The sequence below is a fragment of the Pleurodeles waltl genome, chromosome 10 (assembly GCF_031143425.1).
Source record: "Pleurodeles waltl isolate 20211129_DDA chromosome 10, aPleWal1.hap1.20221129, whole genome shotgun sequence".
Lineage (NCBI taxonomy): Eukaryota > Metazoa > Chordata > Amphibia > Caudata > Salamandridae > Pleurodeles > Pleurodeles waltl.
In genome coordinates, this window is record NC_090449.1 from 11232813 (window position 1) to 11376991 (window position 144179).

The following is a 144179-nucleotide window of genomic DNA, read 5'->3' on the forward strand; positions in this document are numbered from 1 at the left end:
GAGAAGGCACACAAAAAACTGGGGGAAAAGCAAGGAGAAAGCAGTGAGATCAAGGGAAAGGCACTCAGAAAACAGGGAAAAACAAGGATGAAGCAATGGAAATGAGTGAAAAGCAAGGAGAAGGCACACAACTGCACGAAAACTAGTAGAAAGCAGTGACAAACGAGGGAAAAGCACACAAATCAGTGGAAAAAGCAAGGGAAAGGCAGTGAAACGAGGGAAAAGCAATCTGAATGCACACAAAAGACTGGGGGAGAGCAGGGAGAACAAGGGAAAAGCAAAGGGAATTCACTAAAATAACAGAGAAAAAGCAAGTAGAAGGCAGTGAGAATGAGGGAAAAGCAAGAAGGCAGCTCACAAAACAGGGAAAAGCAATTAGGAAGCAGTGAAAAGCAAGGAGAAGGCACACAAAACTGCAGAAAAAGCAAGTATAAAGCAGTAAAAAATTAGGGAAAAGCAAGGAGACGGCACACAAAAAAACAGTGGAAAAAGCAAGGAGAAGGCAGTGAGAATGAGGGAAAAGTAAGAAGAATGCACCTAAACTGAGGGAAAGCAAGGAGAAAGCAGTGAGAACAATGGAAAAGCAATAAGAAGGCACACAAAAAAGTGGGGGGAAAGCAAGGAGAAAGCAGTGAAAACGAGGGAAAAGCAAGGTGAAAGTGAAAAATGAGGGAAAAGCAAGGAGAAGGCGCACAAAAAAGCAAGGAGAAAGCAGTGAAAATGGGGGAAAAGCACTCAGAATGCACACAAAAAAATGGGAAAAAGCAAGGAGAAAGCAGTGAGAACAAGGATAAAACAAGGGGAATTCCCTCAAGAAATGGGGGAAAAGCAAGGAGAAAGCAGTGAAAACGAGGGAAAAGCAAGGAGAAGGCACACAAAACTGAAGGAAAAGCAAGGAGAAAGCAGTGAAAAATGAGGGAAAAGCAAGGAGAAGGCACAAAAACAGTGGAAAAAGCAAGGAGAAGGCAGTGAGAATGAGGGAAAAGCAAGGAGAATGCACACAAAGGGGGGAAAAAGCAAGGAGAAAGCCGTGAAGATGAAGGAAAAGCAATGAGAAGGCACACAAAAAACTGGGGAAAATGTAAGGAGAAATCAGTGAGAACGAGGGAAAAGGAATGAGAAAGCACACAAAAAATTGGATGGCAAAGTAAGGAGGAAGCAGTGAAAACGAGGGAAAAGCAATGAGAGGAGTCACATAAAATGGGGAAAAGGAAGAAGAAGTCTGGGCACGAGCGATGCAGCCGCGCGGAGAGAGCTGCGCCCAGGACCCAGCTGCCCTCCTAGGTGCTAAAGGGCTTCATATGCAGATTACTTTGTGGGCATTAGGATGGAATTTTGAGTGACATTGCATGTTACCAGTGTAGGGTCAAAGGTGAAGTCTCTCATTCTAGACTTGGATGATTGGTTAGGAATGAAGAGCCAGCCCAGACTCTTGAAACCAATGAGTGTTTATAAAATGTGGCGAAGCCTTTTCTGCGCGACCTGTCGAATCCCCACGAGGAGACACGCGGCCTTCTTGAATACGGAGCGTTGTGGGACAAGCGGAGTTGTTACAAGAATAAACCAGCGCCGGCTACAGCTCGCAGATGCGCCTCTTGTCCCTCGCACCCATTGTTGCTAAAGAAAGGACTTAGAAGCACTCGGTATTCGCTATAAATCCACACTGTTTTGAAGTACAAGAATAGTTCTTTTAATTCTTCAAATTAGTTTGTATTTTAAAATTTCCTAAAAGCTGGTCATCAAATTTGTATCCAGGATTTTAGCAATTCAACTAATAAGGGTTTCGCCATTCTTTCAGTTGCTTTTTCAAGTCCAAGAATTGAATACAAAAATACTAATAATAAACGTTATATACATATCCACACTCCCTCATACCAGTCTTATCTACACATGATCTAATATATAGTAACGTCACAGAAACTGTCTTCTAGACTCTCAAATGTTGCATGAGATACTCTGGAACAAGAATCCATTAGTGGAACCTAGCACATGTTGGAAGCAAAGCACGTGGGCCCCGTTATGGTTTCTTGATATCAGAAATATATTGTGACTTGGGTTCCGCAAGATGTATCCAGTGTCAGCAGGTGACGTCAGCTCAGAAAAAACAAGGTGATGGAAGGAATGCTTTACTTAATTTCAGCTGCTGGCAACCTCTCAGGCTGCATCCCAGTCCATAGTTTGTTTGCTCACCATGGCACCTCAGTTTGGACCCAGCCATATACAATCAGTCTTGACCCTGCTCCCCATGGGAACAGTCCAGCCGAACTGCCAGGACAGTCTCCCTGGACCAGAAGCAAGCATCCTGATACCGGTTTCGGGGTGCGTAGGTCCCATGCTCGCTATGCCTCCAAATTGAAGCTAGCCTGGCTGATGCGGGGTGATAACCTGAAACTGGTCCCAGGATGCTTGTCTCCGGTCCAGAGAGGACCTGGCCTGGCAGTTCAGGCTGGACTGTTCCCATGAGGAACCGGGTCAAGACTGATTTGCATATTGCTGGGTCCAAACTGGGCTGACGTGGTGGGCAAAACAAAACGATGGATTTCAGCCCAGATCTGTAAATGAGGGTGAATGTTTGACATTGTTCAGCATTTTGCCCATTATCTGTTCTTTTTGCATTAGACATCCCGTACAGGGCTAATGACGTCAGTTACACCTATGTCATCACACGTGAGCTCCAGCATCTGCTGGCAGTTGAAGCATCTGTATCATTGTGCACCCCAACATACAAGTGTATGTCCCAAGTCATCTGTACCACTCTGCCACCTCACGCGTGACCAGTGCCATTTGAGCTATTCCATTCTTGGTACCGAAGCTAGCCTTTGCCCAATGTTATTGTGGCACCCATGCGTGCATATGCCTAGGGTCGTGTTGCACCCTTGTGCATATATGAGTGGGAACCATCATGTGTTGAAATATATATGTGGCACACTTCCCACCACCACACACAGCTGGTGCCAGCATGTGCCCATTACCATCTGTGGCACTCGTGCATGGAAATGTCCAAAGTGATGTGCTGATATCCTGTTTAACTGATTTTGTATAACGTGTATTAAACCACACAGACACCTGTTTAACAGCAGTAGTAAAATTAGAAGCTCATCAGGCCAAGGGAGAGAGCAGGAAGATTTTGTTTTTCTCTCCTGCCAAAAAACAACATGAGGTCACAGGATCAGGAAAGGCTGAGTGAGCCATGACATGACTCCTTGTCTGTGGATCTCATGGCATGATGAGGCCTGGATGCCCCATTAAAAGGTGAAACACCAACAGCTGTCACCTCCATTGTTAATGGAATTTTTGTCTAGCTTACTTGTGGTGTTGTTTCTTACGTCTTACCACGGGGTGGTGCTGTTGTGCTTGTTTTACCATACACAGTTTTACGTTGAGCACCAGCATAGCTGTCTGTTGTAGAGACATACTGTGGACTTCCCAAGGGATTAACTGTGCTTACAGCCCGCCTGTTGCTTCCTATAGGCTTGTTTTACTGTCAGTCTTATTTGCTCACGGTTTGATAGCTCTTATTGTTTCAGCCTTGCCACCTTACGTTTGTCCCTCCCATGGAGCACTGCCTCTTCACCATCTCTTTGATTGGCTCGCTTCTACGCATCCACTACTCCCTTTTAGTGACTATGTTTTATTTAATCACCCTATTAGAGTGCATGTGTTTAACTCTCTCCCTCATGTGCTTCCACCTCCACGTTCAATCAATCATAGCATTGTAAAGCGCAGCACTATCATCCCCAAGGGTATCTGGGCACTGAGGGTGCTGTGTCTCTGTGGAAAAGCCACATCTTGAGTCTCCTTCTGAAGTCCACCAGGGATGAGGCTGTTCCAGGACTTGGCTGCTGAGTGGGAGAAGGAGCAGCCTCTGCAGCAGTTGCAATGGATGCAGGGGGTGTGTGTGAGGTTTAGCGAGGCAGAGCATAGACGTCTTGCTGGGACGTAGAAGCTCACTCGATGGTTGCTGAAGGATGGCCCTAGATTGTGGAGAGATTGTTTGCGAGTGTGAGGACTTTGAATTGGCCTCTCTTCTGCGCGGGGAGCCAGTGATGGTTCCTCAGGTGTGAGTGCTTGGGGAGCATCTGTCTGGCTCTGGTGTTCTTTAGAGTATGGAGTCTTTGAAGTAGCTGGGACGACACTCCAGCATAGAGAGCGGTCCCATAGTCGAGGTGGCTAGTGATCAGGGTGTACGAGGCTTTCTGGTCTCGTAGGGATCTATTTGAAGATTCAGTGGAGCATACGGAGGATGTAGAAGCAGGAGGAGGTGGCTGAGTTTACTTGTTGATTCATGGATAGTTGGCAGTCGAGGATGATACTGAGGTTTCGTGCCTGGTCTGATGGAGAGGGTGTTGTTCCGAGGTCTGCTGGTCACCAGCTGTGGTCCCATACAGAGGTGTTCTTCTGGACTTCTGTTTTGTCGGTGTTTAGTTTGTGGCAGTTGTTTTTCATCCATGTTGCTACTTTTGGTCATGGAGTTGCAGAAGTTGGCTTTGGCGTTGTGGGTGTCTTCGGTGAGTGAGAGGATTAGTTGTGTGTTGTCTGCGTAGGACACTATATTGAGTCCGTAGGATCTGAGGATGTCTGCGAAGGGGTCATGCAGATGTTGAACAGGGTTGGGCTGAGGGAGGATCCTTGGGGTACGTCGCAGGTGATGTTCTTGGGTGTGGAAGTGAAGGGAGGAAGGCGGATGCTGTGCGTGCGGCCTGAGAGGAAAGAGGCTCTTTCTCACCCATGTCCTTCGCTCCCCCCACATGAACTCCTGCTGCTCTCTCATTTGCATGCGTCTCCCCCATGTGGTCCATGCTGCTGTCTCTCACTCTGGTTTCTCCCTTTGCCCTGTGTTCTCTCCCTCGTGTAGCTTCTCCCCCATGCGCCATGTTGCTTCTGCGCCTCCATCCGTTGTGTTATTTCACCCCACCCTGCAACCTGCTCATCAATGTAATTTAAAAAAAAGTTTTGTGCTAAGTTTTAAAAATCCCCTTCACACTACTCCATCTCAGATCAGTAAATAAAAAGAAAAAAAGTCCATATTATTTTGTAGCCGCCGCATGCATGATAAATGCATAAGGACACATACAAATTGACCCAGCAGCTTGGGCATTGAGCCTTTTCTCCATAGCCATGCTGTGCAGCAGCCACGATTCTGTGCAGCTTGGCAAACAAAAGTTAGCAAAACCAGTAGGTCTCATAGGTGAGAGCTGTTGGCTTTGCCAATGCTTATTATTTCGGAGCACTCAAGATGTTTAAAAAAATAATACACAGAACTGCAATCTCTTCAGCTTTTCTTTGTTAAATGATGCAAAAACCTAGATGATTTGAGAGAATAAAGACCATTTAGTTATCTATTTCTGACGCATTCGAACGACCACACCTACAGAGCTCTAGGTTAACTTTTGCTTTGCTCAGTTTTATTGATTCATCTTTGTTACAGCTTTATTTTAGTATTTTTGTCTCCACCACTGCATGAGTCTGATCCATATGTTCTCTTGAGTCTTCCTCTGACCCGGTCTAGTATCCCAGCCTCCTATCCCCAGACACCCATCTCTTCACCAACTTGTTGCTCTTCAGTTCCTATTCCACCAACCTTTGTGGGACTTGTTGTGACTTCTTCCCTATTCTTTCTCCAGGGTAGTCTCCTAGCATCACCCAGTACCATTGAGTGTGCCTCCCTCGGTCACTAGGTGAGATCCATAGTCTCCTTGTGACCTCTCACCCTTAAGGGCACCTTCCTTTAGTCACAGAGCAACTCCTGAGCGCCCCTGATCTAGTCTCATGATATGATCATGGCCCACCATGCATCCCTGGGTTCAGATTGTGATTACTCCAGGGCCCCTGTGGTCTCCTCGTGGCCTCTCACCCATGACTGTGTCTACCTTACTCACACTGTGACCTCTTACTCCGGAGCCCCCACTAGTCTCTTCGCTTCTTGCCCGTAACTGCGTCTTTCTTACTCACAATATGACCTCTTACTCCAGAGACCCCTGTGGTCTTCTCGTGGCCTCTCACCCATGATCGTAACTCTTACTCATTCTGTGATCTTTCTCCAGAGGACCCCAAGTCTTCTCATGGCCTCACTCCTGACTGTGATGGATGAGTGTCCAGCCCCTCCGTCGAGGGGTTCACGTAGTGTGACCTCTCACTTCTGAACCTCTTGTTTCCTCCACATTGAGTTCTAAGTTCTGGGACACCCCCACGTATCCCGGTGTTCCATCTCTCCGTTTCGCATGGTGCCCTCTGGTTATACATAAGCTCCTCCCACCCCACCTCTTCATCCTAATGTGTCCACTCACAATGTGCCCTCGTGTCACTTCCCATTAGTCTTCTGCTCCACACCAGCATTCCAGTCGTTCCTCTGTTACCTCGCTCCGCTCTAGCTCTCCACCAGAACCTTCTCTCCCTCAGCTGAACTGCCACATCCCCGTCACTATTCTATTCCACCTCTTCACCCTAGCTTCCTTCGAGTGACCCCATTAAATCTCCAGTGTGCCTACTGGACCAGCGTATGACCCCAAGATGGCAGGGTACCATTAGACCGCGCTTCAACTCCATCCTGGGCAAACATTGGTGCCCTCAGACTATCATGGGCCAGCCTTACCAGCCTGGACCTTCTTACCTTGGGCATCTGGCTCCCCATAGCCCCAAATAAGATTCAGTGGAGCATGCAGGTGCCCCCCCACAACAACCTTTCTGTCTTATAGGCCAGAAGAACTGATGGCGCCATCGCTTGAATCATCAAAAACTTCTTCCTGGTGCGATCAAGTAATCTAGATGGATGAGGCAACCCTCAAACAAAACGGATGGGCCAGCCAAGCCTCTGACAAATCTGATGGGCCAGCCAACCCTCAAACAAAAGAGATGGGCCAGCCAAGCCTCAAACAAAACTGATGGGCCAGCCAACCCTCAAACAAAACGTGATGGGTTAGCTAACCCTCAAACAAAACTGATGGGCCAGCCACGCTTCAAACAAAACTGATGGGCCAGCCACGCTTCAAACAAAACTGATGGGCCAGCCAACCCTCAAACAAAACTGATGGGCCAGCCAACCCTCAAACAAAACTGATGGGCCAGCCAACCCTCAAACAAAACTGATGGGCCAGCCAACCCTCAAACAAAACTGATGGCCCAGCCAACCCTCAAACAAAACCGATGGCCCAGCCAACCCTCAAACAAAACCGATGGCCCAGCCAACCCTCAAACAAAACCGATGGCCCAGCCAACCCTCAAACAAAACCGATGGCCCAGCCAACCCTCAAACGAAACCGATGGGTCGGCCAACCCTCAAACAAAACTGATGGGTTGGCCAACCCTCAAACAAAACTGATGGGTCGGGCAACCCTGAAATAAAACTGATTGGTCACACACAGGACTCTGCCTGACTCCAGACCTCTTCATCACAGTAACTTGGAGGCAACACTTTAGCCACATCTCACAGAGCCATCCGTACTGGGTACCGAATCTCTTACAGAAACAGTGCAAACAAAAGCGTCAGAGGGCTCGCTATAACGTACATGAACAGTACACACCACTCACTCCGGAGTGCAAATCCTTACTTGTCCCTCATTCATCACTCCTCTTCCTTTTCTTGTTCCACCCACCTCCACACACAGCAGGCGTGTCTCTGATCCCCTATGCTCTGTGTCAGATATCCACTTCAGTGGCTTCTTCCCCAGCCTGGGTACCCACCAAAGACTGCCACACACGGAGATGGGTGCTACACGTCTCCATTTGTCTGTGTGTAACCACAAACTCAACATTCTAAACCTGCATTCACTTCATCACGCTTTAACACTTACGTCACAGTTCTACAGAGCCCATCTGGAGCCAAAGGGTTCCGTCATTATTAACTCACATAACACTACAACATCTATGGGTCTTCAGCGATGTCAATGCTTTGTGCGAGAAACCTGAACTTCGACATCAACACATCCCTTTCTAACTCTGTAATGCCTCATTACCTGTAAGTAATCACTGGATTGGGTGCACAACACAGGTCATCCCCTCAGTGCTAACCGTTCACCAGATTATCTTCTTTCCATCGAAGTAGCCCACCCACTCACCTGCAGAGCCTGCCATCCCTAACCCCCCTCCTGCGACACCAGCACCAGCTGCACGTGATTCATAGCGCCTTAACAAGCCATGGAGGAGCTTCGGTACCTACCCCTTCCCGTCTGGACTCGTGGCGACGGGCCACTGATTCCCAACTAGGGCTCACTGAGACCTTGGAAAAAGTGTCTACCACAAGAACGTCATGACACCAGCAGCCACGCAAGAAGGCAAGGTAACTTAATTCAGACATGAAACTGCAACTGTTTGCATCACACACCTTGAAAGAGTCCAAGCTTCTGCTTCGATGAAACCTGTGTCCTTGACTCTTGTGCCGCCCAGAACTTTGATGCTCTTTGTGAGGCCCCACAACATTTTAGACCACTACTCCCCGTAAGCCACTTGTTTTTTGTTCACGACACAGGGTTTGCTCTTCAGTTCCTCGTGTGTTTGCTGACTAGTGCCAGAGTCGCTCCACTGCCCAACACTTGGATGTGGGTTGCTTCCATGGGCTTTTGTACATATCTGATGATTGCCTTCAATGTCTTCCGGTAGCCAGAAGGGTTGAGAAGGGTTAATCTTCAGAGCTCACAAAGAGGTTTGTAGGAATGTTATCTAGCAACCAGGAAAGGCTGAGCATTCCAGAGGTTAACCAGGAAAACTAGAAGCTTCCCCCAAAGACTAACATTCCTTCAGGGTCCTCCTTATTTACTCAAAAGCATCTCTCTGCCTTTGCACAATATTTATGTTATTGTCATGTACCTGCCTCAGAAGGCACCTCCTTCAATTTTTGTGGTATTAGTTACTGCCACTATTATCTGCCTCTAAAAATAAGACCCATTCTTTATAAAAGATGCAGCTCTAACTAGACATTTTGTTTGCTGAGTGCCATGCAGTGTGTCTGAACTCCTGTGACCACCTCCTGTGCTAATGGGTTTATTTAGCCTTTGGTGGGCTGTACTTGGTTGAGCCCACCCCTGCGTTCTGTGGAACGTTGCAATGGTACTCGCTGCGCGGGGTGTACGCCCCTGTCAACGCTCGCGCGCAGGCTCCACTGAACACACCAAAGCTCTGCTGTACGGGGACCTTGTTCAATGCACAGAGTTTTTAATTTGTCAAAAAAATCTCCCAAAAGTTTGTTGTTAAAACATATAAATCAGTGGCCCAGATGCGCTGTATGTTTTCCCAGGGCATGAAGTTTTAGTAACTCCATCTCCTACTCAGGAGCTAGCGTTTTTTTTCAGGCAGTCTAAAACTTGAAAACATTATGTGCGAACTTCTTTCCCCAAGGGGGTCCATTGACTGACAGCCCAATGCCACTCAGGCTCTTGGTCAAAATGTTCTGCCGGTGGTGCCAGACTTTGGAGACATTAGCAAGAAAAGCTGGTTGATTCACCAAAGCATCTACTCACTGCGCAGGATCTGGTGGAAAGGCCTCACTGAGTTTTGTGCATGTATGTGTATGTGTATATATATATATCAATCACATAACCGACCCACCAGACTTTTTTCTGCAGGCAAGTCTGCTTTGTGTGGAATGAGGGCAGAGACGGCTCAAAGCATATTACTCAGTCGTAAGTAATGAAAATAATTGTGAGTCTTACAAGCAATGTGTACCAAAGGCAGACTTTATTCTAAGCATTCTCTTCTGGGGCGCACTCTACTCAAGAGCGCTTGGTCCTCACACCATGTGCAATACAAAGCGTTCTTGGGATTGTGGAACGCACAAGCAAAATTAGGCCTACCCAGCCCAGGAGCCCCGTGGTTGCATTTATGCAAATGGCTGTTACTCCTCACTGTTCAAGCTCAGGTGTTTTGGAATCATGCCGCCTAAATGTGAAAGCAGAGCAAGGAAGCAATTTCACACCGCTCAGTCGTCGTGGTGTGGCCCCACCGGCGCGGCGCGCGTGTGGGTTTAGGCGTACATGGTGATGTACTGTGGGCCCATGTTCCCAAAGTAGGAGCGTTCCCACTCGCTCATGAGATCGAAGTGCAGCGGTCGGTGGCAGAAGTTGCACTCTGCAGCCGAGGGCTGCTGCAGGGGCATTCCAGCCTCCTTCCACGCCTGGACCAGGCTCTCTGCAGAAAGGAAGACACAGACAGAAGATGATGAAGTACTGTAGATGTGTCAGTCCTAAACACTCCCAAAACTCAAAAGAACTGGCACCCACCCTAAAACCCTAAAGGTAGCATGCACCCCAACTGTACCCCTAATGGCACCTCCACCCAAGCACCAGTGCCCTGCTTCTGGCCACCCTTTGAAGTCCAGGACCACTTACCAACAAAGTATTTCATCATGGGTGGAGTGTGGTGGGGTGAAGGGGCCAGTCTGAGCAGCTCCTCTCCGCGTGGGACTGTGGGGTAGTTGATGGCCTGGACGTAGATGTTGTGATCAGAGAGCAGGAGGTCGCAGATCCTTGTGTTCAGCGCAGCATTGCCCACCTTGGGAGTTTCAAAAAGTGATTGTCAAGGGTTGTATCCCAACAATAGAGGCCAAAACACAAATTCTACATTCTTTCTTCTCTAAGGTGGTGCTGTTTTCTGTTTTTATGTGTCATAGAGATAAAGGGACAGCCGTAAGCAATGCTGTTCTCAATGCTTCACATCACAGGGACATAACAGTGCAGACCTCCATCCTCAGAACCCAGCTCCCCCTCCAGTCGCTCATTGACTGTATCTTTGCCTTTGACCATTTACACGTGCTACACAATTACCAAATGCACACACTGGTTACCAACAAACCTTGAGTGATTGAAAAAGCCATTGTTCTGTCTGTTACAGCTTATGTTGCCATCTTATGAAAGCACACCTGAAAACTGTTTGATCTTAGACTGACTTTCAAGAGAATCAATAGTGAAGGGGTTTTCAAAGAAATGAGGCTATTCAAGGTGAACATGTGAATGTTTTTGTAGAAAGTTGTAAAATAGCTCAAACAATCCTTGCACCTACTGCTTCGTGTAGCCGACAGCTTACACATATGTGTAGTTTTCAGGCCATTTTTAGCTGTTGATGCTTTTAAGGTTGTTAAATTAAGTTGCAATGAGTCCAACAACATGTTGGGTTGATGAAATGTGGCTGGGCCAGCTGATGACTAACAAGGCCCTCATTATGACTTCGGCGGTCATTTCAGAAGACCACTCAAGCCACAGGCGCCAGAACACCACCAGTGCTGGTGGTCTTCCGACCACCATATTATGAGTACTGAAGGATTTCCCCCACAATTTGGGCAGAAATCCTCCGTCAGAGGCACAGGGGCGGTTCCACCACCAGTCCTGCCCCACCAAAAGGACTCTGCCTGCCGTATTGCAACCTGTAATATGGCCTGGGGGTGTCCTGATGGCGGGGCGCTGCCGGCGGTAGAAGCGCCTGTTCCTGTTCCCTGCTGGACGACCTCCTCGCCAGGCAAGGTAAGTCGATTATCTGACAGGGGAGGAGGGTGGGGTGTGTTGGGTGTGTGATTGTGTGTATGGGTGTTTGAATGTGTGTGTATGGGTGTTTGAGTGTTTTTTTATGATTGTTGAAGTGAGTGTGTGTTGGAATGTTTGTGTGAATGTGTGTATGGATGCGTGTGAGTGAATGCGTGTATGGATGCGTGTAACTTCGTGTATGTAAGTTTAGGTGAATGAGTGGGGTGCGGGTGTGTGTGTGCGTGCATGTGGGGAGAGGGTGCTGTTATGGAAGGGGGCTGGGGTGTGCTTTTATGGAAAGGGGTGGGGGTAGGGGAATGCTGTTATGGAAGAGGGTGGGTGTCCGGGGGTGCTGGATTTGAAGGGGGTATTGGGATTTAGCGGGGGTGGTTAGGGGAGTCGTCTGCCGGTGACAGGAAACAAATTCCCTGTCACCTGTATCCTTTCCGCCAGGGTTTTCGTGGCAGTGCTACTGCTGCGAAAACACTGGCAGAAAGCGGACTCGTAATGCCGCCGGCGGTCTTCAGTGGACCGCCGGGTCGGAGATGTTCATCTCTGGCCCGGCTGTCCATCCGCCCTGGCGGTACCAGCGGGGATGTGGCAGGTTGCCAGAGGCCAACCCGCCACAGTCATAATGTGGCGGTCTTCTCGGTTGGCGGTGAGACCGCTACCGTGGCCCTGGCGGTCTTAAGACCATCAGGGTCATAATGAGGGCCATAGTCTCATTCTCACTCACCGTGAAAAACTCCACCTCCTACTGTGACAATCTACAGTTCATTTGATTTGTTGACACCTTGATTCTGGCCCCGGCTGTGGGGTGAGGGCCTGCTAAACAGGCTCCGCTCCATCTGGATCACAGACCTAGATTGGCACTGGAAGATGCTTACAATCTTATACCAGTTCTCCTATAGGTTCATCTGCAGATGTGCACACTGCCTGTGTGGGTGGCTGAATATGGACTGGACATGGAGAGTGTTAATGTTTGGAAAGGGGTGGTGTAATCTTTTATATTCATTGACCAAGAATGTTCAACTCATCTATCTTATCTGTAGTCTGTCCCCCTCTGGTTTATTCCTTCCATCTCACCACTCCTTCGCGTGTCCCCTCTACCTCCTCATCGTAGATTCTTCTGCTGTTTCCTCTGGGAATCTGAACTTAGAGGAATCCTTCACCCTTAGTTACATGGCGTTCATACTTTGACCTATTTATTGTTAAATGTGTCCCCCATGTTAGGTAGAATTCTGCTGGGATCATGTAGTTTGCTGGCACCTCTTGGTGCAGCAGCACTATATGAAACTGCGTAAAATAAGTCAATACATTTATTGCTACTGATGGGGCCTTCTAAGCACATATTCAACACCTTTAGAATATCCCCAGACTTGAGACGGGATCCAGAGGTTTTAGACAGCACTGTTTCCGTACTCCAGTAGGTGGTGTTGTGCGGCTCAAAGCCAAAAGTGTTCCGCCCAAAATTGTGACCAGTGGAGCTGCAGATAAGCAATCACCCCACATACGTCATCAGTTCTTTTCTTTCCGCGCCTGCCTACGCGGATCTGGAGCTCCACCCCTACTTTTTATCTGCTGTTGGCAAGTGTTTTTCTTCTAAAAACGTTTTTCAACCTAGAACTATCAGTGAACAAGGGGATTGTTTTTAGAAGAGAACCACTGGGTGGCATCTGATTCTGTCACATTGGCTGCTTGGAAATGTGTGCTTGGATGGGAGAAGGTGTCTGCAAGTGAGAAGTGCTTAACCTCATGTTAGTGCATGGATAGCATTACATACAGGGATATCCCGAGAGAATCACTTATCATAGGTACCTGATAATAAAGAGAACATTACTTTGGGTATAGCCATAAAGTACCTTTAAGTAATGGATCCTAGATGCTATCCAGAAAATATTTTCTTGCTGGGGAGAGGATGTGGTGTAACAGCCTGAGCCGCCGACTTCAGAACTGGGAGAGCCACATTCAAGTCTCGGCGTCGGCTCCACATCCTGTGATTCTCGGCAAATCTCTTAATTTCTCTGTGCCTACAATTCAGCGCTTTGAGACCCTCATGGGTGATTTTCTGCGCTTTACAAATCCTGAGTTAATTATTATTTCATATTATCTCAAACTCCCACCTTTGGCTTGGTCCTGCAGCGTGTATCAACCTACCTCAGAGGAAGGGACACACATGATGAAGCCTGCCACAATAAGGTGGGAGAGGTGTCCCCTTCCAGTATCTAAGGGGGTCCGGATATACTCATAAGGCACAGAAGGAAGGATCCTGCAGTCTCGGACCTCGGTACCAATGGTGTTTATTGTCTCATCAAAGTCAGCCAGCCATCATCTATAACCGTTGAGATGATGGGGGTGATTAACCCCCACAGTCAAAGAGAATGGAGAGATTTGGGAGGTGGATTTTCTAATCAACCAGCCTAGCCTTAAGGTGTCTGCTTGGAGCTTGCCCTCATTCCATGTAGAATGTTGGCCTCCCTGGCTCAAACCATCCAAGAAGGGCAGGATGCGGCCAGATATGTAAATTGATATGGCCTGGATACCACAGACTGTCGCCATGCATGGCTGAGATCCAATGTATTTTTGGGGGAAGACGTCCATTATGGATAAACTTTTCAACTGAGTTCACCTACTTGGCGAAAAGGCAGATTCAGCCCTGGAATGCTTCAAAGAGGTTCGGGCCGCACCGCAATTACTTGGATCTCTCAACTGCTGCTGGGCAGTTCTGTCAGCTGTCTCATTCCTTTTGGGGGCACTCCAGAAGGTGGGTGTACCGGCAGCACCAAGGCCCCTGATACCTGCAGTAGGCACCCCAGTCACTTCGGGGTCAGGAGCGAAGATCAAGCAGACATTGTACAGGCCATCCGGCGCAGCGACCATCCGAGTCCACTACCCCTGCGGCATCAACCTCAGAACTGCTTTAGTTTGCCCTCAGTAGTGCGCAACTATCGTTTAAGAGTCAGCACCAGACATTTCCCCAAAGGATGGCAAAATATAACACATGGATGGATAGGCCCTTCAGATAGTTCAGCGGTGCTACTCCTGTCTGACCAACTGCATCTTCCGCCTATGTCAGAGTCGCTGCCAGGGGAGCACCTGCCCATCTTGTTGCAAGAAGTACAGGCTCTCCCTCCGAAGGGACCACAGAGAGGATAACGGCCTCAGAAATAGTGGTTGGTTGTTACTCCTACTCTTTTCTGGTGACAAAAAAAGGACACAGGCCTTCATCCTGGTTTAGTTCTCTACCCTCTGAACACCTTTCTGCGGAAGGACAAATTTAGGATTCTCACTCTGGCTCAGGTTCTAGCTCTCCTGGTTCCGGGCGACTGGATGGTGGTCTTGGACATGCAGGACACCTTCTTTTAAGTACCCACCCTGCAGGCCCACAGGGGGTGCCTGTAGTCCAGATTGGGGTAGGAATACTTTCAGTTTGGCGTGCTCCCTTTTGCCTCACCAGTGCCTCTAGGGTGTTCACAAAAGTGATGTCTGCGGTCGTAGCACAACTTCAGAGAGTGAGGATATCATTTTTCACTTACCTGACGACTGACCGCTGAGCTCACCACAGCCAGTCCTAGACCACCTGCAGATGGCCCGAACCTCCTAACGTCGCTAGGGTTCCCGATCAGCATTCCATAGTCACACCTCACTCTCTCACAGAGGATCCCTTAAATTGGAGCCATCTTGGACATGGTGTAATTCATGGCCCTCCCTCCGGCATGACGAGTCCAGGACATTCAAGCTATGATCCTGATGTTTCAGCCTGTGTCCTGCGTCTCAGTGAGGGTAGTGCTGAGACCCCCTGGCCTATTGGCCTCCTGCTCGTCGGTTCTGCCAGGTAGCATATGTTGGCTTTGCACTGTGATCATAAGTCTCAGTGGGCTCAACACCGAGTGAACCTGTTGGACTCCATCCATGTTTTGAAGGAGACTGCAAAAGTCCTGCAGTGGTGGGTCCTGAACCGCATTTGAACCAGCAGCAGACCCCCTTGGTTCCCCAGCCAGAGCAGATGGTGGTGACGAGTGTGTCGCTGCAGCCTGGGACAGACATCTGGGAGAGGTGGAGGTCAGTGGGCTCTGGGCTCTGTTAGAAACCTTACTCCACATCAGTCTGTCCTTTCTGCTGGCATTGAAGGCCTCCCTACCATCTATGAAAGGGAGGCTGACACAGGTTCTCATAGGCAACACCTTGTCAAGCGATGCTGCAACAGGCAAAAATTGTGGCCTGGCGTGGAGTCTGCAGTACAGATCCTTTGCAAGCTGAACTGTCAGACATCTTGTTATATGCATTGTCCCGGCCCAGCAAAGACTTGCAGTGGACACTACTAGAGGTTGTTTACCAGACCAGGAACCCTTATTTAAATCAAGTGTATAAGGAGATTTGTAAAATGTTGGCTCATTTGTTTCCCCCCCAGTCACTTTGTGGGGTCTTAATGTGGTTCTTAGGTTCGTCGTGTTTTCCCTTTGAGCTGATAAACAGCTGTTCTTTGCGTTGTCTGGCTCTGAAGACTGCTTTCCTTATTGTGATTATTTCATCCCCACCTGTGAGTGCGATTCAGGCTGTCCGTGCATCTTTCCTACACCACCTTTTATCCGGACAAACAGCTGTTGAGGACCAGAGCTGTTTTTTGCCAGGACATACAACCTTTTCACAATAGGCTATGCATCTCCCTCCCAACGAATTTGCTTCGTCTCACTCTTCGAAAAAGGAGGATAGGCGTCATTGCCTGGACCCCCCAAAAGTGCCTTAGGCTTTTAAGTCAATCACCCCAAAGACCATTGGGTTGACAACTGGCTTTTTGTGGGGTTCTCTGGAACAAAGAAAGACAAGGCTGTGCTGAAAAGAGAACTCTTTCAAGGAGGATAGTCCTCTGTATTAAAATCTCCTACTCATTGGCCAGAAACAGCCTCCGGAAGGACTGAGGGCTCATTCCACCAGGCCAAGGCTTCATTCACTGTGCTGGCACGTGCAGTGCCTGTTCTGGACATAGGCAGCAATGTCCGCGTTCACAAACCACTGCTGCCTCGAGCCAGGTCTGACCGGAAGGGCATTTCACCAGTTCGATCCTGCAAGGCCTCTTCTTCGAAGCCGTTCTAGAGATTCTCGACTAGGGAAGGGCGTGATTTTTGTATCTTTTCTGAAGTAGAGGAATCTGGGGTTAGAAATGATCCATTAGAAGAACAAGTCACTTGCCTTTGTAGTTACCTTTCTGGTGAAAACACTAACTGCAGATTTCTCACTGTCCTCACCGAACCCTCCACCCTCATCTGTGGTGACACTCTCCATCTTTTCTTATAAAAGGTAAGAAATGAACCTCTGTTTAATATTGGGCTCTGTGTCCGAGGGCGCGGACACAGCCAAGAAAGACACTGAGATCAAGATGCAGGGGCGGCTCCGTTCGTCACTTCGGGGGTGGAACAAAGTCGACGCCAAGCCGCGTGATGCCACTGACCCGCGCGCAGGCGCAATGCTGCGTAATGCTTCTGGATCCAGTCTGACGCCTGGGGATACTCCAAAGGTGAAGAGTCTGCTGTTGCCGTATCCACCAGAAAGAGCGTTGCCGAAGGTAAGTAACTTGTCCACTACTATGCAAGTTGGCTGCTTTCTGCAGTATGTTCTCTCTCAGACAGTTAACAACCCTTACATCTATCCTTTTAAATGGGCCAGCTAGTGATTTAAATTTCAAATCCTTCCTCCAGTGGTGGTAGTTTAAAGTAGGGGTTTCAAGTTTGCTGTGGTTTGTGTTATCAAATAGAAAACGCCTTTCCTGAGTTGGACCTGACGCTTGCTATCTTATTCTAAGGTGCCTGGTAGCAGGGTCATACTCGACCCAACTACCAGGCACCTTAATCTCTCTTGAACAAGAAGCACAACACCTGGGAAGAGACATAAAGGCACCAGCCCTCCAGGCAGACAGCTGTTACAATACCTGCAGTGAGCTCCTTCACTCAGACTCCTGCCTGGGACTTTGTGTGTCCAAGAAACTACTCAAGTCTGACTAGTTTCACTTTCAAGAGACCAAGAATGCCTTTCCAGAGGAAAGCTGGTTTATGTTGACATTTTATTAGGAGTAAAATGTTAATTTGCCTTCATTTGCCATAAAGCTTTATTTAACCCAGCTGTTCTGTGAGAGCAGGCCTTCTTGAAACCAGCTACCCTATGACTCAGCAGCGCGTTAGGAAAGGATGAACTCACTGCGCAAGAGTTAATTTAGCTCTGGGTGTAGTTTCATTAAGCAATGAGATGGCTGCGTATTCGTGTAAGAACTAACCTCACACCTGCCTTTCCTTGTATAAGGCTTGAAGAGACACAGTGAATAATATTTTATTTATACCTGCTGAGGCAATCATCGCAATACCGAATAGGGTTCAATTCTTAATGAAAAGGGGAAGGCCATTTCCTGATCTGTAGCAGACTGTATTCCGGCCTTCAATCCTGCATTTTCTGCTCTGTGGCAGACTGTCTTCCGGTCTTCAGTCCTGCATTTCCTGGTCTTTCTGGCCTTCAGTCCTGCATTTCCTTCTCTGTAGCAGACTGCCTTCTGGTCTTCAGTCCTGCATTTCCTGCTCTGTAGCAGACTTTCTTCTGGTCTTGAGTCCTGAATTTTCTGCTCTGTAGCAGACTGTGTTCTGGTCTTGAGTCCTGCATTTTCTGGTCTGTAGCTGACTGTCTTCTGGTCTTGAGTCCAGGATTACAGGGAACTAAGTCTGCCTGGAAAATGTCTTTGTTTGGACTGGGGCATGTTTCTGCTCCTGGAGCTGTGCGCTGGGGAGGGCCTTGTGTACAGCATCCATTTTAGGACATCCTTATTCCTCACTCCTCAACCCTACTTCTCATCCCTGCTTCTTGTCCATCATCCCTGCTTCTTATCCATCATCCCTGCTTCTTATCCATCATCCCTGCTTCTTATCCATCATCCCTACTTCTCATCCATTATCCCTGCTTCTCATCCATCACCCCTGCCTCTCTTCCATCATCCCTACTTCTCATCCATAATCCTCACTTCTTATCCATAATCCCTACTTCTCATCCCTTATCCCTACTTCTCATCCCTTATACCTACTTCTCATCCCTTATCCCTACTTCTCATCCCGGCTTCTCATCCATCATCCCTGCTTCTCCATCATCCGTGCTTCTTGTCCATCATCCCTACTTCTCATCCATCATCCCTGTTTCTCATCCATCATTCATCATCCCTACTTCTCATCCATAATTCCTACTTCTCATCCCTTATCCCTACTTCTCATCCCTGCTTCGCATCCATCATCCCTGCTTATCATTCCTACTTCTCATCCATTCTTCTCATCCATCATCCCTACTTCTCCATCATCCCTGCTTCTTGTCCATCATCCCTACTTCTCTTCCATCATCCCTACTTCTCGTCCATCATAGATCATCTCTGCTTTTCATCCATCATCCCTGCTTTTCATCCATCATCCCTGCTTCTCATCCATCATATATCATCCCTACTTCTCCTCCATCATCCCTACTTCTCCATCATCCCTATTTCTCATCCGTCATACATCATCACTACTTCTCATCTATCATACATCATCCCTACTTCTCATACATCATCCCCACTTCTCATCCATCATCCCTACTTCTCATCCATTACATCATCCCTACGTCTCATCCATCATCCCTACTTCTCATCCATCATACATTATCCCTACTTCTCATCCATCGTCCCTGCTTCTCATCCATCATCCCTACTTCTCATCCATCGTCCCTGCTTCTCATCCATCATCCCTACTTCTCATCCATCGTCCCTGCTTCTCATCCATCATCCCTACTTCTCATCCATCGTCCGTGCTTCTCATCCATCATACATCATCCCTACTTATCATCCGTCATCCTTACTTCTCATCCATCATCCCTACTTCTCTTCCATCATCCTTACTTGTCATCCATCATCCCTACTTCTCATCCATCATCCCTGCTTCTCTTCCATCATCCTTACTTCTCATCCATCATCCCTACTTCTCATCCATCATCCATCATCCTTACTTATCATACATCATCCCTACTTCCCATCCGTCATCCCTACTTGTCATCCATCATCCCTACTTCTCATCCATCAACATCATCCCTACTTCTCATCCATCATCCCTACGTCTCATCCATCATCCCTACTTCTCATCCATCATCCCTGCTTCTCTTCCATCATCCCTACTTCTCATCCATCATCCCTACGTCTCATCCATCATCCCTACTTCCATCCGTCATCCCTGCTTCTCTTTCATCATCCCTGCTTCTCATCCATCATACATCATCCCTACTTCTTATCCATCATACATTATCCCTACTTCTCATCCATCATCCCTACGTCTCATCCATCATCCCTACTTGTCATCCATCATCCCTGCTTCTCTTCCATCATCCCTACTTCTCATCCATCATCCCTATGTCTCATCCATCATCCCTACTTCCATCCGTCATCCCTGCTTCTCTTCTATTCCCTGCTTCTCATCCATCATCCCTACCTCTCATCCATCATCCCTACTTCTCATCCATCGTCCCTGCTTCTCATCCATGGTATCACATGCTTGCTCATAGAAAGTGGATCCCTTTAGTGCCAGGGACTACTGTGGGCACAGAGGAAAGTAAAGGCTGCCTGCCAGGGTCTTGTGCAGCAGCAAAGGACCTCTGAAGACCATCCTCTTTTTATTGTTTTATTAAAAAAAAGAACTGGACGTGCTTTGGAAATGGCAATGTCTGCTCGTTAATGTGCAGGGTGTAAAAAAACAATAATACCTTGCGCTTCCCAGGGCTTCACATCTTCCCTCGCTCTACTTTTTACTCTTTTACTCCCAGACTTACAGTTCCTTAGATATAGACTTGTGTTCCCCATTATTACTGGTGTCCAAATTAGCCTGTGTGCAACTGTTTGGGGGTGTCATGTGATATTTACGTGAACCTACATTATGGGCAGGTCCACTGGAATTATGCGGTTGTGCCGTTGCGGAGATTTCCGCTTTGTTATAGTTCTGCCGCATTTGCCACATAATCGATCATCTGTCGCCTAATCTGCAGATTTTAACAAAAAAAACATTTTTTCTAGTTCAAACGGTTCAAAAGTTACTAAATGCATAGAAGCGTGTGTTGCCAAGCAGTGGGAGGCCTTGTGGAAAGCTGGATTGGTCACTTTTCTTATGTTTTTTGCTGTATTTGAATGATAAACTGGTCCTAATGGGTAACAACTAATGTCCACCCAGTGTCACCAAGTTTAAAAATGTCAAAATAATTAAGTTCTATAATTACAGAATGTGCTGCATTGTGCCGCATAATTTGTTTTTGTGTGTCTCATAATTCACTCAACCCTGCCGCATGAGTTGTCCCTTTCCTGATGCATAATCCCAGTGGCCCTGATTACGGGCAGGCAAATCCTGAATAATGGTGAATAATTGCGTCATTCCGTTTCAATTCATTGTAAACTGCTGCCCTCCGGTGGCCGTTTTTGATATAACCACTTTTTGTACTGATTAGCTCCTGTCTAGCAGACAGCACAATCTTTTAATTACGAAATTTATTTTGTGGGCTTTCGAAGAATTTACTGGGCCTTGCAGCCTGCCCATCACTTACCATTGGTTGGCCTCACTGTCACTCTTATTTAGCTACTTTTAATTCTTTGGCTTCCCTTCCTTTTCTTGTGTTTATTCCTCCCATGCAGAACTGCCTCTTTTCCATTGTTTTGATTGGATAACTTGCATCCTTCCACTAGTCACTTTTAGGGAACTACTTTTTTCATTTTGCTGAAGCAGTCCATCGAAGTACATGTGTTTTCCAGCATCCTTCCTCCTGGGCTTTCCCCCCCTGCACTTAGCGTTGCTCCTGATTCTCCCCTGCTAAGCTAACCTGGTTCCGTGTTGTGCTCTCTCCTATGCTGCTCTCTCGGTTGTGTGCTTCCGCCCAACCCTGCACTGTGTTGCTCTCTCCCTTGTGTGCTGTTTGCCCTCTCGTTTGCTCCTCCCCCCACTGCTCTATGTTGCTCCATCTCTTGTATGTGTTTACCTCCCATTGCTGTGTGCCTCATGCTTCATCAGCCCCCCCCCACACATACACACTCCTATACAGGTTCTTTCCAACCTACTCCTCCATTCTGTTTTGGAGGGCACAGCAGGTGCCACCTGTTGCCAAGTCACTCCTTATTGGAGAAAGTGATTTTGCACTAAAGAGTCAATCAAAGCAGAGGGTGCCCACATCATTCCCCGGGGGCATGCATGCGTGGGATCACATGCTTTCACATATATCATCAAGCATGCACACACCGGTGTAGTGACGCAGTCGCCACACAAAAGCCACATCATTCAGCCTTTTTGGCTTTTCTTTTTTACTGATGCTGTGTAGCATGAGAAAAAACTGTTGTACTTTTTTTCTGTTGCTACGCAACATCCCTAGAAGTCATTGGCAGACCTAACAGGTCAGCAGGCAAAACCTATGGGCTTTGCCAAGACTTGTTTTTACGTTTGGCATTAGAAAATACATTTTGCTTAAATATATATATATATATATATACACATATATATATACGCTTTAAGTGAGCCCTGTTTATCTGCTGAATTGTTGGTCTGTCATCCACACAGTACAGCATGGGGCACTGAATGAGTTCACTTCCACGAATGAGTAACTGCACTGTAAGTGTTAGTGGCCGTACTGTGCCCTTTCACAAGGTGTACTTCCTCATACAAAGTAGATCCCTTTAGTGCCAGGGACTACTGTAGTAATGTGTGTGTCTTTTTTTTTTAATACTGGGGAGGGGGCGTCAGGTTCCTCAACAATAACATTTTGCAAAAACCTTCATAAAACAAGCATTGACAAAACCAAAAGGCTGGCAGTCAGTGCTAGATATATTGGCCTTGACCGTGCTTGCTTGGCATCCATTCTCATCCATTTGCAGGTGAAGGGTTGCCTAATATACACTGTGAACTGACTCTTTTTGTGCAGTATTTGAACATTTTTGGTTTGCATTAAAACTGTTTGAAGCCACATTAGTCAAGGGGGGTTTATCTCCCTTGTTGACTCCACTTCTGTGTTCACTTCAGCTTCAGTTTTTCTGTTTTCTTATGTTATTCTTTTTCTTGGTATAGCTATTGCAAGTTCTTTATGTCTCCCTCTGTCATTGCAATGTTGGTTTGTTTGCACGTTCCCTACACACGTCTCAGACACACTCGGTCTCACTCACCCGGATGGGGATGATGTGGCTCGGGCAGTTGATGACGGGCAGGCCGGAGTCCATCAGCAGCTGGCGCATGTGCTTGACATTGCGTTGGTGAGCTCGGCGCAGGGCCAGGCCCTCCTCACTCTTCAGCACCCGCACTGACTCCAGGGCGCCCGCCAGGACCATGGGCGGCAGCGAGGTGGTGAAGATGAAGCCGGCGGCGTAGGAGCGCACCGTGTCGATGAGGGCTGCGGTGCTGGCCACGTAGCCCCCGACACAGCCGAAGGCCTTCCCTGTGGAGTGGAAGAGGCAGTGATGTTTAATGATACACAGCACCCATCTAAAGGGAAATGGGCAACCACAACTCAGGACTGCCCTCTGCCCGCCTCTCCCTGCGCTCGTCAGCGCTTCACACTCTCATTTCCCTCCCCCAACTCCTCCTGGCTTTTGACTGACTCTCCCCTCTACCCCTCTTGCGCGAGAGGTGACTACAGGTTATAGTGAGTGAGAGCTGGAGAGTGCCACTCTGTGCCCTCAGTCCTCCTCTCCATATTTACAGATATTTGGGCCTCATTACGACCCTGGCGAACGGCGGTGAGCTTGGGGTAAAACCGCCAACAGGCTGGCGGTGTTCCGGCAGCTATTATTGTGTGGAGTCCCAGACCGCCAGCCTGGCCACGGTGGTAAACACTGCCATGGAAAGGCTGGCGGTAAGGGGGACTTGGGGTGCCCCTGGGGTCCCCTGCACTGCCCATGCACTTGGCATGGGCAGTGCAGGGGCCCCCAGGCACAGCCCCATTGCGCATTTCACTGCCTGAATTTCAGGCAGTGAAATGGGCGAAGGGTGCTACTGCACCCGCTGCACATCAGCATTGCCGCCTGCTCTATTACGAGCCAGCAGCAATGTGGATGTGACTTTTCCGCTGGCCCAGCAGAAAAGTCGAAATAGGGAGCCAGAAAAACCACCAGCACTGGTGGTATTCTGGCGCCCACTGCCTCAGCACCGAGGTTGTAATGAGGGCCATTGTGAGAGTGAGATGATGAGGTGGTTGTAGGGGGTGCGGTAGGTGGCGAGGGCTGCTCCACTTTACTCTTGCATTCCTTTCTGAGGCTCGACAGTGAGCAGGGTGTGGTTGCCTGCAGTGATGCACTCACCCACAGACTCCCAGACAGATAAAGGGCTCCCTGGGTACACTGTCCCTCTGTGACATCAGATAGGGAGTCACAGGGCCAGGAGCCAGTGCTGCAGAGCTGACGCACTGTCACTGAGATGCCTTGCATCTTGTAGAGTGCTTCTGAGAGCCTTTGTCTCTAGCAGAGCACACTATAGACGTCTGAGACCCTTCCTCTCAAGCAGAGCGCAGTATAGACATCTAGACCCTTCATCTCTAGCAAAACACAGTATAGACATCTGAGACCCTTCATCTCTAGCAGAGCAAGGTATAGACGTCTGGACCCTTCATTTCTAGCAGAGCACAGTATAGAAGTTTGATACCCTTCATCTCTAGCAGAGCGCAGTATAGATATCTGAGACCATAATCTCTAGCAGAGTGAGGTATAGACGTCTGGACCTTTCATCTCTAGCAGAGCACAGTATAGAAGTCTGAGACCCTTCATCTCTAGCAGAGCGCAGTATAGACATCTGAGACCCTTCATCCCTAGCAGAGTCAGTATAGATGTCTGGACACTTCATCTCTAGCAGAGCACAGTATAGATGTCTGAAACCCATAATTTCTAGCAGAGCGCAGTATAGATGTCTGAAACCCATATCTCTAGCAGATCCAGCAAAGATGTCTGAAACCCATAATCTCTAGCAAAACACAGTATAGACATCTGAGACCCTTCATCTCTAGCAGAGCACAGTATAGAAGTGTGAGACCCTTCATCTCTAGCAGAGCGCAGTATAGACATCTGAGACCCTTCATCTCTAGCAGAGCGCAGTATAGACATCTGAACCCTTCATCTCTAGCAAAACACAGTATAGACATCTGAGACCCTTCATCTCCAGCAGAGCACAGTATAGATGTCTGAAACCCACAATCTCTAGCACAGCGCAGTATAGATGTCTGAAACCCATATCTCTAGCAGAGCGCAGCATAGATGTCTGAAACCCATAATCTCTAGCAGAGCGCAGTATAGATGTCTGAAACCCATAATCTCTAGCAGAGCGCAGCATAGATGTCTGAAACCCATAATCTCTAGCAGAGCGCAGTATAGATGTTTGGACCCTTCATCTCTACCAGAGCACAGTATAGACGTCTGAGACCCTTCCTCTCAAGCAGAGCGCAGTATAGACATCTGAGACCCATAATCTATAGCAGAGCACAGTATAGACATCTGGACCCTTCATCTCTAGCAAAACACAGTATACACATCTGAGACCCTTCATCTGTAGCAGAGCGCAGTATAGACGTCTGGACCCTTCATCTCTAGCAGAGCACAGTATAGAAGAGTGAGACCCTTCATCTCTAGCAGAGTGTAGTATAGACGTCTGGACTCTTCATCTGTAGCAGAGCACAGTATAGAAGTCTGAGACCCTTCATCCCTAGCAGGTCGCAGTATAGACATCTGAGACCCTTCATCTCTAGCAAAACACAGTATAGACATCTGGGACCCTTCATCTCTAGCAGAGTCAGTATAGATGTCTGGACCCTTCATCTCTAGCAGAGCACAGTATAGATGTCTGAAACCCATAATCTCTAGCAGAGCGCAGTATAGATGTCTGAAACCCATATCTCTAGCAGAGCGCAGCATAGATGTCTGAAACCCATAATCTCTAGCAGAGCGCAGTATAGTTGTTTGGACCCTTCATCTCTACCAGAGCACAGTATAGAAGTCTGAGACCCTTCCTCTCAAGCAGAGCGCAGTATAGACATCTGAGACCCATAATCTATAGCAGAGCACAGTATAGACATCTGGACCCTTCATCTCTAGCAAAACACAGTATAGACATCTGAGACCCTTCATCTGTAGCAGAGCGCAGTATAGACGTCTGGACCCTTCATCTCTAGCAGAGCACAGTATAGAAGAGTGAGACCCTTCATCTCTAGCAGAGTGTAGTATAGACGTCTGGACTCTTCATCTCTAGCAGAGCACAGTATAGAAGTCTGAGACCCTTCATCCCTAGCAGGTCGCAGTATAGACATCTGAGACCCTTCATCTCTAGCAAAACACAGTATAGACATCTGAGACCCTTCATCTCTAGCAGAGTCAGTATAGATGTCTGGACCCTTCATCTCTAGCAGAGCACAGTATAGATGTCTGAAACCCATAATCTCTAGCAGAGCGCAGTATAGATGTCTGAAACCCATATCTCTAGCAGAGCGCAGCATAGATGTCTGAAACCCATAATCTCTAGCAGATCGCAGTATAGATGACTGAAACCCTTAATCTCTAGCAGAGGCAGCATAGATGTCTGAAACCCTTCATCTCTACCAGAGCACACTATAGATGTCTGAGACCCTTCCTCTCAAGCAGAGTGAGGTTTAGACGTCTGGACCCTTCATCTCTAGCAGAGCACAGTATAGAAGTCTGAGACCCTTCATCTTTAGCAGGGCACAGTATAGAAGTCTGAGACCCTTCATCTCTAGCAGAGCACAGTATAGAAGTCTGAGACCCTTCATCTCTAGCAGAGCACAGTATAGACATCTGAGACCCATAATCTATAGCAGGGCGCAGTATAGACATCTGGACCCTTCATCTCTAGCAAAACACAGTATAGACATCTGAGACCCTTCATCTCTAGCAGAGTCAGTTTAGACGTCTGGACCCTTCATCTTTAGCAGAGACCAGTATAGACACCTGAAACCCTTCTCGTCTGAGACCCTTCATCTCTAGCAGAGCACAGCATACATGTCTGAGACCCTTCATCTCTAGCACAGCACAGTATAGATGTCTGAGACCCATAATCTATAGCAGAGCACAGTATAGACACCTGAAACCATTAATTTCTAGCAGAGCACAGTATAGACATCTGGACCCTTCGTCTCTAGCAGAGCGCAGTATAGACATCTGAAACTCTTAATCTCTAGCAGGACACATTATAGACGTCTGAGACCCTTCATCTCTAGCAGAGCGCAGTATAGACGCCTGGACCCTTCATCTCTAGCATAGCACAGTATAGTTGTCTGAAACCCATAATCTCTAGCAGAGTGCAGTATAGATAGCTGAAACCATTCATCTCTAGCAGACCACAGTATAGACATCTGAGACCCTTCCATCTCTAGCAAAGCGAGGTATAGACATCTGAGACCTATAATCTCTAGCAGAGCGCAGTATAGTTGTTTGGACCCTTCATCTCTACCAGAGCACAGTATAGAAGTCTGAGACCCTTCCTCTCAAGCAGAGCGCAGTATAGACATCTGAGACCCATAATCTATAGCAGAGCACAGTATAGACATCTGGACCCTTCATCTCTAGCAAAACACAGTATAGACATCTGAGACCCTTCATCTGTAGCAGAGCGCAGTATAGACGTCTGGACCCTTCATCTCTAGCATAGCACAGTATAGAAGAGTGAGACCCTTCATCTCTAGCAGAGTGTAGTATAGACGTCTGGACTCTTCATCTCTAGCAGAGCACAGTATAGAAGTCTGAGACCCTTCATCCCTAGCAGGTCGCAGTATAGACATCTGAGACCCTTCATCTCTAGCAAAACACAGTATAGACATCTGAGACCCTTCATCTCTAGCAGAGTCAGTATAGATGTCTGGACCCTTCATCTCTAGCAGAGCACAGTATAGATGTCTGAAACCCATAATCTCTAGCAGAGCGCAGTATAGATGTCTGAAACCCATATCTCTAGCAGAGCGCAGCATAGATGTCTGAAACCCATAATCTCTAGCAGATCGCAGTATAGATGACTGAAACCCTTAATCTCTAGCAGAGGCAGCATAGATGTCTGAAACCCTTCATCTCTACCAGAGCACACTATAGATGTCTGAGACCCTTCCTCTCAAGCAGAGTGAGGTTTAGACGTCTGGACCCTTCATCTCTAGCAGAGCACAGTATAGAAGTCTGAGACCCTTCATCTTTAGCAGGGCACAGTATAGAAGTCTGAGACCCTTCATCTCTAGCAGAGCACAGTATAGAAGTCTGAGACCCTTCATCTCTAGCAGAGCACAGTATAGACATCTGAGACCCATAATCTATAGCAGGGCGCAGTATAGACATCTGGACCCTTCATCTCTAGCAAAACACAGTATAGACATCTGAGACCCTTCATCTCTAGCAGAGTCAGTTTAGACGTCTGGACCCTTCATCTTTAGCAGAGACCAGTATAGACACCTGAAACCCTTCTCGTCTGAGACCCTTCATCTCTAGCAGAGCACAGCATACATGTCTGAGACCCTTCATCTCTAGCACAGCACAGTATAGATGTCTGAGACCCATAATCTATAGCAGAGCACAGTATAGACACCTGAAACCATTAATTTCTAGCAGAGCACAGTATAGACATCTGGACCCTTCGTCTCTAGCAGAGCGCAGTATAGACATCTGAAACTCTTAATCTCTAGCAGGACACATTATAGACGTCTGAGACCCTTCATCTCTAGCAGAGCGCAGTATAGACGCCTGGACCCTTCATCTCTAGCATAGCACAGTATAGTTGTCTGAAACCCATAATCTCTAGCAGAGTGCAGTATAGATAGCTGAAACCATTCATCTCTAGCAGACCACAGTATAGACATCTGAGACCCTTCCATCTCTAGCAAAGCGAGGTATAGACATCTGAGACCTATAATCGCTAGCAGAGCGCAGTATAGACATCTGAAACCCTTCATCGCTAGCAGAGCACAGTATAAACGTCTGAGACCCTTTATCTCTAGCAGAGCACAGTCTAGACGTCTGACACCATTCCTCTCTAGCAGAGCACAGTATACACACCTGAGACTCTTCATCTCTAGTAGAGCACAGTATACTCGTCTGAAATCTTTCGTCTCTAGTAGAGCACAGTATCGACGTCTGAAACCCTTCATCTGTTGCACAGTAAGGATGTCTGAAATCTTTCGTGTCTAGTAGAGCACAGTATACAAATCCGAAAAACCTTGTCTTCTGCAGAGCACAGTATTAACACAGTTCTTTGATTTCTAGCACAGTATTGGAACCATAGCTCCATCTTTAGAACAGCACAGCACTGCTGTCATGATCTTTCCCTCTCTAGAAGAGCTGTCTTCCCATCTTAGCCTCTTCGTCTCGAGTAAAGCACATTATAGTTGTCTTATCCCGCATGTTATATGATGAGTGTGTGATAACCACCTGCCTCTGGTTGCTTGATATGTCTTTCAGCTGCTAGCTTCCTAAACCGTCACTGTGCTCCCAGTTCTGCTGGTTTTATGCCACTGCGAATGGGCCTAATGAAGAACTGGCGCATTTGGCCAACAGGCTATTGCCTCTTGGAGCCTGGCAGGGCTGCAGCAGGATCTGTGACTTTTGAGGTGGTGCCCACCGGGCACTGATGCTGGTCCAGCCGCACCGCCCTTCGGAAGGCACCGGCCTGCCCAGCACCAGTTGCTATTGGCCCAGCCACCTCTGGGATCAAACGCGACAGGCGATTGGTTCTTACCCAGCGTTCCAGAAATGATGTCCATCTTATGCATGACTCCATCACGCTCCCCGACCCCTGCTCCGTGCGTGCCATACAGTCCCACGGCGTGCACCTCGTCCACGAACGTGATGGCTCCGTACTTGTGGGCCACATCGCAGAGCTCTTCGAGCGGACAAATGGCACCTGTGCCAATGGAGAGAAAGGGACCGGATCAGCAGGCAGGCATGGCTTTGGGATATCTATCTATCTATATATGTGTGTATATGTGTATATATGTATATATATATATATATATATATATATATATATATATTTTTTTTTCCATCTGCAGTTAAAGTGACGTTTTTGTTAAGTATGGTAATATGATGTTAGGTTTCGTAAAAATAAAAAAAACCTTGAAATTCACAAAAAAAAGTTTGAAGTGACATAGTTAAATGTTGCAATGACATAAAAACTTAAATTGAAAAAACACTGACATTTGTCAGTTCTAGCTCGATGAGCTAACTATAACTTGCACCTCGAAACAAATTGCTCATGACATCACATATTACATCACTCATGACATGATAAATTACATCATTCATGACATCACAAATTACATCATGATGACATCACTGATTGCATCATCCAACCTGTTGCTCCTTAACTTACTCAATAAACCCCTGGATGATTTTAGAAAGCAAATAAGTTAGCAAAAGGCCCCCAAACACACACAGAGCAGGCTGGCTGTCGGCAGATGTTGGCTTGTACAAAACAGAAGTAATGTTGTGCTGGAGACAAGTTTGGTTCTGTGTGGTGAAAGTTATATGGCGCGCGGTTTAACTACCACTAAACTTTTAAGTGCCCACAGCAGTTCTTTTAAACAAGGTAGGGACAGAGCGCAGCTGATGTGATTTGTAGACGTACTTTGCAGATGGGTTCAGGCTTAAATCAAAATCATGTTGCAAAAAATATTAGAAAAAACGAAAGCTAATTCTTGCGATAGATTATTCTCGTCAAAAAGTTGTAATTTAGTGCTACTGACAATTCCTATATAAACTAGAGATTTATAAGCTGCAGATATTTATTTCCAGGTCTGCAGTGCTTAATTGTTGAAGAACGTGTAATACACTGGTGACTCACAAGCGCTTCTAGTCGCCGTATGACTCTAAGTGTTGGTCTAGTGGTGGATGCCATTATGCTGGTTTCAGGAATATCCACGTAAGGTATTTTTACATACTACGGAGGGTTGTGCATAAGCCCTGGTTTTGCAAGCCTCATCAGTGGCACAAGCAGAGATGTGAAGCCGTTGAACTAAACTCCTGTGTCAGGTGAGGTATTTAACAGGTACATCTCGTGACGGTGAATAATCATCAAACACTCTTTCGAGCGATATTCAAGGTTTAATAAATTGCTGATCGCATTAACGTCTACAGAGACATTATCTTTCTTATGCACTTGAATACCAGTTAAAAAGAGCGTGATCTCCCTACATGTAGCTGCTCTCACAGATCTCCTTCAGATCCGGGAGACTGCGGAAGGTTCCGGCCCTTGGCACGACAGCCGTGGCGGGAAACGGGGTGGAGGGGCAGCTCCCGGTATGAGAAGCCTAGAGCAAGGTCACATTCATTGGATGATGTCATCAGTGATGTCATCAGTGATGAAATGTAAGATGTCATCAGTCGTGTTACCCATGATGTCATAGAACACGTCATGAGTGATGTCATAAGCAGTGCATCGTGCAGGCGCAAGTTATACTTTACTCCATGAAATATAACTGGTAAATCAGTGGTTTTTTTTGGTTCTTAAAGGTCAGTTTTAAGAACGTTATCCCTCCTACATATAGGGTCACTTCACGTTTGTTGTCTCCAATGAATTTCTAGAGCTGTTTTAATCTAAGCCAAGATCTTATTACCAAACCTAACTATAATATCACTTTATCCTTTTTTCAGTGAATTTCTCTTTTTTTATGTGAGGAAAGATGATATTACGTCTCTTTGAACGTTGTTTTTTTTCCAGTGAATTTCTTTTTTTTTTTTTTTTACTGCGTGAGCCAAGACAGCACTGCCACGTGCATGGTGGGTTGGCACTAGGCATTGCGCCCATTCCTGCTGCGGGCTAACAACCCCCCCCCCCCCCGCGGGTGGCCTTTAGCATAGCGCTGTGCCCCAAACCCTGCAGGCGGCCACTCTCCACCGCGCGCTCCAGCCAGTGCCGGGGGCCACAGGCTCTTGCCCTGCTCCCGCCGTCTCTTGTCAGCTTCCTGCCCCTGCCAGTGCCCTCCATTGTTCATATCTGCCCCTCCCTCCGACCCTTTGTTGTCAGCTTGTTGCCCCTGCCAGTGCCCTCCATTGTTCATATCTGCCCCTCCCTCCGACCCTTTGTTGTCAGCTTGTTGCCCCTGCCAGTGCCCTCCATTGTTCATATCTGCCCCTCCCTCCGACCCTTTGTTGTCTGTGCTGCCCCTGCCAGTGCCCTCCTTTGTTCACACCTGCCCCTCCCTCCTACCCTTTGTTGTCAGCTTGTTGCCCCTGCCAGTGCCCTCCATTGTTCACACCTGCCCCTCCCTCCTACCCTTTGTTGTCAGCTTGTTGCCCCTGCCAGTGCCCTCCTTTGTTCACACCTGCCCCTCCCTCCTACCCTTTGTTGTCAGCTTGTTGCCCCTGCCAGTGCCCTCCTTTGTTCATACCTGCCCCTCCCTCCTACCCTTTGTTGTCAGCTTGTTGCCCCTGCCAGTGCCCTCCATTGTTCATACCGGCCCCTCCCTCCTACCCTTTGTTGTCAGCTTGTAACCCCTGCCAGTGCCCTCCATTGTTCATATCTGCCCCTCCCTCCGACCCTTTGTTGTCTGTGCTGCCCCTGCCAGTGCCCTCCTTTGTTCACACCTGCCCCTCCCTCCTACCCTTTGTTGTCAGCTTGTTGCCCCTGCCAGTGCCCTCCATTGTTCACACCTGCCCCTCCCTCCTACCCTTTGTTGTCAGCTTGTTGCCCCTGCCAGTGCCCTCCATTGTTCACACCTGCCCCTCCCTCCTACCCTTTGTTGTCAGCTTGTTGCCCCTGCGAGTGCCCTCCTTTGTTCACACCTGCCCCTCCCTCCTACCCTTTGTTGTCAGCTTGTTGCCCCTGCCAGTGCCCTCCTTTGTTCACACCTGCCCCTCCCTCCTACCCTTTGTTGTCAGCTTGTTGCCCCTGCCAGTGCCCTCCATTGTTCATATCTGCCCCTCCCTCCGACCCTTTGTTGTCAGCTTGTTGCCCCTGCCAGTGCCCTCCATTGTTCATACCTGCCCCTCCCTCCTACCCTTTGTTGTCAGCTTGTTGCCCCTGCCAGTGCCCTCCATTGTTCATATCTGCCCCTCCCTCCGACCCTTTGTTGTCTGTGCTGCCCCTGCCAGTGCCCTCCATTGTTCATATCTGCCCCTCCCTCCGACCCTTTGTTGTCCGTGTGCTGCCCCTCCCTCCTGCCCTTTGTTAACCATGTGCAGCCCCTCCCTCCTACCCTTTGGTGACATGCAGCTTGCACAAGATCACACGTGGCTTGGGCTTACCGTCCATAGAGTGCACCGTCTCAAAGGCGACGATCTTGGGTTTCTGGGGGTCCGAGCTCCGCAGCAGCTCCTCCAGGTGCACCGGGTCATTGTGGCGGAACACGTACTTGGGCACCCCGCTGTTCCGGATCCCCTGGATCATGGAGGCATGGTTCCCAGCGTCCGAGTAGATCTCGCAGCCTGAGAAAGAAGTCAGGTGGGTGTCAGTCGATCTAAAAGCCAACATTTACCCACCCACTGAGGGGGGAAAAAAGGAAGCTCAACAGAGATCCCAACATTCAGCCACCACACGGTACGTGCCACAGCAGCCACCCAGGTCTACCACAGGAAGCCGCACCCCTGAAGAACGGTTCACGAGCCAGCCACTGACTCCCACAGGAGGATCTGGGTGGTGCAGTGACTGAGTATGCCAGCGGTGGAGATCCCGGTGTGCTTAGCTTGGCCTCTACGGGGTCCCACTCGTGGTCAGCTGAAGGGCCCTGCCAGTTCCACCCACTGCACCCACCCGTTGGAAGGGCGCACCTGGGAGCATCTTGGCCAGGGTGAAGAGTGTGGAATCGTTTGCCACAAAGCAGGAGGAGAACAGCAGGGCGGCATCCTTCTGGTGCAGGTCGGCCAGCTCGCACTCCAGGTCCACGTGGAACCGGCTGGTGCCAGAGATGTTGCGCGTTCCGCCGGCTCCGGCTCCGTGCTGCTCCAGGGTCTCCCTGAGAAAGAGACAGGACAGTCAGTGGTGGGCAGAGGCTGAAAAGTGCAAGCGTTCATTCCCTACACCTGACATCCCAGCTCTGAAGCAACAACAGGCACTTTACAGCTCCTCCCAGAAGACACATAACAGTGCCAGAGGGCACAGCTACACCCTGAGTCAGAGGGGGCGAAGGGCTGTTCTCCCCTTGGTCACCATGGGCATCCCTGAGCCTATTAACCAGACATACCGCAGAAGGCTCAAACTAGAGTACAGTGGTTGTTGGTTGAAGGAGGGGCGGAGCCCGTCCCCCTTTCTTCAAGGATTAGACAGCTCCCCTCATCTGAGACCAGCAGGCGGAAGCCATCTCTCTCGGCTTAATCTCATCTGAGCCCCAGTATTGAAGGCCCCTTCTTCGGTGCCCTGGATTTGAGGGTCTGTAGAGGTGGACAGGACTGTCCGCAGGCTGGGAGATGCTGTGAGAGACCAGTGTCCTTGTGGGAATGACAGCCCGAAGACTTACTGGGGGGCTTATACCTTTCATCCAAGGCTGCCACCTTGAAGAGTCTAGGGGCCTGTGCCAGGACATGTCCTCAGTGTGGACTCCATCTTCTTTGAGGCCTATTCTGTGACACCTAATAAAGAGTTTGCAAAATGTCCACAGCTTGGTTAACCTGCTTATTGGACCTACAAGGTTTTGAAAAATATTGGAAATCAAGAGTTATATGCCTACCAGTCATCCTACTGCTTTGCTACAGGTGCACATTTTGTAATATCATGCCCAAATATAGTTTGATGAGTGTCTCCAATTTTGATTGGATGAAGTGCTTGGTAACCACCATGACCTTATGGCGAGGAAAGGCCCCAGTGGCTGTGTTAATATAGAAAGATGTCCTAGAAGGTTTAAAAACTAGGGGTGACGGAGTGTTTCATTCCACCTGCAGAACTGGTGGAATTTTGCACCCCTGCGTTACTCTGGTAATGCAGAGTTCAGGCCAGATTCTGCCAATCTCTGCGTGGCAAAATTCTTTCTTGCGAGGCTCCAGAAATGCAAGTGGGAGCAAAATTTGGCATCTCCAGTTGCCATTTTACAACATGGGTGGTTGCGAAGACTGCTTCTTATGTGGAGTTGCTGCGATTCAAGTAGATTTTCCACTTCAGATGCTGCAGACTGATCTAGAATGGCCGCGCGATCTTGTGCCCCACATGGCGCCGTTCACATTGATTTTTCAGTGCTGCTCACACTACTGGTGCTAATGATCTGCTCGAGCAGCACGACATGCATATTTCTGCCCATTGGCGGGACTGTGCAGAGCTCGCATGGTTCTTATGTAATTCTGCAAGTTCTGCCCACCCCTAATAAAAAGCCCTGTAAAATTGCAGTGTGCCGGTTAGTCTCTGAGTGAGTCTGGCCTCACTCTGCAGCAAGCTTGATAAGTATTTTACTTTGAACACCTGCTGCGTACTTGTTGATTTTAGGCTTCTACAATCATCACCCCTACATGCTGAAGGCCCCTCAGCCCTGGGTACTCACGAGATGGCCCGCAGCACGCTTGGGTGCCGGCTCATGCCCAGGTAGTCGTTGCTGCACCAGACGGAGACCTCCTTTTTCTCACTGTGTAGGTCTGAGTAGTCCTCGGCGTAAGGGTAGGCATCTGCCCGGCGGTTCACCGTCTTGAAGAGCCGGTAGGTATGGTCTCGCTTCTTGACGTCGATCCTGCGGGTGAAGAACTCATCATAGCCGAAGGCCCCAACACCTGCGAGGCAAAAATCAGAAATGAGCTGCGACCTCCAACTCAGGCCAGGTGATCATACACTACAGCGCCTTGATGCCAGGCATTAGGCTCTGGGTGTGTCTCTTCAGCACATGGATGGACCCCTGTATGGGTTAGAATTGATGGGGCACCTACCAGTAGAATGATAGTGCCTGGGGAGAGCTAGGATTGTGGGAGGTGTCTCCATCAGGCAGTCAGAATCCCTGAAGTGCCTTCTGGCTGAATGACACCCTCTTGATGACAAAACTGGGGGCGGTCCAAAGAAGTCTAACTAGGAATCATTTCCAAGAGGTGTGTCCTGCATAATAAAGGGCGTGGCTTAATCCAAAACCAGTAACCTAAAATCCTGTGCTTTCAGTAGCGTACCTCCCAACCAGGAGCCTCTGTGAGCTTTCTGTTATTGCATCCAGACATATCACAGCTTAAGGGACGTGCACCTGAAACGAGCCACAGCCATTAGCTTTGCACATGCTTGTTAGCACTAGCAGATAAATGAGTAACAAATATGATTTTGTTAAGAATAATTACAGTTGAAAATATTAAACAAATATGAGACTGAATGATGCATAATAAGGTCTGTGGGGGGGGTGTTCGGAATGTCTCGGTCACCACCTTTCTTCAATTCTAGCTCTTTCCTCTCTCACTCTGTTGGACACTTAAACCCCTTTTCTCCCCGCATCTTTCTGGAACCCTCCACCTCCTGCCTCACATTTGTCTCTTTCCTCTTCAGCAGCCTCTTTTTACTCTTTGGAATGCAGTTCCTCGCCTCTCCTTCACTTCGGGGGTCCCTACACACAAACCCACGCACTTTCAAGAACAGCACTTTCAAGAACTGCACTTACTTTTACTTGCGCTTTGTCAGTATTCCCACAGCAGTGGCCCTGCCTCACCCTCTCTCATGCAGGATCATGATTACAGTCAGTGCACGTGACCATTGATGTGTGTGAGAGGCCAAGGACTGAATGGGCACGTATCCTGGGCACCTTATGACCCACTGACAGGCGCTGTGAGAGGCTGGCACTGCCTTCGGCCTCAGTCCAGAGCAATGATCCCCACCCACAACCTCAGCTCACAGAGGCTCCTAGAGGCAACACCCTTTACTCAATGATTCAAAAGGCCAGGGCACTCGTATGAAATAAGATAAGAGTCTGTACAGTTAGGTTCTTGGTCTTTGAAAAATCAATATATAATCCAAACAGAGTTAAAGTTCAGTGTCTTTATTCTTGTACGAGGTTTTCATACATGTTTATCACATCAGAAAGATTCCATATGTGGTCATCACAACAAAATCCAACAGCCAACACGTGTTTCGTCTCCAAGAAATTAATCTCTTTGACTTCCTCAGGGCAAAATATAAGTAAGGTGTTAACATGAATAGATGGCTTATCCTAATCAAGTAAAACTCTTCAAGATAATGTACGATCAATAGAGAAAGAGTAGTGTGAATCATGTGACGGGAGCAACACACTATTATCCCAGAGTCTTCGTGAGGGAGTGCTCATAAGTCAGCACGTATGGATCCAAAATCTTTTACATGTCAAGGAGTTTCACACACACTCCCGAGACCTTACTCTGTGTCTCTTCTATACCTTATACCTCTAGCTTAATTATCGGGGAGCAAGACACAGCGCCCCCAACACAAGAATTTACCCAAAAGAACTGTTTTGTTTATAGATCGCACCGTAAAAGATCCTGGGCTCATTTACACCTTTACCTGGGCTCCGGTGCAGGCCTCGGGTGAGAGAATGCCTTGTTTACTTATGTTTGGATACTGCACACCATGTACTACAGTGATTGCTTGGGGTTCATCTTGAAACTCATCTGTGCCCAGGATCACACAGTGTGGTGGTTTCAAGTTCTCCTGTCTCAGGTGCGTGGCGGCGGGGACCTGGAGTTGGTGCCCAGGGTCACACAGGGCCACTCGCCACTTCAGGTTCTCCAGCAGGAGGTGGGTGGAGACCAAGGGGACCCCAGTGTCCAGGTTCCTGCAGCAAGAACCAATAAGGGCGACCCAATAACCCCTTGTGAGCTCTGCCAAATGTACACAACCGTAATAAGGTGCGAACAAGGGAATCATTCGATATACCATTTGTGAGATCAGTTCAAATTCTTCTGAGTATAACATCTTTGCATAAGGGCATATACAGGATACAAACAAATAAATACAATAAAAAAGAATGTTTTTTGGACAACCGAACATACAAAAAGGGACTCTTTACTAACACAATTAAAAAAAACAAAAAAAATGACAAAATTAATCACATGAAATATGTAGGGGGTGGTGTTAAAGTACTTGGTACTGATGTATTCACAACCAGCACTTCGGAACAGCATATCAGAAGGATTAATCCATCCCTAAAAAATGCAGTGTTTATTACCCTTTTAGAGAAACAGTGCTGTCAGATCACTGCAGTTTTCCACTCAGCATTCACAAAAACAACAGGGTTTCAATAACTCTGAGCACTGTCCTGAGGAAGGCCTCACATATTAACGATAACAAGGCCGAAACGTCAACACCTCTCCGGTCCTTGCCTCTTCAGTAACAAGACTGTTTGCCCTCATATGAGGGATCTTGTCACCAACTGACCTATCACAGGACACTCGATTGCGAGAGTGGATCCACACTGACATGATCCCTACCACTGACTGTTCCTTGAACTATACCAGGTCACACTAGTGTTGTGTGCTAGAACATTTACAACCCCCTAGTTTTTTCATGTTTGTCATTCGTTCTGTCTTTTCTTCATTTGCTGGGTTAGTAAACAGTCCCCATTTTGTACCTCCAGTTTTCTTTTTTCTTTCTTATTTATTGTATTTGTTTGTGCTCAGTGTATGCCCTTATGAATAGATGTTATGTTTACTAGATTTTGAATTGATCTCACAAATATTATGTTTAATAATTACCTTGTTCGCAGCTTCTTGTTGCAGGTTCACACGGTGACCCCCCTCGCGATATTAACCTGCAGGTGGGTGGTGATCCCTGGAACCCCAGTGCCCAGGGTCACACAGTCACTTACCTCTCCGGTGCTCTATCAGCAGGTCAGTGTAGACTAGGGGAGCCCAGGGTCACACATGGTCCCTTACCTCTCAGGGTGTCCATCGGATGGTGGATGTGGACCAGGGGACCGCATTGCCCAGGGTCCCACGTGGTTGCTTACCTCTGAAGCTGTTCATCAAATGATGGATGTGGACCAGGGGACCCCAGTGCCCAGGGTCACACATGGTCGCTTACCTCTTAGGGGACCTCAGTGCCCAGGGTCACACATGGTCACTTACCTCTCAGGGTGTCCATCAAATGGTGGACATGGACCAGGGGACCTCAGTGCCCAGGGTCACACATGGTCGCTTACCTCTCAGGGTGTCCATCGGATGGTGGATGTGGACCGGGGGACCCCAGTGCCTAGGGTCACACATGGTCCCTTACCTCTCAGGCTGTCCATCAGATGGTGGATGTGGGCCAGGGGACCTCAGTGCCCAGGGTCACACATGGTCCCTTACCTCTCAGGGTACCTCAGTGCCCAGGGTCACACATGGTCGCTTACCTCTCAGGGTGTCCATCGGATGGTGGATGTGGACCGGGGGACCCCAGTGCCCAGGGTCACACATGGTCCCTTACCTCTCAGGCTGTCCATCAGATGGTGGATGTGGACCAGGGAACCTCAGTGCCCAGGGTCACACATGGTCCCTTACCTCTCAGGGTACCTCAGTGCCCAGGGTCACTTACCTCTCAGGGTGTCCATCGGATGGTGGATGTGGACCGGGGGACCCCAGTGCCCAGGGTCACACATGGTCCCTTACCTCTCACGCTGTCCATCAGATGGTGGATGTGGACCAGGGGACCTCAGTGCCCAGGGTCACACATGGTCGCTTACCTCTCAGGGTGTCCATCGGATTGTGGATGTGGACCGGGGGACCCCAGTGCCCAGGGTCACACATGGTCCCTTACCTCTCACGCTGTCCATCAGATGGTGGATGTGGACCAGGGGACCTCAGTGCCCAGGGTCACACATAGTCGCTTACCTCTCAGGCTGTCCATCAGGTGGTGGATGTGGACCAGGGGAACACAGTGCCCAGGGTGGCACATGGTAGCTTACCTCTCAGGTTCTCTTTCAGCAGGTGGGTGGGAGTCAGGGGGACGCCGGTGCCCAGGTTCACCTTGGACGGAGCTGGTCTTAGAAACTTGTTCTTCAGGCTCGACTGAACCTCCAGAATTAGAGAACTCAGGGCGTCTGTGGGGGAAATAGGAAGAGAAATTGGTGAAAGCATGTGCAATGGCAGATACCCGTGAAATATTTGTAGGAGTCTGGGCCCCAGGGATGTCTGGGCCCCTGAAGCGTTTCACTTTTTCTGACCTACAGATATAAAGTATGGCTGAACCCTGCAGGGGTGTGACTTCCTTTGGTTGAGGGCCCAGTGCTTAATATGTTAAAAAAAAACTAAATGATGGGGTCCAAAGTTCTTAAAGCTTGCCGCTGGTGCTGCCACATACCAGAGGGGTTGAACACCCAGGCTGCCTAGTCTGGATTCCACCTCATGCCTTTGTTCAACGCCACCAGACACTCTCTGCAGCTTTTTATACACATGGTGGGAGGGAACACACTGCCTCTCATCCCAGCACAGTTCACCCCATTGCATCCTGGTAAATGCAGTACGCTTACTTCAAGGTTGCTGTAGTTTGCTCTCTGCAGCTTTATCTCAGTATTCCTGGTTCTTTTTCATACCTGCTTTCTACCTTTGTCACTGTTTTGTATCTTTCTATCTTTCTCAACCTCCGCCTGTCTCCCTTCTCTGCCTTTTTTCTCTCTTGTGCTGGGTCAGTGTCTTATGATGAAAATTAAGTCCCAGTCCCCAAAATGTGTACCTGCGCTTATCGTCGGCCAACACCGGCACAAATTAAGCACCGGTGCTGGTGGCACCATAATTACTATATATCTTTTGGGAGAATCATTTCTGGAGCGCTCCTCAGATCACATCCCTGTGAAACAAAATGCAGAGTTTGCACTGTCAGAAGAGCTGAGCTGCGATGCTGCTGGTGACGAGGGTGAATTGTAGCCTGAAACAGACCCCACATCTAGAAACAGGGTTGAAACACCTACACGGTGAGAGGAAATACCACACAGACAGGGACTCCGAGGAGACAGCGCTCCCCCCACAGTGCCCTGTGCACCAAGACTGATCACAATTGTGGCTTCAATCCAACATTGTGTGGTTGGTGCATACTCATGCGACACATGGGACGGTGAGCATGCACTGTCACGTGAGTGCAGCTTGTTAATGTTACACAGGACACCGCGAAGGTGCATTGTCCCGTGAGTGAAGCATATGACTGTGAGCTTGGAGCACTTAAGGGTCAATGTCACGTGATTGGAGCATGTGACTGACGCATGGTACAGTGAAGGTGCACTATAACATGAGTAGAGCATGTACATGTCATGTTACAGTGAAGAGGCATTGCCATGCGAGTGGCGCATGTGTGTGTGACACTATACAGTGAATGGTGCAGTCATGCAAGTGAAGCATGTACATGTGACATGTTACAGTGAAGAGGCATTGTCATGCAATTGAAGCATGTACATGTGACACATGGCAGAGTGAAGGAACGCTGCCATGCGAGTTGAGCATGTGTGTGTGTAAGATAATACAGTGAATGGTGCAGTGATGCGAGTGAAGCATGTACATGTGACATGTTACAGTGAAGAGGCATTGTCATGTGAATGAACCATGTACGCGTGACACGTTACAGTGAAGATGTATCATCATGCGAGTGGAGCTTGTGCATGAGACATGGTACAGTGAAGGTGCAATGTCATGTGAGTGGAGCATGTGCATGTGACACATGGGAGAGTGAAGGAGCGCTGTAACTTGAGTGGGGCATGCGACCATGACACATGATAGAGTGAATATGCACAGTTATGTGAGTGTAACATGTCACTGTGACAGTTGTGAGCAGTCATGTGAGTGTGACACGTGGTACAGTTTAGGTGCATTGTAATGTGAGTGAGGCATGTACATCTGACGCATGTTACAGTGAATTGGCACTGTCATGTGAGTGTAACGTGACTGTGACTCTTGTGGGCATTCATGTCAGTAAACATGTGAAAGTGACACATGGTACAGTGAATATACACTCTCCTGTGAGTACAGCACATGACAGTGACACTTGGGACAGCAAAGACATGTTGTCATGTCAGGGGTGTTTCTGGGGCGTGGCCCAGCCCCTCTCCTGGGGGTCCTCCGGTCTCACGCCCAGTGATGAAACCTCAAGCCCTTGAGGGGGTCTCACCAGAGGCTGTGCCCCGCCGTGCCAGCTGCTGCCCGTGGCATGACCAGCTCTTCCCTCAGACTCCGCCGTTGCACCTGTCCCTCTACCTGCCCTGAGGTGCCTAAGGGCTCCTCTGCCTTCCTGGGCCACAGTGGACTCTGTGTGCCAGCTAGGCGCCATGGCACGGGGTGGGACGTATGATCTGCTAGAGATGCCCCCACCACGTGGGAAGCTCCAGTGAACCCTCAGAGATGGACATGCTGCCCAGCTTACCCTACCCTCATATACTGCTCTTCAGTACCCTAAAGTTCTAGGCTCTCATTGACAGGGCTTTCGCATAGGGCAACGCTGCAAGTCACCGTGCTGCGCTGCCCTACGCCACAGTGAAACAGCAGCAATGCAGTATTTATGCAATATGGTGCATTCCTGTCCCCTCCCAGTGCGCTGGCGCAGTTTCAGCAGCTTTGAGCCAATGCAGGCAGCCTTGCGCCGTGGTGCACGAGTGCCTACGTTGCATGCAGGATTGGTTTTTGGCAGGAAGGGGCACCTTCCTGCACAAGAACAAGCCATGGAGATGTGTTCCCCTTTCCATGTGTGCTGCAGAATGAGAAAGCAGAAGAAATGGGGAGAAGTAAAGTTATAGGAAGTATGCTGGGTGTATGGATGGCATGTGCAGTAAGTGTGTGGGATGCATGAAGGGCGTGTGCAGGGTGTATGAATGGCATGGTGCAGTAAGTGTGCAGGGTGTGTGAACGGCATGTGCAGTGTATGACCATCACATGCCGGGCGTATGAACAGCACTTGCCGGGTGTATGAACAGCGTGTGCAAGGTGTATGAACGGCATGTGCAGGGTGTATGAATGGTGTGTGCAGGGTGCATGAACGGCATGTGCAGTGTATGACCGTCACATGCCAGGTGTATGAACAACACATGCAGGGTGTATGATCGGTAAGTGCAGTGTGTATGAATGGCATGTACAGTGTATGACCACCACATGCTGGGTGTATGAACAGCGCATTCAGGGTGTATGAACGGCATGTGCAGTGTATGACCGTCACATGCTGGGTGTATGAACAGCGTGCAGGGTGTATGAGCGGCCCATGCCAGGTGTATGAACAGCACGTGCAGGGTGTACGAATGCCTCGTGCAGAAATCGTGCCAGACATGAGCATCCTTACCCGCCCTGTAGGGCTTGACGTCCTCCTGCACCTCGGGGCCTGCTCGCTGGACCACACTGCTCCTCTCCTGGCTCAGTTCAGTCGCCACGAAGGGGCACTTGCCGGCCTCAGGGGCCACAGCAGCAGCGGCTGCAGCCTGGGCCAGGGTGCGCGTGTTGGACAGAGGCTGGGGGGCAGATTTCAGGGGTGAGGACACTGAAGAGGGAGACACAAAGATGCAACAAGTTAAACCACAGATCCATCCCTGGAGTCCTTGTACCCTGCAGGACCTCTCTGGGTGGACCAGGGACATCGGAATGATTTTGGGGGCCTTGGGCCAAATGTATTTTGGGGGGCTCTATTCAGAACAGCTTTGAATTTATGATCCAGTTTCAGCTCCTCCTTGCCCTCTGTGGCCAGGTCACTACTGGTGCACTCACCCAAATTCTAAATGTGTTTATATCACATATTGAGAGATAGTGATGTGTGTTTTTAATATTGTAGCACAGCAGCAGCTCACTAACATCACTGCAAATAATATGTTACACCCTCCCATTTCTTAAATGTGAGGTCCTGTTTTGATCTAAAATAAACGTTATGTGCATGCAACAGGCACCACTCGCAGTCAGAGAAGCTGTGTGTGCCTGTGTGATCTTGAGCCCAATCTCCTGGAGGTGGCTCATATTGTGCTTCTCTAAAGTGCTAGTTTTCTGCCATCTTTAGTAAGCACTGGATCAGAAAAGGCTTGAACTTCCTGCTCAGAGGGCAGTCCCATCAGCTCCAGGTTTCAGGGCCTACCCATCTGTCCCCCAGTTACTTCTCCTGGGACTTTGGGTCTGAAGGCAGTGGGGGAATCCTTGAAGTATGTCTGCCCAGTACACTTGGAGGCATGGGATCCACACACTACCGTGAGCTCACTGAACTCCCATGACTTTTAGGGGTAGTGAAGTTTAGCAGTCAGGATTTCTGTTTGTGTCTGGTGTGTTGTAGCACCACTAAACCAAACAGTGCATGCACTGTTTGCAGTAAATGCAGTGTTCAAGCAGGCTTCTTATTTGTTTGAGGGCATACTGACGTGTTGGACTTGGCCCTCTTTGCAGGGTCAAGCCAAACATTAATCCTTCACCTCGCCTGTTTTTCTGAAATTCGTTTTTGTTGGCCTTAGGACTCTGTACATTACCACTGCTAACCAGTTGTACAGTGCTTGTGCTCAATTTCTGAAACATGGTAAAATTGGCCAACACCTAATTGGCACATTTAATTTACTTTTAAGTCCCTAGTAAAGTGGCTGTAAATTAAATGCTCCTAGTGGGACTGCAGCACTTGTTGTGCCACTCAGTTAAATAGCCTTTTAAAACACACCTGAGACCTGCCATTGATGCTAGTATGCAGTTTTACACTGCCAACTCGCCCTGGCAAACTATCTTCTTTGCCAGGCATAAAACTCCCTTTTATTACATATGTTACCCCTAAGTTAGGCCCTAAACAGTCCATCAGGCAGGGTGCATTGTATTTAAAAGGTTGGACATGTACTTTTTAGTTGTACATGTGTACATGAACTGGTGGTAAAAAAAAACACAAAATAATTTTTCACTACTGTGAGGCCTACCTCTCCCACAGGGTAACATTAGGTTACCTTATTACATTTATTCAGTAATAACTTTTGTTTGGTTACAGGTAGAAGTGTCATATTTGGTCTCTAAATCTCTTTTAAAAGTAAAGTCGGATTTTAAGTCATAATTTTGAAAATGCGGCTTTCAGAAATTGACCATTTTCTTGTCCTAACCATTTGGTGCCTACAGCCTGCATCCTGAGTCACATGGTTGTGATTAGCATGGCAGTTGGCCTTTGTGTATGCCTCCCAGAGAGTGACATAAATCAGGACTAGACATTGGCGGGATGAGAGGGCATGGCCCACTTGCATTTCAAAGGAACTGCCTTTGCACATGCACAAGGGACTTCATACTAGCCATGTATCACTCGAGGCACCAAAGAGCGTGGGCAGGGAGAAAATAAATTCCAGAGCCAACTGTAGGGAAAAATCTCCAGAAGTTTCTTCCACCTCAAACCTGACACCACGTGTAAATTGTGGACCCTCAGACCAACTCTTCAGTACACTCCTGTCCCTGCGCAAGACCATAGAAGGGCTGCCTTGTGCTCCACAGGACTGCCCTGCTGCTACCAGAGGACTCTCCTGCTGCTTGAGGCCTGCCTTGGTACTGTACTTGAAGGAGAGAAGGCCATCTCCTTGAACCCACGACTACCAGAATAGTTAGAAGGATCAGTTGGCTAGCCTCCTGTTCTGAGATACAGGGACACAACAGGTTCCAGAGGCCTCGACCTGCAACTGGACCTGTCTGAGCCCTGCTTGACTCTACTGGAGTGAGTTCCTGATCCCCAAGAGTTCCCTCCCAGGTCCTGGACCCTTGACTGGCATCAGTTGAACTCTTCCTGTGAAATCCTAAAGTTTTTATCTCTGTTCACCAGACTTTGAGAAGGTAATTTTTTCAGCTGGACTAACCTGGTCCCTGTATCTGGCCCGCACTACATCATGGTCATTCTGAACTTGTGACTTTGTACTGGTGTAGCGTGACCAGATATCCACAGTCAGCGCTTTCTGCTTCTTGGTGTTATTGTGGTGATTAGATTTTTCTCATTTTGGTCTTGTTTTATTTATCGAATGTTATTTTATGTTTCTAAATTGGAGTTGCACATTTGTGGTGTTGTGTTTTCACTTTATTACTGTTTGTGTGTGGCATAAATACTTTACAAATTGCCTCTAAGTTAAGCTTGAGTGTTTTTGTGCCAAGCTACCCGAGGGTTAGGCACAGGATAATTAAGTGACTTTTGTGGGTCACCCTGGCAAGGGTTGTGGTTGTTGGCTGAGAGTCTACAGTGACAGCTCTCTTACAAGGATGCTAAATCTAGGTCTGTGGGTGCTGAGGCAGCCCCAGCCCAGAGGCAGGCCTCGCCCTGGAGGACAGGTGTGTGCACAAGAGCGCACGGGCCCTGGGTCCCATCCTGCCCTAGCGCTGAGAGGAGAGCCTACCGTCCAGGTCGTCTCAACGCTGTCTCATAGGGTAAGGACAGCAGGTATCTTTGGGTCAGTGAGAAGGGCACTTCCTGTCCCTGGTGCACAAGTGAAGGCGTGTGCGCTCACTATTGGTGTAAGGAATCTAGAGGCCTTTTACGAGGGTGGGGCATCAAGTGTTCAGAGCTGGGGGTCCTCCTTCACGGTCAGGCAGTTGGTGGTCCCTTGTGGGCTCAGGGTAGGGCATCGGGGTCCCTTGTGGGCAGGGCACACCTTGTTTCTTGCACTCGTCTACAAAGGGAGTCACCAGGGGTCCTGGGCACTGATCTTGTGACAAGCGCTGGCACCAGATCGGAGCCAGTTGACACGGTGGCATAGCTAGGCACATGAGAGCCCCAACCCCGAGAGGTTTGATGGGGAGTCTAACAGTTTCTTCTGTAGACCCATCTGTATGAGGCTTTGCCCTCTCCCCGGCCACCCCTGGCACAGTCAGCGTGCCCTCTCAGTGCCCACTCACCGGTGACTGGCGTGGTCTCCTTGCTCCGCTGCTGGCCCACGCTGGAGACGGACAGGCTCCGGGTCACCATCACTGGGCACCTCTCTGCGCTGCGCACCAGCATGGGGCGCATGGCACGCAGGAAGATGCTGGGATCCCGGCTGAGGTAGGGGCATCGGTGCAGAATTGTGCTCATGGTGGCGTTGTGCGATCTGTGTGAGAGGGAAACACAAACATGCATACATTAGTCTGGGCCCTGGCTCTGTGGGTGTGTGCCACGGTGCCAAGAGAAGGAACCCTGGCTCTGCGGTGTGTGCCACGGTGCCAAGGACAGGAACCCTGGCTCTGTGGGTGTGTGCCACTGTGCCAATGGAAGGAACCCTGGCGCTGCGGGTGTTTGCCGTGGTGCCAAGGACAGGAACCCTGGCTCTGCGGTGTGTGCCACGGTGCCAAGGACAGGAACCCTGGCTCTGTGGGTGTGTGCCGCGGTGCCAAGGACAGGAACCCTGGATCTGTTGTGTGTGCCACGGTGCCCAGGACAGGAACCCTGGGTCGGCGGGTGTGTACCAAGGACAGGAACTCTGGCTCTGGAGTGTGTGCCATGGTGCCAGGGACAGGGACCCTGAGTATGCGGTGTGTGCCACGGACAAGAACCCTGGATCTCCGGGTGTGTGCCACGGTGCCAAGGACAGGAACCCTGGCTCTGTGGTGTGTGCCACGGTGCCAAGGACATGAACACTGGCTCTGCAGTGTGTGCCATGGTGCCAAGGACAGGGACCCCGAGTCTGCGGTGTGTGCCACGGACATGAACCCTGGATCTGCTGTGTGTGCCACGGACATGAACCCTGGCTCTGTTGTATGTGCCATAGTGTAAAGGACAGGATCCCTGGCTCTGTGGTGTGTGCCACGGTGCAAAGGACAGGATCCCTGGCTCTGCAGTGTGTGCCACAGTGTAAAGGACAGGAACCCTGATTCTGTTGTGTGTGCCACGGTGCCAAGGAGAGGAACCCTGGCTCTGCTGTGTGCCATGGTGCCAAGGACAGGAACCCTGGCTCTGCGGGGTGTGCCACAGTGTAAAGTACAGGAACCCTGATTCTGTTGTGTGTACCATGGTGCCAAGGAGAGGAACCCTGGCTCTGCTGTGTGCCATGGTGCCAAGGACAGGAACCCTGGCTCTGCGGTGTGTGCCACAGTGTAAAGGACAGGAACCCTGGTTCTGTTGTGTGTGCCATGGTGCCAAGGGAAGAAACCCTGGATCTGTGGGTGGGTGTCATGGTGCCAAGGAGAGGAACCCTGGCTCTGCTGTGTGCCACGGTGCCAAGGACAGGAACCCTGGATCTGTTGTGTGTGCCACAGTGTAAAGGGCAGGAACCCTGGATCTGTTGTGTGTGCCACGGTGCCAAGGACAGGAACCCTGGGTCGGCGGGTGTGTACCAAGGACAGGAACCCTGGCTCTGCAGTGTGTGCCATGGTGCCAGGGACAGGGACCCTGAGTATGCGGTGTGTGCCACGGACAAGAACCCTGGATCTCCGGGTGTGTGCCACAGTGCCAAGGACAGGAACCCTGGCTCTGTGGTGTGTGCCACGGTGCCAAGGACAGGAACCCTGGCTCTGCATTGTGTGCCATGGTGCCAAGGACAGGGACCCCGAGTCTGCGTTGTGTGCCACGGACATGAACCCTGGCTCTGTGGTGTGTGCCACGGTGCCAAGGACAGGATCCCTGGCTCTGTGGTGTGTGCCACGGTGCCAAGGACAGGATCCCTGGTTCTGTTGTGTGTGCCACGGTGCCAAGGAGAGGAACCCTGGCTCTGCTGTGTGCCACGGTGCCAAGGACAGGAACCCTGGCTCTGCGGGGTGTGCCACAGTGTAAAGGACAGGAACCCTGGTTCTGTTGTGTGTGCCACGGTGCCAAGAACAGGAACCCTGGCTCTGTTGTATGTGCCACTGTGCCAAGGACAGGAACCCTGGCTCTGCGGTGTGCCATGGTGCCAAGGACAGGATCCCTGGCTCTGCGGTGTGTGCCACAGTGTAAAGGACAGGAACCCTGGCTCTGCGGGGTGTGCCACGGTGCCAAGGAGAGGAACCCTGGCTCTGCTGTGTGCCATGGTGCCAAGGACAGGAACCCTGGCTCTGCGGTGTGCCATGGTGCCAAGGACAGGAACCCTGGCTCTGCGGTGTGCCATGGTGCCAAGGACAGGAACCCTGGCTCTGTTGTATGTGCCACGGTGCCAAGGACAGGAACCCTGGCCCTGTTGTATGTGCCACGGTGCCAAGGACCGGAGCCCTGGCTCTGCGGGGGGTGCCACGGTGCCAAGGACAGAAGCCCTGGCTCTGCGGGGTGTGCCACAGTGTAAAGGACAGGATCCCTGGCTCTGTGGTGTGTGCCACGGTGCCAAGGACAGGATCCCTGGCTCTGCGGTGTGTGCCACGGTGCCAAGGACAGGAACCCTGGCTCTGTTGTGTGTGCCACGGTGCCAAGGACAGGAACCCTGGCTTTGTTGTGTGTGCCACGGTGCCAAGGAGAGGAACCCTGGCTCTGTTGTATGTGCCACGGTGCCAAGGACCGGAGCCCTGGCTCTGCGGGGTGTGCCACGGTGCCAAGGACAGGAGCCCTGGCTCTGCGGGGATGTGCCACAGTGTAAAGTAGAGGAACCCTGATTCTGTTGTGTGTGCCATGGTGCCAAGGAGAGGAACCCTGGCTCTGCTGTGTGCCATGGTGCCAAGGACAGGAACCCTGGCTCTGCGGTGTGTGCCACAGTGTAAAGGACAGGATCCCTGGCTCTGCGGTGTGTGCCACGGTGCCAAGGACAGGAACCCTGGCTTTGTTGTGTGTGCCACGGTGCCAAGGAGAGGAACCCTGGCTCTGCGGTGTGCCACGGTGCCAAGGACCGGAGCCCTGGCTCTGCGGGGGTGTGCCACGGTGCCAAGGACCGGAGCCCTGGCTCTGCGGGTGTGTGCCACGGTGCCAAGGACAGGAGCCCTGGCTCTGCGGGGGTGTGCCACAGTGTAAAGGAAAGGAACTCTGGCTCTGCGGGGTGTGCCACGGTGCCAAGGACAGGAACCCTGGCTCTGCGGTGTGTGCCACAGTGTAAAGGAAAGGAACTCTGGCTCTGCGGGGTGTGCCACGGTGCCAAGGACCGGAACCCTGGCTCTGCGGTGTGTGCCACAGTGTAAAGGAAAGGAACTCTGGCTCTGCGGGGTGTGCCACGGTGCCAAGGACAGGAGCCCTGGCTCTGCGGTGTGTGCCACGGTGCCAAGGAGAGGAACTCTGGCTCTGTTGTATGTGCCACGGTGCCAAGGAAAGAAACGCGATCCTGCATGGATATTTACTCAATAATATTCATTGTCACTGTTGCCCTGATGAGAATATACACCCTCCCCGCTCTTGCCCTGATTATCACAATAGTGATTGCCACTGCAGTCCTGATTACGAGAATATCGATTACCAGTGTAGCCCTGAGTATACAAATATCGATTACCACTATTGCCCCTAATTATCAGAATATCGATTGCCACTGCACTCCTGATTAGAATATCGAACTCCACTGTTGCCGATTGTGAAAATATCGACACCTCACTGTTACCCTGAATATGAAAATATGGACCCCCCTGTTGCTGACTATGAGAATATCGACCCCCACTATTGCACTAATTAGCAGAATATCGACACCCGCTATATCGACCCTCACTATTGCCCTGATTATCAGAATATTGATTACCACTATTGCTCTGATTGTGGGAATATGGATTACCACTATTGCCCTGATTATCAGAATATCGATTACCACTATTGCCCTGATTATCAGAATATCGATTACCACTATTGCCCTGATTATCAGAATATCGATTACCACTATTGCTCTGATTGTGGGAATATGGATTACCACTATTGCCCTGATTATCAGATATGGATTACCACTATTGCCCTGATTATCAGAATATCGATTACCACTATTGCCCTGATTATCAGAATATCGATTACCACTATTGCTCTGATTGTGGGAATATGGATTACCACTATTGCCCTGATTATCAGATATGGATTACCACTATTGCCCTGATTATCAGATATCGATTACCACCATGGTCCATTCCAGAGTTCGGCGGCATTCCATGCGGGGTCCCCTACAGCCAGCTTTACTGCCACTGGCCGGGGTTCATGCATGGCATTAGTGCTGTTTGGGGGTACACCCCACGGGTTGGGGAGTCACTGTACAGACATGGGATTACTGGCCAGGGGTCCACACTGTACCCTATCCCGGGGGCTTCTGCCGGGGTGAGGGTGAAGGGGGGGCATTGGGGGACATTGCGTGCTGACCCCTCGCCAGGTAGAGGTCAGCGGGGACCAGGGCACGAGGCTCGGGTCCCACTGCAGCCAAACCAAGGCCTTGGACCATTTTACCGACTGAAATTTCCAATGAAATGGTCTGATGACGTAATCAGGTGGAGTGACCTCCCAAACTGCTCTGCCCGGCTCCTCATCAGGCACTGTGCGGTCAGGGTGGGTATATGTAAATAATTATAACTCACTCCTTACTTAGCGGACATTAAAGTCCAATTAAAGCCCCGACTGCTGATTCTGAGTGTGATCTCCAGCAGGTGACAGTCAGTGACCTGACTCCACCGGCTTTGTTCTAATCCCAGCGGTGCACAAGCTCCGCTGTGACCTGAGGTAGCATCTCTCAGTGCCACTGACCATCCCAGGGCAGAAGCGATGAGAAGCGTTCCTTTTGTGCCCAGGGGGGTGGGTGGGAATACTCACTCACTTATTCACTCTCTGCAGACCTGCGAGCACAGTCCTGGACCCCCCCTCCCCCACACACACACCCTCCTGGTGGAACTTGAAGGTCACTGGAGCTGACCTGTACATGGGGGGGGAGGTGCGGGTGTGCCCCACCTGAGCAGGGTTCTGGAGTGGGTGGTCTGTGGCGGAGACTGCGCATGTGCGTGAGTGTAGGAGCCCTCGAGACGAGAAGCAGCCGTGCACACCTACCGTCTGTGGGGGGGTCTGTGGGGTAGAGCACAGGCCGGGGGTGTACTAGAGGACGAACCTAAGGCGGCGTAGTGTGGACTGGACATAAAGTGGGGTTTACCAGGGGTGGAGTGGGGTGCAATACCTGGGGCGGAGTGGATGTATACCAGGGGTGGAGTGGGTTTATACCAGTGGTGGAGTGGTTTTATTCCAGTGGTGGAGTGGGTGTATACCAGGGGTGGAGTGGGTGTATACCAGAGGTGGAAGGGGGTGTAATACCGGGGCCGGAGTGGGGTGCATACCAGAGGTGGAGTGGGTGTATATGGGGGGGTGTATACCAGGGGAGGAAGGGGGTGTAATACCGGGGGTGGAGTGGGGTGTTTACCAGAGGTGGGGTGTATACCATGGTGAAGTGGGGTGCCTACCAGGGACGGAGTGGGGTGTATACCAGAGGTGGAGTGGGGTGTATACCGGGGTGAAGTGGGCGTGTATACCGTGGTGAAGTGGGGTGTATACCAGGGGAGAGTCAGGTGTATACCAGAGGTGGACTGATAGGGACCTCACCTGGAGTGTTATAGACCAGTGGTGGAGTGGGTGTATACCAGGGGTGGAGTGGGTGTATATGGGGGGGTGTATACCAGGGGTTGAAGGGGGTGTAATAACGGGGCAGAGTGGGGTGTATACCAGAGGTGGAGTGGGGTGTATACCGTGGTAAAGTGGGGTGTATACCAGGGGCGGAGTGGGGTGTATACCAGAGGTGGACTGGGGTGTATACGAGAGATGGACTGGGGTGTATACCAGTGGTGGAGTGGGGTGTATACCGTGGTGAAGTGGGGTGTATACCGTGGTGAAGTGGGGTGCAATACCAGGGGCGGAGTGGGGTGTATACCAGAGGTGGAGTGGGGTGTATAACAGGGGTCGAATGGGGTGTATACCGTGGTGAAGTGGGGTGCAATACCAGGGGCGAAGTGGGGTGTATACCAGAGGTGGAGTGGGGTGTATACCAGTGGTGGAGTGGATGTATACCAGGGTTGGAGTGGGTGTATATGGGGGGGGTGTATACCAGGGGTCGAAGGGGGTGTAATACCGGGGAGGAGTGGGGTGTATACCAGAGGGGGAGTGGGGTGTATACCAGTGGTGGAGTGGGTGTATACCAGAGGGGGAGTGGGGTGTATACCGTGGTGAAGTGGGGTGCATACCAGGAGCGGAGTGGGGTGTATACCAGAGGTGGAGTGGGGTGTATACCAGGGTGAAGTGGGGGTGTATACCGTGGTGAAGTGGGGTGTATACCAGGGGAGAGTCAGGTCTATACCAGAGGTGGACTGATAGGGACCTCACCTGGAGTGTTATAGACCAGGGGTGGAGTGGGTGTATACCAGAGGTGGAGTGGGGTGTATACCGGGGTGAAGTGGGGGTTTATACCGTGGTGAAGTGGGGTGTATACCAGGGGAGAGTCAGGTGTATACCAGAGGTGGACTGATAGGGACCTCACCTGGAGTGTTATAGACTAGGGGTGGAGTGTGGTGTATACCAGAGATGGAGTGGGTGTATACGGGGGGAGGGAGGGACTGTAGCCAGTTGTGGTCCATGCTCTGATGAGCCCCAGGAGTGACCCAGAGGAGTGTGTAATATTCAACCAGCTGTGGTCCAAGCACCGATGAGCCAGGGAGTGACCCAGAGGAGTGTGTAATATGCAACCAGTTGTGGTCCATGCGCTGATGAGCCCCAGGAGTGACCCAGAGGAGTGTGTAATATGCAACCAGCTGTGGTCCATGCACTGATGAGCCCCAGGAGTGACCCAGAGGAGTGTGAAATATGCAACCAGTTGTGGTCCATGCACTGATGAGCCCCGGGAGTGACCCAGAGGAGTGTGTAATATGCAACCAGCTGTGGCCCATGCACTGATGAGCCCCAGGAGTGACCCAGAGGAGTGTGTAATATGCAACCAGTTGTGGTCCATGCACTGATGAGCCCCAGGAGTGACCCAGAGGAGTGTGTAATATGCATCCAGCTGAGCCCCATGCACTGATGAGCCAGGGAGTGACCCAGAGGAGTGTGTAGTATGCAACCAGCTGAGCCCCATGCACTGATGAGCCAGGGAGTGACCGAGGGGAGTGTGTAATATGCAACCAGCTGTGGTCCATGCACTGATGAGCCCCAGGAGTGACTCAGAGGAGTGTGTAATATGCAACCAGCTGTGGTCCATGCACTGATGAGCCAGGGAGTGACCCAGAGGAGTGTGTAATATGCAACTAGCTGTGGCCCATGCACTGATGAGCCCCAGGAGTGACCCAGAGGAGTTTGTAATATGCAACCAGCTGTGGTCCATGCTCTGATGAGCCCCAGGAGTGACCCTGAGGAGTGTGTAATATGCAACCAGCTGTGGCCCATGCACTGACGAGCCCCAGGAGTGACCCAGAGGAGTGTGTAATATGCAACCAGTTGTGATCCATGCACTGATGAGCCCCAGGAGTGACCCAGAGGAGTGTGTAATATGCAACCAGTCGTGGCCCATGCACTGGTGAGCCAGGGAGTGACCCAGAGGAGTGTGTAATATGCAACCAGTTGTGGTCCATGCACTGATGAGCCCCGGGAGTGACCCAGAGGAGTGTGTAATATGCAACCAGCTGTGGCCCATGCACTGGTGAGCCAGGCAGTGACCCAGAGGAGTGTGTAATATGCAACCAGTTGTGGTCCATGCACTGATGAGCCCCAGGAGTGACCCAGAGGAGTGTGTAATGTGCAACCAGCTGTGGTCCATGCACTGATGAGCCCCAGGAGTGACCCAGGGGAGTGTGTAATATGCAACCAGCTGTGGTCCATGCACTGATGAGCCCCAGGAGTGACCCAGAGGAGTGTGTAATATGCATCCAGCTATGGTCCATGCACTGATGAGCCCCAGGAGTGACCCAGGGGAGTGTGTAATATGCAACCAGCTGTGCTCCATGCACTGATGAGCCCCAGGAGTGACCCAGAGGAGTGTGTAATATGAACCAGTTGTGCTCCATGCACTGATGAGCCAGGGAGTGACCCAGAGGAGTGTGTAATATGCAACCAGCTGTGGTCCATGCACTGATGAGCCCCAGGAGTGACCCAGGGGAGTGTGTAATATGCAACCAGTTGTGGTCCATGCACTGATGAGCCAGGGAGTGACCCAGAGGAGTGTGTAATATGCATCCAGCTGTGGTCCATGCACTGATGAGCCCCAGGAGTGACCCTGAGGAGTGTGTAATATGCAACCAGTTGTGGTACATGCACCGATGAGCCCCAGGAGTGACCCAGAGGAGTGTGTAATATGCAATCAGATGTGGTCCATGCACCAATGAGCCCCGGGAGTGACCCAGAGGAGTGTGTAATATGCAACCAGCTGTGCTCCATGCACTGATGAGCCAGGGAGTGACCCAGAGGAGTGTGTAATATGCAACCAGCTGTGGTCCATGCACTGATGAGCCCCAGGAGTGACCCAGAGGAGTGTGTAATATGCAACCAGTTGTGGTCCATGCACTGATGAGCCAGGGAGTGACCCAGAGGAGTGTGTAATATGCATCCAGCTGTGGTCCATGCACTGATGAGCCCCAGGAGTGACCCTGAGGAGTGTGTAATATGCAACCAGTTGTGGTCCATGCACTGATGAGCACCAGGAGTGACCCAGAGGAGTGTGTAATATGCATCCAGCTGTGGTCCATGCACTGATGAGCCCCAGGAGTGACCCTGAGGAGTGTGTAATATGCAACCAATTGTGGTCCATGCACTGATGAGCCCCAGGAGTGACCCAGAGGAGTGTGTAATATGCATCCAGCTGTGGTCCATGCACTGATGAGCCCCAGGAGTGACCCAGAGGAGTGTGTAATATGCATCCAGCTGAGCCCCATGCACTGATGAGCCAGGGAGTGACCCAGAGGAGTGTGTAATATGCAACCAGCTGTGGCCCGTGCACTGATGAGCCCCAAGAGTGACCCAGGGGAGTGTGTAATATGCAACCAGCTGTGGTCCATGCACTGATGAGCCCCGGGAGTGACCCAGGGGAGTGTGTAATATGCAACCAGCTGTGGTCCATGCACTGATGAGCCCCAGGAGTGACCCAGAGGAGTGTGTAATATGCATCCAGCTGAGCCCCATGCACTGATGAGCCAGGGAGTGACCCAGAGGAGTGTGTAATATGCAACCAGCTGTGCTCCAGGCACTGATGAGCCAGGGAGTGACCCAGGGGAGTGTGTAATATGCATCCAGCTGTGGTCCATGCACTGATGAGCCCCAGGAGTGACCTAGAGGGGTGTGTAATATGCAACCAGCTGTGGCCCATGCACTGATGAGCCCCAGGAGTGACCCAGAGAAGTGTGTAATATGCAACCAGCTGTGGCCCGTGCACTGATGAGCCCCAAGAGTGACCCAGAGGAGTGTGTAATATGTAACCAGCTGTGGTCCATGCACTGATGAGCCCCGGGAGTGACCCAGAGGAGTGTGTAATATGCAACCAGGTGTGGTCCATGCACTGATGAGCCCCAGGAGTGACCCTGAGGAGTGTGTAATATGCAACCAGTTGTGGTCCATGCACTGATGAGCCCCGGGAGTGACCCAGAGGAGTGTGTAATGTGCAACCAGTTGTGGTCCATGCACTGATGAGCCCCAGGAGTGACCCAGAGGAGTGTGTAATATGCATCCAGCTGAGCCCCATGCACTGATGAGCCAGGGAGTGACCCAGAGGAGTGTGTAATATGCATCCAGCTGTGGTCCATGCACCGATGAGCCTCAGGAGTGACCCAGAGGAGTGTGTAATATGCAACCAGCTGTGGTCCATGCACTGATGAGCCAGGGAGTGACCCAGGGGAGTGTGTAATATGCATCCAGCTGAGCCCCATGCACTGATGAGCCAGGGAGTGACCCAGAGGAGTGTGTAATATGAACCAGTTGTGGTCCATGCACTGATGACCCAGGGAGTGACCCAGAGGAGTGTGTAATATGCATCCAGCTGTGGTCCATACACTGATGGGCCCCAGGAGTGACCCAGAGGAGTGTGTAATATGCAACCAGCTGTGGCCCATGCACTGATGAGCCAGGGAGTGACCCAGAGGAGTGTGTAATATGCAATCAGCTGTGGCCCATGCACTGATGAGCCCCAGGAGTGACCCAGAGGAGTGTGTAATATGCAACCAGCTGTGGTCCATGCACTGATGAGCCCCAGGAGTGACCCAGAGGAGTGTGTAATATGAAACCAGCTGTGGTCCATGCACTGATGAGCCCCAGGAGTGACCCAGAGGAGTGTGTAATATGCATCCAGCTGTGGTCGATGCACTGATGAGCCCCAGGAGTGACCCAGAGGAGTGTGTAATATGCAACCAGCTGTGCTCCATGCACTGATGAGCCCCAGGAGTGACCCAGAGGAGTGTGTAATATGAACCAGTTGTGGTCCATGCACTGATGAGCCCCGGGAGTGACCCAGAGGAGTGTGTAATATGCAACCAGTTGTGCTCCATGCACTGATGAGCCAGGGAGTGACCCAGAGGAGTGTGTAATATGCAACCAGCTGTGGTCCATGCACTGATGAGCCCCAGGAGTGACCCAGGGGAGTGTGTAATATGCAACCAGTTGTGGTCCATGCACTGATGAGCCAGGGAGTGACCCAGAGGAGTGTGTAATATGCATCCAGCTGTGGTCCATGCACTGATGAGCCCCAGGAGTGACCCTGAGGAGTGTGTAATATGCAACCAGTTGTGGTCCATGCACCGATGAGCCCCAGGAGTGACCCAGAGGAGTGTGTAATATGCAACCAGATGTGGTCCATGCACCAGTGAGCCCCGGGAGTGACCCAGAGGAGTGTGTAATATGGGACCAGCTGTGCTCCATGCACTGATGAGCCAGGGAGTGACCCAGAGGAGTGTGTAATATGCAACCAGCTGTGGTCCATGCACTGATGAGCCCCAGGAGTGACCCAGAGGAGTGTGTAATATGCAACCAGTTGTGGTCCATGCACTGATGAGCCAGGGAGTGACCCAGAGGAGTGTGTAATATGCATCCAGCTGTGGTCCATGCACTGATAAGCCCCAGGAGTGACCCTGAGGAGTGTGTAATATGCAACCAGTTGTGGTCCATGCACTGATGAGCCCCACGAGTGACCCAGAGGAGTGTGTAATATGCATCCAGCTGTGGTCCATGCACTGATGAGCCCCGGGAGTGACCCAGAGGAGTGTGTAATATGCAACCAGGTGTGGTCCATGCACTGATGAGCCCCAGGAGTGACCCTGAGGAGTGTGTAATATTCAACCAGTTGTGGTCCATGCACTGATGAGCCCCGGGAGTGACCCAGAGGAGTGTGTAATGTGCAACCAGTTGTGGTCCATGCACTGATGAGCCCCAGGAGTGACCCTGAGGAGTGTGTAATATGCATCCAGCTGAGCCCCATGCACTGATGAGCCAGGGAGTGACCCAGAGGAGTGTGTAATATGCATCCAGCTGTGGTCCATGCACCGATGAGCCTCAGGAGTGACCCAGAGGAGTGTGTAATATGCAACCAGCTGTGGTCCATGCACTGATGAGCCAGGGAGTGACCCAGGGGAGTGTGTAATATGCATCCAGCTGAGCCCCATGCACTGATGAGCCCCAGGAGTGACCCAGAGGAGTGTGTAATATGCATCCAGCTGTGGTCCATGCACTGATGAGCCCCAGGAGTGACCCAGAGGAGTGTGTAATATGCATCCAGCTGTGGTCCATGCACTGATGAGCCCCAGGAGTGACCCAGAGGAGTGTGTAATATGCAACCAGCTGTGGCCCGTGCACTGATGAGCCCCAAGAGTGACCCAGGGGAGTGTGTAATATGCAACCAGCTGTGGTCCATGCACTGATGAGCCCCGGGAGTGACCCAGGGGAGTGTGTAATATGCAACCAGCTGTGGTCCATGCACTGATGAGCCCCAGGAGTGACCCAGAGGAGTGTGTAATATGCATCCAGCTGAGCCCCATGCACTGATGAGCCAGGGAGTGACCCAGAGGAGTGTGTAATATGCAACCAGCTGTGCTCCAGGCACTGATGAGCCAGGGAGTGACCCAGGGGAGTGTGTAATATGCATCCAGCTGTGGTCCATGCACTGATGAGCCCCAGGAGTGACCTAGAGGGGTGTGTAATATGCAACCAGCTGTGCTCCATGCACTGATGAGCCAGGGAGTGACCCAGAGGAGTGTGTAATATGCAACCAGTTGTGGTCCATGCACTGATGAGCCCCAGGAGTGACCCAGAGGAGTGTGTAATATGCATCCAGCTGAGCCCCATGCACTGATGAGTCAGGGAGTGACCCAGAGGAGTGTGTAATATGCAACCAGCTGTGCTCCATGCACTGATGAGCCAGGGAGTGACCCAGGGGAGTGTGTAATATGCATCCAGCTAAGCCCCATGCACTGATGAGCCAGGGAGTGACCCAGAGGAGTGTGTAATATGAACCAGTTGTGGTCCATGCACTGATGAGCCAGGGAGTGACCCAGAGGAGTGTGTAATATGCATCCAGCTGTGGTCCATACACTGATGGGCCCCAGGAGTGACCCAGAGGAGTGTGTGATATGCATCCAGCTATGGTCCATGCACTGATGAGCCCCAGGAGTGACCCTGAGGAGTGTGTAATATGCAACCAGTTGTGGTCCATGCACTGATGAGCCCCAGGAGTGACCCAGAGAAGTGTGTAATATGCATCCAGCTGTGGTCCAGGCACTGATGAGCCCCAGGAGTGACCCAGAGGAGTGCGTAATATGCATCCAGCTGAGCCCCATGCACTGATGAGCCAGGGCATGACCCAGAGGAGTGTGTAATATGCAACCAGCTGTGGCCCGTGCACTGATGAGCCCCAAGAGTGACCCAGAGGAGTGTGTAATATGTAACCAGCTGTGGTCCATGCACTGATGAGCCCCGGGAGTGACCCAGAGGAGTGTGTAATATGCAACCAGGTGTGGTCCATGCACTGATGAGCCCCAGGAGTGACCCTGAGGAGTGTGTAATATGCAACCAGTTGTGGTCCATGCACTGATGAGCCCCGGGAGTGACCCAGAGGAGTGTGTAATGTGCAACCAGTTGTGGTCCATGCACTGATGAGCCCCAGGAGTGACCCAGAGGAGTGTGTAATATGCATCCAGCTGAGCCCCATGCACTGATGAGCCAGGGAGTGACCCAGAGGAGTGTGTAATATGCATCCAGCTGTGGTCCATGCACCGATGAGCCTCAGGAGTGACCCAGAGGAGTGTGTAATATGCAACCAGCTGTGGTCCATGCACTGATGAGCCAGGGAGTGACCCAGGGGAGTGTGTAATATGCATCCAGCTGAGCCCCATGCACTGATGAGCCAGGGAGTGACCCAGAGGAGTGTGTAATATGAACCAGTTGTGGTCCATGCACTGATGACCCAGGGAGTGACCCAGAGGAGTGTGTAATATGCATCCAGCTGTGGTCCATACACTGATGGGCCCCAGGAGTGACCCAGAGGAGTGTGTAATATGCAACCAGCTGTGGCCCATGCACTGATGAGCCAGGGAGTGACCCAGAGGAGTGTGTAATATGCAATCAGCTGTGGCCCATGCACTGATGAGCCCCAGGAGTGACCCAGAGGAGTGTGTAATATGCAACCAGCTGTGGTCCATGCACTGATGAGCCCCAGGAGTGACCCAGAGGAGTGTGTAATATGAAACCAGCTGTGGTCCATGCACTGATGAGCCCCAGGAGTGACCCAGAGGAGTGTGTAATATGCATCCAGCTGTGGTCGATGCACTGATGAGCCCCAGGAGTGACCCAGAGGAGTGTGTAATATGCAACCAGCTGTGCTCCATGCACTGATGAGCCCCAGGAGTGACCCAGAGGAGTGTGTAATATGAACCAGTTGTGGTCCATGCACTGATGAGCCCCGGGAGTGACCCAGAGGAGTGTGTAATATGTAACCAGCTGTGGTCCATGCACTGATGAGCCCCGGGAGTGACCCAGAGGAGTGTGTAATATGCAACCAGGTGTGGTCCATGCACTGATGAGCCCCAGGAGTGACCCTGAGGAGTGTGTAATATGCAACCAGTTGTGGTCCATGCACTGATGAGCCCCGGGAGTGACCCAGAGGAGTGTGTAATGTGCAACCAGTTGTGGTCCATGCACTGATGAGCCCCAGGAGTGACCCAGAGGAGTGTGTAATATGCATCCAGCTGAGCCCCATGCACTGATGAGCCAGGGAGTGACCCAGAGGAGTGTGTAATATGCATCCAGCCATGCACCGATGAGCCTCAGGAGTGACCCAGAGGAGTGTGTAATATGCAACCAGCTGTGGTCCATGCACTGATGAGCCAGGGAGTGACCCAGGGGAGTGTGTAATATGCATCCAGCTGAGCCCCATGCACTGATGAGCCAGGGAGTGACCCAGAGGAGTGTGTAATATGAACCAGTTGTGGTCCATGCACTGATGACCCAGGGAGTGACCCAGAGGAGTGTGTAATATGCATCCAGCTGTGGTCCATACACTGATGGGCCCCAGGAGTGACCCAGAGGAGTGTGTAATATGCAACCAGCTGTGGCCCATGCACTGATGAGCCAGGGAGTGACCCAGAGGAGTGTGTAATATGCAATCAGCTGTGGCCCATGCACTGATGAGCCCCAGGAGTGACCCAGAGGAGTGTGTAATATGCAACCAGCTGTGGTCCATGCACTGATGAGCCCCAGGAGTGACCCAGAGGAGTGTGTAATATGAAACCAGCTGTGGTCCATGCACTGATGAGCCCCAGGAGTGACCCAGAGGAGTGTGTAATATGCATCCAGCTGTGGTCGATGCACTGATGAGCCCCAGGAGTGACCCAGAGGAGTGTGTAATATGCAACCAGCTGTGCTCCATGCACTGATGAGCCCCAGGAGTGACCCAGAGGAGTGTGTAATATGAACCAGTTGTGGTCCATGCACTGATGAGCCCCGGGAGTGACCCAGAGGAGTGTGTAATATGCAACCAGCTGTGCTCCATGCACTGATGAGCCAGGGAGTGACCCAGAGGAGTGTGTAATATGCAACCAGCTGTGGTCCATGCACTGATGAGCCCCAGGAGTGACCCAGGGGAGTGTGTAATATGCAACCAGTTGTGGTCCATGCACTGATGAGCCAGGGAGTGACCCAGAGGAGTGTGTAATATGCATCCAGCTGTGGTCCATGCACTGATGAGCCCCAGGAGTGACCCTGAGGAGTGTGTAATATGCAACCAGTTGTGGTCCATGCACCGATGAGCCCCAGGAGTGACCCAGAGGAGTGTGTAATATGCAACCAGATGTGGTCCATGCACCAGTGAGCCCCGGGAGTGACCCAGAGGAGTGTGTAATATGGGACCAGCTGTGCTCCATGCACTGATGAGCCAGGGAGTGACCCAGAGGAGTGTGTAATATGCAACCAGCTGTGGTCCATGCACTGATGAGCCCCAGGAGTGACCCAGAGGAGTGTGTAATATGCAACCAGTTGTGGTCCATGCACTGATGAGCCAGGGAGTGACCCAGAGGAGTGTGTAATATGCATCCAGCTGTGGTCCATGCACTGATAAGCCCCAGGAGTGACCCTGAGGAGTGTGTAATATGCAACCAGTTGTGGTCCATGCACTGATGAGCCCCACGAGTGACCCAGAGGAGTGTGTAATATGCATCCAGCTGTGGTCCATGCACTGATGAGCCCCGGGAGTGACCCAGAGGAGTGTGTAATATGCAACCAGGTGTGGTCCATGCACTGATGAGCCCCAGGAGTGACCCTGAGGAGTGTGTAATATGCAACCAGTTGTGGTCCATGCACTGATGAGCCCCGGGAGTGACCCAGAGGAGTGTGTAATGTGCAACCAGTTGTGGTCCATGCACTGATGAGCCCCAGGAGTGACCCTGAGGAGTGTGTAATATGCATCCAGCTGAGCCCCATGCACTGATGAGCCAGGGAGTGACCCAGAGGAGTGTGTAATATGCATCCAGCTGTGGTCCATGCACCGATGAGCCTCAGGAGTGACCCAGAGGAGTGTGTAATATGCAACCAGCTGTGGTCCATGCACTGATGAGCCAGGGAGTGACCCAGGGGAGTGTGTAATATGCATCCAGCTGAGCCCCATGCACTGATGAGCCAGGGAGTGACCCAGAGGAGTGTGTAATATGAACCAGTTGTGGTCCATGCACTGATGAGCCAGGGAGTGACCCAGAGGAGTGTGTAATATGCATCCAGCTGTGGTCCATACACTGATGGGCCCCAGGAGTGACCCAGAGGAGTGTGTAATATGCATCCAGCTGTGGCCCATGCACTGATGAGCCAGGGAGTGACCCAGAGGAGTGTGTAATATGCAATCAGCTGTGGCCCATGCACTGATGAGCCCCAGGAGTGACCCAGAGGAGTGTGTAATATGCAACCAGTTGTGGTCCATGCACTGATGAGCACCAGGAGTGACCCAGAGGAGTGTGTAATATGCATCCAGCTGTGGTCCATGCACTGATGAGCCCCAGGAGTGACCCTGAGGAGTGTGTAATATGCAACCAGTTGTGGTCCATGCACTGATGAGCCCCAGGAGTGACCCAGAGGAGTGTGTAATATGCATCCAGCTGTGGTCCATGCACTGATGAGCCCCAGGAGTGACCCAGAGGAGTGTGTAATATGCATCCAGCTGAGCCCCATGCACTGATGAGCCAGGGAGTGACCCAGAGGAGTGTGTAATATGCAACCAGCTGTGGCCCGTGCACTGATGAGCCCCAAGAGTGACCCAGGGGAGTGTGTAATATGCAACCAGCTGTGGTCCATGCACTGATGAGCCCCGGGAGTGACCCAGGGGAGTGTGTAATATGCAACCAGCTGTGGTCCATGCACTGATGAGCCCCAGGAGTGACCCAGAGGAGTGTGTAATATGCATCCAGCTGAGCCCCATGCACTGATGAGCCAGGGAGTGACCCAGAGGAGTGTGTAATATGCAACCAGCTGTGCTCCAGGCACTGATGAGCCAGGGAGTGACCCAGGGGAGTGTGTAATATGCATCCAGCTGTGGTCCATGCACTGATGAGCCCCAGGAGTGACCTAGAGGGGTGTGTAATGTGCAACCAGCTGTGCTCCATGCACTGATGAGCCAGGGAGTGACCCAGAGGAGTGTGTAATATGCAACCAGTTGTGGTCCATGCACTGATGAGCCCCAGGAGTGACCCAGAGGAGTGTGTAATATGCATCCAGCTGAGCCCCATGCACTGATGAGTCAGGGAGTGACCCAGAGGAGTGTGTAATATGCAACCAGCTGTGCTCCATGCACTGATGAGCCAGGGAGTGACCCAGGGGAGTGTGTAATATGCATCCAGCTAAGCCCCATGCACTGATGAGCCAGGGAGTGACCCAGAGGAGTGTGTAATATGAACCAGTTGTGGTCCATGCACTGATGAGCCAGGGAGTGACCCAGAGGAGTGTGTAATATGCATCCAGCTGTGGTCCATACACTGATGGGCCCCAGGAGTGACCCAGAGGAGTGTGTGATATGCATCCAGCTATGGTCCATGCACTGATGAGCCCCAGGAGTGACCCTGAGGAGTGTGTAATATGCAACCAGTTGTGGTCCATGCACTGATGAGCCCCAGGAGTGACCCAGAGAAGTGTGTAATATGCATCCAGCTGTGGTCCAGGCACTGATGAGCCCCAGGAGTGACCGAGAGGAGTGCGTAATATGCATCCAGCTGAGCCCCATGCACTGATGAGCCAGGGCATGACCCAGAGGAGTGTGTAATATGCAACCAGCTGTGGCCCGTGCACTGATGAGCCCCAAGAGTGACCCAGAGGAGTGTGTAATATGTAACCAGCTGTGGTCCATGCACTGATGAGCCCCGGGAGTGACCCAGAGGAGTGTGTAATATGCAACCAGGTGTGGTCCATGCACTGATGAGCCCCAGGAGTGACCCTGAGGAGTGTGTAATATGCAACCAGTTGTGGTCCATGCACTGATGAGCCCCGGGAGTGACCCAGAGGAGTGTGTAATGTGCAACCAGTTGTGGTCCATGCACTGATGAGCCCCAGGAGTGACCCAGAGGAGTGTGTAATATGCATCCAGCTGAGCCCCATGCACTGATGAGCCAGGGAGTGACCCAGAGGAGTGTGTAATATGCATCCAGCTGTGGTCCATGCACCGATGAGCCTCAGGAGTGACCCAGAGGAGTGTGTAATATGCAACCAGCTGTGGTCCATGCACTGATGAGCCAGGGAGTGACCCAGGGGAGTGTGTAATATGCATCCAGCTGAGCCCCATGCACTGATGAGCCAGGGAGTGACCCAGAGGAGTGTGTAATATGAACCAGTTGTGGTCCATGCACTGATGACCCAGGGAGTGACCCAGAGGAGTGTGTAATATGCATCCAGCTGTGGTCCATACACTGATGGGCCCCAGGAGTGACCCAGAGGAGTGTGTAATATGCAACCAGCTGTGGCCCATGCACTGATGAGCCAGGGAGTGACCCAGAGGAGTGTGTAATATGCAATCAGCTGTGGCCCATGCACTGATGAGCCCCAGGAGTGACCCAGAGGAGTGTGTAATATGCAACCAGCTGTGGTCCATGCACTGATGAGCCCCAGGAGTGACCCAGAGGAGTGTGTAATATGAAACCAGCTGTGGTCCATGCACTGATGAGCCCCAGGAGTGACCCAGAGGAGTGTGTAATATGCATCCAGCTGTGGTCGATGCACTGATGAGCCCCAGGAGTGACCCAGAGGAGTGTGTAATATGCAACCAGCTGTGCTCCATGCACTGATGAGCCCCAGGAGTGACCCAGAGGAGTGTGTAATATGAACCAGTTGTGGTCCATGCACTGATGAGCCCCGGGAGTGACCCAGAGGAGTGTGTAATATGCAACCAGCTGTGCTCCATGCACTGATGAGCCAGGGAGTGACCCAGAGGAGTGTGTAATATGCAACCAGCTGTGGTCCATGCACTGATGAGCCCCAGGAGTGACCCAGGGGAGTGTGTAATATGCAACCAGTTGTGGTCCATGCACTGATGAGCCAGGGAGTGACCCAGAGGAGTGTGTAATATGCATCCAGCTGTGGTCCATGCACTGATGAGCCCCAGGAGTGACCCTGAGGAGTGTGTAATATGCAACCAGTTGTGGTCCATGCACCGATGAGCCCCAGGAGTGACCCAGAGGAGTGTGTAATATGCAACCAGATGTGGTCCATGCACCAGTGAGCCCCGGGAGTGACCCAGAGGAGTGTGTAATATGGGACCAGCTGTGCTCCATGCACTGATGAGCCAGGGAGTGACCCAGAGGAGTGTGTAATATGCAACCAGCTGTGGTCCATGCACTGATGAGCCCCAGGAGTGACCCAGAGGAGTGTGTAATATGCAACCAGTTGTGGTCCATGCACTGATGAGCCAGGGAGTGACCCAGAGGAGTGTGTAATATGCATCCAGCTGTGGTCCATGCACTGATAAGCCCCAGGAGTGACCCTGAGGAGTGTGTAATATGCAACCAGTTGTGGTCCATGCACTGATGAGCCCCACGAGTGACCCAGAGGAGTGTGTAATATGCATCCAGCTGTGGTCCATGCACTGATGAGCCCCGGGAGTGACCCAGAGGAGTGTGTAATATGCAACCAGGTGTGGTCCATGCACTGATGAGCCCCAGGAGTGACCCTGAGGAGTGTGTAATATGCAACCAGTTGTGGTCCATGCACTGATGAGCCCCGGGAGTGACCCAGAGGAGTGTGTAATGTGCAACCAGTTGTGGTCCATGCACTGATGAGCCCCAGGAGTGACCCTGAGGAGTGTGTAATATGCATCCAGCTGAGCCCCATGCACTGATGAGCCAGGGAGTGACCCAGAGGAGTGTGTAATATGCATCCAGCTGTGGTCCATGCACCGATGAGCCTCAGGAGTGACCCAGAGGAGTGTGTAATATGCAACCAGCTGTGGTCCATGCACTGATGAGCCAGGGAGTGACCCAGGGGAGTGTGTAATATGCATCCAGCTGAGCCCCATGCACTGATGAGCCAGGGAGTGACCCAGAGGAGTGTGTAATATGAACCAGTTGTGGTCCATGCACTGATGACCCAGGGAGTGACCCAGAGGAGTGTGTAATATGCATCCAGCTGTGGTCCATACACTGATGGGCCCCAGGAGTGACCCAGAGGAGTGTGTAATATGCATCCAGCTGTGGCCCATGCACTGATGAGCCAGGGAGTGACCCAGAGGAGTGTGTAATATGCAATCAGCTGTGGCCCATGCACTGATGAGCCCCAGGAGTGACCCAGAGGAGTGTGTAATATGCAACCAGCTGTGGTCCATGCACTGATGAGCCCCAGGAGTGACCCAGAGGAGTGTGTAATATGAAACCAGCTGTGGTCCATGCACTGATGAGCCCCAGGAGTGACCCAGAGGAGTGTGTAATATGCATCCAGCTGTGGTCGATGCACTGATGAGCCCCAGGAGTGACCCAGAGGAGTGTGTAATATGCAACCAGCTGTGCTCCATGCACTGATGAGCCCCAGGAGTGACCCAGAGGAGTGTGTAATATGAACCAGTTGTGGTCCATGCACTGATGAGCCCCGGGAGTGACCCAGAGGAGTGTGTAATATGCAACCAGCTGTGCTCCATGCACTGATGAGCCAGGGAGTGACCCAGAGGAGTGTGTAATATGCAACCAGCTGTGGTCCATGCACTGATGAGCCCCAGGAGTGACCCAGGGGAGTGTGTAATATGCAACCAGTTGTGGTCCATGCACTGATGAGCCAGGGAGTGACCCAGAGGAGTGTGTAATATGCATCCAGCTGTGGTCCATGCACTGATGAGCCCCAGGAGTGACCCTGAGGAGTGTGTAATATGCAACCAGTTGTGGTCCATGCACCGATGAGCCCCAGGAGTGACCCAGAGGAGTGTGTAATATGCAACCAGATGTGGTCCATGCACCAACGAGCCCCGGGAGTGACCCAGAGGAGTGTGTAATATGGGACCAGCTGTGCTCCATGCACTGATGAGCCAGGGAGTGACCCAGAGGAGTGTGTAATATGCAACCAGCTGTGGTCCATGCACTGATGAGCCCCAGGAGTGACCCAGAGGAGTGTGTAATATGCAACCAGTTGTGGTCCATGCACTGATGAGCCAGGGAGTGACCCAGAGGAGTGTGTAATATGCATCCAGCTGTGGTCCATGCACTGATAAGCCCCAGGAGTGACCCTGAGGAGTGTGTAATATGCAACCAGTTGTGGTCCATGCACTGATGAGCCCCACGAGTGACCCAGAGGAGTGTGTAATATGCATCCAGCTGTGGTCCATGCACTGATGAGCCCCAGGAGTGACCCTGAGGAGTGTGTAATATGCAACCAGTTGTGGTCCATGCACTGATGAGCCCCAGGAGTGACCCAGAGAAGTGTGTAATATGCATCCAGCTGTGGTCCATGCACTGATGAGCCCCAGGAGTGACCCAGAGGAGTGTGTAATATGCATCCAGCTGAGCCCCATGCACTGATGAGCCAGGGAGTGACCCAGAGGAGTGTGTAATATGCAACCAGCTGTGGCCCGTGCACTGATGAGCCCCAGGAGTGACCCAGAGGAGTGTGTAATATGTAACCAGCTGTGGTCCATGCACTGATGAGCCCCGGGAGTGACCCAGGGGAGTGTGTAATATGCAACCAGCTGTGGTCCATGCACTGATGAGCCCCAGGAGTGACCCAGAGGAGTGTGTAATATGCATCCAGCTGAGCCCCATGCACTGATGAGCCAGGGAGTGACCCAGAGGAGTGTGTAATATGCAACCAGCTGTGCTCCATGCACTGATGAGCCAGGGAGTGACCCAGGGGAGTGTGTAATATGCATCCAGCTGAGCCCCATGCGCTGATGAGCCAGGGAGTGACCCAGAGGAGTGTGTAATATGAACCAGTTGTGGTCCATGCACTGATGAGCCAGGGAGTGACCCAGAGGAGCGTGTAATATGCATCCAGCTGTGGTCCATACACTGATGGGCCCCAGGAGTGACCCAGAGGAGTGTGTAATATGCAACCAGCTGTGACCCAGAGGAGTGTGTAATATGCAACCAGCTGTGGCCCATGCACTGATGAGCCCCAGGAGTGACCCAGAGGAGTGTGTAGTATGCAACCAGCTGTGGTCCATGCACTGATGATCCCCAGGAGTGACCCAAAGGAGTGTGTAATATGAAACCAGCTGTGGTCCATGCACTGATGAGCCCCAGGAGTGACCCAGAGGAGTGTGTAATATGCATCCAGCTGTGGTCGATGCACTGATGAGCCCCAGGAGTGACCCAGAGGAGTGTGTAATATGCAACCAGCTGTGCTCCATGCACTGATGAGCCCCAGGAGTGACCCAGAGGAGTGTGTAATATGAACCAGTTGTGGTCCATGCACTGATGAGCCCCGGGAGTGACCCAGAGGAGTGTGTAATATGCAACCAGCTGTGCTCCATGCACTGATGAGCCAGGGAGTGACCCAGAGGAGTGTGTAATATGCAACCAGCTGTGGTCCATGCACTGATGAGCCCCAGGAGTGACCCAGAGGAGTGTGTAATATGCATCCAGCTGTGGTCCATGCACTGATGAGCCCCAGGAGTGACCCTGAGGAGTGTGTAATATGCAACCAGTTGTGGTCCATGCACCGATGAGCCCCAGGAGTGACCCAGAGGAGTGTGTAATATGCAACCAGATGTGGTCCATGCACCGATGAGCCCCGGGAGTGACCCAGAGGAGTGTGTAATATGCAACCAGCTGTGCTCAATGCACTGATGAGCCAGGGAGTGACCCAGAGGAGTGTGTAATATGCAACCAGCTGTGGTCCATGCACTGATGAGCCCCAGGAGTGACCCAGAGGAGTGTGTAATATGCAACCAGTTGTGGTCCATGCACTGATGAGCCAGGGAGTGACCCAGAGGAGTGTGTAATATGCATCCAGCTGTTGTCCATGCACTGATGAGCCCCAGGAGTGACCCTGAGGAGGGTGTAATATGCAACCAGTTGTGGTCCATGCACTGATGACCCCCAGGAGTGACCCAGAGGAGTGTGTAATATGCATCCAGCTGTGGTCCATGCACTGATGAGCCCCAGGAGTGACCCTGAGGAGTGTGTAATATGCAACCAGTTGTGGTCCATGCACTGATGAGCCCCAGGAGTGACCCAGAGGAGTGTGTAATATGCAACCAGCTGTGGCCCGTGCACTGATGAGCCCCAGGAGTGACCCAGAGGAGTATGTAATATATAACCAGCTGTGGTCCATGCACTGATGAGCCTCGGGAGTGACCCAGGGGAGTGTGTAATATGCAACCAGCTGTGGTCCATGCACTGATGAGCCCCAGGAGTGACCCAGAGGAGTGTGTAATATGCATCCAGCTGAGCCCCATGCACTGATGAGCCAGGGAGTGACCGAGAGGAGTGTGTAATATGCAACCAGCTGTGCTCCATGCACTGATGAGCCCCAGGAGTGACCCAGAGGAGTGTGTAATATGCATCCAGCTGTGGTCCATGCACTGATGAGCCCCAGGAGTGAACCAGAGGAGTGTGTAATATGCAACCAGCTGTGGTCCATGCACTGATGAGCCAGGGAGTGACCCAGAGGAGTGTGTAATATGAACCAGTTGTGGTCCATGCACTGATGAGCCAGGGAGTGACCCAGAGGAGTGTGTAATATGCATCCAGCTGTGGTCCATACACTGATGGGCCCCAGGAGTGACCCAGAGGAGTGTGTAATATGCAACCAGCTGTGGCCCATGCACTGATGAGCCCTAGGAGTGACCCAGAGGAGTGTGTAATATGCAACCAGCTGTGGTCCATGCACGATGAGCCCCAGGAGTGACCCAGAGGAGTGTGTAATATGCAACCAGCTGTGGCCCATGCACTGATGAGCCAGGGAGTGACCCAGAGGAGTGTGTAATATGCAACCAGCTGTGCTCCATGCACTGATGAGCCCCAGGAGTGACCCAGAGGAGTGTGTAATATGCAACCAGCTGTGCTCCATGCACTGATGAGCCCCAGGAGTGACCCAGAGGAGTGTGTAATATGCAACCAGCTGTGGTCCATGCACTGATGAGCCAGGGAGTGACCCAGGGGAGTGTGCAATATGTAACCAGCTGTGGTCCATGCTCTGATGAGCCCCAGGAGTGACCCAGAGGAGTGTGTAATATGCAACTAGCTGTGGCCCATGCACTGATGAGCCCTAGGAGTGACCCAGAGGAGTGTGTAATATGCAACCAGCTGTGGTCCATGCACTGATGAGCCCCAGGAGTGACCCAGAGGAGTGTGTAATATGCAACCAGCTGTGGCCCATGCACTGATGAGCCAAGGAGTGACCCAGAGGAGTGTGTAATATGCAACCAGCTGTGGCCCATGCACTGATGAGCCCCAGGAGTGACCCAGAGGAGTGTGTAATATGAACCAGTTGTGGTCCATGCACTGATGAGCCCCGGGAGTGACCCAGAGGAGTGTGTAATATGCAACCAGCTGTGCTCCATGCACTGATGAGCCAGGGAGTGACCCAGAGGAGTGTGTAATATGCAACCAGCTCTGGTCCATGCACTGATGAGCCCCAGGAGTGACCCAGGGGAGTGTGTAATATGCAACCAGTTGTGGTCCATGCACTGATGAGCCAGGGAGTGACCCAGAGGAGTGTGTAATATGCATCCAGCTGTGGTCCATGCACTGATGAGCCCCAGGAGTGACCCTGAGGAGTGTGTAATATGCAACCAGTTGTGGTCCATGCACCGATGAGCCCTAGGAGTGACCCAGAGGAGTGTGTAATATGCAACCAGATGTGGTCCATGCACCGATGAGCCCCGGGAGTGACCCAGAGGAGTGTGTAATATGCAACCAGCTGTGCTCCATGCACTGATGAGCCAGGGAGTGACCCAGAGTGTGTAATATGCAACCAGCTGTGGTCCATGCACTGATGAGCCCCAGGAGTGACCCAGAGGAGTGTGTAATATGCAACCAGTTGTGGTCCATGCACTGATGAGCCAGGGAGTGACCCAGAGGAGTGTGTAATATGCATCCAGCTGTGGTCCATGCACTGATGAGCCCCAGGAGTGACCCTGAGGAGTGTGTAATATGCAACCAGTTGTGGTCCATGCACTGATGAGCCCCAGGAGTGACCCCGAGGAGTGTGTAATATGCATCCAGCTGTGGTCCATGCACTGATGAGCCCCAGGAGTGACCCTGAGGAGTGTGTAATATGCAACCAGTTGTGGTCCATGCACTGATGAGCCCCAGGAGTGACCAAGAGGAGTGTGTAATATGCATCCAGCTGTGGTCCATGCACTGATGATCCCCAGGAGTGACCCAGAGGAGTGTGTAATATGCATCCAGCTGAGCCCCATGCACTGATGAGCCAGGGAGTGACCCAGAATAGTGTGTAATATGCAACCAGCTGTGGCCCGTGCACTGATGAGCCCCAGGAGTGACCCAGAGGAGTGTGTAATATGTAACCAGCTGTGGTCCGTGCACTGATGAGCCCCGGGAGTGACCCAGGGGAGTGTGTAATATGCAACCAGCTGTGGTCCATGCACTGATGAGCCCCAGGAGTGACCCAGAGGAGTGTGTAATATGCATCCAGCTGAGCCCCATGCACTGATGAGCCAGGGAGTGACCCAGAGGAGTGTGTAATATGCAACCAGCTGTGCTCCATGCACTGATGAGCCAGGGAGTGTGTAATATGCATCCAGCTGAGCCCCATGCGCTGATGAGCCAGGGAGTGACCCAGAGGAGTGTGTAATATGAACCAGTTGTGGTCCATGCACTGATGAGCCAGGGAGTGACCCAGAGGAGTGTGTAATATGCATCCAGCTGTGGTCTATACACTGATGGGCCCCAGGAGTGACCCAGAGGAGTGTGTAATATGCAACCAGCTGTGACCCAGAGGAGTGTGTAAAATGCAACCAGCTGTGGCCCATGCACTGATGAGCCAGGGAGTGACCCAGAGGAGTGTGTGATATGCAACCAGCTGTGGCCCATGCACTGATGAGCCCCAGGGGTGACCCAGAGGAGTGTGTAATATGCAACCAGCTGTGGTCCATGCACTGATGATCCCCAGGAGTGACCCAAAGGAGTGTGTAATATGAAACCAGCTGTGCTCCATACACTGATGAGCCCCAGGAGTGACCCAGAGGAGTGTGTAATATGAACCAGTTGTGGTCCATGCACTGATGAGCCCCGGGAGTGACCCAGAGGAGTGTGTAATATGCAACCAGCTGTGCTCCATGCACTGATGAGCCAGGGAGTGACCCAGAGGAGTGTGTAATATGCAACCAGCTGTGGTCCATGCACTGATGAGCCCCAGGAGTGACCCAGGGGAGTGTGTAATATGCATCCAGCTGTGGTCCATGCACTGATGAGCCCCAGGAGTGACCCTGAGGAGTGTGTAATATGCAACCAGTTGTGGTCCATGCACCGATGAGCCCCAGGAGTGACCCAGAGGAGTGTGTAATATGCATCCAGCTCTGGTCCATGCACTGATGAGCCCCAGGAGTGACCCTGAGGAGTGTGTAATATGCAACCAGTTGTGGTCCATGCACCGATGAGCCCCAGGAGTAACCCAGAGGAGTGTGTAATATGCAACCAGATGTGGTCCATGCACCGATGAGCCCCGGGAGTGACCCAGAGGAGTGTGTAATATGCAACCAGCTGTGCTCAATGCACTGATGAGCCAGGGAGTGACCCAGAGGAGTGTGTAATATGCAACCAGCTGTGGTCCATGCACTGATGAGCCCCAGGAGTGACCCAGAGGAGTGTGTAATATGCAACCAGTTGTGGTCCATGCACTGATGAGCCAGGGAGTGACCCAGAGGAGTGTGTAATATGAACCAGTTGTGGTCCATGCACTGATGAGCCAGGGAGTGACCCAGAGGAGTGTGTAATATGCATCCAGCTGTGGTCCATACACTGATGGGCCCCAGGAGTGACCCAGAGGAGTGTGTAATATGCAACCAGCTGTGACCCAGAGGAGTGTGTAATATGCAACCAGCTGTGGCCCATGCACTGATGAGCCAGGGAGTGACCCAGAGGAGTGTGTAATATGCAACCAGCTGTGGCCCATGCACTGATGAGCCCCAGGAGTGACCCAGAGGAGTGTGTAATATGCAACCAGCTGTGGTCCATGCACTGATGATCCCCAGGAGTGACCCAAAGGAGTGTGTAATATGAAACCAGCTGTGGTCCATGCACTGATGAGCCCCAGGAGTGACCCAGAGGAGTGTGTAATATGCATCCAGCTGTGGTCGATGCACTGATGAGCCCCAGGAGTGACCCAGAGGAGTGTGTAATATGCAACCAGCTGTGCTCCATGCACTGATGAGCCCCAGGAGTGACCCAGAGGAGTGTGTAATATGAACCAGTTGTGGTCCATGCACTGATGAGCCCCGGGAGTGACCCAGAGGAGTGTGTAATATGCAACCAGCTGTGCTCCATGCACTGATGAGCCAGGGAGTGACCCAGAGGAGTGTGTAATATGCAACCAGCTGTGGTCCATGCACTGATGAGCCCCAGGAGTGACCCAGGGGAGTGTGTAATATGCATCCAGCTGTGGTCCATGCACTGATGAGCCCCAGGAGTGACCCTGAGGAGTGTGTAATATGCAACCAGTTGTGGTCCATGCACCGATGAGCCCCAGGAGTTACCCAGAGGAGTGTGTAATATGCATCCAGCTCTGGTCCATGCACTGATGAGCCCCAGGAGTGACCCTGAGGAGTGTGTAATATGCAACCAGTTGTGGTCCCTGCACCGATGAGCCCCAGGAGTGACCCAGAGGAGTGTGTAATATGCAACCAGATGTGGTCCATGCACCGATGAGCCCCGGGAGTGACCCAGAGGAGTGTGTAATATGCAACCAGCTGTGCTCAATGCACTGATGAGCCAGGGAGTGACCCAGAGGAGTGTGTGATATGCAACCAGCCGTGGTCCATGCACTGATGAGCCCCAGGAGTGACCCAGAGGAGTGTGTAATATGCAACCAGTTGTGGTCCATGCACTGATGAGCCAGGGAGTGACCCAGAGGAGTGTGTAATATGCATCCAGCTGTGGTCCATGCACTGATGAGCCCCAGGAGTGACCCTGAGGAGTGTGTAATATGCAACCAGTTGTGGTCCATGCACTGATGACCCCCAGGAGTGACCCAGAGGAGTGTGTAATATGCATCCAGCTGTGGTCCATGCACTGATGAGCCCCAGGAGTGACCCTGAGGAGTGTGTAGTATGCAACCAGTTGTGGTCCATGCACTGATGAGCCCCAGGAGTGACCCAGAGGAGTGTGTAATATGCATCCATCTGTGGCCCATGCACTGATGAGCCCCAGGAGTGACCCAGAGGAGTGTGTAATATGCATCCAGCTGAGCCCCATGCACTGATGAGCCAGGGAGTGACCCAGAGGAGTGTGTAATATGCAACCAGCTGTGGCCCGTGCACTGATGAGCCCCAGGAGTGACCCAGAGGAGTGTGTAATATGTAACCAGCTGTGGTCCATGCACTGATGAGCCCCGGGAGTGACCCAGGGGAGTGTGTAATATGCAACCAGCTGTGGTCCATGCACTGATGAGCCCCAGGAGTGACCCAGAGGAGTGTGTAATATGCATCCAGCTGAGCCCCATGCACTGATGAGCCAGGGAGTGACCCAGAGGAGTGTGTAATATGCAACCAGTTGTGGCCCGTGCACTGATGAGCCCCAGGAGTGACCCAGAGGAGTGTGTAATATGCAACCAGCTGTGGTCCATGCACTGATGAGCCAGGGAGTGACCCAGAGGAGTGTGTAATATGAACCAGTTGTGGTCCATGCACTGATGAGCCAGGGAGTGACCCAGAGGAGTGTGTAATATGCATCCAGCTGTGGTCCATACACTGATGGACCCCGGTAGTGACCCAGAGGAGTGTGTAATATGCAACCAGCTGTGGCCCATGCACTGATGAGCCCCAGGAGTGACCCAGAGGAGTGTGTAATATGCATCCAGCTGTGGTCCATGCACTGATGATCCCCAGGAGTGACCCAGAGGAGTGTGTAATATGCATCCAGCTGAGCCCCATGCACTGATGAGCCAGGGAGTGACCCAGAGGAGTGTGTAATATGCAACCAGTTGTGGCCCGTGCACTGATGAGCCCCAGGAGTGACCCAGAGGAGTGTGTAATATGTAACCAGCTGTGGTCCATGCACTGATGAGCCCCGGGAGTGACCCAGGGGAGTGTGTAATATGCAACCAGCTGTGGTCCATGCACTGATGAGCCCCAGGAGTGACCCAGAGGAGTGTGTAATATGCATCCAGCTGAGCCCATGCACTGATGAGCCAGGGAGTGACCCAGAGGAGTGTGTAATATGCAACCAGCTGTGCTCCATGCACTGATGAGCCCCAGGAGTGACCCAGAGGAGTGTGTAATATGCATCCAGCTGTGGTCCATGCACTGATGAGCCCCAGGAGTGACCCAGAGGAGTGTGTAATATGCAACCAGCTGTGGTCCATGCACTGATGAGCCCCAGGAGTGACCCAGGGGAGTGTGTAATATGCATCCAGCTGAGCCCCATGCACTGATGAGCCAGGGAGTGACCCAGAGGAGTGTGTAATATGAACCAGTTGTGGTCCATGCACTAATGAGCCAGGGAGTGACCCAGAGGAGTGTGTAATATGCATCCAGCTGTGGTACATGCACTGATGAGCCCCAGGAGTGACCTAGAGGGGTGTGTAATATGCAACCAGCTGTGCTCCATGCACTGATGAGCCAGGGAGTGACCCAGAGGAGTGTGTAATATGCAACCAGCTGTGGTCCATGCACTGATGAGCCCCAGGAGTGACCCAGAGGAGTGTGTAATATGCAACCAGTTGTGGTTCATGCACTGATGAGCCAGGGAGTGACCCAGAGGAGTGTGTAATATGCATCCAGCTATGGTCCATGCACTGATGAGTCCCAGGAGTGACCCTGAGGAGTGTGTAATATGTAACCAGTTGTGGTCCAGGCACTGATGAGCCCCAGGAGTGACCCAGAGGAGTGTGTAATATGCAACCAGTTGTGGTCCATGCACCGATGAGCCCCGGGAGTGACCCAGAGGAGTGTCTAATATGCAACCAGCTGTGCTCCATGCACTGATGAGCCAGGGAGTGACCCAGAGGAGTGTGTAATATGCAACTAGCTGTGGTCCATGCACTGATTAGCCCCAGGAGTGACCCAGAGGAGTGTGTAATATGCAACCAGTTGTGGTCCATGCACTGATGAGCCAGGGAGTGACCCAGAGGAGTGTGTAATATGCATCCAGCTGTGGTCCATGCACTGATGAGCCCCAGGAGTGACCCAGAGGAGTGTGTAATATGCAACCAGTTGTGGTCCATGCACTGATGAGCCCCAGGAGTGACCCAGAGGAGTGTGAAATATGCATCCAGCTGTGGTCCATGCACTGATGAGCCCCAGGAGTGACCCTCAAATGTTGGGCACGAGGAGTCAGCCGCAGTGTTTGAAGAGACCTCTCTTCTCTAGAGGGAGCCAGGGTGAAGAATGAGGATGCTTAAACATCCTGGTTCTGGTCACTAAAGGCCATTCCCAGCATTCTGTGCCACCTGAATCTTGGGAATGGCAGAATCCGGCAGTCCAAGATACAAAGCATTGGCATCATCCAAGCGGGAAGTAATGAGAGCCTGGATAACAGTTTTCCTGGCAGGAAAGAGAGAAAAAAATTGAAATTGTTCTGTGTCCTTAGGAGCCCGAAACACATTCCAGCTACTGAAGTAATCTGCGTCTGGAGAGCGAGCCCACGGTCGAACCTAGCTCTTACGTTCTTGGCCACCTCTGCACAATAGGCTGAGGGGGAGCTCCTCCCGGCAGCATCCCGGCCACTTGATAGGACCCGGGTACCAAAAAAGAGAATTTCCGTCTTGTCAGTGTTACACGTCAGCTGTTTCTGATGCATCCAACAAACAGCAGTCAGTCAGGGCTTGACTGAGTCAGGGAGATGATCCTCGCCATCCCCAAGGGAGGGTAGAACCGGGGTAACATCTGCATATGATCTGTTCCTAGCGCAGAGTGACGGGACCAAGCAGAGTAAGGTAGATATTGAACAAGGTAGGGCTGAGGGCAGAGCCCTGAGGGACCCCGACTGAAGCAGCCTTATTACTATATGTACAAGGAGGTGGCCATACCCCCTGCTCTCTGTTGTCCAGAAAGGAGGCCGTCCACTTAAGGGCCTACCCCTTTACTCCAGTGCTCTGACGGCGGCCCGGCAGAGAGAGGTGAGGGACGTGCCAAAGGCCGCTGATAGATCCACCAAAGCCAGCACAGCCGGCCACCAGCGTCTAAAGTGCGTTTGATTTGTTGCAACCTCAAGAAGGGCATCTCAGTACCAGATTCCACCTAAAACCCAACTGACTGGGCTGTGGTGATTGTTAGTCTCCAAGGAACTGGAGAGTTGCCCATTACCAGATTTATCTAAAACCTTTGACATTGCAGGGAGCAGGGATTGGCTCTATAGTTCCTCTGCATGATGGGGTCGGCCGAGGGCTTCTTCAGGAGTGGTAGACTCTGCCTGTTTCCAGCCTGTGGGGACCAGCGCAGACTTCAGGAAGCCCCGGGAGTGGCCAGGAGTGATGCAGGGGAGGTGTATGCTGTGAGAGAGCCCCAGAGAGGTTGTGGTGATCCATAGAGGTGGCCAGTGCATGTGCTCCGAAGGTCCCCAGCAGTAACCAGGTGTGATCCATAGGAAGGGGCCGTACATAACGCCCATCACACTTGCTCTGATGGGTTCATCGTGGCGCAAACAGAGGAGCAGATGTTGTTGCTAAATCTCCCTAAAATGAGTGACATTCCCCTGGAAATACCAAAAAACAGCTTCAGAATGGGACATTTAGGCTTGGCTGAGTTAATTATTAAATTAAAAAGAGCACCGAGTACCTGCAGGGAACCATCCTCACGTTTACCAAAAAACACAGCATAGTTTTGATCTTCTAGATGCATTGTTTCCCATTCATGCCTAGAGGCTCACTTGACCAACCACAGCCACCCATCACCATACCTTGCCTAGCGTGTCACAGAACCAGCTCTCCCCAAAGTCTGGGGTAGCTCCTCGAAGCCTAGACTGTGACGCTGTCCTCTTGGCCCTCTCAGACCACAGCTTATCCATCACCAGGGCCACACGCTGCCCTCCCAATCGTTGCATCATTCCTTCCTCTGTTGCTTCCGTCGGTGGCACAAACTGGTCCCACCTGGAGCAGCTTTCACCAGGTCACTGGTGGAGCTCCTGAAGGATTCCTCCATTCCCAGGTATCATTCCAGGTCTCTGAGCCCAGCTGAAGGTCACTGTGATCCTGGCTTGTCCACCACGCCTAACTCCTCAGTACCCAACGATTCACCAGTATCACCGATAACCAAACCAGTGCACTCCTAGCACTAGGGCTCTGCGGAGGTGGCTTTGCCATGTTTGCCAAGATGGCGTTGTTTTTGTTGGAAATACTGCACTTAGTAGGTAGAAGAAAAGACCCACTTACTGAAGGAAACTCCTCCTGTAAAAGTACATCATTTGTGGGAATAGAAAGTCTCTTCTGATACTCTGGTAGTAAGACTGAACTACTGTTACTCCATGACAGATGCACCACCAACCCCTCCCATCCACACTCTCCTTCTCACAAGCACCCCAGCCCCAGGAGGAGGCACCCAACAGTTGGGTCAGATCAGAAGAACTCAACTCAGTGTAACCCAGTCCAACTCAAGTCAACTCATTGCAGCTGAGCACAGCCACACTCAACTCAAACTAGTTCAAGACAACTCAGCCCAACTTATTCCAGTATAACTCATTTCAACTCAAATCATCTCAACCCAGAAAGGTCTAACACAAAACAAGGTAACCCAATCCAACTCAAATCAACTTGTTCAGGCTCAGCACAGCCCAACTCAGATCAACTCAACTCAAGCCAGTTCTAGGCAACTTAGCTCAACTTAACCCAATGTAACCCAGTCCAACTCAAATCAACTCAATACCATGGAACTCTACTCAACTCATCCTAACTCAACCTAGTCTAACTCAAATCAACTCATTCCAGCTCAGCACAGCCACACTCAACTCAAACCAGTTCAAGGCAACTCAGCTCAACTTAACCCAACGCAACCTAGTCTAACTCAAATCAGCTCATTCCAGCTAAACAAAGCCCAACTCCGATCAACTCAAACCAGTTCTAGGCAACTCAGCTCAACTCACCCAATGCAGCCCAGTCCAAACGACAACTCAACTCAACGCAACTCAAATCAACTCATTGTAGCTCAGCACAGCCCAATTCATCTCAACTCAAACCAGTTCAAGACAACTTAGCTCAACTCAACCCAAATGCAATTCAGTCCAACTCAACTCATCTCAACCCAGCGTAACTCAACTCAACTCACCTGAGTTCAATGTAACTCAGCTAAAATCAACCCAGCTCAACTAAAATCAACTCAATTCAGTCCAACTCAAATGAACTCATTACAGTTCAGCACAGCCCAACTTAGAATAACCCAAACCATTTCAAGGCACCTCAGCTCAAGTTAACCCAGGTCAACCCAGACTAACACAAATCCGCTTAACCCAACCTAACTCAACCTAGCTTAACTCAACCCAACGAAACTTAACCCAGCTCACTGCAACTATGCTCAACTTAGCCCATCTCAACCCAGCCCAACACAAATCAATGTAGCTCAGCCCAACTTAACTTAACTCATCTCAGCTCAACCCAACCCACCCTAACTCAACCCAATTCATTGCAGCTCAACTCAAATCAAATCAATTCAAAGCAACTAAACCCCACCTAACGCAGATCAAGTCATCTGATACCAGTTCAAGGCAACTCAGATCAACGTAAACAGTCTAACAGAAATCACCTCAACCCCACGTAACTCAGGCCAATTCAACCTAACTCAACCCAGCTCACTGCAACTATGCTCAACTTAACCCACCTCAACCCAGTCCAACACAAATCAATGTAGCTCAGCCCAACTTAACTTAGCTCATCTCAGCTCAACCCAACCCACCCTAACTCAACCCAGTTCATTGCAGCTCAGCTCAACTCAAATCAATTCAAAGTAACTCAACCCCACCTAACTCAGATCAAGTCAACTGACACCAGTTCAAGGCAACTCAGATCAACTTAAACAGTCGAACAGAAACCAAGTCAACCCCACGTAACTCAGGTCTATTCAACCTAACTCAACCCAGTTCAGTGCAACTCAGATCAACTCAACCCAGTCCAATTCAAATTAACTCAGCTCAACGCAACCCAGTCCAACTCATATCAGCTGAACTCAACTCAACCCAGTCCAACTCAAATTATCTCCACTCAACTAAACCCAGTCCAAATCAAATCAGCTCAGCCCAACTCAACCCAGTCCAACTCATATCAAATGAGCTCATCTCAACCAAGCCCAACTCAAATCAGCTCAGCTCAACTCAACCCAGTCTAACTCAAATCAGCTCAGCTCAACCCAGCCCAACTCAAATCAGCTCAACTCAACTTAACTCCACCTAGTCCAAATCAAATCAACTCAACCCAGTCCAACTCAAATCAACTCAACTCAACCCAGTCCAACTCAAATCAACTCAACTCAACCCAGTCCAACTTAAATCAGTTCAGCTCGAATCAACTCAGCTCAGCTCCACTTGTCTTATCATTTTTTTTTAGAATCAGATTGTATTTGTTTTAAGTTGATGATAACACAGAACAAACGTACCCTACCGACTTCCACACATAACTCCGGGTGTGGTAGTAGTTACAAGAGCTGTCCCATCAACCGCTGTAAAATGTGTAACTAAGCCGGAGTAAGTCCTCCAGTGTCCCATGTCCTGGCATGCTTGCACGGGCTGCCCTAGCCAGGGAAATGCGCTCCACATCATATCACTTGATATAAGCCGGGCTTAGACCCCTCATGTCAACTCAACTCGCTGCAGAGTAGGTCCGCAACTCATATAGGTGTCTGAACCCACATCAGCTCCTTACCTCAGCTCAGCTTGCTACCTCAGCTCAGCTCCCTACCACAGCCCAGCGCCCTACCTCAGCCCAGCGCCCTACCTCAGCTTAGCTCCCTACCTCAGCCCATGTCCCTATCTCAGCCCAGCTCCCTACCTCAGCTCAACTCCCTACCTCAGCCCAGCTCCCAACCTCAGCCCAGCTCCCAACCTCAGCCCAGCTCCCTTCGTCAGCTCAGCTCCCTACCTCAGCCCAGCACCCTACCTCAGCCCTACCTCAGCCCAGCTCCCTTCCTCAGCTCAGCTCCCTTCCTCAGCTCAGCTCAGCTCCCAACCTCAGCCCAGCTCCCTACCTCAGCTCGGCTCCCTACCTCAGCCCGGTTCCCTTCGTCAGATCAGCTCCCTACCTCAGCCCAGCTCCCTACCTCAGATCAGCACCCTACCTCAGCCCAGCTCCCTGCCTCAGCTCAGCCACTACCTCAGTTCAGCTCCCTACCTCAGCTCAGCTCCCTCAGCCCAGCTCCCTACCTCAACTCAGCGCCCTACCTCAGCCCTACCTCATCCCAGCTCCCTACCTCAGCTCAGCTCCCTACCTCAGCCTAGGTCCCTACCTCAGCTTGCTACCTCAGCTCAGCTCCCTACCTCAGCCCAGCTCCCTTCCTCAGCTCAGCTGCCAACCTCAGATCAGCACCCTACCTCAGACCAGCTCCCTACCTCAGCTCAGCCCCTACCTCATCTCAGCTCCCTACCTCAGCTCAGCTCCCTCAGCCCAGCTCCCTACCTAAGCCCTACCTCAGCCCAGCTCCCTTCCTCAGCTCAGCTCCCTTCCTCAGCTCAGCTCAGCTCCCAACCTCAGCCCAGCTCCCTACCTCAGCTCGGCTCCCTACCTCAGCCCGGTTCCCTTCGTCAGATCAGCTCCCTACCTCAGCCCAGCTCCCTACCTCAGATCAGCACCCTACCTCAGCCCAGCTCCCTGCCTCAGCTCAGCCACTACCTCAGTTCAGCTCCCTACCTCAGCTCAGCTCCCTCAGCCCAGCTCCCTACCTCAACTCAGCGCCCTACCTCAGCCCTAGCTCATCCCAGCTCCCTACCTCAGCCTAGGTACCTACCTCAGCTTGCTACCTCAGCTCAGCTCCCTACCTCAGCCCAGCTCCCTTCCTCAGCTCAGCTGCCAACCTCAGCTCCCTACCTCAGCCCAGCTCCCTACCTCAGCTCAGCTCCCTACCTCAGCCCAGCTCCTTTCCTCTGCTCAGCTCCCAACCTCAGCTCCCTACCTCAGCTCAGCTCCCTGCCTCAGCTCCCTAGCTCAGCTCAGCTCCCTACCTTAGCCGAGCTCCCTACCTCAGCTCAGCTCCCTACCTCAGCCCAGCTCGCTTTCTCAGCTCAGCTACCAACCTCAGCTGAGCTCCCTACCTCAGCCCAGCTCCCTACCTCAGCCCAGCGCCCTACCTCAGCTTAACTCCCTACCTCAGCCCAGGTCCCTATCTCAGCCCAGCTCCCTACCTCAGCCCAGCACCCTACCTCAGTTAGCTCCCTACCTCAGCTCAACTCCCTACCTCTGCTCAGGTCCCTCAGCCCAGCTCCTTCAGCCCAGCTCCCTACCTCAGCCCAGCGCCCTACCTCAGCTTAGCTCCCTACTTCAGCCCAGCGCCCTACCTCAGCTTAGCTTCCTACCTCAGCCCAGGTCCCTTCCTCAGCTCAGCTCCCAACCTCAGCTCCCTCCCCAGCTGAGCTCCCTACCTCAGCTCAGCTCTACCTCAGCTCAGCTCCCTACCTGAGCCCAGCTTCCCTCAGCACAGCTCCCTACCTCAGCACAGCTCCCTACCTCAGCCCAGCTCCCTACCTCAGCTCAGCTCCCTACCTCAGCCCTACCTCATCCCAGCTCCCTTCCTCAGCCCAGCTCCCTAGCTCAGCCCAGCTCCCTAGCTCAGATCAGCCCCTACCTCAGCTCCCTCAGCCCAGCTCCCAACCTTAGCCCTACCTCAGCACAGCTCCCTACCTCATCTCAGCTCCCTACCTCAGCACAGCTCCGTACCTCTGTCCAGCTCCCTACCTCAGCTGAGCTCCCTACCTCAGTCCAGCTACCTACCTCAGCATAGCTCCCCCTCAGCACAACTCCCTACCTCAGCCCAGCTCCCTACCTCAGCTCAGCTCCCTACCTCAGCACAGCTCCCTACCTTAGCCCTACCTCAGCCCAGCTCCCTACCTCAGCCCAGCGCCCTACCTCAGCCCCGCTTCCTACCTCAGCTTAGTTTAGCCCCACTTAGTTGGAATTAACTCTTCTTGGCTCAACTCACTTCAAAGTAGCATCAACTCAACTCAAGTGGCCTCTGCAGAGCCCGGCTCACATCACCTTTACTGGCACGACTTTCCTGGGTGCAAGAAAGGCCGATGTGTCACTGGTTCCAGGGCACTGCCCAGTGCCCACAGCTCAGAAATGCCCGTCGGTGCCAGATGGACAGTCACCAGTACCACAGCTGCCCTCGTCCTGTCCCAGAGGGTGTCAGGGGCTTCCGTGCCGCCAGCCTCAACAAAGCCCTCTCCATCGGTCTGTCCGAGACGCCAGTGCCCCGCCTCTAGGCGCTTCGGAACACTGTGGTAGCCATCGCCTACCTTGATCTCACCCCGTCCCCACAAAAAGAGCCCCTGCTTCACCCACGCATGTGTACACTGGAGCACACCAAGAAGGGTAAACAGCAAAACATTACAGGAAACTCCCAGGCCTCCTACGCACCTGTGCTGCGCCGCTAAAGGTGGGACTTCTAGACGCTAGGACCCCAAGGAGGCTGTGAGCTCCAGTGACCACAATGAACCTGTCACCCGCAAAATTCAGAATTAACCCATAGCCAGACTCTCCTGGACTCTGTGGCAGCTCTCACTGCTGGACAGCGCCTCGAGGGCTGACAGTCCGTTCGTCTTTTGGTCTAATCCCCTCTCCTCAGGGGGAGTAGAGATGGGCCTGTGTGTATGTCCGTCAGAGCCCCCTCCCCTGCCCCTGCTGTCCTGTCCTCGGGGCCTGCAGTGAGGGCTGGGAGAGGGGCCCTCTGGGTGCAGGACAGGCTGAGCCCTGGGATGCTGAGGGGGGGGGTGAGCCTGTGTGTATGTCCATCAGATGCCCCTCCAGGCCTGCCCTGTCCTCGGGGTCTGCAGTGAGGGCTGGGAGAGGGGCCCTCTGCTGCAGGGACACGGAGGGCCCCGGGGCTGAGAGGGGGTGTGGGCAGGCATGCATCTTCCTCCCCCCTCATGCACCCTCGCCTCTCCAGTCCTGCCCAAGGGCTCTGCAGTGGGGGCTGGGAGTGGCCCTCTGGTGCAGGGTAGGAAAGGCCCTGCGGTGCCGGCGGGGCTGGGGAGCTGGGATGGGTGCGCCCTGTGTGCTGCTGCAGATAATCTGGGTGGACAGTTATCTCCCTGTCCCAGCAGTGCCCCGGTGTCTGACATGCCCACCCTTGGGTGCCAGCTGCAGGGGTGCCCGGGCTCTCTGACGCACGGGAGGGCTGGGAAGGGGGGAAGTAGAGGAGTGGCAGGGGTCAGAGATAACAGGCACCTTGGGGGTCCCAGGAGCCCCCTGTGTCAGACATGCCCACCCTTGGGTGCCAGAGCGGTGCCCGGGCACTCTGACGCACGGGAGGGCTGGGAAGGGGTGAAGGAGAGGAGTGGCAGGGGTCAGAGATAACAGGCACCTTGGGGGTCCCAGGAGCCCCCTGTGTCAGACATGCCCACCCTTGGGTGCCAGCTGCAGCGGTGCCCAGGCACTCTGACGCACGGGAGGGCTGGGAAGGGGTGAAGGAGCAGAGTGGCAGGGGTCAGAGATAACAGGCACCTTGGGGGTCCCAGGAGCCCCCTGTGTCAGACATGCCCACCCTTGGGTGCCAGAGCGGTGCCCGGGCTCTCTGGCGCACGGAATGGCTGTGGCTGGGAAGGGGTGAAGGAGCAGAGAGTGGCAGTGGTCAGAGGGCAGAGGTGGCACAGGCACCTTTTGGTCACAGAGCAGAGGGCACCAGGGAGGCCTGGGGGTGCTTCCGAAGTAGAGGTCACAGACACACCTGGATAAGAGATCAGGGGGTGATGCGAGAGACAGCAGAGGGCCGCGGACAGTGAGGGGTCACAGAGGCACCCCACGGATAGCAGAGGTGCCAGGGAGTGCAGAGGTGTGAGGGGGTCACAGAGACACCCCGGGGACAGGAGGGGTGCCAGGGAGTGCAGAGGTGTGAGGGGTCACAGAGACACCCCGGGGACAGGAGGGGTGCCAGGGAGTGCAGAGGTGTGAGGGGTCACAGACACTCTAGGGACAGTAGGGGTGCCAGGGGGTGCAGAGGTGTGAGGGGCAAAGAGACACCCAGAGGTGTGAGGGGTCACAGAGACACCCCGGAGACAGGAGGGGTGCCAGGGAGTGCAGAGGTGTGAGGGGTCACAGACACTCTAGGGACAGGAGGGGTGCCAGGGGGTGCAGAGGTGTGCGGGGTCACAGAGACACCCCGGGGACAGGAGGGGTGCCAGGGAGTGCGGAGGTGTGAGGGGTCACAGAGACACCCCGCGGGGACAGGAGGGGTGCCAGGGAGTGCGGAGGTGTGAGGGTCACAGAGACACCCCGGGGACAGGAGCGGTGCCAGGGAGTGCAGAGGTGTGAGGGTCACAGAGACACCCCAGGGACAGGAGGGGTGCCAGGGAGTGCAGAGGTGTGAGGGTCACAGACACTCTAGGGACAGGAGGGGTGCCAGGGAGTGCAGAGGTGTGAGGGGTCACAGACACTCTAGGGACAGGAGGGGTGCCAGGGAGTGCAGAGGTGTGAGGGGTCACAGACACTCTAGGGACAGGAGGGGTGCCAGGGAGTGCAGAGGTGTGAGGGTTCACAGACACTCTATGGACAGGAGGGGTGCCAGGGAGTGCAGAGGTGTGAGGGGTCACAGACACTCTAGGGACAGGAGGGGTGCCAGGGGGTGCAGAGGTGTGCGGGGTCACAGAGACACCCCGGGGACAGGAGGGGTGCCAGGGAGTGCGGAGGTGTGAGGGGTCACAGAGACACCCCGCGGGGACAGGAGGGGTGCCAGGGAGTGCGGAGGTGTGAGGGTCACAGAGACACCCCGGGGACAGGAGCGGTGCCAGGGAGTGCAGAGGTGTGAGGGTCACAGAGACACCCCAGGGACAGGAGGGGTGCCAGGGAGTGCAGAGGTGTGAGGGTCACAGACACTCTAGGGACAGGAGGGGTGCCAGGGAGTGCAGAGGTGTGAGGGGTCACAGACACTCTAGGGACAGGAGGGGTGCCAGGGAGTGCAGAGGTGTGAGGGGTCACAGACACTCTAGGGACAGGAGGGGTGCCAGGGAGTGCAGAGGTGTGAGGGTTCACAGACACTCTATGGACAGGAGGGGTGCCAGGGAGTGCAGAGGTGTGAGGGGTCACAGACACTCTAGGGACAGGAGGGGTGCCAGGGAGTGCAGAGGTGTGAGGGGTCACAGACACTCTAGGGACAGGAGGGGTGCCAGGGAGTGCAGAGGTGTGAGGGGTCACAGACACTCTAGGGACAGGAGGGGTGCCAGGGAGTGCGGAGGTGTGCGGGGTCACAGAGACACCCCGGGGACAGGAGGGGTGCCAGGGAGTGCAGAGGTGTGAGGGAGTGCAGAGGTGTGAGGGGCAAAGAGACACCCAGAGGTGTGAGGGGTCACAGAGACACCCCGGGGACAGAAGGGGTGCCATAGTACCGTCAAGGAGTGCCAGGGAGTAGAGGTCTGAGTGGCAGAAGAGGGGGCAGTGGTGGGAGAGAGCTCATAGGGTGAGGGACACTCTCCCAAGCCCTGAACCCATTACTGCTGCCAGGAATCAGGCTTTTCTGGCACTGGAAGTCAGTCCCGCCCTCTGGGTGCCATTGAAATGCCAGTTACTGCAGAAGGAGAGGCCAGCGGGGCCGGGGCGGCGGCAGTCGCTAGTGAACCTCCTCTGATGCTGTTGTCCCCCTCCCGGGCAGGTGCCGGGGGGTGTAGAAAGCGCGGTTGCTCTCAGGTGTTGTCCGCCTGGCCCAGCGCAGGGACCTCCTCGCCCCAGCTTGTTAGCGCCTGGTGCACCTGGGACTCTCAGCATTAAAGGTGTGTGCCTGTGTATGTGTGTGCGTGCGTCTCTATGTGTGTGTTTATGTGCGTGTGTGTGTGCGTGCCCTCGGAGACCTCCAATGTCCATCGACAACCAGCTTAACTCACATGCAGGAAATCAGGGCCCCATCGTCTCCCTAGTGGTCGAGGCTGTGTGCCAAGGGGGCGCCTTGGACCCCTGGCCGCCCTCCCAACACACAACCCCTGCCAGGTCCAGGACCTGGGCCCTGCCGTGTGGTACCCCTGGGGTGAGTGTGTGTCTGTCCGTCCCATCTAGCACCGAGTCCAGTTAGATCCTCAACTGGTCTCACTGGCGCCGCCGGCTCGCAGATCCCTGTTCCCCAATTAACTGGACTCTGAGACTTGGCATGGGCTGGCACCTGGCGTCTGAACATGACCCTCTGAACACTGCACCTGGGTACTCGCTAGAGCTCCGTAAGACACACTGCACCTGAGTACTCGCTGGAGGTCTGTAAGACACACTGCACCTGAGTACTCGCTGGAGGTGTGTAATACACACTGCACCTGAGTACTCGCTAGAGGTCTGTAAGACACACTGCACCTGAGTACTCGCTGGAGGTCTGTAAGACACACTGCACCTGAGTACTCGCTGGAGGTCTGTAAGACACACTGCACCTGAGTACTCGCTTGAGGTCTGTAAGACACACTGCACCTGAGTACTCGTTGGAGGTCTGTAAGACACACTGCACCTGAGTACTCGCTGGAGCTCTGTAAGACACACTGCACCTGAGTACTCGCTGGAGGTCTGTAAGACACACTGCACCAGAGTACTCGCTAGAGGTCTGTAAGACACACTGCAGCTGAGTACTCGTTGGAGGTCTGTTAGACACACTGCACCAGAGTACTCGCTGGGGCTCTGTAAGACTTACTGCACATGGGTACTCGTTGGAGGCCTGTTAGACACACTACACCTGAGTACTCGCTAGAGCTCCGTAAGACACACTGCACCTGAGTACTCGCTGGAGGTCTGTAAGACTTACTGCACCTGGGTACTCGCTAGAGGTCTGTAAGACACACTGCACCTGAGTACTCGCTGGAGGTCCGTAAGACACACTGCACCTGAGTACTCGCTGGAGCTCTGTAAGACACACTGCACCTGAGTACTCGCTGGAGGTCTGTAAGACACACTGCACCAGAGTACTCGCTAGAGGTCTGTAAGACACACTGCAGCTGAGTACTCGTTGGAGGTCTGTTAGACACACTGCACCAGAGTACTCGCTGGGGCTCTGTAAGACTTACTGCACATGGGTACTCGTTGGAGGTCTGTTAGACACACTACACCTGAGTACTCGCTAGAGCGCCGTAAGACACACTGCACCTGAGTACTCGCTGGAGGTGTGTAAGACACACTGCACCTGAGTACTCGCTGTAAGACACACTGCACCTGAGAACTCGTTGGAGGTCTGTAAGACACACTGCACCTGAGTACTCGCTGGAGCTCTGTAAGACACACTGCACCTGAGTACTCGCTGGAGATGTGTAATACACACTGCACCTGAGTACTCGCTAGAGGTCTGTAAGACACACTGCACCTGAGTACTCGCTGGAGGTCTGTAAGACACACTGCACCTGAGTACTCGCTAGAGGTCTGTAAGACACACTGCACCTGAGTACTCGTTGGAGGTCTGTAAGACACACTGCACCTGAGTACTCGCTGGAGCTCTGTAAGACACACTGCACCTGAGTACTCGTTTGAGGTCTGTAAGACACACTGCACCAGAGTACTCGCTAGAGGTCTGTAAGACACACTGCAGCTGAGTACTCGTTGGAGGTCTGTTAGACACACTGCACCAGAGTACTCGCTGGTGCTCTGTAAGACTTACAGCACATGGGTACTCGTTGGAGGTCTGTTAGACACACTACACCTGAGTACTCGCTGGAGGTGTGTAAGACACACTGCACCTGAGTACTCGTTGGCGGTCTGTTAGACACACTGCACCAGAGTACTCGCTGGTGGACTGTAAACCACACTGCACCTGGGTACACGCTAGAGCTCCGTAAGACACACTGCACCTGAGTACTCGCTAGAGGTCTGTTAGACACACTGCACCTGAGTACTCGCTGGAGGTCTGTAAGCCACACTGCTCCTGGCTGCTCGCTAGAGCTCCCTAAGACACACTGCACCTGAGTACTCGCTAGAGGTCTGTTAGACACACTGCACCTGAGTACTCGCTGGAGGTCTGTAAGCCACACTGCTCCTGGGTGCTCGCTAGAGCTCCCTAAGACACACTGCACCTGAGTACTCACTGGGGGTCTGTATAGCACACTGCACCTGAGTACTCGATAGAGCTCTGTAAGACACAGTGCACCTGAGTACTCGCTAGAGGTCTGTAAGACACACTGCACCTGAGTACTCGTTGGAGGTCTGTAAGACACACTGCACCAGAGTACTTGCTAGAGGTCTGTAAGACACACTGCAGCTGAGTACTCGTTGGAGGTCTGTTAGACACACTGCACCAGAGTACTCGCTGGGGCTCTGTAAGACTTACTGCACATGGGTACTCGTTGGAGGTCTGTTAGACACACTACACCTGAGTACTCGCGGGAGGTGTGTAAGACACACTGCACCTGAGTACTCGTTGGCGGTCTGTTAGACACACTGCACCAGAGTACTCGCTGGTGGACTGTAAGACACACTGCACCAGAGTACTCGCTAGAGGTCTGTAAGACACACTGCAGCTGAGTACTCGTTGGAGGTCTGTTAGACACACTGCACCAGAGTACTCGCTGGGGCTCTGTAAGACTTACTGCACATAGGTACTCGTTGGAGGTCTGTTAGACACACTACACCTGAGTACTCGCTGGAGGTGTGTAAGACACACTGCACCTGGGTACACGCTAGAGCTCCGTAAGACACACTGCACCTGAGTACTCGCTAGAGGTCTGTTAGACACACTGCACCTGAGTACTCGCTGGAGGTCTGTAAGCCACACTGCTCCTGGGTGCTCGCTAGAGCTCCCTAAGACACACTGCACCTGAGTACTCGCTGGAGGTCTGTAAGCCACACTGCTCCTGGGTGCTCGCTAGAGCTCCCTAAGACACACTGCACCTGAGTACTCACTGGGGGTCTGTATAGCACACTGCACCTGAGTACTCGATAGAGCTCTGTAAGACACACAGCACCTGAACACTCACTCATTGAAGGTCTGTATGGCACACTGCGCCTGAATACTCGATGGAGGTCTGTATAGCACACTGCACCTGCACACTCAGAGATCTGTATGGGACACTGCGCCCTGGCAGCCCGTGGGGGTCTGTAATACAGTGTACCGTGACACTCAGAGGAGGTCTGTATAGCACACTGAAGCTGCACACTCAGAGGAGGTCTGTACAGCACACTCGCCCTGGCAGCCCGTGGGGGTCTGTAATACAGTGTACCGTGACACTCAGAGGAGGTCTGTATAGCACACTGAAGCTGCACACTCAGAGGTCTGTAAAGCACACTCGCCCTGGCAGCCCGTGGGGGTCTGTAATACAGTGTACCGCGACACTCAGAGGAGGTCTGTATAGCACACTGAAGCTGCACACTCAGAGGAGGTCTGTAAAGCACACTGAAGCTGCACACTCGGTGGGGGTCTGTAATACAGTGTACCGTGACACTCAGAGGTCTTTAAGACATACTGAGCCCTGTCCGGAGCCAGGCAGTGAGTAGTACGTAACGACTCAACCATCCTCACTGACCTAGCGGGGAGCCGCTCGAGGCGCTAGAGGCCGGTCCATCTCTGGGAACCAGAAGCCCCTTTTCCATGGGACTCTAAGAGCTATGAGAGCCCCCTCTCCCCCCAACTCGGACATAGGGGCAGGCCTGAGTCACGCCACACACAGCTGACTGAGATACCTTATCACAGACCCCAGAGCAGGCGGGGGGCGGGTGACCCCAGGGGGGAGACTTCCAGCAATATGTGCAACAACTGTCTGCACCCCGTGGCTGCCATGGTGCAATGTACCCCCAAAGATCCCCCAGGCTAGCGTGTCGTGTCCGGCCTGCCAAGATAGCGCCTCTCAGAAGATCTGTTCTTCTCACCCGCCCCAACCACTCCGAGGGGCCACATCTGAGGCAGGAACTGTGCGCACTCACTCAAATGTAGCTCCGTGCACTCACTTAAATATAGCGCCGTGCAATCACTCAAATATAGCTCCACGCACTCAGTCACATATAGCTCCTTGCACTCACTCAAATGTAGCTCCGTGCACTCACTTAAATATAGCGCCGTGCAATCACTCAAATATAGCTCCACGCACTCAGTCACATATAGCTCCTTGCACTCACTCAAATGTAGCTCCGTGCACTCACTTAAATATAGCGCCGTGTGGCCACTCAAGTATAGCGCCGTGCGATCACTCAAATATATCTCCTTGTACTCGAGTCACATATAGCTCCTTGCACTCACTCAAATGTAGCTCCGTGAACTCACTTAAATATAGCGCCGTGTGGCCAGTCAAATAAAGCACCGTGCAATGACTCGAAGCGCACTACAACTACTTCAATAAAGCGCTGCCTAACAGATAAAGCGCCGCAGTGCCAGTCAAATAAAGCGCTGCGAACCCGCACATAAATACATGGGCGCTGCTCGGTGTGAGGGGTGCGAGATGGCAGCTGTGAGGAAGCCTTGGGGAGGTAGGATGGGGGAAGTAAGGGAACCTCTTACCTGCCGGATCCTCTCTCTGACCCTTTAATCCGACACTAGGGGCTCCCGCGAGGCCACGTGGTGACCCCCCAAGCACCGGCGAAGCAATAAGAAGCGGGGGGCGGGTGATGCCCCCAACCACGGACCAGACACCCCGCCCAGAGGCAGAGAGCCCGCAGAGTGCCACGTGCCACAGGTGTGGGTGACGGGTGACATGTATGAGGGGACTGGGGGGGGGGCTAGGGTGGAGGAGGGGAGAGAGGGAGGAAGGAGAGAAAGAGGTAGAAAGAGGAGAGGGAGAGAGAGAGGAGAGAGACAGAGAAGGAGAGAGAGAGGGAGAGAGAGAGGAGAGAGAGACACACACAGAGAAAGAAGAGAGAGACAGGAGCGAGGGGAGCGAAAGAGACAGCGAGAGAAAGGATACAGGGAGAGAGAGGAGAGAGAGAGAGAATAGAGGAAGAGAGAGAGGAGAGATAGAGAAGGAGAGCGAGAGAGGATAGAGGAAAAGAGGGAGACAGAGATAGCGAGAAAGACAAGGAGAGAGAGGAGCGACAGACAGAGAGGGGAGGCGGGTGAAAGGTCCGCAAGTGAGAGGCACCCACACAAGTAGACAACAGCAGTGAAAGGACAGAGGAGAGACAGAGAGCCAGAGAGAGAGGGAGAGAGCGACAGGTGGGACAGACAGAGAGAGAGAGGAGAGGGGAGGCGGGTGAAAGGTCCGTCAGTGACAGGCACCCACACTGGTAGACAACAGCAGTGAAAGGACAGAGGAGGGCAGACAGACAGACACTGTCCCGAGAGCGCTGCGGAGGGGGTGGCAGGGGGAGAAGGAGTGAGAGAGAGAGAGAGAGAGAGAGGATGGGGGAGAGAGAGGAGAGATAGAGAGACAGAGGAGAGAGGGAGAGAGAGAGGAGAGATAGACAGAGGAGAGAGGGAGAGAGAGAGAGGAGAGACAGACAGACAAGGAGAGAGAGGAGGACAGACAGACAGACACTGTCCCGAGAGCGCTGCGGAGGGGGTGGCAGGGGGTACAGAAGGAGGGCAGGTGATGCAGAGTGGGAAGAGCCCCCCAGAGAGAGAGGAAGATGAGGAAGAGACGAGGAAGGCCAGGAGAGCTCCTACCTCTTGCGTTGACCTGCACTGAGGACGAACACAGGGGCGGCCCCGCCGCGGCCTTTTCTATCCGTGGGGGAGGGGATGGGAGGGAGGCTCCCAAACACGCACCCCCCCCCCCCCCCCCGCAGCACTCTTATCACTTCTCAACTTCACAACCTGTGGAGTGTGGAGGGGAGGACGTCAGCAGAGCCTATGGGAGACATCTCACTGGGTGGAAGTGAGGACGTCTCCTGTAGTACCACAGCATCTGTACCCTGTAGTGCAACAGCATCTGTATCCTGCAGTACCACAGCATCTGTATCCTGCAGTGTAGGAAAGTACCATCTTGCCTGGCATGTTACCCCCATTTTTCACTGTATATATGTTGTTTTAGTTGTATATGTCACTGGGACCCTGGTAACCCAGGGCCCCAGTGCTCATAAGTGTGCCTGAATGTGTTACCTGTGTAGTGACTAACTGTCTCACTGAGGCTCTGCTCATCAGAACCTCAGTGGTTATGCTCTCTAATTTCTTTCCAAATTGTCACTGACAGGCTAGTGACCATTTTTACCAATTTACATTGGCTTACTGGAACACCCTTATAATTCCCTAGTATATGGTACTGAGGTACCCAGGGTATTGGGGTTCCAGGAGATCCCTATGGGCTGCAGCATTTCTTTTGCCACCCATAGGGAGCTCTGACAATTCTTACACAGGCCTGCCACTGCAGCCTGAGTGAAATAACGTCCACGTTATTTCACAGCCATTTTACACTGCACTTAAGTAACTTATAAGTCACCTATATGTCTAACCTTTACCTGGTAAAGGTTAGGTGCAAAGTTACTTAGTGTGAGGGCACCCTGGCACTAGCCAAGGTGCCCCCACATTGTTCAGAGCCAATTCCCTGAACTTTGTGAGTGCGGGGACACCATTACACACGTGCACTACATATAGGTCACTACCTATATGTAGCTTCACAATGGTAACTCCGAATATGGCCATGTAACATGTCTATGATCATGGAATTGCCCCCTCTATGCCATCCTGGCATAGTTGGCACAATCCCATGATCCCAGTGGTCTGTAGCACAGACCCTGGTACTGCCAAACTGCCCTTCCTGGGGTTTCACTGCAGCTGCTGCTGCTGCCAACCCCTCAGACAGGCATCTACCCTCCTGGGATCCAGCCAGGCCTGGCCCAGGATGGCAGAACAAAGAACTTCCTCTGAGAGAGGGTGTGACACCCTCTCCCTTTGGAAAATGGTGTGAAGGCAGGGGAGGAGTAGCCTCCCCCAGCCTCTGGAAATGCTTTGTTGGGCACAGAGGTGCCCAATTCTGCAAAAGCCAGTCTACACCGGTTCAGGGACCCCTTAGCCCCTGCTCTGGCGCGAAACTGGACAAAGGAAAGGGGAGTGACCACTCCCCTGACCTGCACCTCCCCTGGGAGGTGTCCAGAGCTCCTCCAGTGTGCTCCAGACCTCTGCCATCTTGGAAACAGAGGTGCTGCTGGCACACTGGACTGCTCTGAGTGGCCAGTGCCACCAGGTGACGTCAGAGACTCCTGCTGATAGGCTCCTTCAGGTGTTAGTAGCCTATCCTCTCTCCTAGGTAGCCAAACCCTCTTTTCTGGCTATTTAGGGTCTCTGTCTCTGGAGAAACTTCAGATAACGAATGCAAGAACTCATCCGAGTTCCTCTGCATCTCTCTCTTCACCTTCTGATAAGGAATCGACTGCTGACCGCGCTGGAAGCCTGCAAACCTGCAACATAGTAGCAAAGACGACTACTGCAACTCTGTAACGCTGATCCTGCCGCCTTCTCGACTGTTTTCCTGCTTGTGCATGCTGTGGGGGTAGCCTGCCTCCTCTCTGCACCAGAAGCTCCGAAGAAATCTCCCGTGGGTCGACGGAATCTTCCCCCTGCAACCGCAGGCACCAAAATGCTGCATTACCGGTCCCTTGGGTCTCCTCTCAGCACGACGAGCGAGGTCCCTCGAATCCAGCGACTCTGTCCAAGTGACCCCCACAGTCCAGTGACTCTTCAGTCCAAGTTTGGTGGAGGTAAGTCCTTGCCTCACCTCGCTGGGCTGCATTGCTGGGAACCGCGACTTTGCAGTTCCTCCGGCCCCTGTGCACTTCCGGCGGAAATCCTTTGTGCACAGCCAAGCCTGGGTCCACGGCACTCTAACCTGCATTGCACGACTTTCTAAGTTGGTCTCCGGCGACGTGGGACTCCTTTGTGCAACTTCGGCGAGCACCGTTTCACGCATCCTCGTAGTGCCTGTTTCTGGCACTTCTCCGGGTGCTACCTGCTTCAGTGAGGGCTCTTTGTCTTGCTCGACGTCCCCTCTCTCTTCAGGTCCAATTTGCGACCTCCTGGTCCCTCCTGGGCCCCAGCAGCGTCCAAAAACGCCAACCGCACGATTTGCGACTAGCAAGGCTTGTTGGCGTCCTTTCGGCGGGAAAACACTTCTGCACGACTCTCCAAGGCGAGAGGGATCCGTCCACCAAAGGGGAAGTCTCTAGCCCTTTTCGTTCCTGCAGAAACCTCAGCTTCTTCTGTCCAGTAGAAGCTTCTTTGCACCCGCAGCTGGCATTTCCTGGGCATCTGCCCATCTTCGACTTGCTTGTGACTTTTGGACTTGGTCCCCTTGTTCCACAGGTACCCTAGATTGGAAATCCACAGTTGTTGCATTGCTGGTTTGTGTCTTTCCTGCATTATTCCTCTAACACGACTTCTTTGTCCTTAGGGGAACTTTAGTGCACTTTGCACTCACTTTTCAGGGTCTTGGGGAGGGTTATTTTTCTAACTCTCACTATTTTCTAATAGTCCCAGCGACCCTCTACAAGGTCACATAGGTTTGGGGTCCATTCGTGGTTCGCATTCCACTTTTGGAGTATATGGTTTGTGTTGCCCCTATCCCTATGTTTCCCCATTGCATCCTATTGTAACTATACATTGTTTGCACTGTTTTCTAAGACTATACTGCATATTTTTGCTATTGTGTATATATATCTTGTGTATATTTCCTATCCTCTCACTGAGGGTACACTCTAAGATACTTTGGCATATTGTCATAAAAATAAAGTACCTTTATTTTTAGTATAACTGTGTATTGTGTTTTCTTATGATATTGTGCATATGACACTAAGTGGTACTGTAGTAGCTTCACACGTCTCCTAGTTCAGCCTAAGCTGCTCTGCTAAGCTACCATTATCTATCAGCCTAAGCTGCTAGACACCCTATACACTAATAAGGGATAACTGGGCCTGGTGCAAGGTGCAAGTACCCCTTGGTACTCACTACAAGCCAGTCCAGCCTCCTACATTGGTTGTGCAGTGGTGGGATAAGTGCTTTGAGACTACTTACCACTCTTGTCATTGTACTTTTCATAAGAGAAAAATATACAAAACAAGGTCAGTGTATATACACATAGCCAAAAAGTTTTGCATTTCCTCTTTTTCACTCTTTTCTAAAGTGCTGAAAAGTACTTCTAACTTTCTAAAAAGTTCTTAAAAGTTTAAAAAGTTTTTTTTCTGTCTTTCTAAAAAGTTCTGAAAACTTTTTTCTCTTTTTCTATCACTTTAACTCTCTCAAAAAATGTCTGGCACAGGCCAAAATGTTGATCTGTCCAAACTTGCATATGACAACCTTAGCTGGAAAAGAGCAAGGAGTCTCTGTATAGAGAGAGGTTTGAGTGTAGGGAAGAATCCTTCCTTGGAACTGTTACTTAACATGCTTAGAGAACAGGATAAGGCCATAGGTGCCTCATCTGTTGAAAAAGTACCTAATAGTTCCCAATCTGATTCAGGGACTCCCCCAGGAAAAGATTCAGGAAAGAAACTTCCTAGCCTGCCCATTACTAGACAGTCTAGCATAGTTGGTAATGATGATGAGCCACACCATACAAATAGTGTTGTCTCACATCATAGCAAAAGCATTTATTCTCACCATACTGGTAGTGATGTTTCTGTTAGCCAAGCTGTTAAGGTGGCTTCTGTAAGGGACAGGTCTCCTTCTGTTCATTCCCATCATACCTCTGTTTCTAGGAATGTCCCTCCCACCAACCCTGATGACAGAATGTTAGAGAGGGAACTCAATAAGTTGAGGGTGGAACAAACCAGACTGAAGCTCAAGAAGCAACAGCTGGATTTGGATAGACAGTCTTTTGAACTAGAGAAGGAAAGACAGAAGTTGGGTTTTGAAACCCATGGTGGCAGCAGCAGTATTCCCCATAGTCATCCTGTAAAAGAGCATGATTCCAGGAATCTGCACAAGATAGTTCCCCCTTATAAGGAGGGGGATGACATTAACAAGTGGTTTGCTGCACTTGAGAGGGCCTGTGTTGTACAGGATGTCCCTCAAAGGCAGTGGGCTGCTATCCTATGGCTATCATTTACTGGAAAAGGTAGGGATAGGCTCCTTACTGTGAAAGAAAATGATGCTAATAATTTCCAAGTTCTTAAGAATGCACTCCTGGATGGTTATGGCTTAACCACTGAACAGTACAGGATAAAGTTCATAGAGACCAAAAAGGAGTCTTCACAAGACTGGGTTGATTTCATTGACCATTCAGTGAAGGCCTTGGAGGGGTGGTTACATGGCAGTAAAATGACTGATTATGACAGCCTGTATAACTTAATCCTGAGAGAGCATATTCTTAATAATTGTGTGTCTGATTTGTTGCACCAGTACTTGGTGGACTCTGATCTGACCTCTCCCCAAGAATTGGGAAAGAAGGCAGACAAATGGGTCAGAACAAGAGTGAACAGAAAAGTTCATACAGGGGGTGACAAAGATGGCAACAAAAAGAAGGATGGTAAGTCTTCAGACAAGGGTGGGGAAAAATCTAAAAATGAGTCTTCATCAGGCCCACAAAAACACTCTGGTGGGGGTGGTGGGTCCAAATCCTCCTTTAATCAGAACAAGGAAAAGAAACCATGGTGCTATTTATGTAAAATAAAAGGCCATTGGACAACAGATCCCAGTTGTCCAAAGAAAGGCACCACTGCTCCTACCACTACAACCCCTACTGCTACACCTAGTGCCCCTACTAATAGCAGTGGTGGTGGGAGCAAAACTACTAATAGCCAATCCAAGGGAGTAGCTGGGCTCACTTTTGGTAATTTAGTTGGGGTTGGCCTTGTTAGGGAGGCCACAGAGGCTGTGTTAGTCTCTGAGGGGGCTATTGATTTAGCCACCTTAGTTGCTTGTCCCCTTAATATGGATAAGTACAAGCAGCTACCCCTAATAAATGGTGTTGAGGTTCAGGCCTACAGGGACACTGGTGCCAGTGTGACTATGGTCATAGAGAAACTGGTCCACCCTGAACAACACCTACTTGGTCACCAGTACCAAGTAACCGATGCTCACAACAACACACTTAGCCACCCCATGGCTGTTGTAAATCTCAACTGGGGGGGGGTTACTGGTCCAAAGAAAGTTGTGGTAGCTTCAGATTTACCTGTAGACTGTCTATTAGGGAATGATTTGGAGACATCAGCTTGGTCAGATGTGGAGTTGAAGGCCCATGCAGCAATGCTGGGCATCCCAGGGCATATTTTTGCTTTGACAAGGGCTCAGGCCAAAAAGCAAAAAGGACAGGGAAGCTTGGATCCTGGAACAATGGACCAAGTGCTCCCTAAAGCTAGGGCTAGTAGAAGCAAACCACTTCCTACTATCCCTCCCTCTACAGTGGATTCAACTTCTGAGGAAGAAGAATTCCCTCCCTGTGCAGAACCTACACCAGAGGAGCTGGAAGCAGACACTGCTGAGCTTTTGGGTGAAGGGGGGCCTGCCAGAGAGGAGCTGAGTGTGGCACAGCAAACCTGTCCCACATTAGAGGGTCTCAGACAGCAAGCTGTCAAACAGGCTAATGGGGATGTCAGTGACTCTCACAGAGTTTACTGGGAGGACAACCTCTTGTACACTGAGCATAGGGATCCTAAACCTGGAGCTGCCAGGAGATTAGTGATTCCTCAGGAGTACAGAAAGTTCCTCCTAACACTGGCACATGACATTCCCTTAGCTGGGCATCTAGGACAAATGAAAACTTGGGACAGGCTTGTTCCCCTGTTTCATTGGCCTAGGATGTCTGAGGACACAAAGGAATTTTGTAAGTCCTGTGAAACCTGTCAAGCCAGTGGCAAGACAGGTGGCACCCCAAAGGCACCCCTTATCCCACTGCCTGTGGTTGGGGTTCCCTTTGAAAGGGTAGGGGTTGACATAGTTGGCCCCCTTGACCCTCCTACTGCTTCAGGCAATAGGTTTATCTTAGTGGTAGTGGACCATGCCACAAGATATCCTGAAGCTATTCCTTTAAGGACCACTACAGCACCTGCAGTGGCAAAGGCCCTCCTGGGAATATTTTCCAGGGTGGGCTTCCCAAAGGAAGTAGTATCAGACAGGGGAAGCAATTTCATGTCTGCATACTTAAAGGCCATGTGGAAGGAGCGTGGTGTAACGTACAAGTTCACAACACCCTATCATCCACAAACAAATGGACTGGTGGAGAGATTTAATAAAACTCTCAAAGGCATGATTATGGGTCTCCCTGAAAAACTCCGCAGGAGATGGGATATCCTTCTACCATGCCTCCTTTTTGCCTACAGGGAGGTACCCCAGAAAGGAGTGGGGTTCAGCCCCTTTGAACTTCTTTTTGGACACCCTGTTAGGGGTCCACTCACACTTGTAAAGGAGGGTTGGGAACAACCTTTAAAAGCTCCTAAGCAGGATATTGTGGACTATGTACTTGGCCTCAGATCAAGGATGGCTGAGTACATGAAAAAGGCCAGTAAAAACCTTCAGGCCAGCCAAGAGCTCCAGAAGCAATGGCATGATCAGAAGGCTGTTTTGGTTCAGTACCAACCAGGGCAGAAAGTGTGGGTCTTGGAGCCTGTGGCCCCAAGAGCACTCCAAGATAAATGGAGTGGTCCCCACACAATTGTTGAAAAGAAGGGAGAAGTCACTTATTTAGTTGACTTAGGCACTGCCAGGAGTCCCCTTAGGGTGCTCCATGTCAACCGCCTGAAACCCTACTATGACAGGGCTGATCTCACCCTGCTCATGGCAACTGATGAGGGACAGGAAGAAGACAGTGATCCTCTACCTGATCTCTTCTCTTCCACAGAACAAGATGCTCTTGTGGAAGGTGTAGTTTTGGCTGATTGTCTCACTGCTGAGCAGAAAGACAATTGCATAAATCTCCTAGATCAATTCTCTGAACTCTTCTCTACTGTGCCAGGTACCACTTCTTGGTGTGAGCACACTATAGATACTGGAGACAGTTTACCTGTCAAAAGTAAGATCTATAGGCAGCCTGACCATGTCAGGGATTGCATAAAGCAAGAGGTCCAGAAAATGTTAGAACTAGGAGTGGTTGAGCACTCTGACAGTCCATGGGCTTCTCCTGTGGTACTGGTACCAAAACCCCATTCCAAAGATGGAAAGAAGGAAATGCGGTTTTGTGTAGACTATAGAGGTCTCAACTTGGTAACCAAAACTGATGCTCACCCTATACCCAGGGCAGATGAGCTCATAGATACACTGGCATCTGCCAAGTATCTAAGCACTTTTGACTTGACTGCAGGGTATTGGCAGATCAAATTGTCAGAAGATGCTAAACCTAAGACTGCATTTTCTACCATTGGAGGACATTACCAGTTTACTGTAATGCCTTTTGGTTTGAAAAATGCACCTGCCACTTTTCAGAGGTTGGTGAACACAGTCCTGCAAGGGCTGGAAGCTTTCAGTGCAGCATATTTGGACGATATAGCTGTCTTTAGCTCCAGCTGGGATGATCACCTGGTCCACCTATGGAAAGTTTTGGAGGCCCTGCAAAAGGCAAGCCTCACTATCAAGGCTTCAAAGTGCCAGATAGGGCAGGGTAAGGTGGTTTATCTGGGACACCTTGTTGGTGGGGAACAGATTGCACCACTACAGGGGAAAATCCAAACAATTATTGATTGGGTTCCCCCTACCACTCAGACTCAGGTGAGAGCCTTCCTAGGCCTCACTGGGTATTACAGGAGGTTCATTAAGAACTATGGCTCCATTGCAGCCCCTCTTAATGACCTCACATCCAAGAAAATGCCTAAAAAGGTATTATGGACAGCAAACTGTCAGAAAGCTTTTGAGGAGCTGAAGCAGGCCATGTGCTCTGCACCTGTCCTGAAAAGCCCTTGTTACTCTAAAAAATTCTATGTCCAAACTGATGCATCTGAATTAGGAGTAGGGGCAGTCCTATCACAACTTAATTCTGAGGGCCAGGATCAACCTGTTGCTTTTATTAGTAGGAGGTTGACCCCTAGAGAAAAGCGTTGGTCTGCCATTGAGAGGGAGGCCTTTGCTGTGGTCTGGGCTCTGAAGAAGTTGAGGCCATACCTGTTTGGCACTCACTTCATTGTTCAGACAGACCACAAACCTCTACTTTGGCTAAAACAAATGAAAGGTGAAAATCCTAAATTGTTGAGGTGGTCCATATCCCTACAGGGAATGGACTATACAGTGGAACATAGACCTGGGAGTAGCCACTCCAATGCAGATGGACTCTCCAGATATTTCCACTTAGACAATGAAGACTCATCAGGTCATGGCTAGTCTTATTGTCCTTCGTTTGGGGGGGGGGGGTTGTGTAGGAAAGTACCATCTTGCCTGGCATGTTACCCCCATTTTTCACTGTATATATGTTGTTTTAGTTGTATGTGTCACTGGGACCCTGGTAACCCAGGGCCCCAGTGCTCATAAGTGTGCCTGAATGTGTTACCTGTGTAGTGACTAACTGTCTCACTGAGGCTCTGCTAATCAGAACCTCAGTGGTTATGCTCTCTCATTTCTTTCCAAATTGTCACTAACAGGCTAGTGACCATTTTTACCAATTTACATTGGCTTACTGGAACACCCTTATAATTCCCTAGTATATGGTACTGAGGTACCCAGGGTATTGGGGTTCCAGGAGATCCCTATGGGCTGCAGCATTTCTTTTGCCACCCATAGGGAGCTCTGACAAGTCTTACACAGGCCTGCCACTGCAGCCTGAGTGAAATAACGTCCACGTTATTTCACAGCCATTTTACACTGCACTTAAGTAACTTATAAGTCACCTATATGTCTAACCTTTACCTGGTAAAGGTTAGGTGCAAAGTTACTTAGTGTGAGGGCACCCTGGCACTAGCCAAGGTGCCCCCACATTGTTCAGAGCCAATTCCCTGAACTTTGTGAGTGCGGGGACACCATTACACGCGTGCACTACATATAGGTCACTACCTATATGTAGCTTCACAATGGTGACTCCGAATATGGCCATGTAACATGTCTATGATCATGGAATTGCCCCCTCTATGCCATCCTGGCATAGTTGGCACAATCCCATGATCCCAGTGGTCTGTAGCACAGACCCTGGTACTGCCAAACTGCCCTTCCTGGGGTTTCACTGCAGCTGCTGCTGCTGCCAACCCCTCAGACAGGCATCTGCCCTCCTGGGGTCCAGCCAGGCCTGGCCCAGGATGGCAGAACAAAGAACTTCCTCTGAGAGAGGGTGTGACACCCTCTTCCTTTGGAAAATGGTGTGAAGGCAGGGGAGGAGTAGCCTCCCCCAGCCTCTGGAAATGCTTTGTTGGGCACAGAGGTGCCCAATTCTGCATAAGCCAGTCTACACCGGTTCAGGGACCCCTTAGCCCCTGCTCTGGCGCGAAACTGGACAAAGGAAAGGGGAGTGACCACTCCCCTGACCTGCACCTCCCCTGGGAGGTGTCCAGAGCTCCTCCAGTGTGCTCCAGACCTCTGCCATCTTGGAAACAGAGGTGCTGCTGGCACACTGGACTGCTCTGAGTGGCCAGTGCCACCAGGTGACGTCAGAGACTCCTGCTGATAGGCTCCTTCAGGTGTTAGTAGCCTATCCTCTCTCCTAGGTAGCCAAACCCTCTTTTCTGGCTATTTAGGGTCTCTGTCTCTGGGGAAACTTCAGATAACGAATGCAAGAGCTCATCCGAGTTCCTCTGCATCTCTCTCTTCACCTTCTGATAAGGAATCGACTGCTGACCGCGCTGGAAGCCTGCAAACCTGCAACATAGTAGCAAAGACGACTACTGCAACTCTGTAACGCTGATCCTGCCGCCTTCTCGACTGTTTTCCTGCTTGTGCATGCTGTGGGGGTAGCCTGCCTCCTCTCTGCACCAGAAGCTCCGAAGAAATCTCCCGTGGGTCGACGGAATCTTCCCCCTGCAACCGCAGGCACCAAAAAGCTGCATTACCGGTCCCTTGAGTCTCCTCTCAGCACGACGAGTGAGGTCCCTCGAATCCAGCGACTCTGTCCAAGTGACCCCCACAGTCCAGTGACTCTTCAGTCCAAGTTTGGTGGAGGTAAGTCCTTGTCTCACCTCGCTGGGCTGCATTGCTGGGAACCGCGACTTTGCAGCTACTCCGGCCCCTGTGCACTTCCGGCGGAAATCCTTTGTGCACAGCCAAGCCTGGGTCGACGGCACTCTAACCTGCATTGCACGACTTTCTAAGTTGGTCTCCGGCGACGTGGGACTCCTTTGTGCAACTTCGGCGAGCACCGTTTCACACATCCTCGTAGTGCCTGTTTCTGGCACTGCTCCGGGTGCTACCTGCTTCAGTGAGGGCTCTTTGTCTTGCTCGACGTCCCCTCTCTCTTCAGGTCCAATTTGCGACCTCCTGGTCCCTCCTGGGCCCCAGCAGCGTCCAAAAACGCCAACCGCACGATTTGCGACTAGCAAGGCTTGTTGGCGTCCTTTCGGCGAGAAAACACTTCTGCACGACTCTCCAAGGCGAGAGGGATCCGTCCACCAAAGGGGAAGTCTCTAGCCCTTTTCGTTCCTGCAGAAACCTCAGCTTCTTCTGTCCAGTAGAAGCTTCTTTGCACCCGCAGCTGGCATTTCCTGGGCATCTGCCCATCTACGACTTGCTTGTGACTTTTGGACTTGGTCCCCTTGTTCCACAGGTACCCTAGATTGGAAATCCACAGTTGTTGCATTGGTGGTTTGTGTCTTTCCTGCATTATTCCTCTAACACAACTTCTTTGTCCTTAGGGGAACTTTAGTGCACTTTGCACTCACTTTTCAGGGTCTTGGGGAGGATTATTTTTCTAACTCTCACTATTTTCTAATAGTCCCAGCGACCCTCTACAAGGTCACATAGGTTTGGGGTCCATTCGTGGTTCGCATTCCACTTTTGGAGTATATGGTTTGTGTTGCCCCTATCCCTATGTTTCCCCATTGCATCCTATTGTAACTATACATTGTTTGCACTGTTTTCTAAGACTATACTGCATATTTTTGCTATTGTGTATATATATCTTGTGTATATTTCCTATCCTCTCACTGAGGGTACACTCTAAGATACTTTGGCATATTGTCATAAAAATAAAGTACCTTTATTTTTAGTATAACTGTGTATTGTGTTTTCTTATGATATTGTGCATATGACACTAAGTGGTACTGTAGTAGCTTCACACGTCTCCTAGTTCAGCCTAAGCTGCTCTGCTAAGCTACCATTATCTATCAGCCTAAGCTGCTAGACACCCTATACACTAATAAGGGATAACTGGGCCTGGTGCAAGGTGCAAGTACCCCTTGGTACTCACTACAAGCCAGTCCAGCCTCCTACATGCAGTACCACAGCATCTGTACCCTGTAGTACCACAGCATATGTATCCTGCAGTACCGCAGCATCTTTACCCTGTAGTACCACTGCATCTGTATCCTGCAGTACCGCATCATCTCTATCATGTAGTACCACAGCATCTCTATCCTGTAGTACCACAGCATCTGTACCCTGTAGTGCCACACCACCTGTACCCTGTAGTACCACAGCATCTGTACCCTGTAGTACCAGAGCATATGTATCCTGCAGTACTGCAGCATCTCTATCCTGTAGTGCCACAGCATACGTATCCTGCAGTACCACAGTATCTGTACCCTGTAGTACGACAGCATATGTATCCTGCGTTACTGCAGCATCTCTATCCTGTAGTACCACAGCATCTCTATCCTGTAGTGCCACAGCACCTGTACTCTAGTACCACAGCATATGTATCCTGCAGTACCGCAGCATCTTTACCCTGTAGTACCACAGCATATGTACCCTGTAGTACCACAGCATATGTATCCTGCAGTACCGCAGCATCTGTACCCTGTAGTACCACCGCATCTGTATCCTGCAGTACAGCAGCATCTCTATCCTGTAGTACCACAGCATCACTATCCTGTAGTACCACAGCATCTGTATCCTGTAGTACCACAGCATATGTATCCTGCAGTACCCCAGCATCTGTACCCTGTAGTACCACAGCATCCCTATCCTGTAGTACCATAGCATCTGTACCCTGTAGTACCACAGCATCTGTATCCTGCAGTACCACAGCATCTGTATCCTGTAGTACCACAGCATATGTATCCTGCAGTACCCCAGCATCTCTATCCTGTAGTACAACAGCATCTGTACCCTGTAGTGCCACAGCATCTGTACCCTGTAGTACAACAGCATCTGTATCCTGCAGTACCACAGCATCTGTATCCTGTTGTACCACAGCATATGTATCCTGCAGTACCACAGCATCTGTACCCTGAAGTACCACAGCATATGCATCCTGCAGTACCGCAACATCTCTATCCTATAGTACCACAGCATCTGTACCCTGTAGTACGACAGCATCTGTACACTGTAGTATCGCAGCATCTGTGCCCTGTAGTATCGCAGCATCTGTACCCTGTAGTATCACAGAACCTGTACCCTGTAGTACCACACCATCTGTATCCTGCAGTACCACAGCATCTGTACCCTGTGGTACCATAGCATGTGTACCCTGTAGTACTGCAGCATCTGTACACTGTAGTATCGCAGCATCTGTACTCTGAAGTATTGCAGCATCTGTACCCTGTAGTACTGCAGCACCTGTACCCTGTAGTACCACACCATCTGTATCCTGCAGTATCACACCATCTGTACCTTTTAGTGCCACAGCACCTGTATCCTGTAGTACAACATTATCTGTACCCTGTAGTACCGCAGCATCTGTGCCCTGTAGTACCACAGCATCTGTACCCTGTAGTACCGCAGCATCTGTACCCTGTAGTACCGCAGCATCTGTATCCTGCAGTACCGCAGCATCTGTATCCTGCAGTACCACAGCATCTGTATCATGTAGTACCACAGCATCTGTACCCTGTAGTACCGCAGCATCTGTACCCTGTAGTACCGCAGCATCTGTATCCTGCAGTACCACAGCATCTATATCCTGCAGTACCACAGCATCTGTATCATGTAGTACCACAGCATATGTATCCTGCAGTACCGCAGCATCTTTACCCTGTAGTACCACTGCATCTGTATCCTGCAGTACCGCATCATCTCTATCATGTAGTACCACAGCATCTCTATCCTGTAGTACCACAGCATCTGTACCCTGTAGTGCCACACCACCTGTACCCTGTAGTACCACAGCATCTGTACCCTGTAGTACCAGAGCATATGTATCCTGCAGTACTGCAGCATCTCTATCCTGTAGTGCCACAGCATACGTATCCTGCAGTACCACAGTATCTGTACCCTGTAGTACGACAGCATATGTATCCTGCGTTACTGCAGCATCTCTATCCTGTAGTACCACAGCATCTCTATCCTGTAGTGCCACAGCACCTGTACTCTGTAGTACCACAGCATATGTATCCTGCAGTACCGCAGCATCTTTACCCTGTAGTACCACAGCATATGTACCCTGTAGTACCACAGCATATGTATCCTGCAGTACCGCAGCATCTGTACCCTGTAGTACCACCGCATCTGTATCCTGCAGTACAGCAGCATCTCTATCCTGTAGTACCACAGCATCACTATCCTGTAGTACCACAGCATCTGTCTCCTGTAGTACCACAGCATATGTATCCTGCAGTACCCCAGCATCTGTACCCTGTAGTACCACAGCATCCCTATCCTGTAGTACCATAGCATCTGTACCCTGTAGTACCACAGCATCTGTATCCTGCAGTACCACAGCATCTGTATCCTGTAGTACCACAGCATATGTATCCTGCAGTACCCCAGCATCTCTATCCTGTAGTACAACAGCATCTGTACCCTGTAGTGCCACAGCATCTGTACCCTGTAGTACCACAGCATCTGTATCCTGCAGTACCACAGCATCTGTATCCTGTTGTACCACAGCATATGTATCCTGCAGTACCACAGCATCTGTACCCTGAAGTACCACAGCATATGCATCCTGCAGTACCGCAACATCTCTATCCTATAGTACCACAGCATCTGTACCCTGTAGTACGACAGCATCTGTACACTGTAGTATCGCAGCATCTGTGCCCTGTAGTATCGCAGCATCTGTACCCTGTAGTATCACAGAACCTGTACTCTGTAGTACCACACCATCTGTATCCTGCAGTACCACAGCATCTGTACCCTGTGGTACCATAGCATGTGTACCCTGTAGTACTGTAGCATCTGTACACTGTAGTATCGCAGCATCTGTACCCTGTAGTACTGCAGCACCTGTACCCTGTAGTACCACACCATCTGTATCATGCAGTATCACACCATCTGTACCTTTTAGTGCCACAGCACCTGTATCCTGTAGTACAACATTATCTGTACCCTGTAGTACCGCAGCATCTGTGCCCTGTAGTACCACAGCATCTGTACCCTGTAGTACCGCAGCATCTGTACCCTGTAGTACCGCAGCATCTGTATCCTGCAGTACCGCAGCATCTGTATCATGTAGTACCACAGCATCTGTACCCTGTAGTACCGCAGCATCTGTACCCTGTAGTACCGCAGCATCTGTATCCTGCAGTACCACAGCATCTATATCCTGCAGTACCACAGCATCTGTATCATGTAGTACCACACCATCTGTATCCTGTAGTAACGCAGCATCTATATCCTGTAGTACCACAGCATCTGCATACTGTAGTACCACAGCATCTGCATCCTGTAGTACCACAGTGTAGAAAGGTGGCTCTGTATATATATCTCAAAGCAAGAGATAGTGCACAGAGTCCAAGGGCTCCCCTTAGAGGTAAGATAGTGGCAAAAGTAGATAATTCTAATGCTCTATTTTGTGGTAGTGTGGTTGAGCAGTAGGCTTATCAGAGGGTAGTGTTAAGCATTTGTTGTACACACACAGGCAATAAATGAGGAACACACACTCAAAGACTTACTCCAGGCCAATAGGTTTTTATATTGAAAAATATATTTTCTTAATTTATTTTAGAACCACAATATTCAAGATTTGAAGTAAATACATAAAATGCAAGGTACTCCACACAGGTAAGTAGAGAACTTTGAATTAGAGCAGTAACATACACAGTACAGGTTCAAATGGCAATAAGCTATTTTGAAAGTGGACACTGCAAACATCAACAGTTCCTGGGGGAGGTAAGTATTGGTTAGTTTGTGAGGTAAGTAAGACACTTACAAGTTCAAGTTCCTGGGTATAGGCAGCCCACCGTTGGGGGTTCAAGGCAACCCCAAAGTTACCACACCAGCAACACAGGGCCGGTCAGGTGCAGAGGTCAAAGAGGTGCCCAAAACACATAGGTGCCTATGGAGAACAGGGATGCTCCGGTTCCAGTCTGCCAGCAGGTAAGTACCTGTGTCTTCGGAGGGCACACCAGGGGGGGTTTGTAGAGCACTGGGGTGGACACAAGTAGGCACACAAAACACACCCTCGGCGGCACAGGGGCGGCCGGGTGCAGTGTGCTTAGTTGGCGTCGGGTTTGCTATAGGAAGCAATGGAATGACCCGGGGGTCACGCTAGCGGTGCAGGCAGGGCACAGGGGGTTTCTTGGGCCAGCCACCGACCGGGCTAGGACGAGGGCCGTCTGCTGGTCACTCCTGCACTGGAGTTCGGTTCCTTCAGGTCCTGGGGGCTGCGGGTGCTGTGTTGGTTCCAGGCATCGGGTTCCTTGTTACCAGGCAGTCGCGGTCAGGGGGAGCCTCTGGATCCTTTTTGCAGGCATCGTTGTGGGGGTGCAGGGGGGTCGTCTCAGGTTACTCACGTCGTCGCAGTCGCCTGGGAGTCCTCTCTGCGGTGTTTGTTCTCTGGAGCTCGAGCCGGGGGCACCGGGTGCAGAGTGAAAAGTCTCACGCTTCCGGCGAGAAGAGAGAGTTCTTTAAAAGTTGCAAGAAAGTTGCAAAGTTGTTGCTGTAGGTGAACAGGGCCGCTGTTCTCTGGAGTTTCTTGGTCCTTCGGTTCAGGGCAGTCCTCTAAGGCTTCAGAGGTCGCTGGTCCCTGTCGGATGCGTCACTGTGCAGGTTCTTTGAGTCTGGAGACAGGCCGGAAGGGCTGGGGCCAAGTCAGTGGTCGTCTCCGTCATCTCTGCAGGGCTTTCAGGTCAGCAGTCCTTCTTTGTGTAGGTTGCAGGAATCTGATTTCCTGGGTACAGGGTCGCCCCTAAATACTAAATTTAGGGGTGTGTTTAGGTCAGGAGGGCAGTAGCCAATGACTACTGTCCTTGAGGGTGGCTACACCCTCTTTGTGCCTCCTCCCTGTGGGGAGGTGGGCACATCCCTAATCCTATTGGGGGAATCCTCCAAACTCAAGATGGAGGATTTCTAAAGGCAGGGGTCACCTCAGCTCAGGACACCTTAGGGGCTGTCCTGACTGGTGGGTGACTCCTCCTTGTTTTCCTCATTATCTCCTCCAGCCTTGCCGCTAAAAGTGGGGGCTGTGTCCAGAGGGCGGGCATCTCCACTAGCTGGGATGTCCTGGGGTGCAGTAACACGAAGCCTGAGCCTTTGAGGCTCACCGCCAGGTGTTACAGTTCTGCAGGGGGGAGGTGTGAAGCACCTCCACCCAGGACAGGCTTTGTTTCTGACCACAGAGTGCACTAAGGCACTCACGCTATGTGGTCAGAAACTCGTCTGGAAGTGGCAGGCTGGCACAGACTGGTCAGTCTTACACTATCAATTAGACTAACATACAGGGGGCATCTCTAAGATGCCCTCTGTGACCATTTCTCAATAAATCCCACACTGGCATCAGTGTGGGTTTATTGTGCTGAGAAGTTTGATACCAAACTTACCAGATTTCAGTGTAGCCATTATGGTGCTGTGGAGTTCGTGTTTGACAGACTCCCAGACAATATACTCTTATGGCTACCCTGCACTTACAATGTCTAAGAATTGACTTAGACACTGTAGGGGCATAGTGCTCATGCACATATGCCCTCACCTGTGGTATAGTGCACCCTGCCTTAGGGCTGTAAGGCCTGCTAGAGGTGTGACTTACGTATGCCACAGGCAGTGTGAGGTTGGCATGGCACTCTGAGGGGAGTGCCATGTCGACTTAGTCATTTTCTCCCCATCAGCACACACAAGCTGTGAGGCAGTGTGCATGTGCTGAGTGAGCGGTCCCCAGGGTGGCATAAGACATGCTGCAACCCTTAGAGACCTTCCCTGGCATCAGGGCCCTTTGTACCAGGGGTACCAGTTACAAGGGACTTACCTGAGTGCCAGGGTTGTGCCAATTGTGGAAAGAAAGGTACAGTCTAGGGAAAGAACACTGGTGCTGGGGCCTGGTTAGCAGGGTCCCAGCACACTTCCAATCAAAGCTGGCATCAACACGGGGCAAAAAGTGGGGGGCAACCATGCCAACAGTGGCATTATCCTACTCACATTATTTGAATCCTGTAGGACAATGAAACCACTAGTACAGTAATATCCATACTCGCTAGCACCACAGCATCGGTATCCTGTAGTACAATAATATCCATATCCTATAGTACCACAGCATCTGTGGAATGTAGTGCAATGAAACCACTAGTATAATAGTATCCATCACTGGTAGTACCTCAGCATATGTGTCCTGCAGTAACACCGCACCTGTAGCCTGTATTAAAATGAAACCACTAGAATAGTAATATCCATCTCCTGTCATACCACAGCATCCGTATCCTGTAGTGCAATGAAACCGTGAGTACACTAATATTCATCCCCGGTTGTACCACAGCATCCATATCCTGTAGTACCACAGCTTCTATGTCCTGTAGTCCAAAAATATCCATCTCATGTAATTTTACAGCATCTGTACCCAGTAGGATAATGAAACCACCAGTATGATAATATTCATACCCTCTAGCACCACAGCATCAGTATTCTGTAGGACAATGAAACCACTAGTACAGTAATATCCATACCCTCTAGCTCCACAGCATCAGTATCCTGTAGTACAATAATATCCCTATCCTGTAGTACCACAGTATCTGTATATTGTGGTTTAAAGACTGCTCAAAACTGCTAATACAATATCATTGATATCCTGTAGTACCACAGCATCTATATCCTGTAGTACAATTAAACCCCTAGTACAATAACATCCATATCCTGCAGTGCCACAGTATCTGTATCCTATAGTGCAATGCAATCATGAGTACACTAATATCAATCTCCGGTAGAAGCACAGCATCTGTATCCTGTAGGACAATGAAACCACTAGTACAGTAATATCTGTTCCCGGTTGTACCACAGCATCCATATCCTGCAGTACCACAGCTTCTGTATCCTGTAGTCCGAAACTACAACATCTGTACCCAGTAGGAGAATGAAACCACCAGTACAATAATATTCATACCCTCTAGCACCACAGCATCTGTATCCTGTAGGACAATGAAACCACTAGTACAGTAATATTCATACCCTGTAGTACCACATCATCTGTATCCTGTAGTACAATTAAACCACTAGTAGAGTACTATCCATACCCTCCAGCACCACAGCATGTGTATCCTGTAGTACAATAATATCCCTATCCTGTAGTACCACACCATCTGTATCTTGTGCTATAGACTGCTCAAAACTGCTAATAAAATATCATTGATATCCCGTAGTATCACAGCATCCATATCCTGTAGTACCACAGCATCTGTAACCCATTGTACAATGAAACCAATACTACAATAATATCCATATCACGCAGTATCACAGTATCCGTATCCTATAGTGCATGGGTACTCGCAAACATTTTCCCAGGGGCAAAGTTTGGTCTGTGACGTGCCTGGGGGCCGCATTGATGTCAGGGCAGTGGCGGTTGGGTGGGGTAGCTGGGGGAATTGGTGGCAAGGTAGGTGTAGGAGAAGCAAATGATATACATCTAGTGACTGAAAAAAACAATGGGAAACCAGAAAACCTGTAATTAATCCCGGCTTACCCACTTTTCCAAATTGTGTGATCCTAGGCAATTGTTTAGTCTCACTTTCCTTCCTTTTTCTGCATTATAACATTTAAGATGACCTCGAAATACATGATTCATGGTGTGCGCTGCACAAAACCTGCTTCTACGTTTGATTTATTAAACTAAAATGTTGTTCATGTATGATAGGATCCCAGGCCACCCATAAAGTAAAGTGCACATACCAAGTGACTTGCCTCTTTAATTTACTATTGGTGGTGTTCTCAGGGTAAGGGAAAGAATTTATATTTCCAAATTTATGTTTCCAAATTTATGTTTGAAAACTATCACTTTTAAATGAATGCATCTCAATGCACTGATAAAATACATTGTACTAAGGCGAAAAGGTTCTGCATGTTAACTAAATACACTTTTTTAATTTTTAATAGATTTTCTTCGTTTTACACTTGTGCTGCAAGATGTCTTTAAAAATGAAGGCGTTTCTAAAGTTAAGTGCAGGAGTCCCTAGTTACTTACTTTCTTTAACACCAAATACATTTGAAATAAATGATTGTGGGGGTGATACCAACATTGGCGGGCGGCGGTCGCCGCCCGCCAAGCGGGAACCGCCAGAAGACCGTACCGCGGTCAAAAGACCGCAGCGGTCATTCTGACTCTCCCGCTGGGCTGGCGGGCGACCGCCAAAAGGCGGCCCGCCTGCCCAGCGGGAAAGCACCAGCAACGAGGAAGCCGGCTCCGAATGGAGCCGGCGGAGTTGCTGGTGTGCGACGGGTGCAGTTGCACCCGTCGCGATTTTCAGTGTCTGCCAAGCAGACACTGAAAATCAATGTGGGGCCCTGTTAGGGGGCCCCTCGACACCCGTTCCCGCCAGCCTGGTTCTGGCGGTGAAAACCGCCAGAACCAGGCTGGCGGGAAGGGGGTCGGAATCCCCATGGCGGCGCTGCTTGCAGCGCCGCCGTGGAGGATTCACAGGGGCAGCGGGAAACCGCCGGCTTCCCTTTTCTGACTGCGGCTTTACCGCCGCGGTCAGAATTGCCCCAGAAGCACCGGCAGCCTGTTGGCGGTGCTTCCTCCATCCCCTACCCAGGAATCACCCCCTGTGTGTCTATTTAATATTTTTATTGTTAGTGCAGAGTCGAGCAAACAGCTGCCCAGTGCTCCTGTTGCCCAAGGGGCCACATGTAAAGGTCAGAGGGGCCGCATGAGGCCCGTGGGCCGTACTTTGAGTATCCATGCTATAGTGCAATGCAACCGTGAATGCACAAATATCCATCTCTAGTAGTACCACAGCATCTGTATCCTGTAGTGCAATGAAACTGCGAGTACACTAATATCGATCCCCGGTAGTAGCACAACATCTGTAACCTATATCCTGTAGTACAATTAAACTACTAGTACAATAATATCTATCCCTTGTAGTACCACAGCATCTGTACCCTGTAGGACAATTAAACCACTAGTATAATAATAATATTCCTACTCTTTTGCACCAAATCATCTGTATCCTGTAGTACAGTGAAACCACTAGTACAGTGCTATCCATACCCTCTAGCACCACAGCATCTGTATCCTGTACTACAATAATATCCACATCCTGTAGTACCACAGCATCCATATCCTGTAGTGCAATGAAACCACGAGTAAACTAATATTCATCCTCGGTAGTACCACAGAATCTGTAACCTATATGCTGTAGTACAATGAAACCACTAGTGCAATAATATCCATCTCTTGTAGTACCCCAGCATCTGTACCCTGTAGGACGATACCAGTAGTACAGTAATATTCCTACACTGTAGTACCGCATCATCTGTATTCTGTAGTACAGTGAAACCATAAGTACAGTAATATCCTTACCCTCTAGCACAACAGCATCTGTATCCTGTAGTCCAATAATATCCATATTCTGTAGTACCACAGCATCTGTATCTTCTAGTATAAAGACAATCAAAACCGCCAGTACAATAATATTGATATCCTGTAGTACCCCACATCCATATCTTGTAGTATAATGACAACCAAAACTACTAGTACAATACTATCCATATCCTGTTGTACAATGACAGCAAACACTACTAGTCCATATCCTGTGATACCACAGCATCCGTATACTGAAGTACAGTAACAACAAAAGACACTAGTACAATAATATCCATATCCTGCAGCACCACAGCACCCGAATCCTATAGTAAAGTGGTTCTTAACCTGTGGTCCGGTCCGGGGACCCCTTAGGGGTCCCCAAAGCATAGTCCGGAAATCTAGAACTGCTTAGAAAATTAAATACTAATAGCAGATTAATAAATTGTATGTAAATAAAGAAGTAAAATGTACAACTGCAAACACGAAGGAATTTGAAATTGGAGGCTAACCATTAAGATAGTGTCCTCAGATAGATTCATGGGAGCAGTGGAAATGCATTAAACAGAATATATTTTGGGCGATGAGTGGCTTTGACTGAATTTAGTAAACCTGCAACCTTCCTATTGAAATTAATATTTAGTTTTTTTATATTTGTGTTATAAATGAAATAAAAAATTTAGGCCCTCATTATGAACTTGGCGGTTCAGACCGTCATGCTGGCGGCGGCGGAAAAGACCGCCAGCGGCATGGCGGTCTGAACCACCATATTATTATCACAGGGAGGGCTCCCTGCGGCGGCCCTCCGCCACCGCCAGGCTACTGCCGACAGGCAGCCCGACGATGGCGGATTACATTATCCGACAGGGCAGAGCTGCAAGCAGCGCTGCCCTCCGGATATTGTACCCTGTTTCCCCCAGCCTTTCAGGAAAGGCTGGTGGAAGGGGTGCTCCGGGGTCCTCCAGGGGGCCCTTGCACTGCCTGTGCACTTGACATGGGCAGTGCAGGGGCCCCGTGCAGTGGCCCGTCACACTGGTCACTGCCCGATTTACGGGCAGTGATCTGCGCGACGGGTGCTGCTGCACCTGTCACACAGCGGCATTGATGGCGGCTCCAACTGGAGCCGTCATCAATGTCCCAGCCCAGCAGAATGTTCTTTATGCGGCCGGCAGGGTCTCAGGGGGGCTGGTGGTCTATGGAAAGACAGCCAGCATGAACACGGCGGTGTTTACCGCTGTGTTCATAATGACCCCCTTAATCATTTGTGTATTCATTTGATGGAATTCTTGTTTCTGTATTTTTGTGCATAGTTTTGCGGTTCAAATCATCAAAAAGTCTTAGACTAGGGTGCTTCCAGTAGGGGGCGTCCTCAGAAGTCAAAAGATTAAGAACTACTGATCTAGGCCACTGGTGGTCTGTAAGTCCAAACACAGTTCGGCCTCAGTATTATAGTGAGGCAGGAGGTGATCAGCCTTTGAATCATCCTCCTCCATGCGCCCACAGTTTGCCCACCATAGCCAAGGCATCCTAGTGGGTGTCTCCACTCATGCCAAAAAAACATTTTAGAGGAAATAAATTGGGCCATGGACCTGGCAGGGCACCTGTGGTTGCACCACAGTATATGATATGACATCATTGTGTCACAGACATGAACATGGGTGTACTACAGAATAGGAGCATCATTGTACTACACAATGTAAACGTTGTACTACGCAATATGAACATTGCTGTACTAGGAGCATGGTTGCACAACACAATATGGACATCATTGTGTTACACAATATGAATTCTGTTATACCACAGAAAATAAACGTTGTGTTACAGAATATGAGTATTATTATACTACAAATTATATTGTTGCACTACACAAAATGAAAATCATAGTTTTACACAATATGAACTTTGTTGTGCTACTCTATATGAGCATCGTACTACATACACTCGGGCGGAATTTCAATTACGATGAAGTAATCAAAGTAATTTTGTGTTATTCGTTGAGACGGAACTACAGATAATAACGCAATTACTTCTGCTTGCATAAGAGGAATCCTACTGCGAGAGGCCATTTAGCGACCATGTGCTGCCACTCGCTGTTTGTGTTCTGCTGTATATTCAGCTCTTTCTTTGCTCAAGATGCATTCTCGTGCCCATTTTGGAAGCGAGGGCGCTTTTTTGCATTAAGAAATAGCGCTAAACACAATTACTCTTCTTGCGTAATTATGCTGAATCCGTAATATTCTTAAGTAAATCTGTGTGATTACGCTACACTGAATTATGCGAGTTCTGCCCACTCCTCATACTACACACTATGAACATCACTGCACTACCCAGTATGAACATCAGTGTACTACACCATCTGAACAATGTTGTACTACCCAATCGGAACACTGCTGTACTACACAATATAACCATTGTTGTGCTACAGGAAATGAGCATGAGAATATGTGCGTTGCTGTACTTACACAAAACAAACATCATCGCACTACAGTAAATGAACATCATTGTACTACAAAATATGAGCATCAGGGTACTATAGTGTTTTCCTACACAATATGTACATTGTTGTACCATAAAATATGGATGTTATTGTACTATAGAATATGGATGTTATTATACTATAGAATATGGATGTTATTGTACTATAGAATATGGATGTTATTGTACTACGGAATATGGATATAATTGTACTACAGAATACGGATGTTATTGCACTATAGAATATGGATGTTATTGTACTACAGGATATGGATATTATTGTACTATAGAATATGGATGTTATTGTACTATAGAATTTGGATGTTATTATACTACAGAATATGAATGGTATTGTACTATAGCATATGAATGGTATTGTACTTTAAAAAGTAGATATCATTATACCACCAGATGTGAATGCTATTGTACTACAGGACATGGATGATATTCTACTACAGAGTATAAATATGGTTGTACTACAGAATTTTGTTACTTCTCTACTACAGAACATAGATGTTATCATATGACAGAATGTGGATTTTATTGTGCTACAGGATATGAATAGTATTTACTGTACAGTGTAGCTATCATTCTACTACTGGACATGGATGGTACTGGACTACAAGATGTCAATGCTATTTATATTATTATTCCACAGGAAATGGATACAGTTGTACTACAGAACAAATATGTTATTGTACTACACGATATGGGGATTATTGTCCTACTGGATGTGAATGATATAATACTACAGATTATAAATGTTATTCTACTATAGAATGTGGATATTATTGTACTACAGTACATAGATGTTACTGTACAACATGATATCAATGTAGTACTACAGACTATAGATGCTGGGGTACTGTAGAAGAAGGATATCTGTGTAATAACGGATATGATTGTTGTAGTATTACTACAGATTATGGATAGTATTGCCCTGCAGAACGTGCTTGTTACTACACAGTATTGGTGTTATTTTACCCTGTGATTTGCATGATATTGTGCTAAAACATTATCAGTGCTTTAAATAGAAATACAGTAGTCCAGGTACTCACTATTTAGAGAACCTGTTTTCTCCTGAGAAGTGCTGGTACTCTCCCATTAAATGTATTGCATCAGTGCTGAGAAGTGCAGACACCCTCCCTTTTAAATTAAAGAAGTGCAGGTTCTCAGTACCGGACAGTACCTGTCCCTTTAAAGCACTGGTGTTAGTGTACTTAAGGATATTGATGTTATTGTACCATAGGCTAAGGATTCTATTGCACTACAGAACATGGATGTTAGTGTACTACATGATATGCATGTTACTGTACTACGGATACGGATGTTTGTGTACTAGTAGTTATGCTTGTTCTTGTAACACAGAATATTGATCCTATTGTACCAAAAAGCATGGATGCTATTGTACTTAATGAAAAGGATGTTATTGTCTTACAGAATATGGGTGATATTGTATTACAGGATATGGATATTAGTGTACTAAAGACCTACTACAGAACAAAGATGTTATTGTAATTCAGAGTATGGACGTTATGTTACATCATATTGTGGCTAGTATAGTTGTAATGTAGGCATAACTGTAATAAAGGATGTAAATATTATTGTCTACAGAACATACATGTTATTGAACCATGTAATATGGAAATTGTTGTACTACAGAATGCTGATATTTGTGTACTGAAGAACATGAATTCTAGTGTACCACAAGATATTGTAGCACTACAGGACGTGAGTGCTATAATAGTACAGATTATAGATATTAGTGTACTACAGAATGGGGATATTGGTGTACTGCAGAACATGAGTTTTAATGTACTACAGTATATAGATTCTATTGTACTACTTTGTACTACAGTATATGGATGTTTTTGTACTACAGTATATGGATGTTATTGTACCTACTTTGTACTATAGCATATGGCCGTTATTGTATTACAGTATATTGATGTTATTGTTCTACGGTATATGGATGTTATTGTACTACATTGTACTACAGTATAGGGATGTTATTGTACTACAGTATATGGATGTTATTGTACTTCTTTGTAATACAGTATATGGATGTTATTGTACTACAGTATATGGATGTTATTGTACTACTTTGTCCTACAGTATAAGGATGTTATTGTACTACCGTATATGGATGTTATTGTACTACTTTGTACTACAGTATATGGATGTTATTGTACTACTTTGTACTACAGTGTTAGGATGTTATTGAAATACTGCATATGGATGTTATTGTACTACTTTATACTACAGTATATGGACGGTAGTGTACTACAGTATATAGACGTTATTGTACTTCTTTGTACTACAGTATATGGACATTATTGTACTACAGTATATGGATGTTATGGTACTACTTTGTACTATAGCATATGGACGTTATTGTATTACAGTATATTGATGTTATTGTTCTACAGTAGATGGATGTTATTGTACTACATTGTACTACAGTATAGGGATGTTATTGTACTACAGTATATGGATGTTATTGTACTTCTTTGTACTACAGTATATGGACGTTATTGTACTACAGTATATGGATGTTATTGTACTACTTTGTCCTACAGTATAAGGATGTTATTGTACTACTGTATATGGATGTTATTGTACTACTTTGTACTACAGTATATGGATGTTATTGTACTACTTTGTCCTACAGTATGAGGATGTTATTGTACTACTGTATATGGATGTTATTGTACTACTTTATACTACAGTATATGGACTTTATTGTACTACAGTATATCAATGTTATTTACTTCAGTATATGGACATTATTGTACTAATGTATATGGATGTTTTTGTACTACTTTGTACTACAGTATATAGACGTTATTGTACTTCTTTGTACTACAGTATATGGATATTATTGTATTACAGTATATTGATGTTATTGTTCTACAGTATATGGATGTTATTGCACTACATTGTACTACAGTATATGGATGTTATTGTACTACATTGCACTACAGTATATGGATGTCATTGTACTGCTTTGTAATACAGTATACGGATGCTATTATATTACTTTGTACTACAGTATATGGACGTTATTGTTCTACTGTATATGGAAGTTATTGTACTACTTTGTACTACAGAATATGGACATTATTGTACTTCTTTGTACTACAGTATATGGATGTTATTGTACTACAGTATATGGATGTTATTTACTACAGTTTATGGATGTTATTGAACTTCTTTGTACTACAGTATATAGACGTTAATGTACTTCTTTGTACTACAGTATATGGACATTATTGTACTGCTGTATATGGATGTTATTGTACTTCTTGGTACTACAGTATATGGACATTATTGTACTACTGTATATGGATGTTATTGTACTTCTTGGCACTACAGTATATGGACTTTATTGTACTACTGTATATGGATGTTATTTACTAAAATATTTGGACATTATTGTACTACTGTATACGGATGTTATTGTACTTCTTTGTACTACAGTAAATGGATATTATTGTACTACTTTATACTACAGTATATGGATGTTATTGTACTACTTTGTACTACAATATATGAATTGTATTGTACTACAGTATATGTATGTTATTTACTACAGTATATGTATGTTATTGTACTACTGTATATGGATGGTATTGTACTACTTTGTACTACTGTATATGGACGTTATTTTACCTCTTTGTACTACAGTATATGTATATTATTGTACTACTTTGTACTACAGTATATGGATATTATTGTACTACTTTGTACTACAGTATATGGATGTTATTCTACTACTGTATATGGATGTTATTGTACTACTTTGTACTACAGTATATGGACATTGTTGTACTGTATGAATATGTAGTACTACAAAATATGAATGCTGTAGCACACAGAATAAGGATATCTGTGTAACAAGTACGGTTGTTGTTCCACTACATATTAGGGATAGCATTTTTCTGAAAATCAGTGTACTCTAGAATATGGATGTTATTGTACCACAAGATATGGATGTTATTATACTACAGAATATGGATGTTAAAATACCTTAGGATATAAATGTTACTGTACTACAAGATATGGGTGATGTAGTACTACAGAAAAAAGATGTGAGTGCGCTAGTTTTTGGTTGTTATTGTCTACAGGACACGGATGTTATAATACTACAGAATGTGGATGTTTTGAACTAGTGGTTTTGGTTGCTACTGTAATATATCATTGCATCCTCATGAGAACCCAACAATGGAAAAGGGGTTGAAACATTGTCGACAACACCTAGAACATCAAACTTGTTAACTTCAGTCTGTAAGCGGGCACATATACCTCTGATAACCCAAAAGAAATCATAAGTTGTTTATTTTTTAAACACAGGGCCTGATTTAGATTTTGGTGGTAACGGTCTTGTTGTTGACTTTTCAACTGAAAACCTGTCTGCCGTCATGAAGGTCCCTCCGCCATATTTAGATGTTGGTGGTCCTATAGACAAAAGTCCGCATTTTAACCGCCTTCTCTGCCAAGAAACACTGCCCACATTGATTGTGGGAGAAGGAAAAGTGAATGCCGGCAGAACCCCAGCCACCACTCCTGCCGTGCAGATTTGGATGTGCCTTACCGGCAAGAAAAAAGTGGCAGTCCGACCTCCATGTCTGAGTTGGTGGAATGGGTGGGAAGGGGTTGAAAACTCATCTTTTTCCCCATTCTACCCTGTCTTCGACTGGACATGGCTGGGCAACACCTGCCGACAGTGCTGCCACCACCCATGGAGTAAACACCCCCCCTTCTCCTCCCATCGCCCAACTTGAAGGTAGGGATGCTGTATTGCCAGCGTAGGTTGTGTGGGCATCGTACGGGGAGGTTGGAATCCCTGCAGGCATATATATGTCACAGTAATTTATTTAAAATTACTGTGACATCCATACGTGGAGTACATAATGGTGTCACAAATGGCTCAGGATACACTGGCACAACACACATATCGCACACATACACAACTGTCATTGTGCTGTCATCATTCATTGCAAAATGAATGCTGGCACCACAATGACAGTACACTCATAATGGACAAGGGTATCAATGTGTGCGCATTGCAAGGGGACCTGTACCAGTAGGTTTGTGCTGTCTGATATGTATGTGAGTCAGTACGTGTATTGGCCGATTGAGGTGGAGGAAGCTGGAGTGGGTGATGTGGTTTTGTCTGTATTTGTGTCACTTGCATGTGAGATCAATTTTGTTATGCATGTTGTGTAACAGTGTGACACATTGAGGTGAGTGTTGTGTGGCGGATGTTACAGTGATGTGTGTAATTGTCTGTGTGTGTTTGTGAAGATAAGTGTTGGTTGTTATGGTTGTGTAGTGTGTGGGTGCAGTGCAAGTGGTGTACGTGTGTTGTGTCATGGATGTATGTCAATGCATGTTTTCGGCATGTATGGGTTATGTTGTTTTGTAATTGTAATGGCTGATGATGTGTATGTGGTGTGTTGTGCAGGGGGACACCTATGGTCAAGATAAAGTACGTGTGTCACTTACCTCTATTCCATAGCCCCTTCCATTGTACGAGGTCCATTGGGTTCAGCCGCCATAGCCTCAGTCATCAATCCATCGCCAATCCTGAGCTTACAGAGCTGTAACATCTAAAAAGGTGAGTGGAACACCGTCGACTTGACAGTCTTATCGGGTCCGCCATCAACCCGGCTTGCCAGTAACACCGCCAAGTTCTAAATCAGGCCCACAGTTATTACCTTTTCTCCTTGTGGATTTTATGTTTTCACTCTGGACACACACTGTCTTCTTCCTGAACCAATAAGACAGCTGTGTGATCATTATTATGACAATCTTTGTTGTATCATGTATTGTAATATTTGGTCCAAGAACAAAAGTTTGTTTTGGTCACAATGTATGAGTGAGCATTCAGTGCACACAGTGACATAACTGTACATATATCATCCTTCAAAATGGGAGCAATGAGACCAATTGTTTTGTAATATATTTGACTACCCGGGTTCACATTGTCAGATAAGTTGTTCTTGTTGAGAAGAGACTTCTCAAAAATAACTACATGAACTTTGCAGAGCAGATGGAGGAAGGGAGCGGAAAATCTTGATCTACTAGGACTAATTAGCGACTGTGAGTGAATTGAGCTACAGGAGCTCTCGCTAGTGCCAAAGAGATTCTTCTTCATAAGACAACAGGTCAATGCACTATATTTCCACAGGGATATGTATCTCCCCAAAGATATAGTAGATACTGCACCCATTAATTCCCCTAAAAAATGTCCTCTGTTGATTATTCCCAGTATCTCAAGTTGGGTGAGTTATAATAAAGTACTTTTCTCTTAATAAAAATAAACCAAAGGGCTGGTGGTATCTATTCGCTGTTGTCTGATGCTTGCTCACCAGCTCTTGAGTAAGCCCTGAACGGCTTGATTGCATCACCTTGAGAGACACATACTTGGTGTCATGTTTGGGGTCCAATAGTAGGGTTAAGCCCCAGGACAACAGAGGTAAACAGCTCAGATTCATGCAAACTGATCCCAGTACGTCCTGATTGCCCAGGGATTCCTGCAAATATTCTCACTTTCTTTGATCTTAAACTGTTGTTTCGAGTGACAGTTGACTCCTCCCTGGAACATTTTAGCTACAGTAGAACTACGCTCATGCTTTTGGCCTCCCCTTCCCAGCCCAGCAATTCCCTTAACTAAATCAAATGTTCCATGGCTACTCCAGAGCAGGTCTTGCCAGATTTACCATCAGTAGCAGCAGCAACAGACCTAGTCTCCACCATCCTCTGAAGGCTCTCCTGCCTGCAACCCTCTCTTACTCCAGCCTTTCACACCATATTCCAGCCTGGGGTTCGAGAAGCTCCCACCCATACACCTACTGGGAAGCAATTACATTGGACTTCTGGCTGGGACTACACCCTTCTTCCCCTCTCTTCCAGTCTGCCCTCCTTCCTCAAAGCCTGACCTCCACCACAAGCCTCAGTTCTGGAGGTGTAAGTCCCTGCCTCACTAGAGAAAGGAGCCACAGAGGAGCTGCCTCCTGAAGACAGAGGTTTGGGATTGTATTCCTGTTACTTCTTGATTGCCAAGAACGACGGAAGACTGAGGCTTCTCCTAGATTTCCGCCTTCAGAACTTGTTTATTTGTCACGACGAGTTCAAGATGCTGCCCCTTCACCAGGCCCTATTGGCCTTGACTGTGGGAGATTGGTCGGTGTCCCTGGACCTTCTCCCTGCACAGAGGCACTACTTGAGCATCCCAGCACGCAGTCCCACAGTTCAGGCCAATAACGGCCTCACACATCGTTACGAAGGTGCTGGCAGCTGTTGTGGCTTCACTGTGATGGCCTAGAGTCCTTATATTTGCACAATGGATGACCGGCTTGTGAAAGTGCAGGGTCCAGTGCTGGTCCAGAAGCATCTCCAGTGGACAATGACTCTCATCTGCAATCTGGGCTTGACCATAAAAGTCCTTTCATCCAACCTCACTCCAACGCAAACACTGACCATTGTAGGAGTGAGTCTCAAAGGCCTTAGCGCCTCCTCACAGGATTGAAGATACTTGGGAGATATTTCTAAGGTTCCTAACTCTAATTTGGATCCCAGGTATGTAAAAGATGTTGAGTAAGCGATGTACACTTCAGGTTCAGTAGATGATGTTGTAGATGAAGTTTGAAGATTTGTAGTGAGTGAGGGAGCGAGTGTATTATTTAGATGCTGGGAGGATTTGGAGCACCGATGTGAATCGCTGGTGCACCCACCGCACCAAACTTGTTGTTCCTTCGTTCTGTTTAGAGTCAGGAGAAGTGCTGGGACTACACCGGAGGAAGCACCACTGTCTCCATAGATGTACACCATGGTTCAACAACGAGTAGCTCCGGAGCCACTCGTAGCTTTTTAACTACTTGTGAATAGCTCCCTTAGGTGCACTGGGCCCTAGTAAACAAACACTTTTGTTTGGTTGTAAGTATGTGTCCTAAACTGAAAATGATGCATTTAGAAGTAAAATGTGTGTTTATTCTGAACTGATAAGCTGAAGTTTGCAAAAAAATATTGTAAATCTTCACCTACACCTCTCCTGTCTTTTCTTCTGGTTGGTTCTCACACAGGGAAGTTTGCTACACAGTAACAAATGTGGGAATGCCTGGGAAGGACCAGGTTAGAGGCTGGAAAGTATGGCAAACTCACCACTAAATGCAAGGGGTTTACGGAGAAGTGAGTAGGATTTAGGGAGAATTATGGGAAGGCGTGCAACCACCCACAAAAGAGTAAGCCCATTGCTATTGACAATCTGCACTTTTAAAATTACTACAGTAAAAAACAAACAAACCCAAAACAGCAGTAAATGTACTCTAGCTGAGAGCTGGAATAAGTTCAGCACCACACATGGCCAACCACCAGTACTGTAACACCTCCCAGAGATAATGAAGGAGATAGGGGCTTAAAATAAAACACCAAAGAACATAATGTTAAGTTAACATAAATTATTTAAACTTAAAAAAAGTAAAAACATTTTGAGCCTTATTACAACATTGGCGGTAAATCCCGCTTACCGCCGTGCAGAAGACCGCCAACACACCGCCGCGGAATTCTGCTACAGCTATTACGACCCACAGCTCAGAATCCGCAAAATCTAGACACCCACACAAGTCCGCCACACCAAAGGTCATTGATAAACTGGCAGTAACAAAACCTACACCGTCACGCCAACAGGAATACGCCCACACTATCACGACCCACGAATCCACGCGGCGGTCTTTCAACCACGGTATTCCATTTGCGGTACAAACTGCTGCGCTCAAAATCCACACACATTTACAAAACACTACCACATTGGACAATTCCAAATACACACACCTAATACACATACACACACCACTCCCACACACCCAATACAATATAAAACACACACCCACATTACCCACAAACCCTTACAACAAACAATTTGGCAGAAGCAGAGAGACGGCAAAGCAAAGACCACACCAGCATACAGAGGCACACAACACCATCACACATACACATCCACGCACAAAACACCACACACCCCTAAACATCACCCCACACATCACAACACACACCACCTCACACATCACCCACACCACCCCATGGCACCGCAAAGACACCCCAGGTTTTCTGAGGAGGAGCTCAGGGTCATGATGGAGGAAATCATCCGGGTAGAGCCACAGCTATTCGGATCACAGGTGCAGCACACCACCATAGCTAGGAAGTTGGAGCTATGGAGGCGCAGAATCGTGGACAGGGTCAACGCAGTGGGACAGCACCCAAGAACACGGGATGACATCAGGAAGAGGTGGAACGACCTACCGGGGAAGGTGCGTTCCGTGGTCTGAAGACACCACATTGTAGTTCAGAGGACTGGCGGCATGACCCCCACCTCCTTCCCCACAACTAACAACATGGGAGGAGCAGGACTTGGCTATACTGCATCCTGAGGGCCTCACAGAAGTAGCTGGAGGAATGGACTCTGGTAAGTCAGATCTTAACTATTACATCCCCCACCCTACCTGATGCTATCACATACCCCCACCCTCGCCCTCACCCCCATCACTCCAACTCCTCACGTATGTCCCACTATCACAAACCACACATCCCAACACCAAGCCCTGCATGCAACAACAAAGCATGGACACCCATCACCAATGCATGTCCACTACACATACCCACACAGACCCCTAAACAATTAACACACAAGGTCCTACACAAGAATGTAAGCACTGGGGTACAGGGTCACCCACCCATTGCACACCATGGCACACACAGATGCAATAATCATGCCTTTACACCCCTGCAGGACCCCTACCCAACGTCACCGGACAGGAGGTTCCAGACATGTTCCCTCCACCCACAGAAGAGGCCCACAGTGATGACAGCAGCTCTGTCCAACTGGATCTAGATGACCAGCCCGGCCCATCTGGGACCTCGGGACAGTCGGTTACCCTCACACTGGCACAGGCCACTACAGAGCTTCCCCCCTCTGGAAACACTTGCACAGCACCCACCCAGCGGGCCCATACCTCTGTCCCCAGGACACGTCAAGCAGCAGTGTGTCCACCACTACAGGGAACCCAGGCTAACCCACCACCCCAACAACACCAGGGGCCTTGGGGCAGTGGTAGTGGGCACACGGTTCAGGGGACAGAGGCCCAGGAACACAGGGGAACTGGGAGGGCTGCTGTGCGACATGGGGAAGGACAGGCTCAGGGAACCCACTCTCCACGAGGCCCTCTCCTCCATCATGGAAGCCTACCACCATTCGCAGGAGACAATGGCAACGGTACTGTCCAAGTTTCAGGAGACCCAGCGGCTGCAGGAGGAACAGTATTTGGGGTTCAGGGAGGAACTCAAATCCATCAATACCACCCTGGGAACCATTGTAGGGGTGCTGAAAGAACTCGTCAACACCCTGTGGGACAACAAGGGGCCCCAGACACTAGCCTGGACGATGAACTGCCCACCACCTCTGCCGGCGCTAGTGGACAGGAGGCACCGCCACAGGACCATGACACCAGCACCCCACCCCCTGGAGATGGAGAACCACCCAGCAAGCGGTCCCTGAGATCCAGGACAAAGACAGAGAACAATGCCAAGACCCCCGCCAAGAAATGAGACCACCCTGAATGTCATCCTTCTGTCCCACTTTGTCACTCCGTTCATCCTTAAACTGCCCTAGCTCCACTTCCTATGCCCCTTTGACAATGCACCTGTGAGACAAATAGACTGGACTCTGCCATGGACATTCCTCCACCATCACCCCTGACCATTTTACAACCCCCTCCACTATTTAGCACTTAAATAAACACCCTTGAATCACAAAACTATCTGGAGTCAGTCTGTGCTTTCACAAATGTGTAATTGCAATAACTGCGGGAAACAGCAATGTCCATTCTATTGTCAACATACCTATGTCACACAGCTCTAGTCCACGAGGTAACATAGCAGGGGTCACACAGTGGGACCCACACCTGTGAAATCGAAAGGCAAAGTGACAAATCAGGGTCCGTACACTGGGTGAAAGTGACAGACAGATGAGAGGTCGAACAATTTTATCAGATGTAGGAGGCAGTGATGTCTTCTTACCTGTGTCTCACTGGAAGTATTGCTTGATCACGGTGTTTCTGTTGTCTATGTCCTCTTCCTCCTCTTCTTCACTGTCCACAAGCTCCACAGCTGGGCACTTATTACATCTTTGATAACATCACGATAATATCAACGTAATATTTGCAGCAAAATGTTTTGTGAAAAAACTACGGGAGGCTAGAGAGCAAGAGGAAGGGGGGAGAGAGAGGAAACGAGAGAGAGCGCAGGAGAGACAGAGAACGAGAGAGAGTCTGTGTGTGTGTGTGTGTTTGTGCTGTGCGTGAGAAAGAGAGGGTACATGGGTGTATCTGTGGCTCCATGAGTGAGAGTGTTTTGAATGTGTGTGTTTGTGTGTGTGCGTGGCTGGAGTGGGAGAGAGGGAGAGGCACAGAGAGAGGGAGAGGGAGAGAGACTGATAGAGTGAGAGAGAGAGGCAGAGAGGGAAATAGAGAGGGAGAGAAAGAGGGAGGAAGACGGCGCGAGTGAGAGAGAGGGAGAGAATGAGAGAGCGAAAGGGAGATAGAGGAGAGAGTGAGAGACGGGGATAGGGAGAGAGTGAGAGAGTGTGCTTGTGTGTGTCAGTGAGCTGTGGATCCCCCCCGCAGTGCTCGTGCAGTGTCCCCGCTCCTTTCAAAGGTTTAATGCAAGAACATGTTTTGTGCTCTAATTCTAGCAGTCACTAGACCTCCTCTAGTAATTAACCATCCTTTAATGGGAGTCAGTGGGTGGTTCCTGCAGTGATGGACATGTGTGTGGACGTGTGTGGCTGTGTGTGCACTCACACACATGTACCCTGCTGTACCTTGTGTTATTCAAACTTCATATTGCATAATTTATTTTAGCGCCTGCAGTCTAGTGCTTCTAAGAGGTGAATAACTGGGTGGGAGGGGAGTTAGTTCACCTTTGGCGGACAAGGTACACTGTGCCACAAATGTGACGGATTTCCATGTCCGCCAAACTGACCGTTCAGCAGCTCTGTTTAGAGTCTGGCTGTCTATCATATGTCCACAGGCAGTGCTTTAAATCGGCAGGTACTGTCCGGTACTGAGGGGCATATTTATACTTTGTTAGCGCCGAATGTGCGTCAAAAGTTGTAAGGAAATGCCTCCTTGGCATGGTTGCCCCCTGACTTTTTGCCTTTGCTGATGCTATGTTTACAATTGAAAGTGTGCTGAGGCCTGCTAACCAGGCCCCAGCACCAGTGTTCTTTCCCTAACCTGTACTTTTGTATCCACAATTGGCAGACCCTGGCATCCAGATAAGTCCCTTGTAACTGGTACTTCTAGTACCAAGGGCCCTGATGCCAAGGAAGGTCTCTAAGGGCTGCAGCATGTCTTATGCCACCCTGGAGACCTCTCACTCAGCACAGACACACTGCTTGCCAGCTTGTGTGTGCTAGTGAGGACAAAACGAGTAAGTCGACATGGCACTCCCCTCAGGGTGCCATGCCAGCCTCTCACTGCCTATGCAGTATAGGTAAGACACCCCTCTAGCAGGCCTTACAGCCCTAAGGCAGGGTGCACTATACCATAGGTGAGGGTACCAGTGCATGAGCACTGTACCCCTACAGTGTCTAAGCAAAACCTTAGACATTGTAAGTGCAGGGTAGCCATAAGAGTATATGGTCTGGGAGTCTGTTTTACACGAACTCCACAGCACCATAATGGCTACACTGAAAACTGGGAAGTTTGGTATCAAACTTCTCAGCACAATAAATGCACACTGATGCCAGTGTACATTTTATTGCAAAATACACCCCAGAGGTCACCTTAGAGGTGCCCCCTGAAACTTAACCGACTGTCTGTGTAGGCTGACTAGTTCCAGCAGCCTGCCACACTAGAGACATGTTGCTGGCCCCATGGGGAGAGTGCCTTTGTCACTCTGAGGCCAGTAACAAAGCCTGCACTGGGTGGAGATGCTAACACCTCCCCCAGGCAGGAGCTGTGACACCTGGCGGTGAGCCTCAAAGGCTCACCCCTTTGTCACAGCCCAGCAGGGCACTCCAGCTTAGTGGAGTTGCCCGCCCCCTCCGGCCACGGCCCCCACTTTTGGCGGCAAGGCTGGAGGGAACAAAGAAAGCAACAAGGAGGAGTCACTGGCCAGTCAGGACAGCCCCTAAGGTGTCCTGAGCTGAGGTGACTCTAACTTTTAGAAATCCTCCGTCTTGCAGATGGAGGATTCCCCCAATAGGGTTAGGATTGTGAGCCCCTCCCCTTGGGAGGAGACACAAAGAGGGTGTACCCACCCTCAGGGCTAGTAGCCATTGGCTACTAACCCCCCAGACCTAAACACGCCCTTAAAATTAGTATTTAAGGGCTACCCTGAACCCTAGAAAATTAGATTCCTGCAACAACAAGAAGAAGGACTGCCTAGCTGAAAACCCCTGCAGAGGAAGACCAGAAGACAACAACTGCCTTGGCTCCAGAAACGCACCGGCCTGTCTCCTGCCTTCCAAAGAACTCTGCTCCAGCGACGCCTTCCAAAGGGACCAGTGACCTCTGAATCCTCTGAGGACTGCCCTGCTTCGACGACGACAAGAAACTCCTGAGGACAGCGGACCTGCTCCAAAAAGACTGCAACTTTATCCAAAGGAGCAGATTTAAAGACCCCTGCAACTCCCCGCAAGAAGCGTGAGACTTGCAACACTGCACCCGGCGACCCCGACTCGGCTGGTGGAGAACCAACACCTCAGGGAGGACCCCCGGACTACTCTACGACTGTGAGTACCAAAACCTGTCCCCCCTGAGCCCCCACAGCGCCGCCTGCAGAGGGAATCCCGAGGCTTCCCCTGACCGCGACTCTCTGAAACCTAAGTCCCGACGCCTGGAAAAGACCCTGCACCCGCAGCCCCCAGGACCTGAAGGACCGGACTTTCACTGCAGAAGTGACCCCCAGGAGTCCCTCTCCCTTGCCCAAGTGGAGGTTTCCCCGAGGAAGCCCCCCCTTGCCTGCCTGCAGCGCTGAAGAGATCCCTTGATCTCTCATTGACTTACATTGCAAACCCGACGCTTGTTCTAACACTGCACCCGGCCGCCCCCGCGCCGCTGAGGGTGAAATTTCTGTGTGGGCTTGTGTCCCCCCCGGTGCCCTACAAAACCCCCCTGGTCTGCCCTCCGAAGACGCGGGTACTTACCTGCAAGCAGACCGGAACCGGGGCACCCCCTTCTCTCCATTGAAGCCTATGCGTTTTGGGCACCACTTTGAACTCTGCACCTGACCGGCCCTGAGCTGCTGGTGTGGTAACTTTGGGGTTGCTCTGAACCCCCAACGGTGGGCTACCTTGGACCAAGAACTGAACCCTGTAAGTGTCTTACTTACCTGGTAAAACTAACAAAAACTTACCTCCCCCAGGAACTGTGAAAATTGCACTGTGTCCACTTTTAAAGTAGCTATTTGTGAATAACTTGAAAAGTATACATGCAATTGAAATGATTCAAAGTTCCTAATGTACTTACCTGCAATACCTTTCAAACAAGATATTACATGTTAAATTTGAACCTGTGGTTCTTAAAATAAACTAAGAAAAGATATTTTTCTATAACAAAACCTATTGACTGGATTTGTCTCTGAGTGTGTGTACCTCATTTATTGTCTATGTGTATGTACAACAAATGCTTAACACTACTCCTTGGATAAGCCTACTGCTCGACCACACTACCACAAAATAGAGCATTAGTATTATCTATTTTTACCACTATTTTACCTCTAAGGGGAACCCTGGGACTCTGTGCATGCTATTCCTTACTTTGAAATAGCACATACAGAGCCAACTTCCTACATTGGTGGCAGCGGTGGGATACAAGACTTTGCATTTGCTGGACTACTCAGCCAATACCTGATCACACGACAAATTCCAAAATTGTCATTAGAAATTGATTTTTGCAATTTGAAAAGTTTTCTAAATTCTTAAAAGACCTGCTAGGGCCTTGTGTTAGATCCTGTTTAGCATTTCTTTTAGAGTTTAAAAGTTTGTAAAAGTTTGAATTAGATTCTAGAACCAGTTTTAGATTCTTAAAAAGTATTCCAACTTTTAGAAGCAAAATGTCTAGCACAGATGTGACTGTGGTGGAACTCGACACCACACCTTACCTCCATCTACAGATGAGAGAGCTAAGGTCACTCTGTAAACTAAAGAAAATAGCAATGGGCCCCAAACCTACCAAAGTACAGCTCCAGGAGCTTTTGGCAGAGTTTGAAAAGGCCAACCCCTCTGAGGATGGCAACTCAGAGGATGAAGATAGTGACTTGGAGGGAAATTCCCCCCCTCCAGTCCTACTTAGGGAGAGCAGGGCTTCTCAAGCCCTGACTCCACAAATAATAGTCAGAGATGCTGGTTCCCTCACAGGAGGGACCAACAACTCTGAAATCACTGAGGATAACTCCAGTGAAGAGGACATCCAGTTAGCCAGGATGGCCAAAAGATTGGCTTTGGAAAGACAGATCCTAGCCATAGAGAGGGAAAGACAAGAGATGGGCCTAGGACCCATCAATGGTGGCAGCAACATAAATAGGGTCAGAGATTCTCCTGACATGTTGAAAATCCCCAAAGGGATTGTAACTAAATATGAAGATGGTGATGACATCACCAAATGGTTCACAGCTTTTGAGAGGGCTTGTGTAACCAGAAAAGTGAACAAATCTCACTGCGGTGCTCTCCTTTGGGAAATGTTCACAGGAAAGTGTAGGGATAGACTCCTCACACTCTCTGGAAAAGATGCAGAATCTTATGACCTCATGAAGGGTACCCTGATTGAGGGCTTTGGATTCTCCACTGAGGAGTATAGGATTAGATTCAGGGGGGCTCAAAAATCCTCGAGCCAGACCTGGGTTGACTTTGTAGACTACTCAGTAAAAACACTAGATGGTTGGATTCAAGGCAGTGGTGTAAGTAATTATGATGGGCTGTACAATTTATTTGTGAAAGAACACCTGTTAAGTAATTGTTTCAATGATAAACTGCATCAGCATCTGGTAGACCTAGGACCAATTTCTCCCCAAGAATTGGGAAAGAAGGCGGACCATTGGGTCAAGACTAGGGTGTCCAAAACTTCCACAGGGGGTGACCAAAAGAAAGGGGTCACAAAACCTCCCCAGGGGAAAGGTGGTGAGACAGCCAAAAATAAAAATAGTAAAGAGTCTTCTACAGGCCCCCAAAAACCTGCACAGGAGGGTGGGCCCAGAGCCTCTTCACAAAACAATCCTGGGTACAAGGGTAAAAACTTTGATCCCAAAAAGGCCTGGTGTCGAAACTGTAGTCAGTCTGGACACCAAACTGGAGACAAGGCCTGTCCCAAGAAAAGTTCCACTCCAAACTCCAATCCAGGTAACACTGGAATGGCTAGTCTCCAAGTGGGATCAACAGTGTGCCCAGAGCAAATCAGGGTCCACACTGAAGCTACTCTAGTCTCTGAGGGTGGGGTGGATTTAGCCACACTAGCTGCCTGGCCTCCTAACATGCAAAAATACAGGCAGCAGCTCTTTATTAATGGGACAAGTGTAGAGGGCCTGAGGGATACAGGTGCCAGTGTCACCATGGTGACAGAGAAACTGGTTTCCCCTGGCCAATACCTGACTGGAAAAACCTATACAGTCACCAATGCTGACAATCAGACTAAAGCACATCCCATGGCAATGGTAACTTTAGAATGGGGAGGGGTCAATGGCCTGAAACAGGTGGTGGTCTCCTCAAACATCCCAGTAGACTGTCTGCTTGGAAATGACCTGGAGTCCTCAGCATGGGCTGAAGTAGAACTAAAAACCCATGCCGCCATGCTGGGTATCCCTGAACTGGTGTGTGTAAAAACAAGGGCACAATGCAAGGCACAGGGTGAAAAAGTAGAGCTGGAGTCTGGAAAAATGGCCCAGCCTACCAAGAGAAAAGGAAAGTCAGTTGGGAAACCAACTGCAACACAGTCAGAAAAAGAGAACCTCTCTTCTCAGGAAGAAGTTCTGCCCTCTGAGGGAACTGAGCCTTTGGAGCTTGAACCTTATCAGGTTGAGCTCTTAGGCCCAGGGGGACCCTCAAGGGAGGAGCTGTGTAAGGGACAAGAAACCTGTCCCTCTCTTGAAGGCCTTAGGCAGCAAGCTGCTGAAGAGTCCAAGGGCAAGAAAAATGGAACACATAGGGTCTATTGGGAAGATGGACTCCTGTACACTGAGGCCAGAGACCCCAAACCTGGTGCCACTAGGAGAGTGGTAGTGCCTCCGTCGTTCAGAGAGTTTATTCTGACCTTAGCCCATGATATTCCCCTTGCTGGGCATTTGGGACAAACCAAGACGTGGGAGAGGTTAGTCAACCACTTCTACTGGCCCAATATGTCGCAGAAGGTTAAGGAGTTTTGCCTCTCCTGCCCCACCTGTCAATCCAGTGGGAGACAGGTGGGCACCCAAAGGCCCCCCTCATTCCACTTCCAGTGGTGGGGGTCCCCTTTGAAAGAGTGGGTGTGGACATAGTTGGTCCACTGGAACCTCCCACAGCCTCAGGAAATATGTACATCCTAGTAGTAGTGGATCATGCTACTAGGTATCCCAAAGCTATTCCCCTTAGGTCGACTACTGCCCCTGCAGTAGCCAAGGCCCTCATTGGTATCTTTACCAGAGTGGGTTTCCCTAAGGAGGTGGTGTCTGACAGAGGTACCAACTTCATGTCAGCATACCTAAAACACATGTGGAATGAGTGTGGAGTGACTTACAAATTCACTACACCATACCATCCACAAACTAATGGCTTAGTTGAGAGATTCAACAAGACATTAAAAGGCATGATCATGGGGCTCCCAGAAAAACTCAAAAGGAGATGGGATGTCCTCTTGCCATGTCTGCTTTTTGCTTACAGAGAGGTGCCACAGAAGGGAGTAGGATTCTCACCCTTTGAACTTCTGTTTGGTCACCCTGTAAGGGGACCACTTGCTCTTGTTAAAGAAGGCTGGGAGAGACCTCTTCATGAGCCTAAACAAGACATAGTGGACTATGTACTTGGCCTTCGCTCTAGAATGGCAGAGTACATGGAAAAGGCAACCAAAAACCTTGAGGCCAGCCAACAGCTCCAGAAGTTTTGGTATGACCAAAAGGCTGCACTGGTTGAGTTCCAACCAGGGCAGAAAGTCTGGGTTCTGGAGCCTGTGGCTCCCAGGGCACTCCAGGACAAATGGAGTGGCCCTTACCCAGTGCTAGAAAGGAAGAGTCAGGTCACCTACCTGGTGGACCTGGGCACAAGCAGGAGCCCCAAGAGGGTGATCCATGTGAACCGCCTTAAGCTCTTCCATGACAGGGCTGATGTAAATCTGTTGATGGTAACAGATGAGGATCAGGAGGCAGAGAGTGAACCTCTCCCTGATCTTCTATCATCAGACCCAAAAGATGGCTCAGTAGATGGGGTGATCTACTTAGACACCCTCTCTGGCCAACAGCAAGCTGATTGTAGGAGAGTCCTACAACAGTTTCCTGAACTCTTCTCCTTAACCCCTGGTCAGACACACCTGTGTACCCATGATGTGGACACAGGAGACAGCATGCCTGTCAAAAACAAAATCTTTAGACAGTCTGACCATGTTAAGGAAAGCATCAAGGTGGAAGTCCACAAGATGCTGGAATTGGGAGTAATTGAGCGCTCTGACAGCCCCTGGGCTAGCCCAGTGGTCTTAGTCCCCAAACCTCACACCAAAGATGGAAAGAAAGAGATGAGGTTTTGTGTGGACTACAGAGGGCTCAACTCTGTCACCAAGACAGATGCTCATCCAATTCCTAGAGCTGATGAGCTCATAGACAAATTAGGTGCTGCCAAATTCTTAAGTACCTTTGACTTGACCGCAGGGTACTGGCAAATAAAAATGGCACCTGGAGCAAAAGAGAAAACAGCATTCTCCACACCTGATGGGCATTATCAGTTTACTGTTATGCCCTTTGGTTTAAAGAATGCCCCTGCCACCTTCCAAAGGTTGGTGAATCAAGTCCTTGCTGGCTTGGAGTCCTTTAGCACAGCTTATCTTGATGATATTGCTGTCTTTAGCTCCACCTGGCAGGATCACCTGGTCCACCTGAAGAAGGTCTTGAAGGCTCTGCAATCTGCAGGCCTCTCTATCAAGGCATCCAAATGCCAGATAGGGCAGGGAACTGTGGTTTACTTGGGCCACCTTGTAGGTGGAGGCCAAGTTCAGCCACTCCAACCCAAGATCCAGACTATTCTGGACTGGGTAGCTCCAAAAACCCAGACTCAAGTCAGGGCATTCCTTGGCTTGACTGGGTATTACAGGAGGTTTGTGAAGGGATATGGATCCATTGTGACAGCCCTCACTGAACTCACCTCCAAGAAAATGCCCAAGAAAGTGAACTGGACTGTGGAATGCCAACAGGCCTTTGACACCCTGAAACAAGCAATGTGCTCAGCACCAGTTCTAAAAGCTCCAGATTATTCTAAGCAGTTCATTGTGCAGACAGATGCCTCTGAACATGGGATAGGGGCAGTTTTGTCCCAAACAAATGATGATGGCCTTGACCAGCCTGTTGCTTTCATTAGCAGGAGGTTACTCCCCAGGGAGCAGCGTTGGAGTGCCATTGAGAGGGAGGCCTTTGCTGTGGTTTGGTCCCTGAAGAAGCTGAGACCATACCTCTTTGGGACTCACTTCCTAGTTCAAACTGACCACAGACCTCTCAAATGGCTGATGCAAATGAAAGGTGAAAATCCTAAACTGTTGAGGTGGTCCATCTCCCTACAGGGAATGGACTTTATAGTGGAACACGGACCTGGTACTGCCCATGCCAATGCAGATGGCCTTTCCAGGTTCTTCCACTTAGAAAATGAAGACTCTCTTGGGAAAGGTTAGTCTCATCATCTTTCGTTTGGGGGGGGGGGTTGTGTAAGGAAATGCCTCCTTGGCATGGTTGCCCCCTGACTTTTTGCCTTTGCTGATGCTATGTTTACAATTGAAAGTGTGCTGAGGCCTGCTAACCAGGCCCCAGCACCAGTGTTCTTTCCCTAACCTGTACTTTTGTATCCACAATTGGCAGACCCTGGCATCCAGATAAGTCCCTTGTAACTGGTACTTCTAGTACCAAGGGCCCTGATGCCAAGGAAGGTCTCTAAGGGCTGCAGCATGTCTTATGCCACCCTGGAGACCTCTCACTCAGCACAGACACACTGCTTGCCAGCTTGTGTGTGCTAGTGAGGACAAAACGAGTAAGTCGACATGGCACTCCCCTCAGGGTGCCATGCCAGCCTCTCACTGCCTATGCAGTATAGGTAAGACACCCCTCTAGCAGGCCTTACAGCCCTAAGGCAGGGTGCACTATACCATAGGTGAGGGTACCAGTGCATGAGCACTGTACCCCTACAGTGTCTAAGCAAAACCTTAGACATTGTAAGTGCAGGGTAGCCATAAGAGTATATGGTCTGGGAGTCTGTTTTACACGAACTCCACAGCACCATAATGGCTACACTGAAAACTGGGAAGTTTGGTATCAAACTTCTCAGCACAATAAATGCACACCGATGCCAGTGTACATTTTATTGCAAAATACACCCCAGAGGGCACCTTAGAGGTGCCCCCTGAAACTTAACCGACTGTCTGTGTAGGCTGACTAGTTCCAGCAGCCTGCCACACTAGAGACATGTTGCTGGCCCCATGGGGAGAGTGCCTTTGTCACTCTGAGGCCAGTAACAAAGCCTGCACTGGGTGGAGATGCTAACACCTCCCCCAGGCAGGAGCTGTGACACCTGGCGGTGAGCCTCAAAGGCTCACCCCTTTGTCACAGCCCAGCAGGGCACTCCAGCTTAGTGGAGTTGCCCGCCCCCTCCGGCCACGGCCCCCACTTTTGGCGGCAAGGCTGGAGGGAACAAAGAAAGCAACAAGGAGGAGTCACTGGCCAGTCAGGACAGCCCCTAAGGTGTCCTGAGCTGAGGTGACTCTAACTTTTAGAAATCCTCCATCTTGCAGATGGAGGATTCCCCCAATAGGGTTAGGATTGTGACCCCCTCCCCTTGGGAGGAGACACAAAGAGGGTGTACCCACCCTCAGGGCTAGTAGCCATTGGCTACTAACCCCCCAGACCTAAACACGCCCTTAAAATTAGTATTTAAGGGCTACCCTGAACCCTAGAAAATTAGATTCCTGCAACAACAAGAAAAAGGACTGCCTAGCTGAAAACCCCTGCAGAGGAAGACCAGAAGACAACAACTGCCTTGGCTCCAGAAACTCACCGGCCTGTCTCCTGCCTTCCAAAGAACTCTGCTCCAGCGACGCCTTCCAAAGGGACCAGCGACCTCTGAATCCTCTGAGGACTGCCCTGCTTCGACGACGACAAGAAACTCCCGAGGACAGCGGACCTGCTCCAAAAAGACTGCAACTTTATCCAAAGGAGCAGATTTAAAGACCCCTGCAACTCCCCGCAAGAAGCGTGAGACTTGCAACACTGCACCCGGCGACCCCGACTCGGCTGGTGGAGAACCAACACCTCAGGGAGGACCCCCGGACTACTCTACGACTGTGAGTACCAAAACCTGTCCCCCCTGAGCCCCCACAGCGCCGCCTGCAGAGGGAATCCCGAGGCTTCCCCTGACCGCGACTCTCTGAAACCTAAGTCCCGACGCCTGGAAAAGACCCTGCACCCGCAGCCCCCAGGACTTGAAGGACCGGACTTTCACTGCAGAAGTGACCCCCAGGAGTCCCTCTCCCTTGCCCAAGTGGAGGTTTCCCCGAGGAAGCCCCCCCTTGCCTGCCTGCAGCGCTGAAGAGATCCCTTGATCTCTCATTGACTTACATTGCAAACCCGACGCTTGTTCTAACACTGCACCCGGCCGCCCCCGCGCCGCTGAGGGTGAAATTTCTGTGTGGGCTTGTGTCCCCCCCGGTGCCCTACAAAACCCCCCTGGTCTGCCCTCCGAAGACGCGGGTACTTACCTGCAAGCAGACCGGAACCGGGGCACCCCCTTCTCTCCATTGAAGCCTATGCGTTTTGGGCACCACTTTGAACTCTGCACCTGACCGGCCCTGAGCTGCTGGTGTGGTAACTTTGGGGTTGCTCTGAACCCCCAACGGTGGGCTACCTTGGACCTTGAACTGAACCCTGTAAGTGTCTTACTTACCTGGTAAAACTAACAAAAACTTACCTCCCCCAGGAACTGTGAAAATTGCACTGTGTCCACTTTTAAAGTAGCTATTTGTGAATAACTTGAAAAGTATACATGCAATTGAAATGATTCAAAGTTCCTAATGTACTTACCTGCAATACCTTTCAAACAAGATATTACATGTTAAATTTGAACCTGTGGTTCTTAAAATAAACTAAGAAAATATATTTTTCTATAACAAAACCTATTGACTGGATTTGTCTCTGAGTGTGTGTACCTCATTTATTGTCTATGTGTATGTACAACAAATGCTTAACACTACTCCTTGGATAAGCCTACTGCTCGACCACACTACCACAAAATAGAGCATTAGTATTATCTATTTTTACCACTATTTTACCTCTAAGGGGAACCCTGGGACTCTGTGCATGCTATTCCTTACTTTGAAATAGCACATACAGAGCCAACTTCCTACAAAAGTTTTGACGCACATTCAGCATAAATCTTGCCCCACATTTATACTATGACGCCCGACCCTGCGGACGTCAAATATCCTCTGTGTGTATCATTTTTTGGATGCTGGAAAACGCCTTCTGTCAACACACCAACCCACATCGCCGGCCACACGCTTGATCCCATCTTCTCCTCAAGCGCCCACGTCACCTTCAACCACACCACCGTACTCCACTGGACTGACCACCACTGCATCCACTTCACCTACAAGAAACCTACCAAGCACCACCGCACCCAACAACCACCCCACCGATGCTGGTGCAAAGTTACGGAAGATCAGCTTACCAACACCCTCGCCCAGAACCCACCCCCCCGACTCCGCCGACCCAGACACCGCCGCCAACAACCTCACCCTGTGGATCAACGACTGCGCCAACACCCTTGCGCCACTCAAAAAACCCAACTACAACCAAGCCAGAAGAAAAGCCGCCTGGTTCACCGACGAGCTCCTAAATTCCAAAGGCGACTGTCGGAAGCTAAAAAAGGAATGGCTCCTCAAATGCACACCTGACAGCCTCACAGCCCACAAGGACGCCACCCGCAAGCACCACCAACTCATCAGACAAGCCAAACGATCCCACTTCAAAGACCGCCTGGACAACAACCACACGACAGCAAAGAGCTCTTCAGCATCGTGAAAGAACTCTCCAACCCCAGTGCCAACACCAACAACATCCCTCCATCCCAAGAACTCTGCAACGCACTGTCCACCTTCTTCCACCGGAAGATCACCGACATCCACAACAGCTTTGACGCTACTCCCACGCCAGACCCCACCCCGAACACTCCACCTGTGCAAACCACCTGACCTCCTGGACCAACGTGAACGACACAGAGACACGCAAGATCATGAACTCCATCCACTCAGGATCTCTGTCAGACCCCTGCCCCCACCATGTATACAACAAAGCCGACTTCACCATCGCCCCCCAACTACGGAAGGTCATCAACATCTCCTTCGAAACAGCGGCATTCCCTGAAAAATGGAAACACGCCGAAATCCGCGCCCTCCTCAAGAAGCCCAAAGCAGACCCCAACGACCTCAAGAACTTCCGACCCATCTCCCTGCTCCCTTTCCCAGCAAAGGTGATTGAAAAAATCATCAACACACAACTAACCAGCCACCTCAAAGACAACGGCATCCTAGACCCCTCCCAGTCCGGCTTCAGACGAAACCACAGCACCGAAACCGCCCTTCTCGCCGCCACAGACGACATCAGACGCCAAATGGACAACAGCGAAACATCAGCCCTCATCCTCCTGGACCTATCTGCCGCCTTCGACACAGTCTGCCACCGCACCCTGAAATCACGCCTCCACGAAACCGGAATTCAAGGTAAAGCCCTCGACTGGATCATCTCATTCCTCTCCGGCAGAACCCAGAGAGTCCGCCACTCCCCCTTCCGCTCCAAAGCCACCGACATCATCTGCGGCGTCCCCCAAGGCTCATCCCTCAGCCCGACGCTGTTCATCATCTACATGGTCCCCCTCGTACAAGTAGCCCCACAACACAACCTCAACATTCTCACCTACGCCGATGACACCCAGCTCATCCTCTGGTTCACCAAAGACCCCCACACCGCCAAAACCAACCTCCACGAGGGAATGGAATCCATCGCCGAATGGATGAGAAACAGCTGTTTGAAACTGAACTCGGACAAGACGGAGGTCCTCATCCTCGGACCCACCACCTCTGCCTGGGACGACTCCTGGTGGCCCAGCGCACTAGGAACCCCGCCGACACCGCCCGACCACGCTCGCAACCTGGGCTTTATCCTCGACTCCTCCCTCACCTTGTCTAAACAGGTCAACGCAGTCTCCTCCTCCTGCTACAACACACTCCGCATGCTCCGCAGAATCTACAAGTGGATCCCGACAGAAACAAGAACAGTGACACAGGCCCTCGTCAGCAGCAGGCTGGACTACGGCAACACACTCTATACAGGCATCCCAGCAAAAGACCTATTATGCCTCCAACGTATCCAAAACGCCTCCGCCCGGCTGATCCTCAACGTACCCCGCCACAGCCACATCTCCCACCACCTGAGAAACCTTCACTGGCTCCCCGTGGACAAAAGGATCACTTTCAAGCTTCTTACCCACGCTCACAAAGCGCTCCACGACACCGGACCAGCCTACCTAAACAACAGACTCAGCTTCTACACCCCCACCCGTCAGCTCTGCTCCACTAACTTTGCCCTCGCCGTCATCCCCCGTATCGGAAGAAAGACCTCCGGCGGCAGATCCTTCTCATACCTCGCCGCCAAAACCTGGAACACCCTCCCCACCAACCTGCGACAGACTCAAGACCTACTCACCTTCAGAAGACTCCTCAAGACCTGGCTCTTTGACCAGTAACACCAGCTCTCCACCCCGCCTCCCCAGCGCCTTGAAACCCTCACGGGTACGTAGCGCGCTTTATAAATCCAATGATTGATTGATTGATTGAATGACATGCAAGGTAGGCGTTCCCGTCCAAAAAACGACTTTAAGGGCTGTGCACCTTATTTATACTCCTGTGTCATTTTGATGCACAAGAGGGGGCGGGCATTAAAGAATGGCGCACAGCCTTTTTTAACGCCTCGGTGTGGGCAGGCGTTAAGGGACGTGTGGGATCACTTCCATGGTCTCTGACCATGGAAGCAATCCAAAGGTGCCCTTCCCTGCCCCCAGAGACACCCACTGCCACCCTCGCCCACCCCTGGAGGACACCCATGGATGGGGGGACTCATCCCAGGTAAGTAGAGGTAAGTATATTTGTAGGAAGTTGGCGCTGTATGCACTATTTCAAAGTAAGGAATAGTATGCACAGAGTCCAAGGGTTCCCCTTAGAGGTAAGATAGTGGCAAAAAGAGATAATACTAATGCTCTATTTTGTGGTAGTGTGGTCGAGCAGTAGGCTTATCAAAGGAGTAGTGTTAAGCATTTGTTGTACATACACAAGCAATAAATGAGGAACACACACCCAAAGACAATTCCAGGCCAATAGGTTTTTGTATAGAAAAATATATTTTCTTAGTTTATTTTAAGAACCACAGGTTCAAATTTTACATGTAATACTTCAAATGAAAGGTATTGCAGGTAAGTACTTTAGGAACTTTGAATAATCACAATAGCATATATACTTTTCAAATAAATCACATATAGCTATTTTAAAACTAGACACAGTGCAATTTTCAACAGTTCCTGGGGGAGGTAAGTATTTGTTAGTTTTTGTAGGTAAGTAAACCACCTACAGGGTTCAAGTTTGGGTCCAAGGTAGCCCACCGTTGGGGGTTCAGAGCAACCCCAAAGTTACCACACCAGCAGCTCAGGGCCGGTCAGGTGCAGAGTTCAAAGTGGTGCCCAAAACGCATAGGCTTCAATGGAGAAGGGGTGCCCCGGTTCCAGTCTGCCAGCAGGTAAGTACCCGCGTCTTCGGAGGGCAGACCAGGGGGGTTTTGTAGGGCACCGGGGGGGACACAAGTTAGCACAGAAAGTACACCCTCAGCAGCACGGGGGCGGCCGGGAGCAGTGTGCAAACACACGTCGGGTTTCCAATGTAAATCAATGGGAGACCAAGGGGTCTCTTGAGCGATGCAGGCAGGCAAGGGGGGGGCTCCTCGGGGTAGCCACCACCTGGGCAAGGGAGAGGGCCTCCTGGGGGTCACTCCTGCACTGGAGTTCTGATCTTTCAGGTCCTGGGGGCTGCGGGTGCAGAGTCTTTACCAGGTGTCGGGATCTGGGAAGCAGGCAGTCGCGGTCAGGGGGAGCCTAGGGATTCCCTCTGCAGGCGTCGCTGTGGGGGCTCAGGGGGGGGCATCTGGCTACTCAGGGTCTCGTAGTCGCCGGGGAGTCCTCCCTGTGGTGTTTGTTCTCCACAAGTCGAGCCGGGGGCGTCGAGTGCAGAGTTGCAAGTCTCACGCTTCCGGCGGGAAACGAAGTTGTCTTGAAGTTGCTTCTTTGGAAACAAAGTAGCAGTCTTGGGTGAACAGACCCGCTGTCCTCTGGAGTTTCTTGGTCCTTCTAGAGCAGGGCAGTCCTCTGAGGATTCAGAGGTCGCTGGTCCTGGGGAAAGCGTCGCTGGAGCAGTGTCTTTTCGAAGTGGGGAGACAGGCCGGTAGAGCTGGGGCCAAAGCAGTTGGTGTCTCCGTCTTCTCTGCAGGGTTTTTCAGCTTAGCAGTCCTCTTCTTCTTAGATTGCAGGAATCTGAGTTCCTAGGTTCAGGGGAGCCCCTAAATACAGAATTTAGGGGTGTGTTTAGGTCAGGGAGGGCAGTAGCCAATGGCTACTAGCCTTGAGGGTGGCTACACCCTCTTTGTGCTTCCTCCCAAGGGGAGGGGTTCACATTCCTATCCCTATTGGGGGGATCTTCCATCTGCAAGATGGAGGATTCCTAAAAGTCAGAGTTACTTCAGCTCAGGTTGCCTTAGGGGCTGTCCTGACTGGTCAGTGACTCCTCCTTGTTTTTCTCATTATCTCCTCCGGCCTTGCCGCCAAAAGTGGGGCCGTGGCCGGAGAGGGCAGGCAACTCCACTAGCTGGAATGCCCTGTGGTGCTGTAACAAAGGGGGTGAGCCTTTGAGGCTCACCGCCAGGTGTTACAGCTCCTGCAAGGGGGAGGTGATAAGCATCTCCACCCAGTGCAGGCTTTGTTACTAGCCACAGAGTGACAAAGGCACTCTCCCCATGTGGCCAGCAACATGTCTCGAGTGTGGCAGGCTGCTAAAACCAGTCAGCCTACACAGGTAGTTGGTTAAGGTTTCAGGGGGCACCTCTAAGGTGCCCTCTGGGGTGTATGTTACAATAAAATGTACACTGGCATCAGTGTGCATTTATTGATACCAAACTTCCCAGTTTTCAGTGTAGCCATTATGGTGCTGTGGAGTTCGTGTTTGACAGACTCCCAGACCATATACTCTTATGGCTACCCTGCACTTACAATGTCTAAGGTTTTGCTTAGACACTGTAGGGGCACAGTGCTCATGCACTGGTGCCCTCACCTATGGTATAGTGCACCCTGCCTTAGGGCTGTAAGGCCTGCTAGAGGGGTGACTTATCTATACTGCATAGGCAGTGTGAGGTTGGCATGGCACCCTGAGGGGAGTGCCATGTCGACTTACTCGTTTTGTCCTCACCAGCACACACAGGCTGGAAAGCAGTGTGTCTGTGCTGAGTGAGGGGTCCCCAGGGTGGCATAAGATATGCTGCAGCCCTTAGAGACCTTCCCTGGCATCAGGGCCCTTGGTACCAGGGGTACCAGTTACAAGGGACTTACCTGGATGCCAGGGTGTGCCAATTGTGAAAACAAAAGTACAGGTTAGGGA

The 144179-nt window shown here is 50.5% G+C and overlaps 1 protein-coding gene across 2 annotated transcripts; it reads right to left on the reverse strand.

The window, feature by feature from the left end:
• Positions 1-9650: 9650 nt before the first annotated feature.
• Positions 9651-92828, reverse strand: ALAS2 (5'-aminolevulinate synthase 2). 2 transcript variants are annotated; one of them, XM_069209372.1, is made up of 11 exons: positions 92760-92828; positions 46102-46292; positions 42575-42769; positions 39228-39362; positions 34893-35115; positions 33196-33380; positions 32674-32853; positions 29168-29332; positions 22627-22895; positions 10320-10482; positions 9651-10119 (listed from the first exon to the last, which is right to left on the reverse strand). In XM_069209372.1, exons 2-11 carry the CDS (start codon positions 46274-46276, stop codon positions 9956-9958), a joined length of 1854 nt encoding a protein of 617 aa, XP_069065473.1. In that variant the 5' UTR covers positions 46277-46292; positions 92760-92828; the 3' UTR covers positions 9651-9955. The 2 variants fall into 2 exon arrangements, with proteins under 2 accessions (XP_069065473.1, XP_069065474.1); XM_069209373.1 differs by having other exon boundaries at positions 91659-92789.
• Between the last annotated feature and the right edge of the window lie 51351 nt (positions 92829-144179).

Coding starts and splice junctions, on each gene's coding strand:
- ALAS2 (XM_069209372.1), bottom strand. CDS start 46,276: ATGAGCACAATTCTGCACCGATGCCCCTACCTCAGCCGGGATCCCAGC. Junction 33,381..34,892: donor AGCGTGCTGCGGGCCATCTC/GTGAGTACCCAG, acceptor TCTCTTTCTCAG/GGAGACCCTGGAGCAGCACG. Junction 29,333..32,673: donor GACGGTGCACTCTATGGACG/GTAAGCCCAAGC, acceptor CCATTGGCACAG/GTGCCATTTGTCCGCTCGAA.